This window comes from Oryx dammah, unplaced genomic scaffold, assembly GCF_014754425.2.
Source record: "Oryx dammah isolate SB20612 unplaced genomic scaffold, SCBI_Odam_1.1 HiC_scaffold_11229, whole genome shotgun sequence".
Taxonomy (NCBI): Eukaryota; Metazoa; Chordata; class Mammalia; order Artiodactyla; family Bovidae; genus Oryx; species Oryx dammah.
In genome coordinates, this window is record NW_024080622.1 from 6,271,358 (window position 1) to 6,402,572 (window position 131,215).

General features: G+C 46.6%; 1 protein-coding gene across 1 annotated transcript; it reads left to right on the forward strand.

Annotated features, from left to right (window-relative positions):
• The first annotated feature begins 1,225 nt into the window (after nt 1-1,225).
• On the forward strand, nt 1,226-120,810 carry LOC120861198 (voltage-dependent calcium channel gamma-2 subunit). The gene is made up of 4 exons (XM_040236856.1): nt 1,226-1,895; nt 100,392-100,475; nt 118,599-118,739; nt 120,102-120,810. The coding sequence occupies exons 1-4, from the start codon at nt 1,685-1,687 to the stop codon at nt 120,635-120,637; spliced, it is 972 nt and encodes a 323-aa protein (XP_040092790.1). The 5' UTR covers nt 1,226-1,684; the 3' UTR covers nt 120,638-120,810.
• Nucleotides 120,811-131,215: the final 10,405 nt, after the last annotated feature.

A 131,215-nucleotide genomic window follows, 5' to 3' on the forward strand; every position in this document is an offset into this window, starting at 1 on the left:
ACCCATTTCCCGTGCAAACATATTTATCCTTGAGATGAAAATCGTTGCCCAGGCTCTAGCCGCCAGTCACCCTTTTGCACCCTTTTCCATGAATATTCTTTCCAAAATGTCTGCTTGTAGGAGCAAGATTCAGGATTTCTACAGAAAACTACAGAGAGACACACACAGTGCGCTGCACATCCCCTGTTAGCCAGAAAGAGACAGAAAAGAAAGAGAAACGACCAAAAGGCGACACAGCTAACGAAACAAAACAGATCCCCCAAACGGCAAAGTGCAAGCGACGATTTCAAAAACACATAGAGACCGTGTTTGTAATTACCCATCCAGGTTATATTTTCAGGGCTTCCAGGCAAAGAACCGGCTGGTTGAAGTTTTGTGCCCCTCTGACTGTGATGGGAGGATTGTATTTGAAGCTCTGGGCACGTAGAGATGGAATGAGAAGGAGGCTGAGCTAGAAGAAACACCGAGGGGGGAGGGAAAGGGAGAGAGTGTGAGAGAGAGAGAGAGGGAGCCGAGCTATCTCTAGCTACGCCTTCTCTAAGCTCCGGGAGCCCAGGAGAGCGCTCGTTTCAGGATTTTGGGAGAGGGGTGAAAAGAGGAAAAGGCAGCCCCCGCTCTGCCCCGGCCTTGCTGCCCCCGAGGGCAGGGAGGATTCCGGCCGGCGCCCCCCTCCTGGCGGGCCGCCCTGGGAGCCGGGGAGCGCGCGAAGCTGGCGGCGCAAGGAGCTGTCCAGTTCAGCACCACCCGGTAATGCAGTAGGTGGGAGCGCCTCCTCCGGGGGCCGAGCCGGCCGGGAGTGGGGTGGGGGGGCAGGCGGGCGGCCCATCCTGCAGCAAGACGCCGGCACCCCTGTTTCCAGGAGCTTTGCAGATAGGGGGAGGGAAACCCGCCTCGTTTCTCTGGGAGAAACCCCCTCCCTCCCCCACTTCGCCAACACTACCACCGCCACCAACAACAATAACCGCCGCCGCTGCTCGTCCTGCCGCCGCCGCCGCCGCCGCCGCGCCTGCCCGCCCTGCTGCTGCCGCTGCCGCTGCCGCTGCCGGGGCAAAACCATGGAAGGCGAGACCCCCGCACCTGTTCAGCTGAGATCAAGGGCTTACAGAATACTGGGAAGTCTGGTCTGAAACGAAAGCTCCCGAGACCCCCCAAGGAAGAGAACTGGCGAAGCAAAGGATTTTCATGGCGCAGGCCGCAGAGCCGAGAGCGAAGACGGCAGGTTGCATCTCGGCTTCTACAATCTCTAACTGTCTAGGTCCCGACCATGAGAGATTGTGTTGAGAATGCGGCTGTTCCCTGGTTCACTGTGGAAGCCATCTCCAAATTAGCTATCACATATGGAAACTGGAGACCAGAATTTTAGGAAAAGAGATTAAGGCATCTCACTTGGGGGGGTGGGGGGTGTCTTTTTATTTTTTCCTTTTTTTTTTTTAATCACTGCAACTGGAACAGTTTCTGATCTCAAAAGGCAAGCCTCTCTTCCCGTGTGATCTTTATAATTTACACTCTTTTCCGTGAGCTTTTCTTACCTCCCTTTTTCTATATCTCTCCACATCCTCTGTTCACACATATATCCTTTATATTAGTAGTGGAATTATTTTTATTTTTTGCTTTAGTACTCGCACCTTCACACACACTCTCCTGAGAACCCGAAGTCGGTTGGGTGTTTATATAATGAAGAATTATGGGGCTGTTTGATCGAGGTGTTCAAATGCTTTTAACCACGGTTGGTGCTTTCGCTGCCTTCAGTCTGATGACCATTGCTGTGGGAACCGACTATTGGCTCTACTCCAGAGGGGTTTGCAAGACCAAAAGTGTCAGTGAGAATGAAACCAGCAAAAAGAACGAGGAAGTTATGACCCATTCTGGATTATGGAGAACCTGCTGCCTAGAAGGTATTTGATTTCCCATCTCCTCCCCCTCCTCACTCCCCTCCCCTTCTCACTCCCCCTTCCCCACCCGCCTCCAAATAAGTCCCCTTTACATTCCACCATTTTCTTACTTCACTCCTTCCACCAGAGATCAAGGCTGGTTGGGTGAGTTTCAGAGGAAAGAAAATCAATAAGCAAAAACCATACTCAACTCTCCAGCCTCCACTACCCCCCTTCCTTCAACCTTCTTCATTGGAATAATCTATGATATGATGAAAACAAGAGATTGTTTTTAAAAAGTCAAATGTGCTCCACCTGCTTTGGAATCATTAGGATTTGCCTTTTGATGTAGTATGCCCATCTATGAGGGTATAAAAAAACAATTGCCTCTCTCAACATTGCTCCTCTTTTCATAATGAAGAATTCCAAAATGTTCTTCCTTTCCCTCTTCCTCCCCTTACTCCCCAAAAGTCCAAGACACATCATCATCTGCAAATCTCCTTTTTTTGAAAAAAAATCTGTTGTTTCTAAGAAGCCTTATTTGGTAAATCCTAATTATTCCAGGATCGCAAGCTGAGTTCAAGAGCATTTCGTAATGTCTATGAGCCACACATATCGTTCGAGGCGACTGGCTGCATGTGTATGTGTGTTTTAACGTTTACAAAGTCTAAAAATACGTACGTCTCTAACAGGAAACAAACCCAAGTTCTAATAAACAGCAATTCACTTGCAGGTTAGGCTGAGAACCAATTCACTTCCACGCAGAGTGACATGTCTGTTATCCAGAAGCGTGTAGAGTCAGCATTGCAGCCAGCTGGGGAATCAGACATTGAGCAGGGAGGCTAGGAGGGAGGTGAGAGCATGGGGAGGTTGTGGGGGGACAAGAGGGAGCCGTGAGGGGGGGGGAGGAGTGTCAGCTGTTTACCTTGATCTTGCAGGGTCATTGGGACATGTGTGCCTGTGTATGTGCTGTGGGCAAAGCGGTCCCACAGAGGATAGGCTGGGAGATCAGGGTATGGATGAAAGCATGTGCTTCTGAGACACATTAATAAACACAGGGAGGGGGCTAGGAAACTCCTGCAGGTCATACAACCTGCATTTAGCAACAGACTTTAATATAAGGGGCTGCATGTGAGTGGCTATCTGTGTCTGTGTGTATAAGCTACAGCCACCCATAGAAAGACATACACAGAGAGATACATGTTTCTGGGTGGAAAGAAAAGCTGATGTGCTTTGCTTCTGATATGAACCAATACGGAGGCCGTTTGAGCAGCGTCGGGAAGCGGGGACTGCAGGATTGTTTGTTAAGCTCAACATGGGATGGTGGTGCAGGGAGTTGAAGCCAGGAGACAGGGGAGAAGAGAGGGAAACGGACTAAGAGGAAGAGAACTGATGTGGCCCCAGAGTCTAGCCCAAACTGAGCAAAAGCTGCTCTTTGGGAAATGATTATGCCTGGGGAAAGAGCACAGATTCCATGCCCCCTCCCAACAGTCTTGGTGCAAATGGTTGAGTGATGGCTGAACATGTTTTGAATAGCTAAGTGACTTCATTGAGCAATGGTCTATTTGACGCATACTGCATTTGGTGCCCTTTCTCAATCCAAACCGCTGCCTTGAACATAGTCTGCAGAGGAGCTCTATGCTGAATACTATATGCTCTTCCCCAGCCAGAGAATCAATATCGGGAAATTAATAGGCGCTGTTTTAAACACACCCCTCCTTTAAAAAATGAAGAGCCTTTCATGCAGCTAGTCATTAACAGTGGAAAGACTTCCATTTAATTAAACATTTATGGCAGACTTTAATTCCAAAAGAGAAGAAAAGCAAAGTGAATGAGGGTTGCTTTAGGGAACACGATCATAGAAGCAATTTGCCTTGCTTGGATTTTAGTTAGACGGACGAAGATATACAGCCAAGAGATTAAAGACAGGACATGGTTTTAGAAGAAATATTCCCAGACATTTGTGACTTGGAATAAATATACTTTCTTATCAGGGTTTTGTTTGAAAATTCTTAATACTATGATCTTTTAAACATTTTTCTAATTCCCGTAAGGGAAGAGGACTAGAGGTGGCTTGGGGTAACTTGTGTGTTAAAAGGCTTAAATATTTTCATTAAAATTCCATCTGTTTGGTGTCCACATCCCCAAATGTGCTGCCCACCCCCTTCAACTTTCTCTCCAAGCTGTAACCCCACCTCGCTCCCAGAATCATCCCTGAAAGAGTTAGTATTGCAACATGTCCCAAGGATTGTGTGATGCTCCCAGAAGCCCGGGGTTTCGCTCTTCTCCCCAGGATTGAGGCCTCCAGACCATGCGTGTCGGGGGCTGGGCCAAGTTTGCCTTGGGGATTGCTGTTCCTTTTCCACTTGTAGCCCAGGCAGGAAGGGTTGGTACTCAGGGCTCCAGTTCAACCTGACTGTTAATTTCCAAAACCTCTGTCCATATGGGGTTTTGTAGGCCTGAGACACTGTACCCTCTCCCCTTAGGAAGCTGGGCTTTGGCCAATTACGATGTGGTTTGAAGGTGTTAAAGATACATATTCTCAAAAACTGCACTGATTTCCAAAGATTATAAGTGCACTTATTTCTGCAGATTGGCATATATGGTTCTTGTGGGGCATTCCTGTACTTGCTGTTTTGAGCATTCCAAATAGGATCAGCCTTTATGGAAACCAAGTTGTCTGGTTTTCCCAACCTCTGTTTTTGGTGAGAAACTGTACTTTCAGAAAAGATTTCCCATCACCTCTTTGTTATGTTTCCTACTCGTACCCAAAAAGTTGTGAACAGATTTCTAGTCTTCTCCCCAAGATGCTGCTAATGACTCCAGATGAAAAACTACCTCCTGTCTTCTTCTGGTCTCTTTGGCTACCTGGTTTTCATTAAGGGTTTTTGTCCCCAGAGATGATTTTTTTCTGTTCACTTCTTGGTGAAAATAAGAATCAAAAAACATTTCCTTGCATCCATGACTGTTTTTGAAATGAATTCGTCTGTTGAGGCATGAGAAGGGGACAGGACCACCTGTTAGGGGCCGACACAGCAGGAGGGGGAGAGGAATCCAGAGGAAATCACAGCCTTTCTTCTCTCCCTCTGCAGAGTGAGCAGCAGGAGTGTTTCTGTGTGTGAACTTGAGACCCTTGGCAAGCTAGTGTCCTTACTGGGATTTGAGGGCGTGGGGGGCAGATCTGTCTGCTCATGGATCCCATGTAAATGGAGAGTGATGGGAGAAGTTCTTGAACTTTTCAGGAAAGCTGCTTTAAGAGCCTCCAAATGGAGAGATGAATTGGCCCTTTCAGAGAAGAATTCAATAAAATCTACAACAGGACACTAAAACAGCTTGTTCCAAGCATGCTGTCTCTGGGCCATGTGGTGGCTTGCTGCTCAGGATATTAACCTCTGTTGTCCCCAAAAGAAATCATCTCCAGGGGCAGCAAGAAATTCACTGTTTGTGTTTGTTCCCTCCTGTACATTTCTCCCCTCTGTCTGGGCTCCATGTCTTCCCCAGAGGATTCCCAGCCTTGCGGAGGAGGAGCTAGCAACGGTACACTGTGGTCCTAACAGAAACGCCCCATTCCTTCCCACTCCCTCTTTCACCTTTTTCCTTGCTGAGGCAGAGCAGTAATCTTTCTCTCCATCCAGACTGTTTGGTTCCCTCTGCTGAATTTCTGAGCTTCTCTTCCTCTCTTCTCCTCCTCAAGCTGCTTACTCACAGGGGCTCTGCCATCCATTCTACATCCCCATTCTCTCTGCATAAGAAGTCGCTGGGTTTTCTTGAACTATTTTTTTCCAAGTTCATAATTTCATAACGTTTTCTTGGCCTGCAAGGTGGCAAGTGCCTCACACTGGGTTCAGCCACGGCTCTCTTGTTCCACAGAAGGAAGGTACATCTCTTTTATTTTAGCAATGCCAGCTGCCTTTCTTGGACACTTTTGTCTTTAAGGGTGGAAGAGTTGAGTTTAGAAGTTACTAATGGGCCTACATACTGTGTACATATCACTCCATAATTCCCGAGATATTTTAACCTTCTAGGTACTTTGCACACAGTTGGTACAGTAAAAATATGTATCAATGGACTGATGCAGAAATTCTTAAAATTATTGAAATTAATTCAAAAATCATAAGGACATGTGGCAAGTTATTGAGACAGAAGAAGAGAGGGGAAGGGGTGAGGAAACCAGAATGATTTGTTTGCTTTTCCTAGAATTTCTTTTCTATTTAATTTTTATATCATATTGGAGTGTAGTTGATTTACAATGCTATATTAGTTTCAGGTATACAGCAAAGTGATTCAGTTATACATACACATATATCCAGTCTCCTTCAGATTTTTTTCCCATATGGGTCATGGGATTTCTTTTTTTTAAAGAATAATAATGAGTCATGAATTCATTGTTGTAAAATAAGAACATTCAAAAGGAGTCAGTCATTGGGTTGCCCAGCTCCTAATTAGCTAAAGAAAAATTGTCAGTACACTCAGTCTCTACAGGGAAGAAAAAAATAACCCACTGATTTTCTTCCCTTTTCTGTTTAAGGTATGCAAAAGCCTAGTTTGATCCTAATATTCACCAGAACAGACACTTCGGGCAGAGAGCAGGCATCAGAGACCATCCCTGTGTAGCTTCCCCAAAACCTTCTCCAGAATTCTTTATCAAACTTCTCCACCCAGTTCCCTAGACCTCAAGAACTTTGCCCAAGCCCTTAGGTTCTGATTGGCAGTTTTCCATAGAGGCAGGTCTCACAGTCCTATCCCTTCTCACCTTGTAAGACAAGCCTGACTCCTTTACTGAGGAACCAGCCCTGCAAATCCCAGCCCATTCACGCTGCCCTCCTGCCCTCACTTTACAGGTGCCAGGTGTAACACCGCACCACATGGGCAGAGCCAGAACTTGAATCCAGGCCTCTTGTTTTCATCCTGGAAACTCCAGAGAGCTCTATGCACAGACCCTGGCCTCTGTGGCCTTGTGTTCACATTCATTGTCAGCAGCTGATTCTATTCTGTCTGTATCCCACTAAGTATCCTCATTGAGCGCCTGACCCAAGCATGTCAGGACACCGAAGTTCTGACCTGCTGACTCCCTGACATGCTACTCCTTCCAGCTGCCCACACCTTACAAGGTGACAGCTCTGTCCTAATCCCCTCACTCCCACGAGGCTGAGGAGACGCAGCACTGAACTTCAGGCTGGACCCACCATGTGCTTCTTTGGTTTTGCCCTTTTATTTTGGAAGTGTCTCAGTGTAAACTCTCCATGGGTTTTATGTTGGCCAGCATTTTTCAGAAACTAACAAATTTATGTCCCCTGAAGTAATGGAAGTTTTCAGAGGCAGCTTTGTGGTGTGTGATGCAGCTGACACAATTTTGCAGCCACACAGACCCGGGTCCACTTCAAGCACTGCAGCCTTCTGAGCTGTGCAGCTTGAAGCAAGTCATTTTACCTCTCCAAGCCTCAGTTTCCCTTTCCACAAACAGGAAGTCTAACAGCCTTCTCACAGAGTAGCTTGTTGGAATGAAGTCACAAATGTCTGTCACCTTCTTTCCTGACTACCTGGTATAAAATTACAGTCAACAACCTCATACATTGTACTGCTGGCTCTGTTTTATTTTACTTTTTTTTACAGACTATGTCTCACCTTCTAGCACACTATGAAATTTACTCATACTACTTGTTATCTATCTGCACCACTAGACTGTCAACCCCATGAGGGCAGGGATCTTTGTTCTGCCTGTTGCTGTAACCACAGCAAGTGTGATAGCACAAGATATCAACCTATCTTAGCTGGCAAGTGAAGAAGCCACCACTGTCTGCTACAGGGTGGGCATTGAGGAACGGAGGTCACTTCCCATCATCAAAGGACTATTCTTTAAATTGCACACTAGTGGCGATGGTGGCTGAAACATCTTTTTTTTTTTTGACATTCCGAAAAATAAATAATAGAGTCAACACAGAAAGAAGGGAGAGAGAGGGAAGGAGAAGGAGTGGGAGAGAGTTTCAACACACAAGGGGCAATAACAAAGAAAGATAATAAAAAAGTAAGTGCCTGAGAAGGAAGTGCTGGGGTGGAGCGGGGGGAATATCCTCTAAATAGACACTTGCCACGCTTTCCTCTCTGTTCATCATCCAGAGCGTCTGTCACACAGGTCCTCGGGGAGAGCTTCCCATGAGTGTTAGCTTTCAGGTCAGTGGGGGAGGAGGATATATGTACTCAGACTGATAATGCAGGAGATTGTTAAATAGTTCAAAATTCAATGGTCATTTTTAGACTTGAACATAAAAAAATATCTTCCATATTCAGATGAAATACGTGTTTTAAGTTTCCAGGTTAGTTTACAGTGACAAATTAAGCAATTCCTTCATTCATTTATTTTATTGGTTAAATCTTTGAGGAGTCCCTGCAACTTGCCAGGTGCTGGGTCAAGGGTTGGGGTCATGGTGGGCAGCAACTCCCTTCAAGGTCATTGCCCTCAGAGCCTTCTGGAAGAGACAGATGCTACTTCAAAGACTCTTCATATATATATATATACACACACATACATATATACATATGCATGTGTATGCTAAGTCACTTCAGCTGTGTCTGCCTCTTTGCAACTCTAAGAACAGTAGCCCCCCAGCTCCTCTCTCAATGGGCTTCTCCAGGAAAGAATACTGGAGTGGATTGTCCTGCCTTCCTTCAGGGGATCTTCTCAACCCAGGGACAGAACCTGTGTCTCTTATATGTATGTATTTTACAACTATGATAGTGCTCTCAAGGGGAGTCACATGAGACTGTGAGTTTATGATATGAAGATAGATCTAATCTGAGAAGGCTCCCCTGAGGAAGTGAGATGTAAATGGTTATCTGAAGGATGCGTCACTGGGTGAAGAGAGGAGGAAGGAACATTTCAGGTTGGAGGGCAGGAAGTACAGAGACCAGTGAGGGAGAGAAGGCGCAAGTCCTGGAAGGAGGCCAGGGTGGCTGGAGGGTCCAGATGGACATGGAATGGGGGTGGTGATGGTGCTGGATGGAGTCGGGGGGTGCAGAAGGAGGACCCAACAGTGCGGAGCCTCACTAGTCTCGTTAAAGACTTTTGCTCTTCGACTTCTGGCTTCTTGTTTAAAAGCTGTGTGACCTTGAGCTAGTTAATTCTGTCAGTACCTCCTTCACCCTATCTATCTAAGGGAGCTGATGATGCCTGCCCTAAAGCTGTGAGGATTAGAGCGCCGTTCCCTTCTCTTTGTCATGCTCTTCCCTTGGCTCAACTGGTAAAGAATCTGCCTGCAATGTGTGGGATCTGGGTTCAATTCCTGGGTTGGAAAGATCCCCTGGAGAAGGGAACGGCTACCCACTCCAGTATTCTGGCCTGGAGAATTCCATGGACTGTATAGTCCATGGGGTCGCAAAGAGTTGGACACAACTGAGCGACTTTCACTTTCTTCACTTTCCCAATCCCACCTAGATCTGAGTGTGGTGGGCTCTTTGGCCTGAAAACTTATGACAGCCCAGGGAAGGGAAGAAATAGATTGATTCAACTCCAAACTAAGAAATTCAAAATATGCTTAGTGGAGGTGTTGATGGTAGGTGGGCACAGGGAGGCAGAAGTGAACAAGACCCACCTCCTACCCTCAGGAGCCGATGGGCAAGTCCCATCAGGAAATCCCAAAGAACAAGCATCTTACAAAATGACTCCATTTCACACAAGACATGTGGCATAGCCTGCTGCCACCTCAGCTTATCACCCTCCCACAAACTCAGAGAGATTCCCTGAGTTTCTCTGAGACGTCTCTAACAATCAGTTAGGATCATCGAGGATTTGAGCTGGAATTGGAATGAGGCTCAGTTAAATCCTCCAGACTTTTTGAAAATAGGAATGAGACTAGAAAGATGTGAACTGTGCTCCCCAAGGCCAAGGAATGCATGTCAGCCCTTGTGGGATCGCCAGTGAGCTCTCTGCCCTCGCCAGGACCCTGGTCCTTTTCCCTGCAGGTATAAAGGGCTCTGATCTCCCAGTACTGATGCCATTGGTTATAAAAAATGAACTAGCTACTTAAACAGCTTTCAGGGCAGGGGAAAACAGATTTAATATAACACCAGTTGTAAAACACACTTTAATTTCAGAAAACTTAAAATTTAAAATATGTGCCTTGGAAATCAAAGGAAGATGGCTGTCTTGCTGGCAGACAGAGATGCAGGCAAGGTGTTGGGAGAGCCCAAGGGATTTCTCCAGTGCCCTTAGTGTCTGTCCTGCGACTCAAGAAGCAGGTAGGAGAAGTGTGTGGTCTTACAAGCACATTTTTTACAAGGAAAAGGGTGATTGTTGATCTCTGCTCTATAGCTGCTCCCTGAGTCCTTGCCAGGTACTGTGTGAGCAGCTAGGACAGAGGCAATAGCACCATCTACCCTCAAGGAACTTCTAATCTAGAAGAGAAGACACACCAGTGAGCAGGCAATGATGACGAAGCAGCAAGGAGCCTAAGCTCAGAGCGTTCTGGGACCACGGAGACTAGGAAGAAGGGGATCCGGGGATGACGGGGTTCAGAAGGATGCATGGGAATGTGAAAGCTGGGGAGAGGAAGTGTACCTCAGACAGAAGAAACGGCAAGTGCAGAAGCACAGACACCTGAGCAGCCAGGCCAACAGTCCTGTGTGGCTGGAGCACAGAAGGCTGGGACTTGGTGGGCCGGGGGAGGTGGGCAGAGGGGATGGGACCCCACGGGGACAGAAATGGCTCTTGTGGAATAGTATATGTTTCATCATGGAAGGAAAGGGGACCCAGAGAGATGGTAAGCGAGGGATGGTCACAGGTGGCTTTGCTCATTCGTGAGATCGCTGGCTGTTGTGACCCTAGTGGATGGGATCCCAGCCCAGCAGAGCTGGTGAAATTTAACTGAGAAGGGCAAGCACAGCAGAAGGTCTTGGCAGAGACCAGATGACGTGCCCTAAGCTGGCTGTAGTGAACAGAGAGAAAGGGGGCACAGAGAGAAGATTGTAAATGATGTGTTGAATACAATCAAGGTGCTTCAAGGCCCTGCCTTCCCAGCAGAACAAGCCTTTACTGGGCTGGGCCCTGGGGCTGCTAAGTCACTTCAGTCATGTCTGACTCTGTGCGACCCCATAGATGGCAGCCCACCAGGCTCCCCCGTCCCTGGGATTCTCCAGGCAAGAACACTGGAGTGGGTTGCCATTTCTTTCTCCCTGGGGCTACAGGGATGCAAAAAGTCTCTGATCAACATCATCTTCTCCTTCTAGGGGAGTCTTCCAGACCATCCCGTCTAAGGTAGCCCACCATCCTGTTACCCGATTGTATTCCCTTCTTTAACATCTTAACATTGACTTTTCTTTTTAGCATTTACTTGCTTATGGCTCTGTGTCCCTCTAGACGCCTGTGAGCACTGTGAGGGCTGGGGGTGTGTCAGCCTTGGCACAAAGAGTGTTTAGGAGCTAAATGTCGAGTAAATGATTAAGGCAATAGTGCCTGCCCTCAGGGACCTCCCATCAGGGGAGGCTGTGTGTGTGTGTATGGTGTGTGTGCACACACACTCAGTCCTTCCAATTCTTTGTGACTCATGGATTGCGGCCCACCAGGTTCCTCTGTCCATGGGATTTCCTAGGCAAGAATACTGGAGTGGGTTGCCATGTCCTACTCCAGGGGATCTTCCCCAACCCAGGAATAGAACCCGTGTCCCTGCATTGGCAGGCAGAGTCTTTACCACTGTGCCACCAGGGAAGGCCACAGGGGAGGGAGGTGGACTCTTAAAAATGCCTCTTGACTCCTCTTGACAGTCATCTCTCTGAGGTTTGGCTGAAAGGCCCTTGAGAACAGGAAGGGGATTCCCACACACCCTGCAACCTGGGATGCTCTTGGAGCATCTTCGGGGCCACAGCTCTGCCACAAAGCTTCCGGAAGCTGATAAGCCACCATGAGCCTGTTCCCTTCTGGGCGACTATCACCTTTTCTCTCAATCCAAATCCTCATGTTTATCGCCTGGCTCAGAGGTACCAACTTAGCAGCCCTGAGTTGGCCTCAGAGGAGCTGCCTCCCCTTTCTCCTTATGGACACTATATTTATTCACTCTTTCCTGAACTTCCTTGACCTTGGGTAGTCTTCCAGCTGCAAACAAGAATGCCACGGATTAGGTGCGAGATCGCAGGTGCACTCTTGCCGTGGCCTCATTGAATGGTTCAGCATCTTGTTTGCCAACCATCCAGTGTGCAGTTTACATACCCCAGCACCAGTCTCTTTCTCTGGCCTTGCCACTGGGTAAAACTCACTGGTGACCAGCTGTCATTGATCCCTAGACCCTTCTTTATCTCAGTTTTGCCCCATTCTCTCTTCTTTCACTTTCCGGGCATAAAGGATCATTCCTTCTTTTCTGCCACATTTTCCCCTCAAACTGTTATCTCTGTCTGCACAAGTCTTATTCTTTATCCTTCTTGAATTTTCCCTAAAGCTGAGACCTCTCTTCCTCAATTTTCCTCCAAAGTATTTTGCAAAGAAAGTAATCCTGAAAAACAACTCTCTGGCATCATTTTCTCACTAATAATAACAATAATAATAACTAATCATTCCTTGAATCCTTCCTGTGTGCTGAGCATTATTTAGATGTTTCCCAGGGTTGCTCTTACTTAATCTTCACAATTCTGAAGATATGTGCTATGATATCCACTATCTCCATCTTAAGAGAATCAGAAAAATTAAGTGACTTGTCCAAGGTCACATAGCAAGTGGCAGACCTGGGATTCCAACCCAAACCTGTCCAATGCAAAAACCTGTGCACGGCTTCTATTACACTAATTATGTTTACAATTTTCCCCTGGCCCCCAAATCTGTAAATAAATTACTTTGAGAAGTTGAAGACAAGGCTAAGCAGAAATTGCTATTTCTAATTCATGCATGATGAAGTGTTCAAAACTTTGAAGCTTAAATTAGCATATGCTTATTACCTGGGGCACAGTGGGGAGAAGTGGAGGGCCTGCCAGGTTTTCCCACTGTTTAGAGTACAGAAGGATGCCTCAAAATGCATAGACAACCCCCTTTCTAGTTCATGGAGGGGGAGGAGGTGAAGGCATACATATATTCTTTCTCCCCACCCTTGCCTAGAGGGCCATTTCCAACCACATCCCACTTGTCTTCCTTCAGGGTTTAGCTCTGCCACCTCCCACCCTGCTCCCACCTGGTTCACACTCCCTCCCTCTTTCCTTCTTCGGCATCTCTGCATGTCTCTGATGCAGCATCTTCCATCTTTTCTGTTGCCTGTTTCTATTTTTGCCTCCACCTCCAGACCATGAGTCCCCAGGTCCATTTCTTCAACAAAATGTACTCAGTCACGGCTGTGTGTCAGTCACCCCTCTACGCTCTGGGTTTACAAAAGTGATCAGATACCACCCCTGCCTTCAAGGGCCTTATGCCCCAGCGGGGGATTGGAGGACCCAAGCAAGAACACCCAGGAGTGGAGAGATTGTTTCAGGAAGAGATGTGAGAGGGCATGGGGTGTTTGGGGGTCCACACGAAGGTTCTAGTATTGCTGGAGGAACAAGTGTGGGAGGGGAGGTAGGGGAAGGTATTAATACTGAGGTTTGACTTTAGACAGAGACCACATCATGAAGGGATGGTTCACTTGCAAAGAGGTCTAAGAGGAGAATTTTCCCAAGGGAATGATATAATTAGATGTGCATTTTAGGAGGATGGCTCAGGAAGTTGTGTGATGTAAAAATGGGAAGAAGAGGAAGATGGAGTAGGGAGTCCAGAAAGGAGAAGGCTGCACAGCCCAGCAAGTAATGACTCAGGTGACCTCAGATGGGGAGGGCAGGGGTGGGCAGAGGAGCTGGCGAGCAAGGGAACAGACATCAGAGGATCCATAGGACCCAGGGCTGTCACTTTTGTTGAGTAAAGTGTGACAGTGAGTGACCTTCACTGAGACGGGACACACAGGAGACATTTGCCCCAGGAAGAAGGTGATACCTTTAACTTTGGGGCCTGGCACATAGTAGGTGCTAGATTTTGTCATGTGTTGAATCTCAGATTCCCCCTAGCATCTCCATAATGAACACGATCAGCATTATGTTGTAGCCAGGCCTGGAGTTTGTGCCAGTTCTGGCATCTGACAGCCTGGGTTCAAATCCCAACCTTGTCACTTACCAGTTCTGTGTGACTTGACCAAGGAATGTTCCCTTCCCTAAGTCAGTTTCTCATGTCTAAGCGGGGAAAATTGTATCTCATGCTTGGGCTGGTTGTGAAATTTTAGTGAGATGCTCCGTGCGAAGTGCTTAACAGGGTGCTGGCACATAGTAAACACTCAATAAATGCCAGATGCTGTTATCACTAGGGTGTTTATTATTGATGATAACAAAAGTTGCAAAGAGTGACCTGCAAGTGAATTGTGTTTGGCCCTCAAAATGTTCTACAAATCAAGACATTTCCTATTAAAAAAAAAAAAAAAAAAAAAAAAAAAACCTGTCTCTGGCCTCCCTTGAGGAAAACGAAAACAGAGTTTTGTAACCCTGGGCCCCCTTCCTGCTTGGCAACAAACAACAGGAGCAGGGCAGCGATGTCCCTTCAGATGCAGCAAGTTCTCTGTGGCTCCCCAAAGTCTCTGCTGCTCCCAAGTATCTTCTGAGGCTACTGGGCTGCTCTGGCCCTCCTCTGGCCTCTGTAGGCATCCTAGTTTGTAAAGGCTCCTCTCTGCCAATGGCAAATTACAGGCAGAATCTTTGTCTTCTGAAAATGTACACAAAATACCACCAGCCTAGGCTGGGTATAGCAGCTAACACAGTGAATAAAGCCATGCATCTGGAAATAAATGCATAAACACCCAACATTCCCAAGCAGGGCTTGCTGATAAAACTCGGATGGAAGGCGAGCCTCATCTACTTCCCTTTACTCAGCATCTCTAGGAGAAGTTGTTGCTTAAAAAAAGAGATGCTCACCCAGTTCACACCACCCTTGGAGTTTCTGTTTCAGAGGCTGACATTTTCTGACCTTGACCCCAGTTCGGGAAATGCACCCCGTGTACCAACCACGTGGTGTGCTTTATTCAATAACTAAATGGCAGGCGCTGGGGAGACAGTCCCGTAGTCCACGCTGGCTGAGGAGAGAGGGGAGGTGGGGGCGTTGCCAGAGGATGGGAGATTCTCTGCTTTAAATTTTTAGCTCAGAAGACTGTAGGGAAAGGAGGAACATCACAAGTTTCTTGGTATGAAAAATATGGTCTAGCAATTGCTGGGAAGGGACATGAACTTAAAGACTTGCGTTTGATCTGGGAGAATGCTCAGATCTGATCCTATCTGACAGTTTTTGAATGCTGGGCATGTCAGGCTCTGTGCTAATCTGTGGGGCACAGAAACAAGTCAGCTTCTACGGAGAGTGGTCTGCCCGGATTCCCCCTGGCTGACAGCATCCCTCCACTTCCCAGTCTCCCTTTCTTCATTTCATGTTTTCTGAATTTGTCTACAGTGTATATTACTTCTTTCCCAACTAGAATGTAAGTTTTGTGAAGCCAGGATCTTTTTCTATCCTATTTTCTGCCATAGCCCCAGGAATAAGATCAGCACCCAGCACCTAGCAGGTGCTTAGTTAGGGTTGGTTGGATGATAGAAAACATACCCCTTCTCTGAAGATCAGAAGAGACAAGCAGGTACTGAGACCGTTACCAGTGAGCTCAGGCACTAGGAAGGCCTGTGTGAGGGCCAGACATAAGAACAACTCTATTTGCCAAGATCTGGAAGGGATCTTAAGGAAGTGCCCTCTGCAGTGGGTTTTGGAGGATGAATAGGAGTTGGCCAAGTAGAACAGAAGAGAAAGGCACAAGGCAGATGAAGGAAATGAAGTCACCTGAGGCTGCCTCCCAAAGAGTAAGGTCAAGGAGAGAATAGAGCACTACTGCAGGGGTCCCCAAGCTCTAGGATCTAATGCCTGATCATCTGAGGTGGAGCTGATGTAATAATAATAAAATAAAGTCCACAATAAATGTAATGCACACAAACCATCCTCCCCAACCCCGGTCCATGGAAAAACTGCTTTCCATGAAACTGGTCCCTAGTGCCAAAATGTTTGGGGACTGCTATACTACCGGGTCTAGAGGAGCACTCGTCAAACTCTGATGTGAACCTTGATCACCACAGATCTTAATGAAACACAGATCCTGATGCAGGGGTCCAGGTGGAGGCTAAGCCTGTGTTTCTAGGTCCCAGGCAAGTCTCTGATACCACACTTTAAGAAGCACACCTTTGGAGCATGGCCAGGGGGCTTTGGGTGAAAGTGAAAGTCACTCAGTCGTGTCTGACTCTTTGCAACCCCATGGACTATAGTCCATGGAATTCTCCAGGCCAGAATACTGGAGTGGGTAGCCTTTCCCTTCTCCAGGGTGCTCTGGTGAACATGGGCTAAATCCTACTTCTGCCACTGGCCAACTGGGCCTGTTTCTTCACCTCTGAGAGGAGGAGGATAATCTTCCTACCAGGCACTGAGTCAATACAGAGTTCCTGGAGTTGGTGAAGCTCTTAGCTCAGCCCTGAGCACTTCATATCAGTATGTTTCAGGTAGGATTGTCATTAATGGCTAAAGGTGATTGCATGGCGGTGTCAGAGGAAGGGATGATTTTCCTTGTGAGCTAATGTTGTTTGAGAGCCTCCTGTGTGGTGGGCCCTGTCCTAAGGACCACTCAGATGTCACCTTCCATAAGCTACACAGCATTCTATAATATGGGTGCCATGTGATTCTTACTTTGCCAGTAAGAAACCAGAGTAAGTGCATTCATTTCCTATCGCTCCTATAACAAACGACCACAAACTTAATGGCTTAACATGACACAAACTTGTGTTGCAATTCTGTAGGTCTAAAGTCTGAAATCGGTCTCCCTGGGCTAAAATCAAGGTGTCAGCAGGGCTGTGTTCCTTCTGTAAGGGAAAAATCTGTTTCCCTGCCTTTTCCAGCTTCTAGAAACTGTCCACATTCCTTGGCCAGTGGCCCCTTCCTGCATCTTCAAAGCCAGCAGCATCACATAGTCTTTCTCACGTTGCAACCCTCTGATGCTCTTTCTTCTGCCTCCCTCCTCCACTTCTAAGGATATTTGCGATTACATTGCCTAGGCCTGAATAATCCAGAATAATCTCTCTATTTTAAGGTCAGCTGATTAGCAATCTTAATTCGATCTGCAACTTTGACTGCTCTTTGTCATAATATATGAAACATATTCACAGGTTATAGGAACTAGGATGTGGACATCTTTGGCAAGTCATTATTCTGCCTAGCACAGGGAGTGAGTGCTTAAAGAAGTCCCCTAGTATCACAAGCTCAGAATGGCTCCCCTGGAAAGGATTTTATTTGCTCTTTGTTTTGTCTGTTTTTGGTTGTGTTGGATCTTCATTGCTGCTCTTGGGAGCCACTCTTCATTGCAGTGCACAGGCTTCCGTTGTGGCGGCTTCTCTTGTTGCACTGCAGTCTCTAGGCACCTAGGCTTCAGTGTTTGCCGCATACGGCTCAGTAGTTGTCACACATGAGCATGTGGAATCTTCTCAGACCAGAGACTGAACCCGTTTTCTTTGCATTGGCAGGCAGATTCCTATCCACTGCTCCACCAGGAAATTCCCTGGAAGGAATTTTAGAGCTTGTATCAAGAAGGATTGGATTTGACCACAGCAACAGGAAGAGAAAATTAACAGTGCTTTAAATAAGACAAAAAGTTCATTCTCTCTCAAGGAAACCAGTCTGGAGATATGAAATACAAGGCTGGTCTGGAGGCTCCACAAACTGGTTAGCAATGCAGGCTCCTACCAGCTCCCTGCCCCACCATCCAAAGTATGGCCTTTGACCCCACAGTCCAGTGTGGCTGCGAGAGATCCAGCCACTGCCTCCACATTCCAGGCATCAAGGTGGAGGATGACATCAAGATATAATGACAGAAGTCTCCTGGTACATGACTCATAGAGAGGTTTCCTGGAACATATCACACAACATTTTGGCTTTGGTATTATTGGCCAGAAGTTTGTCATGTGACTACATGTTAACTATAAAAAAGCTTGGAAAATAAATGTTTATTTCAGGTGGCCACATGCCTGGTGAAAAATGAGAGGCTCTGTTGCCACCAAAAAAAAAGGAAAAAAAAGGAAAGAAGGAAGGCAATTAGTGGTATATCCAGGGAGCTCACCCAGTCCAGACCCTCACCTCGTGACCCAGTGAGCATCTGAAGCTCAGAGAGGGAAGGGACCTGGTGCAATGGAGCCAACTAGCAACAGTGCTGGGACTAAGACCCACACCCCCAGTCCTTGTCCAGCATTTAGCCTCAAGCACCTGGTGGCACCAATAGTAAAGAACCTGCCTGCCAATGCAGGAGCATAAGAGATGCAAGTTTGATCCCTGGGTCCATAAGATTCTCTGGAAGAGGGCATGGCAACCCACTCCAGTGTTCTGGCCAGGAAAATCCCATGGACAAAGGAGCCGCATGGGCTATGGTCCATAGTGTCGCAAAGAATCGGACAAGACTGAAGCGACTTAGCACACACACGCCTAGCACAGAGCCAGGTACATGGTAGGAGCTGAGTTATGCTTATGGAACTGAAGGGACTTTGCTATCCTCTGCACCAAACATTCCCCTCTGGACCACACAGTCTGCTGCCAATGCTTTAGGGCAGATGAAACTCTGCCTTTAGCAGGCCCATCCGACTGCATTCCTGGGTCTCTTTATCCTCCTTTCTCCCAGCTTACATCCTTACTTGTATCCTTGGATAAGCTCTGGGCTTCTCTATCTATCCACAAAGTCACATGAAAGGGCGGTAGGATTTGGCCGAAGAGAGGCCTCAGATAGCACTGAGACGTGGAGGGCTTTTTTTCCTTTCCGGGATTTTCTCTATGACAGGGAGACATCTGCTTAGAGATGGAGCTTTATATCTGTGGTGGACTGTGGCAGGAAACTGCTTCTATTGTCTTGGTATTTCAGAGTTTTATTTTTGAACAGTGAAGTGAGGGATGGGGGCTGGTCAAAGCCAGGAGACATGTGGCAACTCTTAACTTTTTCCATGGGCTGTAAACACCAGAAGAGCTCCACCGTCAGGTCTGTGCCACCCCGGCCAGTTCAGACAGACAAGATGTGGTCCTCTCTTGTACTTTGTTTTCAAATCTTGGTCCCTTGAAACAGGCAGTAAGGGTCTTGAGACCAGTGTTGGGTTTGCCTCTGTGCACCTTGCCTGGCGTGGTGCCTGGCATGTGGTGGGCACTTGGATAAGAAGTGAGGGGGGTTTGGGACTTCCCTGGCTGTCCAGTGGTAGAGACTTTGCCTTCCAGTACGGGGTATGTGGGTTCAATCCTTGGTCGCGGACCTAGGATCCCAGATACCTTGCATTCAAGGAACCAAAACATAAAAGTGAAGCAATATTGTGGTAAATTCAAAAAAGACTTTTTAAAAAATGGTCTACATCAAAAAGAAAAAAGAAATGAGGAGCTGGTTGATAAGTCAGAATGAAGCCGCTAAGGCAATGTCTGGCATTGGTAGGCTCTCAGCAAAATTTTTCAGGGACAGAAGGAAGAAGAGGAAGGGAAGAAAGGACAGATGGAGGAAGGGAAAGAGGGAGGAAGAAATCAGTTTGAGTCTTGGCTGGCCTTGGAAGCAGCGGCTCAGAGAACAGGCGGCTCTCCCGGCCTCAGTCCTGGAATAGAGAATCCCTCCCGGCAGGACGGAGTTCACAGGAGAACCAGAGAACCTGGCCCGGAAGTTCTGTTTCAAAGGGCTTCCCCTCCAGCCCCAGAGCGCTGTGCCTTTCAGGCTTCCCAACGGGCCTCCGCTGCCACCGTACCTGGTGCCAGGGTTAGAGAGATGTGGCCAGAGGCAGAATGGGTGGGAGGGAGGGCTGTGGCGAGGGAAAAAGGGATGCAGAGCGAAAGAAACCCACCCCCACCCCATGCCTAAGCCAGTGGCTTTTCAAGCCCCGGGAGAGCAGGAGACGACTGGAGGGGTCAGTGTTGGGGGGGAGGATGACGGAGGCAGGAGCTCAGCATAACCAGGGTCGTGGGGGGAGGGGTGAGAACTTGGAAGGGATGCGCCGAGGCTGCCTGGGCACTGGGGCTGCTGTCCCCTCTCAGAGCAGTTGGAAACAAAGGCCACAGAGACCATGGCAGTTGGTCAGAGGGAAGAGAAGCAGCAGCAGAAAGTGGGGAAGGGCCTACCTGTCCCAGGCAGAAACAGACACCCCTCGCAGCCCCAGAAACACTGCTGGAAGGATCACTCAATGTGGATCTGGAGACAGAAGGGAACTGCCAGGCAGGGGAGTAAATTCTTGTGGACTGAGCGATGAAGCCACAGAGCCTGTGGCCAGGACTCGGGCTAAAATTACAGGCCAGACAAGACCATAGGTCGGAGCAGCTTAGGACCATAGATTTTCCCTAGAACCCAACCACTCTCTGCCCTAGTTTCTTCCCCAGTTGATTGGGCAGCAGGATCCAGCAGAAAGGGCTCTGTTTGGACATAAGACAGGTCTGGGTTTGAATTCCAACTAGCTCCGCATCCCCAGGCAGGGTGCTTAATCTCACTGAATCACTGTATCTTGTCTGCAACAGGAGTAATAATGCTCATCAAGAAATGTGTTGTAAAAACACAAATAATCTGTACAAAGGATTTGCACACAGAACAGGGACTCGAAAGATGGTGGATGTTGTTTTAAAGCGAGATTTCTCATCCTTCAGCACATGGGGTACTACCTATATTATTTTTTCCATACCCAGGGACTACCTACGTTGTTATGAATCAAACACATTTCTTTAAACTGATCCCATTTTAGCCTCATCCTAAGCAATAATATCTAAGGAATCACTGGTTAAATAAACTGGTTAAAGTTTTGACACACATTGATAATACTCCACTTAAATTCATTTAAACCTTTATCCTTACACCAATGAAATATAAATCCATCTCTATAGCACAAAAGTCCATCATTCACTTCGCAGAAGCACCATTGTGACTAATAAACCATCCACCGTGTTTGAAAGAGATGGAGAGGCTGGTGTCCCTCCATCCCCATTACTCATCAGTTTCCTTCTTTAGATGATAAAGGGGCAGTGGGATGAAAAGTGAAGTGAAGGTCAGGGGCCAATCCACAAAAATTGCTTGGACTACAAGAGCTGTTCTGAGGCATCAGCAACCCTCAGCTCCTGGCTGCATTTTGACTGATTCTTCCATCTTGAAAGGACAATGGTGTGAACAATGGCCCAAGGAAAACGAGGTCTTGAGCATGTCTCCCCAGTAGACATGCTGGTTTGAGCTGGAGGGTTTTCTCTTCATTTTCCGGCAGGGTTTTCAGGAGATGCCCCTTCCCGAGACCACTCCAGTATTCTTGCCCGGAGAATCCCATGGACAGAGGGGCCAGGCAGGCTACAGTCCATGGGGTCACAAAGAGTCGGACATAATTGAGCAACTAACACTATACCACTACAACTAAGACCACCAGAGTGAACACAATTAGCTATTTCCTCTGCATCTACCAAAGCGGAAGGGATTTCTTTCTCTGTGCTAGATAGTTTTTCGAACATAGAAGGATTTGCCCCTGGTGTGAAGTACTGTGAGATTTCTCAGTAATGATTGTACCCCAGGGAAGAGGCAGTGGGGAGTGGGGAAGAAAAAAGAGCCTTTTAATAGTAGTAGAAACTACCTCCCATGACTGTAATGGCAGAAGGACTTGGGGAAATATAGGAAGGCTTTGAAATAAGGCGACAGGTAAGCCCAAGAGTCTCAAGGGTTAGGAATCCAGGTGCTGGGTCAGAGCAGAGAGACACGGGTATTTTCTTCCATACCTTTGGTCCTGACTTCATCACTGTGCTTCATAGGCTTCATGCCCCTCATCTGCAAAGCATACTCTGAACTTGAAGCCATGAATTTCACCCCAAGCCTGTTTATTGTGAAGATCCAGCACTGTCTCGTTAGAGCCTCGACTGCTGAGAAGAGACAATTCTTAAACAGTCGAACGAATCAACATGTTATTAGAGATATAAACTAATTTCTGAGTATTAATGTGGGGAACTGGAAATGAATCACAGCGTCTGTGTAGCCAAGAATAGAAAGCCCAGGAAAGGAAGGAAGGATGCCTCAAAGGAGGACTAGGGAGCAGCAGGCCTTTCCTTTGGAGGGGCCTGGGCCATCATGAACTCCTTGGCTTTGAGAGCCCGCTTTGGGATGGCAGGCGTGGGGGAAGTAAGCGTTCTCGCAATGAAGCTGATGAGATTTTAATAGCCAGACAGATGGTCTGAGAAAAAAAAGGAAGATTTTTTTTTTTTTAAATAAGGGAAAACACTTCCATAGCCTCCCTTCAATTAAAATGAAGTGAGAGCCCTCCGTACTGGGAAGATGTATCACCATTATTAGTATTGTCAGCTAAGAGGTCTTCTTTTTAATAACTGCATGATTGAGCATCAATAGTAAACTAGGGTAGTGTTTTCAAACAAATTAGACAGTGAATCTGTCCACTGACTTTGGATACAATTAGTATTATTTTGGTTTCATTTAATCTCACAGTTTAATAGTGATCCCCAATAATTGTGCTGTGCTTGTTTAGGCGATCAAACATTTATCACTTACCAGATTTTTTCAGTGGCCATTCTCTTAATGACTGCAGGTTCCATATAAGCCACCATGAGTAGCCAGCATTTCTCAAAATCTGTACCACAAAACCTCGGAAGAAGAGGAAATAGATTAAAAAAAGGAAATCTTCAAAAAGAAAGAGGGCAGAGAAGGAAGGAAAAGTAGAAAAATAGCATCTATTAAGCACCCTGTTGTGTGCCAAATGTTTTTATTTTATCCTCAGAACAATATGCAGAGTCTTTCTTAAGATCCCTATGAAGCCAGTGAGGAAACTTGGGAGCTGAAATATTAATACCTTGTTCACAATCACAAAGCTACCAGGTGCAGAGGTGAGAATCAGGTTCACAACTTCCCTTTTGCCCTCTTCACTCCAGCATGGAGCTTCCTTCTCTGAGTACCACCAAGCTGTGGGAACCATCCCCATCCACGGAGACAGGCTGTCTCGTAGGGCTCCTGCACTGAGTAAAAGGGCAGCAAATTCACTGGGGAATTTTGCTCGTGGTCTGCCTCTGTCACTCTTCTTTCCTAAACCAATTATCAAATTCTCCTAATGGCTGAGCATTGTGGAGATAAACTGATTGTAGAGGGAGAGCTGATCCCCAAGAACATGGAACCCAGGCATCCTTTTGCTGTACCAGAAATGGACACCATAGGAAGAAGAGGAAGTGATATTTCTCATGAAATGTACACGTACCGAGCACACCCCTCCCACGCATTGAACACACTGGGAGCTACTCTATAGACCATATTTCATTCCATTTCCACAACATTTCCTGTATGGCAGTGATTTACCATTGCACAGATGAGAAAACTAATACTAAAAGAAGTCACATCATTTTTTTCTGGCTAATTGTTGGTGAACTTGGGATTTAAACCCTAGTCCACCCAATGGATTCCAAACATCAATGGTCAATTTTACTTCAGCTAGATCATGAATTTTGATAAGACAAAAAGAGGTGGGAGAGATTAAGGATATGGCCTGAAAGACTGAGAATAAAGGTGACCCAAGGGACCATGAATTTAATTCCTTCCCTGTCTGAGAGCTGACACTCAAATTCAATTCAACAAGCATTCTCACGACGTCGCCAATGTGCTCATAACAGGGCTAAAGCAGCAGGAGCTGATCAAAGATTTGGATTTACTGCCTTCTTTCATTGTAGAAACCTTTTTTCTGAATAGAGTTGTACTCTTTCTCCCATATAAAGATAAAGTAATTTAGTTGCTCTTCACCATGGTGTTTTCAAATAGGAACAGTCTGGTATCTCTACTAGGGTGTTGTGAGGCATTTTCTATAGTCTCAGCCACTGCAGCAATTACTTTAGGCTCTGAGAGCTAAACCAACTGCAATTGGTGGTGGAGAAATGAGGAAAAGGAAGAGGGAAGAGTCTCAGAAATACAACCAAAAGTAGAACAAAAATAAGATAGAAATAGTAGAAAGATGACAGATAAATAGATCATTAGATAGATAAATAGAGGCAGGTTTTGAGCTTCTAACTGACTCATGAAGAAAGATAAACATTCTTCAAATAGTAAAGATAGGAATGATGTTTTTTTATTTTTGACTCTTATTCTTTGTAAAGGACAAATTCATAAGTAAGGAGGTTGCCAGGAGAAAAGCATTTAAGAGATAAAGAGGAGGATCAGTTGATCGGATCTGGTGGTGGTGATGGCAGTAGTAACAGTGAAGATGGTGGTGAAGATGGTGGTGCTGGTGGTGGTGGTGACAAACGTGGTTGTAATTGTCAGGAATCTGGTGGTTACCGAGCTGCTGCTGCTGATGGTGATGGCAACAGGGATTGACATCATAACAATGGCTAATATTTGCAACATTCTTCACAGTACCCAAAGCCTTTCAACTTGCATTGCTTCATTTTAGAAGAAAAAAACTGTTCACAAGAGGATGCTAGATTTTTCAAAATAATAACTGTTTCTAATCTTAGTTCCACCCTGAGTGTCATCCCATCTCATCCAAGTTGAGAGAAAAAGGAGTGCAGTGGGCTTGCTCCATCAAATGTAAGTGGACAGTTAGACAAGGATAATCAGACAGTTATGGAAACTAGGGCAATGTTGCAAAAGCCCTCCCCAGTTTTCCCTCAACCAATCGCTCCTACCCCAAGGTTATTCACCCAAATTAGTGCCCAAAATTGATAGTACAAAATGCCCTTGTCACCTGATAGCTGCTTAGTAGCTTTTATAAAATGCATAAATGATTGTGGTCTGGTTCCAGTGGATAAGTAAAAATCATTTGCGATAATTGACACATATTTACTTTTTAATTAGGTAGCAGCTGAGAACGAGGAGTCCGCAGAGAGCCATCTCCCATAACCTCTTAAGGAGTTCTACTGACATAGCGAAGGGAGTATTCGGTGGCTGATGCAGTTATTTGCTCTTTTCCACATTTTCCTACAAAGGCCTTTAGCCCCTGACTGTCAGTCCGCCCCACTTCACCGGAACTATTCACCCATCATAGTTTTGAAAAAAAAAGAAAATTGAAAATGCTGACAGATATGCTGTCAACAAAATGATTTCTTTAAAAATAACCTAATAACTGAATATCAGATTAAGGCACAGGCAGCTGTGTAGTTTCCGCTGGCCATGCCAGGTGCCGCAGTAATTGCCGACTCTGGGTTGTGCTACAAACTTTCACTGGGGACACCGGCTGTGTCAGAGAGCTGGAAATTCCGGCAATGGCACTGACCACATGTCCTTGGGAAGAGAGGGTGCAAGGAAATAGGTGACCTGAGTAAGGTTTGAGAAGTGGGAGAATCAGGTCACATCACACCCCTGCGAGGGTACCTGGGGAGAGAAAATGTTGCTGTGCACAACTGAGCTGGTGTCTTCAGGGTTTTTGGAGAAGGGGCTGATGACCCACGTGCAGGAGGAGAAGGTAATGTGTCTGGCTGTAGCCCATTGGGGTGGCGGGTGGGGAACAGGTGTGAATGACTAGCATGGAGGTAGAAATTAGGTCAGATCTGTAGTGTGGGGAGGTGTGGGGGGAATGTTATCGCATGTGCATGGGGAAGGATGGAGGCAAATTGGGTCACGTCTTTGTGGAAATGATGAGCGAATTGGGTCAGAACTGTGGGGGAGAAGGCTCGAGAATTGGGTCGAGTCTTTGGATAGAAGGGGGAATTGGGTCAAGTGTGAATGTGTGTGGAGAAAGGGTAGTGGAAGGTGATGTGGAGAATGGGCTAATTCTCCAGGACCCAAGGGGAAGGGGGATGAAGAAGCAGGTTGGACCTACATAGGGGTTAAATCTTGAACTTCTCTGAATTACGCTCATTGCCTCTCAGTTCCATTGACTTCCTTCAAGTAACACTAGACAAAGTAAGGCTTTCCTACTCCAACCCCAAACTGAGTGTCTTGAGTCTCCTCCAAGACAAGGTGTAACTCATTCTTCAGCACTTTGCAAGCCAACCCAGATTAGCATTTGGGAAGGCAGCAATTCCATAACTTGATGTGGCCTCATTTTACCCAGGACATAAGCCCAGTGAGCAACCATCTTCCCTTTGGGTTTTCACTCATCAACAAACTCAACAGCAATTCTCTCTTTTTCCCAACCACTGGCATCATTGCATGATCACCCCATGACTCGGAGCCTCAAAATACATTTCATAAATAAGAGCTAAGTAATAAGTTCATTCGAGTGGCCTTCAAACTGGCCATTGTTCAAATCTATGTAGTCATGGGGCAGTCAAATCATAGCAATACTCAAAATTGTACTGAAAAGGAATGTACTTTTATTAATTAACTGTGCTCCCATTGGCTACTTGGTTGAATAGAACTATTCTCAAAGCCAAAACAGAATGTGCAATTCACAGCTCTGTCTGCTGTGACACTCTACAGAGAAAATTGATTAAATCCACAAAACTTTATTATGATTGAACAGAGCCACAGGGCCAGCATACACCAGTGTATATTTCTCTGATCATTTCAGCTTCATTTATGCCCATGGGGCTTAAGCAGGGTTTCTAAGGAAGCGCATAGTATACCCGTGACCTGCCATGTCCCCTGGGGACCTATGCAAGGAGTTATAATGAATCTGCTCGAGGCCACATTGGTTAAATCTGCATTTCAGCTTCTTCTGAGAATCCCCTTCTATTGATACGGATCACAGTGATTAATGGGATAAGCTTGTAATAGGCTTCTGTGGCATATGGACCACTCTGACCCATCGCAGAGGAAGATGCTTGTGTAGGCAGTACAGTGGTGGGGAGACCACATCATTCCCCATGGACCAGAGAAAGCCTCAAAGAGAGACTAAAACATCAATACTTCCTATTCTTAAGGTGACATTGGTGGTATTTTGGAATTACCAGGATAGATACCTAACATATACACTTTTAGTTCAAATAATTTGACTCTGGTTTTTCTTGACTCTCAGAATCTTTGAATGTAGAAGGATCTAGTATATTCTGAAAGCCTTTGCCAGGAAATGAAGAAAAAGAAGAACTAAAAGGGAGTCATTCCCTCTGCAATTCAAATCAAACCTTCAGTTTCTTCAGCAGAGTTATTTTAAGTCATTCATTATTGTTTTTGCTTTGAAGCGGAGGCTGTTTGATACTGTAAGATTGTTAGAATAGGGGAGAGTAAAGAGGACACTGAAGTATTATTCCTGCTGCAATTTCAGATGAATTTGGTGCTGACAGAAGATTTTTAAAATACATGTGTGTGTGCACGCACATACACACTCACACATACACTTTATATTACAAGAAGCAGAAAGAGAGACAAGTCTCCCAACAGGCAATGGAGGGAAATGAGGTCCCTGCCATCTTTCCAGGGCACTCACCCAGGCTGGCCCAGCAGATGTTCCCAGCAGTGGGATAAAGGAAGTGGCACTGGAGGTGAGGGCAGAGAGTCTGGGCTAGAGGCAGCCTGTGTCTTCTACTTTTGAGTGTGATGACCTTGATCGAGGCTCTTCACCACTCTAAGCCTCCATTTCTTCCTCTGCAAAACAGAGGGAGTAGATCCACTTAACATTTCAGATGTCAACACATGCTCTGAGACCTGGCCTCCACAGGGTGGATCTGAGAATCAAATGACTTAAAAGAGGAGCCGGCTGGTGACCTTAGGCCCGTGTTTTAGCCTTGCTGTACCTCACATTTCTCATTTGCAAAATGAGTGCGGTTGCTGCTTCCTGAGATCCTGAACCAGGATATATGTCTGTCACACAGTAGGGACTAATAAGTAGCAGTTGTTTGTATTAGTTACAGGTGGCAGATGCTCTTCTAAAGAGAGGCCCATGGTAGCCACCAGAGAAGAATCTGCTGCAGCCAAGACAGTTATCGTAAAAGGAGGTCAAGAGCAACTCTGTCTGTGAAAATGCACATAGGGCGGCAAATATGCTGTCTGGCCTTCCCAAGAGCTAGCGTGGGACAAAGGAGTGGAGACCCACGGTGGCCTTGGTGTCCCAGATGCCAAGTGTGACTGCTGAGCCCAGCCCTGTGGACACAAAGCTCTTTCATCCTTTTGACTCCTATAATTAGGGGTGTGGCCACGCCGACCTCTTAGGGTCGTTGCGAAGATTCAGCTTGATCTTGCCGATGGCGCACTTCCCTATAAGAGCAGGGGCTGCTCCTATCACCCTGCTATTATTGTTGATATTTACTGTTGCTGATGGTAGTAACAGACTATTAAAACCAGCCTTTCTCAGCTTTCCTCTATCTCTTTCTCAAATATCTCCGTACAGGGAGAGAGGAACAGGATGCTATGACAACTCAGGAACAGGTTGAAGGCAGGAGGGCGGCACAGCCATGAGGGAGCCATAAGCTGGGCACTTTAGAGTCCTGACACCACTGTGACGGCTGTGTCTGCCGCTGGCAGGGTGACACCAGAAATTTAAGGTAGCCTTGCAGGTCCTGTGGTTGTCTGATGGGATATAATTCCTACTACCATTATCCATACAGTGAGGCTCACCATCTTGGAAGTACTCCCAGCTCTTTGAAAAGAGTCAATATAAAAAAGTGGAGTGTGTGTGTTATGGGATGAAATTCCCTCCTGCCTGGCTTCAGAATCTGACCAGAAGTGACCTGTAGGGTCCGAGAAGGAGGAGAGGGGAAAGGGCTATTAAATTTGATCACTGATCTCATAAATCTATCCCATCCTCCCACCAAGCCTATGAATAATGAGTGAGAATTTATTGAGCACTAATTCCAGGCATAAGAACTTACTTATGCACCTCATTTTAATCCTCAGAACAACTTTTTGAGATGCCTATTATAATTAAACTTGTTTTAGAGATGAGGAAACTGAGGTTCAGAGAGATGAAGTAACTTGCTCAAGGTCACACAGCTAATTAGCAGGGAGCTAGGATTCAGGTCTGGCTCCAGAGGGCCGACTTGGGGCCTCTGTAGCCCCCTCTCCCCTGCAGCGCAACGCAGCAGGTCAGAGCATGGTGCAATCCAGCTCTTTCTGTGTCCTGCACTAAGGTTCCATCACAGGCATGGTTTAAGAATTAAATGGAATGAGTGAGTGTATGACAGGTTTACCCCGAGGAGGCAGGAGCTGGAAGAGGTAAAGCTGGTTTCCCATAGTCGCCCCTCCCCCTGCTCGTAAGTGATGGACCTGGGAATACAGCCGGGCCCAAGCCCTCCACGTGACACCATGAGCCAAGACCAACATTTGCTCTCTGCAACATTTGCTATTTGCTAACTGGGGAACCAATCAGGCCATCTTTTCCATCACCAGGGCTGACTCAGCCAAACACAGGCACCATCAGCCTCTCTCCTACTTGATCCTGAAGGAGGGATGGCCAGCAGCTGCCCCAAGCCCCATGACCCACCAGCAATCAGGTGCAGTCTGGGAACTCACGTGGGAACCTGCCTGTTACCAGCTCACCCTGTCCCTCTTACTCCTGAGCAAGTCCACCTTCTGAACGTGTCTCCGAATGCTGCCACCTGTCCCACTTGCCTGAGTGTTTTCATCTCCTGGGAATGAAAAGCAGAGAGGATATAGGCAAAAACTCTGTAAGCTTTAAGGTGCACCACTCATGTGCCTCAGAGCCTGGAACCTCTGGGTGAAGGCCATGCCCCGCTTCTGCTACCTGCTCTATCCTTTCTTCAGTCTTTTCAGCAAGCGTGCAGCAGCAGGACAGCCTCCTCCCATCTGCCCTCTCCCCGGCCTTGAGACCCAAACCTCTCGTCTCTCCCCTACTCCTGCCTTTCCATCTGTCTGCTCTGGGCTGTTCTTTCCAGGGGAACGACCCCTCCATGGAGACAGGTTTTTGCAACATTTAAGAATTTGTAAGAGAGATCAATACGTGTGTCCTGCAGGATGGCTTTCTCATAGACAGGCTACCGTCCACATAAAAGCTTTACCAACAGGGACTTCCCCCATGGCCCAGTCGTTAAGCCTCTACGTTTCCACTGCAGAGGGCCCAGGTTCATTCCCTGGCCAGGAAATGAAAGTCCCACATACTGCTGGCTGCAGCCAAAAAGAAAAAAATAGAAAAAAAATAAAAAATAAAAGTTTTACCAACAGTTCTGATTTTATTAGAGTTCAGAGAATCTGGCTTCTGGCCTCTCTCCTCTCCTAATCCTTGCAGCGAACTCAAATTGATTGATCCCCTTCTTCCCTTCCCTAGACCCCCTTCCCCACCCCCATCATCCTTGCTTCTGCAGAGATTCACGAGCTCAGGCCTTCAGTGCACATTTCTTAAGGTCTCTTTGCATGTCCAGCCTTATACTTCGGGATCAGAACAGTCAGCATGGTAGACACCACCCTGCACCCACACATCAAGCTCACAGTCCTCAAGTTTGCCTCTCATACTTCACTGTATCTGAGTCATGCAGGGTTGGGTTCAAACACAGATTCAGGTTCAGTGGGTCTAGGGTGGGGCCCTGCTGTAGGGAATCCAGTGATGTACGATGACGGTGAGGATGTGGGAAGCAGAGATTCTTGGAAAGGAGGACTGATCCTGAAAGCTGAAATTGCTTCCAGGTTCAAGGTCAGCCCAACAAGCTGGGGAATCCAACATCTTAAGACGCATCTAATTCAAGTAGCCACAATCTGCACAAAGCCTGGCTGAAGCCAACCTGTGGCAGAACCCTCAGCCCCCTCCCGCCCTATTCAGAAGGTGGTCCCACCTGGCGCCCCTTCCTGGTTTCCCTTCCACGCTTCCCTTTCAACAGGTGTAGCTTCAAGGCCTGTTGTCACCTTGTATTTCTTACCTAGTTGTTGTTCAGTCGCCAAGTCGTGTCTGACTCTGCAACCTCATAGACTGCAGCACACCAGGCCTCCCTGTCCCTCACCATCTCCCAGAGTTTGCCCAAGTTCATGTCCATTGAATCAGTGATACCAGCCAACCATCTCATCTTCTGTCACCCTCTTCTCCTTCCACCTTAAATCTTTCCCAGCATCAGGGTCTTTTCAAATGAGTCAGCTCTTCACATCAGGTGGCCAAAATACTGGAGCTTCAGGTTCAGCATCAGTCCTTCCAATGAGTATTCAGGGTTGATTTCCTTTAGGATTGACTGGTTTGATCTCCTTGCTGTCCAAGGGACTCTCAAGAGTCTACTACAGCACCACAGCTGGAAAGCTTCAATTCTTCAGCACTCAGCCTTCTTTATGGTCCAACTCAGGTCTGAGGGAATTCTCCCTTTCTGAGAATTGGGTGTGTTTCTTTCTTCTGGGTTTTCCAGGAAGCCCAGTAGTAAAGAATCTGCCTTCCAAGCAGGAGATGCAAGTTCAATCCCTGAGTCAGGAAGATCCCCTGGAGGAGGAAATGGCCGCCCACCCCAGTATTCTTGCCTGGAGAATCCCGTGGACAAAGGAACCTGATGGACTACAGTCCACAGGGTCACAAAAGAGTTGGACACAACTAGTAACTAATAGCAGCAGCAGCTTTCTTCCCATCACTCCTCAGAGTCCTTCTTCACTCTTGTCTGTTCAGGTTACCACTATCTTACTCCCTCCTAGCCCCTCTTCCCATCCTTAACTTCTTATGTCCAGAAATATACCTCTTCTCTCTTTTCTTCAAAACACCTGGCCACTTTGCCCACTAGTAGAATTTTCTATCCTCAGCAAGTGGCTGGGAGAAACTAGAGTCCCTCTCCTTAGTAACAGGAGATCTGAGTCCCAGTGGGCCTGGAAAGGCGACAGGAGCTCTGTCCTTGAGGGCAGGGAGGCAGGGGCTCCACGCAGACCCTTACAACCCACAGCTCCAGCCAGATCTGTAACTTAGAACACAGATGTCTCCAGGTGTCCCAGGAAACACGGTCTACCCTCTCCCTTGGTCACAGGAAGACTGAGAAAACACGTATATCTCAGAATATTCAAAAATTTTTTTACAGAAGAGTGAGCTCTTAAGAGAGATTTGCCTTAAGATTCTGGGTAAGGTGACAGTTTGTGTCTGTCTCTGGAACACATCAGCCTGCAATCTCCCATCAGTCAGAACCCTCATTAAGCAAACGCCAGCTCCAAGCGATAGGCCTCATGAAAGGCTGTGAGTTATTTAAATGGATCAGCTGCCAATGAGTGGAACAATTATGGAGGTTGAATCCAAGGGGAACAGAGGGGTATTTTTCAATCTGCTTAGAGATTGTCAGATTAATTTTCACTTATTTATTTCTGGCCTTACCGAAAATATATGACTACAAGGTCAAAATATCTCTCTATCCCTATAATTTTAGAACTTCAGATGTTGAGAGATAGAAGCCAATAAAGAATATAGATTTGGGGCCTAGCCTGCAATCTGGCTTCCCTGCTCCTTGGGCAAATGGTGTAAACCCATGCGAGCCTCAATTCCCCTTTCAGAGTGATGGGTAGGAGAAGACCTGCCTTGGGAGAATGTTCTGGACATTAAACACATTGTAAGTAAAGCCTATTTTAAAAGTTCAGTTATATGGCTATTATGATAATTATTCTTTGCCTCATAGCCCAGCAAGACTGTCCCGTTATAAAGATACAAACTTAAGAATAGATCCCTCCCAACAAGCCAACTAATCAGAAAACCCTAAGTGCATAATCTGTATTTCTATTTCATATTTAATTTTATTTGTGACTGATTGTATCCTTTGGTGTGTTAGGTAAGATTTGGGATTGTGAAGGTTTGGGTTGCAATAAATGCATGGGCACTAATCTATTAGATTTTTCTTAATTCTCTTTTCTCATTTGCTCAGCCATCAATAGTCAATTAGAGTCTAGCCCAGCCCAATGCTGGTTGTGGTGTCTGGCATACAGTAGGTGTTTAATAAATGTTTGCTGTTGATTTTTTAGTATTTATTTATTTGGCTGTGTTGGGTCTTAGTTGCAGCATGAGGGATCTTTCACTGAGGCACGCAGATTTCTCTAGCTGTGGCTTGAGGGCTTAGTAGTTGTGATTCAAGGGCTTAGCTGCCCTCTGGCAAGTGGGGTCTTAGTTCCTGAGCAAGGATCAAACCTATATACCCTGCACTGGAAATTGGAAGGTGGATTCTGAACCACTGGACCACCAGAGAAGTCCTTTGTTTTTTTAATGAATGAAAGCTATAAGGATTAAGATTAATGTTCTGTTAGATCTATGTTCTGTTGAGGCTGAGAGGCAGAAAGAAACTTGATCCCTACATTCTTATACTTTATAAACTCAATATGAAAAGAAAATGATCCTACAAACAAGCACACACATGCGTGCTTGTGCATACCACCCGTGGACCACCAAACATTAAAGCAAGTGATTTGGACCCCAAGGGCAAGGGCAATATAGATAAAATTTTCAGGCAGAGTCTAGACAATGTCTTGGAGGCCGCATCGGGGGTACGGACCAGAAACAGGCAGGCATGGGGGCGGGGGTGGGGGGGTGGGCAAGAGCACAGGGAGGCAGGAACCTGGCTTACCATAACCCTGGAGCCAGGGCCTGTGCCTGGGAAGCCACGTGCCCTGCCTAACCAGAACAAGTAGTCAGGGTGGGGCCTGGGAAACAAGGGTGGGGAAGGAGGGGGGTTCTGAGAGCCACGCAGAGGTGCCAATGGCCCCGAATCAGTGAGCTTAGGTGCCCTGCCTGTAAACTGGGGATAATGATATCACCTGCCTCCTAGATTGTGCAGAGATCAGAAGAGCCTCAGGGCTACTTAGAACAGACCCCCGGCACCAGGCTGGAGCTGGGGCACTGGCTGTTTGGTGGTACAACCCAGTTTCCTCCTTGAAGTTCTTGAGAAGTAACAGCGTGGATGAACTGTTTTAGGAAGCCGAGTCTGGCAAAGCAAAAAACCAAGATAATTACCAGATATTTAGGCCAGAGAAGAACTGATTAGCATAGCTCTGTAAGGCACACTTAACAACACCCAGTGACCTAATTTCTCGAAGGAGAAACACGAACCCTCGCTTTATTCCTCTGGGTTCCAGAGGCGATGTGCAGGCAAAGGCAGGCCTCCCTCCCTCTCCCAGCTCATTCGTCTCAAAGGGTTTCAACCAGGGAAATAATCTGAACAGCCTTTCAAGGTTCTGTGCGGACTCAACATTTCCCCGTCACTAAGCATGTGCCTACTTTATAATAATAGCAGGTCACGGAGGCCTTCTGGCCCTCACCCTCTCCTTTTTTAATGGCTAAATCCATTCAGCAGCCGCTGACTAAAGCATGGTGCTAAGCACTAGGCAGAACAAGAGTTCAGAATTGGCAGAGCCTGGGCCCTAACTGTTGAGTGGTGGGTGCAGTCATGTGAATGGCTCAGAACAATGCAATCATGAGGGGACAGGCCAGAACCTTGGGAGGGCTTAGTACAGGCACAATAAAGAAAGCGGTGAATTTCAGGGTGGGTGAAAGGTTCAGAAAGTTCTCTCCAAGGTGGAGTGTTAATGTTAGTCACTCAGTCATGTCTGACTCTTTGCCACCCCATGGACTATAGCCCACCAGGCTCCTCTGTCCATGGAATTCTCCAGGCAAGAATACTGAAGTGGGTTGCCATGCCCTTCTCCAGAGGATGCTGCATTTTAAAACTCATTCTGCATTGCCTATGGCCAGGGTTAAGGGGTCCTTGCAGAGGAAGAAGTAGCAGTAAAGCCCAGAGGGTGAAAAAGCAAGGTGTTGGCAGGAGCTGTTAGTCATTGAGTCCAGTAGGAAAGTAGGGATGGACAGAGGGGGTGTGATGCAGAGAACTAGCTGGGCCAGCCAAGGCCAGATCGCGAAACCCCTCAGATGCCAGGGTTTTCTCGGAGGACAACCAAGAACCTCCACCCAGAGACTCTGGAAAGGGTCTACTATACTCAGATTTAAAGCAATGACAGCGCCTCGCATTGATCGAGCATCTCCTGCGTGCCAGGCACTGTTCTAAGTGTTTCGTGAATGTTGATTCGTTCAGGCTTCATGACAACCATGAGTCTGGCACTACTTCAGCCCTCACTTAGAGATGAGGAAATGAGTGTCCAGAGTGGGCAAGTAGTCTCCCCAGGGTCACACACCATTGGAAGGGACACACTGGGCTTCAGAACTAGGCAACTTAGCTCCAGGAGCCACATGCTCATTACCCCTCTCTACTGTTGCTAGAAAAACCACTCTGCCTGCCTGTGAAGGTGGACACTTGGAGACCAAGCTGGAGGCGGCTTAGACTGAGTCAAGGAAGTGTTTGAAATAAATCCAGCAGGTCACCCAGATCCTCACTATCGCTTGCCTCCACCCACTCTCCTGCCTTTTAACAATTTTCTTTCCATCAGCCCCTCTCTTCCATCCTGGTGTGCTTCCAGGGGGACTTCCCATTCTCAGCATCTCCCTCCGGGCACCAGCCTGGCTTTTCATGGGGTGCCAGCCTCTCGGGTCACCTGCATCCTCTCATCAGAGCTGAGAGGTATAATCAGGAATCGATTTCTTCTGGGTCTATTCTCTACATTTCAGCCTCCAACTCATGATTTTCTCCCTGGAAATTCTGATCTTAATTTTGCTTTCTTGTTCTGTACACATGAGGAGTTGATGCTTATGAGAGAACTCTGTTTTATTACATTGCAGTCTTGCAAACATAATCGAATTAGGGGATGCCTTATTTGAGCACACTTCAGCCGCGTTCTGCCTCCCGGATGGCATCGTCCCTCTCAGCTCAGCTTTCTTAGTCAGCTTTGAGCAACGAGTAGAAAGAAAAGGTGTCTGGAATGTAGAATCAGATTCCAGGTCTACAAGCTTGAACAGGCTGACCTCTCTGAGCTTAGAACCTTTGCTCAGAAAGTGGGGGTTCAGGTGGCCTCCACCTACTTTGCATGGTAATGTGGCTTTCATGAGATTAACCCTGTGAAGTCCTGGTTCCTGGAGAGACTTTCCCTCTAGAACACTGGAATGAGTTCTAGGGCAAAAAGAACCTTGGCGATCCTGTCCATTGCTGGATCCCCAGTGCCCAAAACAGTGTCAAGCACTGAGTGGGTGATTAATAAGCATTTTAAATGAATGAATGAATGTCAAAATATCCCCCCCCATCCCCCAGTAGGGGTGGGGGGGGGGGCGGGGGGGAGAGAAGTGACCTTGCCACATTCCTGGCTTTTGAGTCCTTATTGTAAACCTTTTCAAGATGGCCTGGAGGAGGGCATGGCAACTCATTCCAGTATTCTTGCCTGAAAAATCCCATGGGCAGAGGAGCTTTGTGGGCTACAGTCCACAGGGTGACAAAGAGTTGGACACAACTGGGCATGGAAGTGACCGAGCATGCACACATATGCTCTCCTGAAACTACCTTGCAATTCCAGGCTCACTAAGTCAGTAGAATGAGGTCCATGTGATATCAAGTTACAGATTTTTTTTTGGCCACCCTCATGCCATGCCCAGCCATAAGGAAGGAGGCGTGGGAAGGAGCCTTTAGCCAGGCAGTGAAGAGCAGAGCTGTGGAGACCAGGGTATGCTCCGTACTGAACTCAGGTGTGACCCCTTCTGGGCATGTTCTGTGCTTGTCCCTGCAAGTGACAGCCTAGTTCCTTCTGAGCCTCTTCGGGGCATTGGTTAGAAGCGGGCCCATGTGACCAAGGCCCATGTCCTGAATTTCTCCTGTCTTCCAGCCCCCCACAGATGGGAGCTGGGTTAGAGCTGCCTTGTTCTTGCCCAGGACACAGCAGGTCCCCATGACGTGGCCCTGCTAGACTCTGAACAGTATCAGACAGTCATCTAAAGCACCCAGGGATGCTGAGGACTGCGAGCGATGCAAACTCTTTGGATGTCTGCTTCCCACAGCTTGCGGGAGAGGCTCCCTTGCGACACATTAATAAAGATTAAAGGTCCCTCTAGTCCCTGTGATCTTCACCATGTCAAAGGGAAAGAGTCATTTTTCTAGCCTTCTCTCTGTCATTTATTAATATTGCAGGGTTTTGCTCTAAAAAGGAAAAACTCAGGATGCCTGGAGAAGATGGGTATTCTGAGCACTGTAACTTTCGTATCACTTTGTTATTTCATTTCTTGCTTATGCATGCAGCAGTCATTAGAACTCTGATTTCTCTGACTTTGGGGAAAGCAGGGATCACCGAACATATCCCTTAGCATAAAACAAAGAACTCTGGGCTCAGAGCCCTCAGAATAGACTGGGTCCACAGAGAGCAGAACTGTCTAAGGTCTTACACAAGAGGGAGAAATCCACCTAACTGTCAACTCCATGCGCTTCCCTAGTGGCGCAGACAATAAAGAACCGGCCTGCAATGCGGGAGACCCAGGTTTGACCCCTGGGTCAGGAAGATCCCCTAGAAAAAGGGAATAGCTGGTCTATATTTGCTGAGCACCTCCTCTGTGCCAGGCACTGGAATAAGCCCCTTATAGTGCTTACCCTCCTCATGAGAACTTGTCTTAAACCAGCGAGGAGGTTGGGAACCAGGGATACTTAATTGAGACCTGCTTTTTAGAAAAACTATGATTATTCTAGAAATGCATCACGAGTGTTCGGGATTCATTCCATTACTATGGTTTGAATCCCTCCCTCTCTAGGTGATGTCTCACAAAGATACCTGCTGAAGAAATATTGTTATGCCCATTTTCCAGACAAAGAAACTGAAGCTTGGAAAAGTTAAGGGTCTTGTATGAGGCTCCACAGGGAGTGAGGGCAGAAACTCTTCAAATCAAGTCAGTCCAAGGCCCAAGCCCATCAAACCACCTTGAGTCCAAGCACAGAAGTTTCATCCTCTGATAAGTTCTGGACTAGGTCCTCCAGACCCAGGGGCCTTCAGTTTTGGTGTCCCTTTCATCTGATGGCATGAAATGGAGTTAGTTCCAAAACAGCTTTGCCTTCCCCTGGGGATGCCATCACTCTTCACGTAGGAGAATTCTGGGGTGTCAGGATGACAGCATCACTGGTTAAGTTATCAGCATCACTGATTAAGGTGGCTGTATCCCTGGTTAAGGCGACAGCATCTCTAGTTAAGGCAGTTGCATCACTGGTTAAGGCAGCCATATCACTGGTTTAGGCAGCTACTCTTAGGGACAGAATTCAATTTTAAGTTCCCCTCAGCCACTTTCTAAGCCCCTGACACACAAGACCATGCCAAATCCATCTGACTCCCTTGGTGTAGGTGCAGTTTTCAACCCAATTCACAGATGAGGACGTAGGCATTAGAGAAGTTGAGTCCTCTGTCCCAGGTCATTCAGCTCAGAGGTGCAGAGGGGTGATACCAACAGTACCCTTTTCCTGCTTCATCCTGTAATTTCCAAATAAGTAGGCAATATGTTTCCCTCTGAAATATGTTCTCAGGAGCCCAGCATTGAAATTTTTCTTTCCGACTTGCATGGAAGGACAGGAGAGAGCCATGCCTAGGCCAAGAATGTGTCCAGTCCATGTCTTAGCCCAGCCTCTCATGTCATCCCTTAACTCTGGAGACTTCATCCAACTTTGTTCTCCAACTGTGCACCTGGGAAGGTCCAAGCACGAGGGTGATTGATTGCACAGTCACGGGGCTTATGACTGAGGAACATAGTTCCCTATGAAGGCCTGAGTTCAGAGAACACGTGCTGATGCTGATACAGGCATCTCAGCCAACAGTTCCTGAAAGCTCACTGCCCACCCAGCACAGTGAGTGATGTCACCAGATCTCTTTGCAAGGAGAAGAGTATGAGGACATTCCTTATAGCTGTATTTAAAAATGAAAAAATGGAATAATAATCATTTAAAATCATGTACTTAACATTTAAGAATATGAAGAATAGGATCTATATAAATGGGGGTAAAAAAAGCAGCTTACAATATAGAACATACAGTATTGTCATAAAGTACATAAACCATAAATATGCATACATTTTAAAGACTATAAGATAGAAAGCAAATATCAATAGTGATTCTCCCTGGGTTAAAAGCTGACATATTTTATTTCTTTATGCTTTTCAGTATTTCCCATTTTTATCAATAAACATGCATTAATGTTATATCAAAAATAAATAAATGTTATACATTTTTTGAATTGACAGTTTATTCTATGTTTACAGTGATGCGTGACCCCATTGCATTATAAATATCCATTACATTTCCATGCTTTCATTTTGGTCAAGTAAAGTAATTTTTTGGCACCATCCTACCATCATGCTAGCCATATCTCATTTGGTCTTCATAGCCATCTTGTGCTATGACATCTCCATTTTCCAGATGAGGAAATAGAGACACAGAGAGAGTAGGTTATTTGTTCCAAGCCACACAATGAATGAGAAGCTAGAAAGAGGCCTCAGGGGGTGCGAGTGGGAATCAGGATGTGATTGATGGGGATATTCCCATTGGGCAACTCACGTCCATGTTTATTTCACAGCCCACACCTCCCAACCATGAGTGCGCCCACCACGGGGCACCATGTGGGTGAAAACTGGGCCAGCTGGGCACACACGCCACCACCTCTCTTCGGGCAAGGTGGCGGGAGCAGGGGGCAGGCTGGCAGAGGGAGAGAGGCCACGGAGCTGGAAGTGGCCACGTCTTTGTTTGTGCGGGAACTCGACCATGTGCTCGAGTCTGTTTGAATCGTGTTGGCAAGAATTTCAGGAGCAGCGTGGAGTTTCCTTGTGATTTTCCAAGACAGAAAGTGAGAACGGGCTGGAATAAAACCAGCAATTGAAAGCATCAGAAGGAAAACAACGCTGAAATGTGGTGGATGCTGACGCGTGCTCTGCAGGGAGTGCTGTGTCCCCCGGGGTGAGCACAGCTCACAGACTGGGTGGTCAGGGAAAGCTGGCTCCACTGGCATCATCCCCAGGCAAGGGTGGGAGGATTTCCTGTTCTATTCAAAAGGGAATTCAACAAATATTTGCTGAGCAGCCCCTACGTTGAGCCAGGTCCTGTCATGGGCACTGGAGAGAAATGACTCAGGCGCATTCCAACCCTGCAAGAGCTCACAGTCTAATGAGGGAGGGTGACATGTTAATATGCGATCACATACGATCAAGTGGTACAGGTGTGTGCTGGGTGATGAGAGGAGACCTGGGAGGCTGAGGCTCCTAGCAGGTACCAGGATCAGAGTCATGAGGTGATTCTCCCGGTCTGTCACCCAGAGGAGGCTGAGCGGTCAGACCAAGCTGAGGAGGTACCGGGGCCACTGGGCCACTGTTCTGCAGCTCCAGTGGCAGGGAGCCACAGCAAATGAGTCAGCCTCTTCTGGGGGACTGCAAGCTCAGGCCTTGAAAGGCAGAGGGTCTGTGGGGGCCTCCTCTTTGGATGGCGGCCTAGGGGAGGGGCAGCAGGGGAGCTGAGCTATTCCAGCTACTCCCTTTACTTGCTAGATTCCAGAAGCTGACACAGGGGTGATTTGAATATGGGTCCATCTAATCATGAAAGCAAAGCCCACCCCAGTACACCAGAGTTGTCCCCTCACCACTCCCTCCCCAAGAATAACCCCAGGTTCTGCTTCTTTGATTCCATCCCTCCCCAACCCAGCTGATCTGCTGCCCCCAGCCTGATTCACAGGAAAGAACACGGGTTTGGAGTCAGAAAACCATATGTACTCTTACTAGCTGAGCGATCTCAGGCAAGTTACTTTACCCTCTGAGCCTCAGTTTCCCCACCTGTAAGGCAAAGCCAGGAGAGCCCTCTAGGAGGAAAGGCTCCTGAATCAGGTAACATGATGTTCAGGGTGGAGAGGCTTCAGCCATGTTACCCTCCCTCCCCCACTCCTCTTCCAGTCCATGAGAAATGCCTTCAGCATCTCCACTGTAGGTGGGCTCCCAGCCACACATGGCCCCCATCCGCTACCCACTCCCTCATGGCTTCACCCAGCTTGTCTCTGATCTGGGATCAGAGCTTGTGCCATGGGAAGACAGGGGATGGTCCAGGATCATCCACCAGAGGACCCTGGTGGGCTATAGTCCATGGGGCCACAAAGAGTCTGACACATGGCCCCCACCCCCTACTGAGTACTGAGTACAGGACTTTTAAGTGTTCTCATGTGTGAAATGGTTAGTATGTAGTGCGTGCTTCTTTCTTCTCATCTTCATTCTCCCAGGTCCCTTAACAGTGTCCAGCAGTCCGTCCAATGATGCCAAAGATCCCTCCCTTATCCTTTCTGGTCAGACAGCACGTTCCCTTAATGTCAAAGGAAGCTTCTGCCTTGATGTTGCTTCTTGTCCTGGTCTGAAATTCATAGCCCAGGGCCTGCCTTTCTCCCAATCCAGGTGAGACTGGTTTCCCTTTACCCTGCCCACCTCAAGTTCCCCAGCCATTTTTTCTTCCCTCCTGTGGCTTTATGAGGACTTGGTTCATATTCATTGCCCCTGTATCCATTCGAACAACTTCAGGATTCCCACAGACCTTGCTGACAACCTGCTGCAAACCAGTGCCTGCTGTAATACCCTGTGGTCATACACTTACCTATGACAATCCAGAAGAATGTGCTGGACAGCCCTCTTGAAATGACAAGTCTACAGGTTCATCCTCTGAAACAAAGTCTCTGCTGGCCCGCTGTCTCACCAAACCTCTCTGGCCCTCTGCACACAGAGCAGTTGGAAGTGGGCAAGGACTAGAGGATCGCTTTGTGCCCTCAGGCACCAAAACCATGCCATGATTGTGCCACCTGCCTGGTTCTCTAGGGTCCTGGAGCTCTCTGTGTCTGCTTTTATATGCTGGACTCAGAAGTTTCTACTCCCTGGGTTGTGGCAAAAGAAACACACAAACCTCAGTACCTCCTTCTTCATGACAGCCCTGTCTGTTCACAGACCATTCTTACCACATCCAGTAAAAAAAATAAACATAAAAATAAAGTTTTAAGATTTATAAAAATGAAAACTTTATACATGTAAAAAAATTATAGGCAGAGTATAAACCCAGTGTCCAGCCCCATCCAATTTAGGAAACAGAATCTTATAAAGATAAATTACTCCATCCAGGGATCTTCTACACTCCTCATCCAAGTAGAGGTGATTCCAGCCTCAGGGTCCCCCAACCTGATTTCTAGAGCAGACTTCATAACCCTTCTCCTCCCTGCAGGCAGAGGCTTCCTGACCTGCACCAAGCTTCTCTGTCCTTGACATATGAGCTATGTGTGTCTTCCAGGGCCGGTGGCGCTTTTGTCTAACCACAAAACATCACCTTCAGTGGTCTTCATCTTCTACTGAACTGCAGACATGGAAGTCTGGGTTCCCTTTTGCTCAGCTCTCCTTCCATGCTCAGAGCCGCTTGGCCTCTCCAGAATAAAGCAAAAAGGCAAGAATGAAACATTCATCCTCAATAATTAAGCCACAGGCATTCCACTCATATACACAATCATCTCTGCAGGATCATAGCAAACATCAGAAACCAAGGCACGTGCCACATGGAAGCGACCACCCATCGCCTGGGAGAGCGTTTGGCATTTATTTCACAGACACAGTCAGACACTGCTTTGTGCCAGGCACCATGGTAGGTGGACAGAGTGGATAGAGCAAGCACAAGTCCTCACCCTCGTGAAGAGCCCTTGTTGTACTGAAGACAGATAGTCCATACACAAATCAAAAAGCCAAATGCAAGTCAGATGGAAGTAAGTGCTATGAGGAAGAATTCAACAAGGAAGGGGGCCAGGGAGGGTGGGCAGAGGGGCTCCAGTTTGACCTGGGGAGGCCAAGGGAAGAAGTGAAGGGAAGAGCCACAGTGGTATCTAGAGCAGAGCCTTGCATGGAAGGAGGAAAAAGGAGGTGCTCAGTGCATCTGAAAAGTGTTAGGAGACCAGTGTTCCTGGAGCTGAAGTGGTCAGGGAGGCTGTAGGGACAGACTGAAAAGACTTTCTTTGACTTTTGTTCTTAGCACATTGGAAGCCATTGGAGAATTTCGAATAGAGGAAGGTCATGGTCTGGTTATTGGGTGGGGAACAGACCCTAGGGGCCAGAGTACAAGTAGGAAGACCACTCAGGAGGTCATTGTAACAATCCAGGTGAGTGAGAATGTGGCTTGCCTTGGGGTGATTGGGAAGAGGTGATGAGAAGTGATTGGATCTGGCTATGTGTGGAAGGCAAGGCTCACAGGATTTGTTAGGGACTGTTGAGGTTTAGGAAGGAAGATAGGAGTCAAGGATGAATCTATTTGGGGGCCAACTTGGTATCACTGGCAGACTGACCAATGCATAGTCTCTTCTTTCCCTGAATCATTTATAAGAAACATATTTACAAGCGCCCAACACTGGCTTGAGCAACTGGAGGGATGGAGCTGCTGTTTCCTGAGAGGTGGGAAGCTGAGGGAGGAACAGATGGGCAGTTGGAGTGGATCAGGAGCTCAGTTGAGGACATGTCAAGTTTGTGACCCCTGATGTGAGGATGTCCAGATGGAAAGGTCCCAAGATGGTGACAGTAATAAAATGAGAAAGACAAGAACCAACTCACGTAGGGCTTGGGAGGTCCTGGAGGGGAATTTGAATATTTTTCTAGATGAAATCAGAAACCACATAAGAGTTTCAAGTACCATCTAATTTACTTTCAGAAGACACACTGACCACTGAGGGAAGAATGGAGAGGTGGGGTGGAGGCAAGAAGACCCAAGGGGAAACCTCTGCAGAGATGATGGGGGGGGGTAACAATGAAGACTATGGGACTGGAGAAAAGGGACAGATTTGGGACAGATTAGCCAGTGGATGATATATGACTGCTTCTGGAGAGAGAAGAAAGAGGTAAAGATGATTCCCAGAGGTCCATCTTGAGAAAATGCAGGGGAGATGGAGCCATTTACTGAGATAGCAAAGGGGAAACTGAAACTTCAGCTGGTTATGGAAATGCTTTAAGGTGTTCAGTTCAGTTCAGTTCAGTCACTCAGTCATGTCCGAATCTTTGCGACCCCATGAATCGCAGCACGCCAGGCCTCCCTGTCCATCACCAACTCTTGGAGTTCACCCAAACTCACGTCCATTGAGTCAGTGATGTCATGCAGCCATCTCATCCTCTGTCATCCCCTTCTCCTCTTGCCCTCAATCCCTCCCAGCTTCAGAGTCTTTCCCAATGAGTCAACTCTTTGCATGAGGTGGCCAAAGTACTGGAGCTTCAGCTTTAGCATCATTCCTTCCAAAGAACACCCAGGGCTGATCTCCTTTAGAATGGACTGGTTGGATCTCCTTGCAGTCCAAGGGACTCTCAAGAGTCTTCTCCAACACCACAGTTCAAAAGCATCAGTTCTTCGGCGCTCAGCTATCTTCACAGTCCAACTCTCACATCTATACATGACCACTGGAAAAATAATGGCCTTGACTAGACGGACCTTTGTTGACAAAGTAATGTCTCTGCTTTTCAATATGCTATCTAGGTTGGTCATAACTTTCCTTCCAAGAAGCAAGTGTCTTTTAATTTCATGGCTGCAGTCACCATCTGCAGTGATTTTAGAGCCCCCAAAAATAAAGTCTGTTTCCACTTTTCCTCATCTATTTCCCATGAAGTAATGGGACCAGATGCCATGATCTTCATTTCTGAATGTTGAGCTTTAACCCAACTTTTTCACTCTCCTCTTTCATTTTCATCAACAGGCTTTTTAGTTCCTCTTCACTTTCTGCCATAAGGGTGGTGTCATCTGCATATCTGAGGTTATTGATATTTCTCCCGGCAATCTTGATTCTAGCTTGTGCTTCTTCCACCCCAGCACTTGGATAGAAAATTATAAAAAGGATGTTCACCCAGGGGATCCTGGAGATTGAAGGGTGAAGATGGAGGAAGGAAAAGTGTAGATGGTTTGAGGTAGAGGGAACAATGCGTTCCCAGTGTGGACTTGTTTGGGACCTCTGAACAGGCTATGCTAGAATATAAGATATGAACAGTGGATGACAAGACAAGCTAGAGATACCAGCAGGAGCCTAGTAAAAGAGAGTCATTTTTTTCATGTTACCCAGAGCTATGGGCTTCCCAGTGGCTCAGTGGTAAAGAATCTGACTGCTAATGCAGGAGGAACAGGTTCGATCCCTGAGTCAGGAAGATCCCCTAGAGGAGGAAATGGCAATCCTCTCCAGTATTCTTGCCTGGGAAAACACATTCATGGAAGAGCCTGGAGGGCTAGAGTCCATGGGGTCAAAAAGAGTCAGACATGACTTAGAGACCAACAACAACACAGAGCTATGGGTCTCAAGGACACACTATACCAATGGATTTTTTGTTATCTATTTCATTGATAAAAAATCATCATTGTTTGATTGTATGGTATTATATTTTTCTGTTGCTTGATTTGGAAATCATATGGTCTTTTCAAATTTTTTATTTGCATTTCATTATGGCCTCCTGGACACTTGCCATAACTTAATGAAATTATATTATAAAGGGCTATACTGTAAAGCACTAAACTTACACTGGGAAAAGAATTGCATCATTTCTCAGGTTGATACCAAGGACTTGCCAATAGTAGAGATTCTGTTACCTGGGTAATGCACACCTGCCTGGCAATTGGAAAATAGGCTTTTGAGTATATAGATTTCTCCTCTGGCTCTTGCTTTGTTAGAAAAAGATCTCAAATTTATCCCAGAGTTATTCATTTATTCATTCAACAAAATTATTGTAAACCCCTACTTTGTTCCAGGGGAGCCTGAGCTCTGAGAATAGAGTGAGGAGCAAAAGACTGAATCAGTTCCTACTGTCATGAAGTTTACACACACACACACACACACACACACACACACACACCTACAAACTGTGCTAAGTGTTGTGAGGGAAATGTACTGGGAGCTAAGAGAGTGTATAACCAGAGGTTTTGTTGGCCTGGGGAAAGCTGAGCTTTAAGGGCTGATATGGTAAATAGGTGAAAGGTGAGGAAGAGAAGAATGTTTCAGGCAGAAGTAACAGCATCTGCAAAGGTCCTGGGGCAGGAGAGCAAGTTGAGACAATTAAAGACCAAGACCCTGATGCTGGGAAAGATTGAAGGCAAAAGGAGAAGGGGGTGGCACAGGATTAGATGGTTAGATAGCATCACTGACTCAATAGATATGAACTTGAGCAAACTCTGGGAGATGGTGAAGGACCGAGAAACCTGATGTAGGGAAAACCGGTTAGAATCCCAAATGGAATTTAAAAATCCTAACACTAGAATATCTAGAACAGTGGTTTGACCAGAGCTCAAAGTGTGGAGTAATAAGAAAATTATCATTATTCCAGATATGAGTTTTACATTTTATTCATAAAAAAGAGGTAATTATTTGCTCCATTTTCCAGACTAAAATTGGCTTCTGAAATTTTATGGGAGTTTTGAAAGCAAATATAACAGGTTGCAAATCAATTTTTGTAAAGCTATGGATAAACTTGGCTGAGGAACTGCTAACATCAGCAATAATAGGATTCTTTCCTGATTCAGGTTTCATCGCCACTTGAACAGCTCCCAGACAAGATCTTATGTTCTTCCCCTGTGTAGGGCTATATTTTACTTCCAGTGAATTTTCTTTTTTCAGTATGCCAGAATTGATGTAATTATCTCAAACCTGAGTTAGGAAACAGATTCCTTAAAGTAAATGAATAAGTTTCATCTAACAGTGGCCAACTATACCTATAAAATAGATATGTCCCCATAAAACAGAGGGAAATAGATAATAAACAAAAAAGCACATATAACCATGGAAAGATTTACCTGAGATGTAAACTTGCTATTAGTCATTTCACACATTTTTTTTTACAAAATCAAGCCCAAGTTAACATATTTTATTCTTTTCAGGATGAAAAATCCAACATATAATAGTAATTGTTGGAGATTATATTTGTTTCTGCTTTATTTTTTCAATCTAATGTTGCTCAAACTTAACCATAAATTAATGGGAGGAGTGTTCTATTGAAAAAAACTGATTATATAGGAAATTTTATGTAGAAATATGTATTTAGGCCTCTTAGGTTTGGATTCAATGGTTGCTTCTTATAATGTTTCCTTTCACATTTGTTTTACTGTGAAAATAGGAGTTGAATAAGGGTTGGGGGTGTGAAAGTGAAAGAAAAAATGTTTTGTGTTGTTCTCCCATTATGAGATTCCTGTAGCTCTAGAGATGCAACATCTCCATAAAGTGATTTAACATTCATAAATGCCGATTGACAAAACCTTATCCACTCCCATCAAGGAAAAAAATATAATCTCCCTCTTTCCCTACCCAATAAGTAAACCTTGAAAACAATTATAAGTACACGGAATAATAACACAGCATCTTGCATTTCTATAGCAACTTTCACTAGAGTATTTCTCAATGTTTTGCAAACAGTAATTAATTAGACCCCCTAACATCCCTATGAGGGAGCCAAGAGATGTGGGTTCACATTGAACAACCCCCAATACTGACTCGCTGTCACCTCTGGGGTGGATGAACAGCTGTTGTTTAAAAATTCTGTAGCAAACAGAATTCAACATTTTAGAAAATTATTGGAGTCAAAATTCCAAGAGGCGACATAAAACTGGATTTGGTGCATGTTTTTCTGTCTTGTCGTGTAAATGTGATAAGAGGGATGAGAGCAAGATACTGTTTTCCATGTTATCTGCCAATGCTGCACCCCCGAAGGCTAGATTTACTTCTTGGCAGGAAGTAACTCTGCCAGGTTTATCATCCCAGAGATGACCCCATTACCAAGCAATTTTGCCTTAAGGAATGCAACAAACTTTCTCAACAAACACATATACAGGACTTTTTTATTTGCCAGGCACTGTTCTAAGTGCTTAGTAACTTATAACTCATTTGATCCTCAGAGCAATTCTTTGGGGGATTGTTGTTGTTATTGTTTTACAGGTGAGGATACTGAGGCATAGAAATTTAAGGAATTTGCTGAGTCACTCAGCATGTGAATAACTGAGCCAACATAGTCTTGTTCCATGGGGACTGCCTTTACTCCAGCAGTCCCCAACATTTCGGCACCAGGCCTGGTTTCATGGGGGCTTCCCAGGTGGTGCTAGTGGTAAAGAACCTGCCTGCCAGTGCATGAAACATAAGAGACTTGAGTTCAATCCCTCAGTAGGGAAGATCCCCCTGGAAGAGGGCATGGCAACCCACTCCAGTTTTCTTGCCTGGAGAATCCCATGGACAGAGGAGCCTGATGGACTACAGTTCACAAAGAGTCAGGTCACAAAGAGTCAGCTATGACTAAAGTGACTTAGCACACTCATACTGGTTTCACGGAAGACAATGTTTCCTCAGACCAGGGTTGGAGAGGTGGTGGGGGAAGATTTCAGGATGATTTTCATAAAGCATGCACAACCTAGCACCCTTGCGTGCTCAGTTCAGAGTAGGATTCGAGCTCCTATGAGAACCTAATGTCACCACTGATCTGAAAGGAGGCAGAGCTCGGGCAGTAATGCGAGCAATGGGGAGCAGCTGTAAGTACAGATGAAACTTTACTCACTCGCCCACCACTCTCTTGCCCTGTGTCCTGGTTCCTAACAGGCCATGGATTGGTACCAGTCTGTGGCCCAGGGGTTGGGGACTTCTGCTTTACTCTGTACTACCTCTCAAGGTTGGCATTGCTGGAAGTAAAGTTGAATTCTTGCAAATAGACACATTTTCTCAACTTGGTCATGCAAGTTGTATCTTTTTTTTTTTTAAGTGTTTCTCTCCCCACCCCCCACCCCAATCACTCATCTGGTTACCAGGCATAGTGATTCAGAGGCAAGAAGCCAACATGAGAAAAAGAAAAATAAGCTCAGCTTGCTAGCACCTTGGAGAGAACCGTCCAACTATTTCCCCTCCCATATAACAGCTCATGGAATCTGATAAGGTTCCATGATAATAGGGTGAGCCTGAGTACAGGCAGGAGACAAGCTAATGGGGATTTTTTTTTTTTTACTACTCTTTTCTTTTACTAAAATCATCATTTTAAGATGACAAGATTGCCAGGCCATTTTAACCCAGGTCATTCTGGCCCTGAAACCTGAGATCTCTGATTTTCCCATTCATAGACTATTGGGGTGTTTTGAGCCTAAAAGCTGATGAATTTCATCCTTAACATCCAATTCTCCCACTGCATATGGATTTACTTCTCTCCTCTTTCTTTTTGTTTTTCATCACCCCAATCCCTGGCAGGAGACTATCTCCCAGGACAGTTGGGCTTTTGCCCAAAGGACTTTTTGTATACTTTTCCAAGTTACCCTGCAGGAAAGGCAGTATATGGTTAAGAGCACAGGCTCTGAATTTAGGCTGCCCAAAGATTCATTTCAGCCCTGCCACTCTCCAGTTGTGATTCCTGGCAAGATCCTTAACTTTTTAAGCCTCAGGTTTCACAACTGTAGAATGGGGCCAGTAGTGGTCACTGTCACACAAGATTGTTCTAAGGCTTAAATAAGGTAACCTGATTAGATAACAGAATTTATTCTGAGAAGAAATAGGGAAAGTAGCAATGTCCCCTTCTGCACAATGAGATTCATGTCACTGACATACTTTTCCTCTCCATCCTGGCTGTCAGAGAACTTTGAGCCAAAGTTCCCACTTAGCACCGACAACTTTTTAGGACTCTATGAGCCACCAATTGACATTCCCTTTCTTCTCCTCTGGTGCTGAAATTGCCTTCTGACTGACCTATCCTTTGATCCTGATTCTTTTTGCAATTTTATCGTCTGTGTCATTTCAGGTCACGGCATGAGATGGATAGATGTGAATCATTAGCCCAAGTGAGCAACAAGTTTTGCCTGTTTTGTGTGTTGCTATACTAGAACAGTACAAGGCAATCACATTTGTGCATAATTAATGTTGAGAACAATCCTTTTACTTGGATTTACTACAATCACTAACCCAGTAGCTTTGCAGTGGTGCTGGGTTAGCTAGCTGATACAGCTTCACTAATCATCCATGATTTCACAAGCCCTTGCCAGACAGACAAGCTGCAGGAGATGTTTTAGTGATGATGCTATTCACAGTACAGCCTGTCTTTCTTTTGTTGTCTAAGGACAGTAAATGAGGAAGCAGAGTTGGAGGCTGGTTATAGAAATTCCTCTTTATCAAGATAACTAATATTGAGATTTCAGCTAGAACAGGCCCCTCCCCTCAAAAGCTAACAAGATTTAACCAATGCAATAGAAACAACAGTAGTAAAATTAGTCTCAGCAAAAACATGCCCTTCTGACTCAGAGACCCAGTGTGTGGGCGGAGATGTGCCATGTCTGTGATGGGGAGATTCCCCTGGGAAGGGCTGGATCCTTCCTTGTGACATAGCCAATGGCTTCAATGCTGCTTCTATCTGGGACAGACTATTAGGCAACGTGAATGCATGGCAGGGCTGGGAGGGGAGAGACATGGCCAAATCCCCATCTACATCATAGCAACTAACATAGCCTCCAAACCCTCACCAGCTAAATTCAACTCCAACTTGAGGGACGTTTCTTGAGTGCTTACTTTGTGCTGGGGTGGGGCTTCCCAGGTGGCTCAGTGATAAAGAATCCACCTGCCAAACAGACAATGCAGGTTCAATCCCTGGGCTGGGAACATCCCCTGGAGGAGGAAATGGCAACCCACTGCAGTATTCTTGCTCAGAGAATACCATGGACAGAGGAGCCTGGCAGACTACAGTCCATCAGTCCATGGGGTTGCAAAGAGTCGGATCCGACTGAGTGACTAACCAACAACAATGTGCTAGGGCTGGGAACTGCTGGATGTAGCACATTTCCAGGCATTTGGTTTGAACAGTAAAAACTGGGGAAATGCTCACACACTTCCCTCTCACTTCCACTTCCTCCCCTTGGTCTGTCGGCCTTGGTCTTAAGATATTAACACCCTTCCAAGTTGAAATCAGCTTCCCTTCTGATTTCTGGAAGTAATCCAGTCTACCCTCTTCTCTCTCTCAGCAGGTATTGTACACACAGCAATTCCAACCAGGCAGGGGATGGCTCCTCTTTCTCCTCCTTCAGGAAATCTTCCAGTTCTGGTCTTGTTATAAAAATCTCGCATTTGAAGTCTTGCTGAGAATAAACACATTTCTGATAACTCCAAAGATTAAGCCAATGAAATAAAAATTCATTTTTGAGACATCACTGTAAATGACCAGGATTATTCACAGAAATATTGGCACTTTGGTAGAGGCACAGTGGCCCTCAAGTTGACAGTAATTTGCTGCAATGTGCCAGGCGGTCCTGAAGTTGTTCAATACACAAGACATCATCAAATACCACATCTGAATTCTGTTCATATTATTAGAATGAAAAGGGTAATGCAATTCAATTGCCTGGAGGATCATCGTACATGCAGACATAAACAGAGCAGGCCGGAGGCAAAATTGCTTAGTGAGTGAAGTTGGTCTACAGAGTCCCTGGCTTGCCTTCCTTTGCCCTCTCAACTCGGGCCTCCCTTTTGCAGGAATCCCCTGTGAATTTAAATCAGTGTGCTGCCCCTCCCATGGGTATTTGTTTTTTTAATGTTTTTTTCTAGTTTGATAAAGAAGGAAATTAAGAACTCTCATTTATCCAACACCTACAAGGACCAGGCACCTTTCCACAAACAATGTTACTTTTGGTTGTGTTATATGCAATTGCTCATTCAAAAAATACTTATTGACTATCTACACCAAGCCAGGCACATGACTGATTACTGGAGATCCAGCAGAGATTAAAAAGTCACAGCCTTTCCTTGTGAGCTCTACACCCTAATGGGAAGGAAGAAGCAATAAAATAATGAATGCATAAACATTTGTCAGAGGATGATAGGTGTTAGGCAGAAAAATAAAGAGTAGAGAATGTTGACAGAAGTTCAGTTCAGTTCAGTTGCTCAGTCATGTTTGGCTCTTTGTAACCCCATGGACTGCAGAAGCCAGGCTTCCCTATCCATCATCAACTCCCAGTGCTTGCTCAAGTTCATCTCCATTGAGTCGGTGATGCCATCCAATCACTTCCTCCTCTGTTGTCCCCTTCTACTCCTGCCTTCAATCTTTCCCAGCATCAAGATCTTTTCCAATGAGTCAGTCCTTCGCATCAGGTGACCAAAGTATTGGAGCTTCAGCTTCAGCATGAAAATTTAGGACTGATTTCCTTTAGGATTGGCTGGGGTTTGATCTCCTAGCTGTCCAAGGGACTCTCAACAGTCTTCTCCAATACCACAGTTCAAAAGCATTAATTCTTCAGCATGCAACTTTCTTTATAGTCCAATTCTCACATTCATACATGGCTACTGGAAAAAATGTAACTTTGACTAGATGGACCTTTGTTGGTAAAGTAACGTCTCTGCTTTTTAATATGCTATCTAAGTGTGTCATAGCTTATCTTCCAAGGAGCAAGTGTCTCTTAATTTCATGGCTGTAGTCACCGTCTGCTGTGATTTTGGAGCCCAACAAAATAAAGTCTGTCACTGCTTCCATTGTTTCCCCATCTATTTGCCATGAAGTGATGGAACAGGATGCCATAATCTTAGTTTTTTGAATGTTAAGCTTTAAGCCAACTTTTTCACTCTCCTCTTTCACTTTCATCCAGAGGCGCTTTAGTTCCTCTTCACTTTCCATCCTAAGGCTGGTGTCATCTGGGTATCTGAGGTTATTGATATTTCTCCTGGCAATCTTGATTCCAGCTTGTGCTTCATCTAGCCTGGCATTTCATATGATGTACTCTGCATATAAGTTAAATAAGCAAGGTGACAATATACAGCCCTGACATACTCCTTTTTCAATTTGGAACCAGTCTGTTGTTCCATGTCCAGTTCTAGCTGTTGCTTCTTGACCTGCATACAGATTTCTCAAGAGGTAGGTCAGGTGGTCTGGTATTCCCATCTCTTTAAGAATTTTCCGCAGTTTATTTTGATCCACAGTCAAATTCTTTAGCATAGTCAATGAAGCATAAGTAGATGTTTTTCTGGGACTCTTGCTTTTTCCATGTTCCAACAGTTGTTGGCAATTTAATCTCTGATTTCTCTGCCTTTTCTAAATCCATCTCGAACATCTGGGAGTTCTCAGTTCACATACTGTTGAAGCCTCACTTGGAGAACTTTGAGCATTACTTTGCTAGCATGTGAGATGAGTGCAATTGTGCAGTAGTTTGAGCATTCTTTGGCATTGCCTTTCTTTGGGATTGGAATGAAAACTGACCTCTTCCAGTCCTGTGGTCACTGCTGAGTTTTCAAATTTACTGACATATTGAGTGCAACACTTTCACAGCATCATTTTTTAGAATTTGAAATAGCTCAACTGGAATTCCATCACCTCCATTAGCTTTGTTCATAGTGATGCTCCCTAAGGCCCACTTGACTTCACATTCCAGGATGTCTGGATCTAGGTGAGTGATCACACCATCGTCATTGTCTGGGTCATGAAGATCTTTTTTGTATAGTTCTTCTGTGTATTCTTGCCACCTCGTCTTAATATCTTCTGCTTCTGTTAGGTCCATACCATTTCTGTCCTTTATTGAGCCCATCTTTGCATGAAATGTTCCCTTGGTATCTCTAATTTTCTTGAAGAGATCTCTAGTCTTTCCCATTCTATTGTTTTCCTCTATTTCTTTGCACTGATCACTTAGGAAGCCTTTGTTACCTCTCCTTGCTAAAGGAAATGCTATATGAGATAGAGTAGCCTTGGAAGATATCTTAGAGGAGCTGACAATTGAGCAGAACCCTCAAAGGAGATGAGTGAATGAGCCATGTTGGTACCTGGGCCAAAAAGCTTCTGGGTTGAGGAAATGGCAAGTCCAAAGACACTGAGATTTTCCACATGTCCAAATGGAGGCAAGTGGAGAGAGTAGAGTGAATGTGGGGAAAATGAAGAGAAGCATGATGGAAAAGTAGAAAGAATTGGATTCCAGACATGGAGGTGCTTGTGGACTAGGATGAGGATTTCACCTGAAGGATGTTGGAAGTCCTTGGAGGGTCCAGGGAAAGGGGCGACATGAATTCTCTTGGGTTTTCAGAAGGCTGCTCTGGCTGCTAGGTGAAACACAGCCTATATGGGAACAAGCATAGAAAGAGAGACCTCTTAGGATGAAGTTGCAGTAACCAGAGGCCCCATCAGGATGAAGTTGCAGTAACCAAGGAAAGCAATGAAGGCAGCCTGGACAGGAATGAACCAGGGAGGTGATGCTAATCAGTCAGACGTTGTCCTCTGATGTGTGGCTTTTGGTTCCCATTCCTGCAGGTAAGGAGATGGAGGTACAGAAACATGGGTAATTACTTGTGGCCAGTTGGCTAATAGGTAGCCAAACCAAGTACTGTGGGCTGCCCAGCTGCAAAGGTTTGACTCCCTTTGGTCTGTCACAAGTTTCTCTGTTACCAGGTGATGAAAGGCAATGATTCTTGGTGAAGACATTTTACTCAGTATAGAACAGGAAGAAGAAGGATTTGGGGAAGCTGGGGATTCTTCTGGGCCCTTATAATCTCACTCTAGCCTTTGCTTTACAAGGGTTCCACCAAGACCCTGATGCCAGGAAAGATTGAAGGCAGGAGGAGAAGGGGGCAACAGAGAATGAGGTGGTTCGATGTCATCACCAACTCAGTGGACATGAGTCTGAGCCCACTCTGAGAGATAGTGAAGGGCAAGGAAGCCTGGCATGCTGCTGTGCACGGGTGTCACAAAGAGTCAGACATGACTGAGTGGCTGAACAACTGCAACAGCAAAGAGTCAGTAATAATAGTCAACACTTATCAGGCTATTATGATGTACTCAACAGTGTTCTTTGTGCACCCCTTGTTACTGCAACTATTTCTCACAGCAGCTTGCACAGAGGAACAATTATCATTCCCATTTTACAGATGAGGGAACAGAGACTATGCTATGTTAACTGATACAAGGTGATAGGGTATGGATGTGAATCTTGGCAGCCTGGTTCCCAGATCCCTTACTCTTGAACATCATACTATTTCTTCCTCGAAGAGATGTTGACTTTCAACTACTTTTGTACTGACATTTGGGCTTGGAGACTAAAATTCACACTAGTGATACACATTTGAGCTGACTTCCACTGACATGAGCTTGGGGGTCATTGGAAAGTGTCCAGGCAGGGGTTGAATGCCCCCCCTCAGAAATGCTGCCAGGGGCTTCCTGTCCAGGGTGAATGCTGGATGAGATGGCCTCAAGGTCCCCATCCATCTCCAAGTTGCTGATAAATCTCTCCTCATGTATCACTGGCTTGTCCGTCCTGCGGCACATATCTTCCAGATGTTGGGAGAGAAGAATTGAGTAGTCATTAGTAAAACCACAGCTGCCAACTCTCAATTTTATTTGATGGATGACAGAGATGTTTCCAACTCATCTTTCTTCCCAGTTTTAAGAGAAGAGGGGTACCAAGAGGTACAGGCTAATGAGGGGAGGACAAAGATGGGAACAGGGTGAGAGCCAGGGAAGAGGAGTGGATGGGTGAGTGGGGGACACCCCAAAGACAAGCAGAACAAATTCTGGGAAGAAGAAAGAGTGGCATGTGCCCTTCAGGGAGAGGGAGAAATGGAGAAACGCTAATTCTCACAATACCGCAATCCCAGATCCCCCAAGAAGACCTTCTTTGCTCTCACTCCAAAAACCTTTCCTTCTTTATCTACCTTCCCTCAAGGACATTAACTCATTTATAAGAGCTTCCTTAATCACCCCCCACCCAATTAGGTAGAATTGACCTAACTCCTCTTTATGCCCTATCTAAGTAATAAAAATAAACAATAATAACAACACTTTCTCTGTATTTAGCTTTGCTTTTACATATTTATCTCATTCAATTTAGTATCAAAACAATCCTGCAAGATGCATATGATTATCTCCATTGTACAACAGGACGCTCAGGGTTCAAAGATATGCAGTCACTTGCCCAAGGTCACACAATCAAGGAGCTAAAGGATTAGTGATCCAAACCTGGAGACTTGACTCAGACTTCACTCCAAACTTGACTCAGCCCTTTGACCGCCTATGTTTCCACATCTTCACCAGTCCACCCCCAGCTGAGTTACTGAAGGCCTGGCACTTTTTATCATCTACGTTTTTTTAATGTAAATTTATTTATTTTAATTAGAAGCTAATTACTTTAAAATATTCTTTGGTTTTGCCATACATCAACATGAATCTGCCACGGGTGTACACGTGTTCCCCATCCTGAACCCCCCTCCCTCCTCCCTCCCCGTACAGCACCCAGTTGGTATTAATTAAATACTGAAGGAGATGACGCATGGATGAATAAATGGATGAAAACAGAGTTACAATGAACTGGCACCTATAAATATGCTCATATGCATTTACATTGTCAGAGACAATGCCAACAGTTTTTGAGAACCATTGATTCATTTGACAAATTTGAAAAGTGCTTATTGGAAATCCACCGCATGCTGGGCTGATGAGATTGTGGGGAACAGAACCATCCAGGTCCCTAACCTTGAGTTGCCCATAAAATAAAGGAGGAGAAAGACCAAAAAACAAGCTAACAGCCAATGATATCACAAAGGAAAAAAAAATATTTGCAAATTGATAAAGAGAGTATGGGGGTACAAATGGGAGGGCTGTGGTTAGACAGAACATTCTCTGAGTAAGAAGTACTTAAGGCTGAGTAAGAGTCATCCAGGAAAAAGTGAGGGGAGGTGGGTAGTTAGAAAGAAACTGAGGATAAGAGGACCAGCATCCCAGGAATGCTGTCATTAAATGAGATGTGACGATGTAGAATGTAGTGACCCTCCCAAAACAAATAAGCACCCCATTTGCCACCTCCAGACTTTGGTAGTCTGACTTTCCAACTGCCTTTATTGATTATTGAGCTTTACTGCCCTGGTAAATATTTTTAAGGAAGGAATGAATCCCCATATACCCCATGCCAAAGAGAAAATGCAGGATGGCCTTGCATTGGCCTGCCGGCCTCATGCCACTGATACTTGTCATGACCACAGCCTCTCATCGCCTTAACAGTAACTCAATTACCAGTCCCTGGGCTCCTTCAGGCACAAAGCCTTTCCCATGGGTCCTCATTGTTTTCCCGAGAAGCCCAGGACACAAGTCAATTTCTTGGCCCTAATGAGAGCTTTTCAACACCTGAGAGTAGCTATTGAACATGTGCTAAGTGCAGCCTTAAGGCCACCCAAGCTGCCTCCCAAGACAGAGGTCCTGGCCAGCCAGAGGGGTGCAACGGGGCTTCTGGCATCAGAGCCTCACACAGCAGATGTTGCCACCTTCAATGGTGGCCCAATTATGATGTTAGCACCCTGGATATTAATCCCTGGGTCCTTGCCAGCCAGAACCTGCTCAGCTCTCTGGTTTAGTAACACAAGTCCTCTGGTGGAGGCAAGGGTGGGGGGAGGGCATCAAGGAAGGGTCTCGGGAAAACCACACTTTCAACTGCTCGGATTCAAAGCCCCACTTGTCCTCAGCATCGCGTTCAAGGCCTGAAGATGCCCAAGGATTTTAGCAGCATGAATGCCAGCCCCAGTCCCCACAAGGCAGTCATCAAGCATTGTTATTGCAGCAGAGACCCAGAAAATTAAATGTCTTTCTCAAGGAAATAAAACACATTCACAAGAGTTCCCTGAATACGAATTTGCTTTCCTGAAATCCGGGTTTTTGAAATGTGTTAAATAAGCGGTAAGTTACACAAGAGTAGGGGAAACAGCACAGAGCAGTGTGGGGTCTGGCACATCATAAATATTTTTGGCTTAAGTGACTCGCCCTGATTCAAATTCAGTATCAGAATTCTGCTCTATGGCTTGACGCAGAGTTGTATAAAGGTAGGATATCCACTCTGTATTATCAGCAATAAGTGTTTTTTGGCATCTGGCTCCTCACCATCCAGAACTCCCCAAGCCACCTTTTCCTTTTCCCCATCTCTATAAGCTATGTAGTGGTGGTGGTGGTGGTGATGGTGATGGTGCTCAGTCGTGTCAAACTCTTTGTGACACCATGGACAGTAGCCTGCCCTGTTCCTCTGTCCATGGAACTTTTTAGGCAAGAATACTGCAGTGGGTTGCCATTCCTTTCTCCAAAGGATTGTCCTTGTCCTCACCCAGGGATCGAACCCATGCTTGCTGCATCTCCTGCCTTGGCAGGCAGATTCTTTACCACTGCACCACCTGGGAAGCCCCATATAAGGTACCTAGCAGGTCCCAAAGGAGCCTGACCTAGATGCAGAACCACGTACAGCATTTTGGAAGTGACTGAGTCTATGAGATCTGGAAGATATGTAGACATGACCTGCAAGAGTGCATTTGGAGGCAGAGAAGTGGGTTTGAAAAGTGAATTCTGAACAGAAAGTACAGCTAAGCTGTATCCTATGGCAGGATTGCAGAGAAGGAGGTGGAGAAGAGTAGAAAGAGATGAGGATGGAGAGACAGGCAAGGCTCAGACAGTGAGGTGTTCCGTGGGCCATGGACAGTCATTGCGGAGTTTTGGGGGGTGAGGAACAGCAGGAGTGAATTTATGAGATGTGATCTTGAAGATTGGAAAGGAACCTGGGTTGCAGATGAGAAGCTAAGCCACAGTCTAGATGAAAGGAGATAGTAGCTTAGACCAAGGAGGCAACAGCAGAGATGAAGAGAAGAGCATGGATTTGAAAGATAGTTAGGACCTAATAGATTGGATTTGGAGATAAAAGAGAGAAAGATCCAGGATGATTCCCAGAGTCCTGACTCTCACAACAGGAGATAGTGAGGCAAGAGATGCTGGAAGAGGGCAGCTTGGAGGGATGGAGAAGGAGTGTGAATCGTAAGCTCAGGTTTGGGAACACTGAGTATGAGATGTCTTTGAGACATCCAAATAAAGACATCCCATAGGTAGCGAGAGATAGGGAGTGGAGTTTGGAGAAGTCAGGACCAAAGTTACAATGTAGGAGTCATTCTGTGCAGGTGGTAATTTAAACTGTGGACTTTGATCGGATCCTGGAGACAGATTACTTCTAAAGAGTATACCATGATTTACTTAAGCATTCTCCCCGTATTGAACATTTGTGTTGTTTCTCATCATTTGACATTATAAATGTCCTAGTAATGAACATCCGTGTCCTAATTTATAGTCTTTTCCATATTCTGGGTTAATTTTCTAAATAGCTTTCATTGCTAACATGGTTAGCAATGGATAACTGCTAAGAGAATAAAAATACCATGTGTCCAAAATGAAATAAATTCTATTTTGATTGCCCACTATTTGTGGCAGTCTATGTAACTGCTTTCTTCCAATATTGATGATTTATTGTCTTCCCTAACTAGCCCAACCAAAAGTACCTTCTTCCTCTGAATTCTAATGATCCATCCTAGAGATATGATATTTTAGGATACAGATACACCTGAAGGGTAATTGTCTTCCACATTATAAGTTTCTGTAACTAGAGATCTGGAACTGTATTTTACACTTCTTGATATCTCCTTGGGGTCTAGCAAAACCATCTCAGGGTCGACATGTAATGACTATTGTAGATTAACTAACAAGAGGATAGTAAGAATCAATATCTATTAAACCCTTGCTACATACCAATTTCATGCAGCTATGAAATTGCTCCATGGAAGGAAAACTATGACCAGTCTAGACTGCATATTGAAAAGCAGAGACATCACTTTGCCAACAAAGGTCCATACAGTCAAAGCTATGGTTTTTCTAGGAGTCATGTACAGATGTGAGAGTTGGACCATAAAGAAGGCTGAGCACTGAAGAACTGATGCTTTCAAATTGTGGTGTTGGAGAGGACTCAAGAGTCCCTAGGACAGCAAGGAGGTCAAACCAGCCAATCCTAGTGGAAATCAACACTGAATATTCATCAGGACTGATGCTGAAGTTCTAATACTTTGGCTGCCTCATTGGAAAAGACCCTGATGCTGGGAAAGATTGAGGGCAGGAGGAGAAGGGGGTGACAGAGGATGAGATGGTTGGATGGCATCATTTGACAGAGTAGTGGGGTCTGGCACATCAGACCAAACTCATCATGAGTTTGAGCAAACTCTGGAAGATAGTGAAGGACAGAGAAGCCTGATATGCTGCAGTCCATGGTGTCTCAAAGAGTCAGACACAACTTAGCCATTAAACAACAACATATTAAGATATTCTGGGAGTTTTCAATAAAATATATATTAACCCTCCCCCCCAAAATCTTTATCTTCATTTTTACAAAGGTATTAGGGTAATGGTATCTGATATAGCAACTAAATACTCAAATTCCTGTGGCTTAGTACATGGAAGTCTATTTCTCACTTGTATTTGGTTTTTTCACACTTAAAGTCCAAAAAAGGCAGCTTTCCTCGAAGCACTGATTCAAGGGCACACGCCTTTCCACCTGTGGGTCCACCATCTTCAGCACATGGGACCAGGTTCCTCTGCCTCAGACCAGAAGGGGCAGGAGCATGGAAGATGGCCCGGCAGAGGTTCTAATGATCTAGGAATGCAAGTGACACACATCACATTCATCACCTTTTACTGCCCAGAACACAGTCATGGGGTCACGCCTAACTGCAAGGAGGGCTGAGAAATGCCATGAGGTTCAGACTACAGGGAAAGCAGGTTTGGGTGATCATTGCAGTCTCCGCCAAGCTGAAAGAAATTAAAGTCCAGAGATGCTAAGTAACTTATCTGATGATGCCCAGGAGAGCTAGGTCTCCAACTCCAGCCTGTATAACTAAGTTTATACTTTTTCCACCACATCCTACTAACTGCCAGCAACCATTGCGTTCTGTACTGCCAGGGTCTCTGAGATGCATGCATTTGACTCACTTAGCCATTTTTGATTTCACATTTAACCCAACTTCAAATTGCAATGAGTGTGATGGATTCACGTTAAATCCAAGTTTCAGGTATATTTTGCAGATGCAACCTCTGTTACTTCTAAACATATTACCAGTGTTCTCCTTCAACAAGTCAATCAACTCATCGACATGCCCTCACATTAGGTAGGCACACATTCTTGTTCCAAAGTCTCTGCCTTATAAACCTGACATATTCGGAAGCTATTGCTTTTTATCGTGAGTAAATTAAAGCTCTTAAAATGTCAGAATGTTTTTGTTTCATTTGACATTCACCATAGGTCAAAACAGACGTGTCTAAATGGCTGTCTAACCATATCGCTCAGGATGGCTTTTTAGGAAGTCTAGGACATCCAAGAGTACGGGATCTGAGGCTCTTTAGCATCAGTAATTCTGTTTGTATCTGTTCCTGTGTAAGCAATTTACAGAGCATCCACTGTGCTACAGATCCTGGGGTAGAGAAGCTGAAAGGAATCTTGGGAAGTTTCCCTCTTGCTTTACAGGTATAAACCATAGTATCTTGAAGCTGGGGAAAATAATGACATTAGTAGTAACAGTAGCCATAACCCTCAATGAATACATTCATTCAATAAATATCTACTGAGAGCTGACTTTGTGCCAAACACAGTTACAGAAGCTGGAGACAGAACTGCAGTAAAACAACGTCTCTGTTCTCTTGGGGCTGACACTCTAATGGGGGAAATGCACAAACAAACACAGAATGCACTGAGTGGTGCTAAGAGCTGTGAAGATAAATTAAGGAGAGAGAATGCAAGCTGACAAGGAGGGGAGTTGTTGGATCACACAGAGTGGCTATGACGGTGTCTCAGAAGTGATGACGTTTTGAAGAAAGACCTGAAAGAAGGGAGATAGTGAGACTCTAGGAAGAGGGCATAGTAAGCAGAGAAGCTAGAAGGGAGCATGGGCTTGGCATTTTCCAGAAACAGTAAGGAGAGCAGGTGACCTGGGAGAGCAGTAGGAGAGGTGGCAGAGAAGATTGGGGAATGGGATAGATTGGGTAAAGCTATGGAGACCATGAAGAGGGTGTTGGACTCTCTACCTGAATTGGGGTAAGGAGACTTCAAGCATTCCACGGTTCATTTGGGGACGATAGGAAGAACCAACAAAGAGCCTGAAAAGAAGTAGCCTGAGTTAGGAAGACAGCCAAACAAGAGGGTGCCTGAAGGCAAGTGAAGAAGTTCAAGGCGAGAGTGCAGATCAGATGCCACTGATCGGTCAAGGAAGGTAGGACAGAGAACTAGCCATCAAGTGTGACAAGCAGAGGTTGCTGGAGATGAAAGCCTGGAGGCGGAGAGATGGAGAGAGAGTGGAAGGAAGAAGCTCTAGCGCTTTCTCTCTCTTTCTCTCCTTTCCTCCCTCGCTTTCTGACCCTTACCATTTTCTGGGCACAGTACAGGATTTTTCTAAGCTCCCCAGTTTCATTCACAGGACCACTTTCCCCCTCTGTTTTACAAATGAAACTTGGGGAGGCACTACAGCTCCAAAGTGTGGAAACTGGACTTGGCCTTCATGTATGCCAGATTCCAAAGGTGCCCATCCTTTGTCCTCTGGGCCAGCTACGTCTCTTAGAGGTCATCGTGGGCAACCAACACCAAATGAATTCCCTCTGCTAAAAATCTCAGAAAATAGGTCATTCAGCTTCTCTCTGAACAGTGTCTGAATCGTTTTAATGATTAGCTTTTCTCCTTTAGATTCTTAATTAAAGAGCTTCCATAACCCACCCCTGTACACCACCATGCCATGGAACGTGTTCTTCAAGTACATTCTTCCCTTCATTCCTCCACCGCCTTGGTTTTTTTAAAAATCTTATTTGAATAGAAAAGCAGTTCTATTAATAACAACTCTCAGAACAGTGGGAGCAGCGGGGTACTTCGTCCATCTCAGATCACAGCCTGATCTCCAGGCCTAGACAGAAAGCCCATGTGCCTGCTGGAAATCTCCACCAGGGGGTCCCCCTGGCTCTTCTATCAGTTTAGATGCTTTGAGCTGCAAGTAAGAGAAAATCCAATTGGCTTCACAATATGGAAATGGGCTGCTCACATAACTAGGTGGTTCCAGCCTGTTTGCATGTTTCTCTCAATATCCTCAGGGTGGTAGTGAGATAGCTACAGTGATTTAGGGCTACACATCCTCAAAGGACAACACCCAGAGAAATCAAGAAGGTCATTTTCAGGTGCTCTCAGGTAAAAACAAGGAAATTGCTTTCCTAGAAGCACCCAAAAAACCTCTCCTCCTATCTCAATGGCCTGTTAGTCATGTGACTGCTCTCCTGTTAATCATTAGCCAGTTACCTGCCTAGACACATGAACCATCCCTGGAGCTGGGGGTGGGATCAGCTTCCCCTGAAGGACATGACTATATGGATGAAGGGGAAGGAGGCAATTGTGAACAGAATCAGTGTTCAGTGAAGGAGGAGGAAGGGCTGATACCTGGGGAGCAGCACATGGTATCCATTACACTGGAGTCTCTAACCACTCTCCTCCTTCTCAACCCTCCCCATGCTCTACACTGCACTGTAGGGAATGGAAACACCATCCATGAACTGAGAAACCTAGAAAATAAGAGTTCACCCTCTCCTTCATCTCACACATGTAACAAAGCTCTACAACCTGCATCTTCTATCCACCTAATAGCTCAAGAATCTGCCCACTTCTGTTCATTCCATCTTACTTCAGGCTATCAACTCTGCCGGGGCTGCTACAACAGCATCTCAACTGGTCTCTGCTTCTGCCACATCCTTCCAAACAAACATCTGCTTTGGAAGCTCACCTCTCAAAAAATGAAACCAGATAGTGTTGCCCTACTTTGTAAGGCCTTCATCGACACACGAGGCTTCAGGGTTACATCTGACTCTCTCATAGGGCTAATAGGATCCTCCATGACCAAGCCCTGCCCCTCCAGCTACCATTTGTCCCTTTCTATAAACGGGGGTTTATGTCATACTAAACCGTCTATACAGATCCTCAAATGCTTGTCATCCACCCCCACCAAAACCCAAATAACACCAAGTTTCTCTTCCCCACCTCTATAAATGGCTATCATCTACTTGCTGCTCAGACAAAACTCCTAGGAGTTATCCTTGATTCCTCTCTTTCCTTCTTCCATCACAACTAGTGCTTCCAAAGATAATGTTGATTCTACCTCCAGAACTATCTTCTGTCCATGTCCGCAGCCACTGCCTTGGCCCAGGCCTCCGTGGCTTCTCACTGGGTCTATCACAGTAGCTGAGCAAGCGGTCACCTTACCCACTCTCATTCCTTACAAACAATTCTTAAGGTCTTCACCACAGCACACAGGCATTCTGTGATCTGAATCCTGCTTACCTTGACCACATCACCTCCTTCTGCTATCCCCCTCACTCACAGCCCTTTCTTCTGATCCTTGAAGACATCAAGCTTGTTCCCATCCCAAAGCCCTAACACTTGCTGTATTCTCCACCTGGAGTGTCCTTCCTCAGGTCTTTGCATTGCTGACTCAGGGTGCGGCCACCTACATGCCTACCACACTCTCAGGTTACATTATACTTTCATTCTTCACAGCACATCAATAGTTGAAAGCCTCTCCTTTGTAGATTTGTTTGCTTACTTGTTCATTATCTGTTCCCCTAGAATATCAACTCTCTGAAGGCAGAGACATCATCTGTCTTTTTCACTTAGGTCTTGGAACAGTGCCTGGAATGCAATAAGAGCTCAATATATGTGCTGAATGAATGAATGAACACATGGATATTCTGTCTGACTTACAGGCTTATCCTCGGGCCCCCTTTACCTGCCTAATTCCTTCACATTCTTGAAACTCAAATCTGCCAATCATCAGATTGTACACACACACACAGAGTTGCCTTTCTTCTATCTCCCACAATAGTAACCAGCATTTGCCTCTAGCACTGTATGTAACACCCTGAATTATAGCTATGGCTCCTTCCCCAGTGCTACAAGCTCCCTGGGAATGGATCTGTTTCCTTCCATTCTGCATCTCCATCATCCAACTCACAGCCATTACAGAGAAGGCACTCAATGACGGTCTAGAAAATGAAGAAAAGAAAGTATTCTTCAGTAATAGTTAGGGCTTTGATTATTCCTTAAGAGATGAACTTAGACCCATATAACTCATTTCTCTCAATCAGCCTCCAAGTTTGAGATTTGGAGGAGGAGGGTGGCATTCTAAATCCCCTCCCAATGTCCCTTTAAGTCTTTACTCTTGCTGTAACAGGCCAACACTTCTCTGAGTTATTTGGGAACTGGAGTCTCCCTCGACGTATTTCTGATCGGTTGCTATTTGTTTTGACAGCTGTAGGAATTTTTTATTTAGACCAAGCTCTCTCTGGGGTTTAGTTTACTGGATCTTCTCAATCTAACACCTAGAAAGAAGAGAAAATGACTTACCTGTAAATCTTTTTTTATTGAAGATGTACCATAAAACAGACCTTCTTTCACCTCTCCACTCTCTCCTGAGATTCAAGGATTCTTGGTTTTTATTGTTGTCTTTACCACTCATTTGGAAAGGACAGAGCAGTGGGAGGCTGGAGAGACATATCAGCTCCACCCAGGAGGGACTGGGGACCAGTCTCTCTGCCAGTGGACCCAAACAGAGGGAGCTTTCAAAGGAGTTCTTGACAGTTTCATACCAGAAACACCAAGCTGAGGAAATTTACTAGATGACACACATCCACAGAGCCAAAATTACAAGCCATTTTCTCATACCTGTCCCTTTTGTTTCATCTCTGGCAGATGTTCATGGGCAAAATCATCAGTTTTCAATGGGAAAGCATAACCCTATCAATAAATGAAGACTTCTGGGGTTCCTACAGGGAGAAACTTTTGCTTGGTCATTTTAACTGATGTTGCCACTCATAAGAAATAGTGCAGATTTTTTAAGGCATTTGTAGGAAAGGAAACTCAAATGAACACTCCCTTTGCCCATTACTCCTGCCACCCACTCCCAACATCCATCCAGACTAGAATGTTGATTAAGGTCAACAGGAAATTGCTTAATGCTAGCAGTGACTGCACAAGCTAGTCACCAAGGATCTCAAAAATATCTTAGTCCCAAACGTCTATCTTTTAAAAAAAAAAATAGCAAGTATTATTCTTTGACTGTCTAAGCAGAACATGCTTGCTATAAAACTTTAGCAAATAAAGAAAAATATAAAGAAAGACAGTTAAAATAATTCACTCAGAATAAATATAGATAACATTTCAGGAAAAGCACTAAATTTCTATGTCTTTTTTTCTGTGAATGAGACGTATAGCTTTTTTATTGAGGTATAGCTGATGTACAATATTATACAAGTTTCAGGCGTACAACATAGTGCTTCACAGTTTTTGAAGGTTATATTCCATTATGGTTATGATAACTTGTTGTCTATATTCTTTGTGTTATACAATACATCACTATAGCTTTTTATATATACATAGTAGTTTGTGCTTCTTAATTCCTTATCCCTCTCTTACTGCTCCCACTCCCCTCTCCCCGATGGTAACCACTAGTTTGCTCTCTATTGTTCTTAATCAAGACTCAGATCACATTGGATACATGATTCTATGTTCTTTTTCTTCTTAATATCGTAACAAAACTTTTCCCATCTCCTTAATCTTTGAAAACATGACTTTTAATGGGCTCATTTTCTTTTGCTAGCTTTACAATTCATCTTAGAGAAAATAAGACCAAAGAAGTTATCAGGTGACAACAACCCAGCTACCCCAAAGTGACAAGTGAATCCAAAATTTGAAAATCAGAATTACTGTTGTTAACTGTTTTCTGGAGGTCTCCATGGCAACTTGCCAACAGGCAAGACCAAAGTGAGTTTGAGGTAGCTAAACCTTATTGTAGAATTCAAAGTCCAGCTGTGGGTCACAATTATCTCTAGATTTGGGGGTAATAGGCTGTTTTCACATTCTTTTTTATTCCTTTCTATACAGACTAAATCTGTTACCACAAGCATGCCTTGCTTTTAAAATCGGAAGTAAACCATGTTATTTTCATTTTGGAAATAAACACCACTTAATTGTGTATTTACCCTGGTTCTCTCATCCTCATTCTCTCTCTCTCCACACACACACAGCCAGGAGCCCCATTTCACCTCTCCTTTTCCAGACACACAACCTGAAGCCCTAGTCTTCCCTCTGGGATTCTGGACAGGCAGGAGTGGGAGTAAGGGTCTTCACTTGATCCCTCGGTCTTATCTGGGGGATAAGACCATGGCTCCAATCCACTCATCTGGAGCCTGATGCCAGGAGCCAGCATTGCTCAGCAGAAAGAAGACAAACTTTGATGGAAATAGGCTTTTGATGTCAGAGGGCTGTGTCACTTCCTGTCTGTATGGCCCTAATCAAGCCGCTTAACCTCTCTGAACCTCAGTTCCCTCATCTGCAAAGCGAGGATAAGGATATCTAGTTTGGAAGATTATACCACAATTTAATGATGCAATCTCTTTATCAAACTAAGTGCAGTAAGTCAGAGAAAGACAAATATCATATGTTATCACTTCTGTGTGAAATCTAAAATATGACACAAATGAGTTTATCTACAAAACAGATTCAGAGACATAGAGAACAGTTGCCAAGGAGAAGCATGTGGAGGATGGATGAAGCTGGAGTTTGAAGTTAGCAGATACAAACTGGTATATATAGGATGGATAAACAAGGTCCTACTGTATAGCACAGGAACTATATTCAATATCCTGTGATAAGCCATAATGGAAAAGAATATTAAAAAGAATGTATGAATATGTATAACTGAACCATTTTGCTGTGCAGCAGAAATTAACATATTAAATCCACTATGAAAGTGAAATTGTTAGTCAGTCATGTCCAACTGTTTGTAACCCCATGGACGATAGCTCACCAGGCACCTTTGTCCATGAAATTCTCCAGGCAAGAATTCTGGAGTGAGTAGCCATTCCCTTCTCCAGGAGATCATCCCAACCCATGGATCAAACCCAGCTCTCCCACATTGCAGGTAGATTCTTAACCCTCTGAGCCACCAGGGAAGCCCCAAGTCCACCATACTTAATTTTAAAAACCTCTGACAAAAGCTTGCAGCAAATAAATGTCTTTGTCATAGGTTCACTGATCATCTCTTGGGCCTTGTTTTACTCTAAACTTGTCCATCCTTCCTCTAGCCAAGGCTGAGCCCAAGATCACCTTAGCTAGAGCTCCTAATCAGCCAGGATTTTTCTGCTTGGAAAACCAGATACCTTTTTTTTTAATTTAATATTTATTTTTATTATTTTACTTGGCTGTGCCAGGTCTTAGTTGCAGCATGCAGGATCTTTAGTTGGGGCATGTGGGATCTAGTTTCCTGACCAGGGATCGAACTTGGGCCCCTGTGTTAGGAGTTCAGAGTCTTAGCCACTGACTGAATCACCGGGGAAATCCCAAAGGGATGCCTTTTAACATTGGAGCTGGAACTCTCACAAAGGGCTGGGAATCAGGTTTTAGAAGCAAAATATTACTTGACTCTTAAGAAAGCTCTCTCTTGATTGGCTGAGGTTCTCAGCTTGCCTTTGCCATGAAATCCGCAAAGCTCTTCCATAAATATTATCTTCATTGATAAAGAACAGAACAGATCAACAAAGCCCTGACATTTTATCCAGTTGAATAATAAGAAAGAGAAAGAGAGGTAAAGGAGGAGAAAGAGGAAGGAAGGAGGAGGTGAAATGAGGAAGAATGATACGGATTGGATGAGTCTTTAAAAAGACAAACATGTAGAGAGAGAGAGGAGAAAGAAACAGCGGCACAAGAAGGAAGTGGGTCGGCGCTGACATCCTTTGCCAAAAGAGCGAACTGGGGCGGCGCATTTATGTGACTGGCTCAGAGGCTAAAACAAGTCAAGATGAGAAATAGCATTAGAATTTGAAGCTCTTAGTTGGTCTGCAAGTGACACGAATTTTATAGATGTCAATGAAAATATATAACCAGGTTTTAAGACAGCATGCTCACTCTGCTACATTTTTCCTATCTGTGACTTTAAATTCCCAAGCAGCATTGCCTATAACTGAGGAGCATTTGTTTTCATTGTTTGCTTTTCTCCAAGAAAAATGACTAGAGGTAAAAAACCCCAGATTGTCAAATTACTTTCAGAAGGTTTTACTAGAAATTATTTTTTTCAACTGTAGTTAAAGATAAACACAATGTCTCCGAAGCTGAGCTATTTTATCAAGTCAGACAAAACAGAATACGATTCCTTTTTAAGAACCCAGATTAGCTGCTATCGTGGGTGATTATCTGGATGTAATATGCTACCATGTGCAGAGTGGAACAGCCTACTAGATACACTGAAGCACCATTCATTCGTTCTACAGCACTGACTGAACACAGAATTTGTGAGTAGCGCTGTCTGGACCCTGAAAACACTGCCCAAGGCAGAGAAAGGGTACTGGTGTTTTCCTGGGGGAACCCTGCCCTCCAGCATGGGGGTGGGCAGGTATACAAGCAACTGGAAGGCAGGATGTGATCTCCGAATTATAGAGCCAAGAAGAAGCATCTCATCCAAACCTCATTTAAAATGAGGCCCAGAGAGGGGGAGTGACTTGCCCAAGGTCATACACAGTGAGTTGCTGGGGGAGTCAGAGTGAGTTTTCAGACTCAATATCTAGTGTTTTTTCCTCTATATAAAGAACAAGTTTGAGTTTAATTTTTGAAATGTGCTACAGTTCCCACACCTGGAATTGTGCAAAGTCTAATGGAGTCGCAGAACCTCACTTCAAAGAATGTTAGATCCAGAAGGGACCCCAGTGATCATCTGGCCCTGGGGTTCATGGTCAGGAGAGCACCTCACCCCAGAGCTACTAAATCAGTCTGGGGGTTGAGTGTCTTTGCTGCTTCTTAGTACCTTGAAGGTGCTTATCAGATCTTTCCTGGGACACTAGGAGCAAGTTCAGAGAGGGACCAGCACAGTGAAGGGACAACTAGAAATCAGGAGAAAGAGGAAGAAATAAACACGGAGAGACAGTTTAGGGTGGTAGTCACTAACATGGGCTTCATACACAGACAAGCCTGAGTTCAAATCCTGGCTCTGATGCTCATGCTGAGTGGCTTTGGATGAGCAGCTTGACTTCCCTGGGCCAGTTTCTCATCTATAGAAGGAAACCTTTCCATGCCCCTCCCTTATAGGCTCTCTACACAGGCTGAGAGAGCCTCCAGGAATGCGTGTGTTACCCAGCAAGTGGGTAAGAAGGGTCATTGCTCCCACCACTGAGTGGGCTGAGAAGGTGCCAGAAACTTCTGCTTGTTTCACAGCTTCACCTTGGCCATCCTGCAACCTCCCACACAGATGCCCAGCAGTCAAAAGTACTACATGGTTTGGGAATGATTCATGAGGTGTCTTGAATTCCAAATCAGGGATTCTAGGGAACTTTTGATGCCTGAAGCTTGAGGGAGAGGAGCTCCCAGCTGTGGGGATCACAAAGCTTTAAGAACGGATGTGTCTTAATGATACAGGCTGAGGAGTCACCAGGCAGGAGCAGCACTGCCCTTAGAGACCATTGAGGTCCCCCCGCCCCCCTGCCAGAGGCCCAGAGAGGTCAGGCACCTCGCCCAAGGTCACACAGCATGTTGACGAGGCCAGGTAGAGCCTCAGTCTCTCCCTTCTGAAAACAGAGGTAATAACTGGGAATACTAGGAGGACTCAGTGAAATTTTGCTGTAAACCATTTTGCTCGTGACTGGCCTACAAATATCTCAATAAGAAATACAAATATACTTTATTATTGCCATCATTATCATCAGTTATTGTTGCCATGTTTAGTTTCTTAGCTTGTTTTGTTCTCTGGGGATTTTTTTTTTTTTTCCTGCGCTGGGTTTTTGTTGCACACAGGCTTTCTCTAGTTGCAGAAAGCAGTAGCTACTCTTTGATGCAACATGCAGGCTTCTCATTGTGGTGGCTTCTCTTGTTGTGGAGCACAGGCTCTAGGCGGGTGAGCTCAGTGGTTGTGGTTCACAGGTTCCAGAGCGCAGGCTCAGTGGTTGTGGTGCATGGGCTTAGCTGCCCAGCGGCATGTGTGATCTTTCCAGATTAGAGATCAAACCCGCATCCCCTGCATGAGCAGGTGGATTCTTAACCACTGGACCAGCAGCGAAGTTCTTCCCATGTGTTTTTAAGCAATTTCTCTAACTCTCAGTCCAATACCCTTTCTGTGGCTTGAGCCTCACTCTTTCGGTCTTTCTGTGCTAACTAACAATTAGCAAAGTCATTGACAAACTCTGGGCCAGGCACTGCCATTCTTGACTCTCATGGTGAACATTGTAAGGTAGGTCCTCCTAGAACCCCATTTCTCAGACTGGAAACTGAGCACAAGGTGGTTACATCATTTGCCCAAAATGACTTGACTAGGAAGGGCACAGCTGTGATTTTTACTGACTTGGTCCAGCCCCAGCCCACAAATGCCAAATGCTATATCACTTAGCACTTCAAAACCTTCTCCGAATTTATGCCTCTGCAACTTCTCCAGATTGTAAAGACTGAATAAGGAAGATGCCTTGCCTTTGAAATAGCTTAGTGTCAAAGCAGGGCTGGCACATAAGAAGGGTCTGCAAATTGTTCATTCTCCCCACTCAAGTCCCAGCGATGAATTTCTGTTCTCAATGGGCATTTTATTGGCGCCAGCCCAGTTCCATAGCTTGTATCTGCATACATTGCTAACAGCGCTTTTCCCTGTCAGGGAAGAAAGAGACCAGTGGTACTGACAGTGCGTTCCCAGACCACCAGCACCTGAGAGGTTGTTAGGAAGGCAGATTTTCTGCCTTCATCCCAAACTCACTCAATCAGAAACTCTGCGACTGGGGTACAGCACCCTGTATGTTGACAAGCCCTCCAGGACATTCTGAGACACACAGACAATTGAGAGCCACTGGTGGTGTGATTCGTACCAAGCCTAGAGTGTACCCAGTGCATAGCAGGGATTCAGGAAGCATAGGCTGAGCCAGACAGCAAGCTCTGAATCCTCACCTCCATCAATTAGTTAAGCAACCGTGGGCAGGTCACCTCACTTCTCTTTGTATCAGTTTCCCAGCTTCCAAACAGGGAATGGTAGTAGAGCCTGCTTGTAACCATTGTTTGGAAGGCTAAATGAGATCACAGACATAAAGTATTGAGTAGAGTGAGCAGCAGATAGTGAGTCCTCAGTAAATGTCACCCGCTGTTTAATTGCTGTTGTCGTTGGCAAATACATGAACCAACATGCATATTTAACAGGATGGAAAACAGTGTAGCTTGCCTCACAAACCTGCAAGTTTGTCTTAAATGACTAGAGTACCAGTTGTCTCTTTAATTCAACTCCATTCAAGAAATAGTTACTGAGCATCTATTATTTGCCAGTATCTTTTTGTTTCTGTGATTCCTGGTTGAAGAAGACACTGTCCCAGGAGATAAATGCAGCTGAGCTACGGGAAAAGCAGAGGGGCAGGCACGTGTCCTCACACCCACGGTGCATGGAGCAGAAGGGGGAAGCTCCTGTGGGGCCAGAGGTGTGCACACACGTGCACATGCCTGCACAAACTCCACTTAATCTTCGATGTTTTCAGTAAAAAGCACATGGGGCACTAGTGATAGAATTCATTCTGTTCTTACTTCTCCTTTGTCTATTTCAAGAATGATTTCATTATCTATGCAGTATCAGTATTCCTCATTAAGTTTGGTCCAAAAAAGTCATCTTTGCCCTCAAATTGCTCCTATCTCAAAAGATGTGGGATTCTTAAAGATAAGGCCTCCCTGGTGCCTTAGTGGTAAGGAATCTGCCTGCCAGTGCAGGAGACGTGGGTTCAGTCCTTGGACCAGGAAGATCCTACATGCCGTGGAGCAACTAAGGCCAAGCGCCACAACTATCGCACCTGCGCTCTAGAGACTGGAAGCCACAACTACCGAAGCCCAAGCACCGTCGAGCCTGTGCTCTGCAACCAGAGAACCATCGCAATGAGGACCCCGAGAAACTCAGGGACGCCCCCACTCACCACAACCGGAGAAAAGCCTGTGCAGCAACGAAGACCCAGTCAAAAATAAATACTTTTTTTTAAAGAAAAGAGTCTTAAAGTTAAAATTTGTGACTGGAACAAACAAGCACAGACTTGGTGGCAAATCCAGCAGCCAGGAGTGGACTTGATGAAGACATCTCTCTCTCTTGCTGAGCTTCCGGAAGTAGGGAAATCTTCCTAGAGGAGGTGCAACCCAACTCAGCCTCCTTGAAGGATAAGGACTGGAACAGCAAATACCATATTCCTCCTTTCTGGAGCTCTTACTGGCTTCTGGCCAGGTGCAAGGTGGTGAATGATGCAATGTGATCCTGTACTGGCTCCTGGACTCAGTGATACGAGACCAAACACTGAGTATTTAATATGATGCCTCGTGTGAGTTCCATAGCAAACGCTGTAGGTGGCCACACAGTACCATCAGCACCATTTTACAGATGAGCAGAAAGAGGCACAGAGAGGTTAAGTGACTTGCCCAAGGTCACACAGCCAGGAGATGGTGGTGCTGGCATTCAGATCCGAGATGCCTCCCTCCTAAGTCTACAGTACTTTCAAACAGTCCACCACATCATAAAACAAAGGAAAGGACAGAAGAAACCAGAAGAGATTTTGTAGGTAGCAATTGTTTCATTGAAGGAAAAGGGAAAAAAAACTTCAGTATCTTTTTCCTCCAAGGGCATCCGTGGGAACACACTTCTTCCCATACTATAAGCCTCGCTCTGCAGTGAGAGTTGTGCTGTCACTTGGCTGAGAGTCATTCAATTGCCTCCCAGAGGACCACCTGCCTTAAGTTTTCCTGCCATTAAGAGAATGTTTCTCTGAGCCACTTGCTTTCTGCAAACAGATTTGGAAGATTTGTGCTGAAAGGTGACTGTCCCATCGCTTGTCTTTGCTCATCTAATCCGAGGACAGTCACAGAGGGCAAGGGACGATTCCCCAGAGTGAACTCTTGCCTGGGCTCACGGTCCATGCTCTGTGTATGTGTGTGTGTGTGGGCACACGCGTATGCATTTTCTAGTTGATGATAATCTTTTAAAATCCACTTATGCATAACTGGCTTATACGGATCTTTGAACACCATTCAGTGCTGAAACTTGCCTTTGTGTTCACGCAGAGCAACCACCCCCAAGTGACAGCATTTAACTTTTAACAGGTTGATAAACATGTCCAGCTGCCACTGAGGTGGCAGGTATGTCCCACTTTCAAGTGACAACAATCGGCCCTTGGGTTGAAATCTTTTACATGACAAAGATTGAACTTCTCTCTTGCTGTGGTTGGTGGCAGTGGGAAGTCAGACTTGTAGAATACCGCTTTCACCTCTTAAAGTATTTGATCAATTTAATTTTACATCACAAAAGTAGTAGCATTAGGCAAGGAATTTACTGCCTTAATTGTCATAGGCTAAGGAGAAAACAAAGAAGCAAACGTGGATGACAGGCTCCTGTAAACTGAGGTCAAATGGCATGTTGGCAGGGCCCTTTTTTAAGCATAGTTAACTTACAATGTTGTGTTAGTTTCAGGTTTACTGAGGCCAGTTCTACTCAGTACTCCGTGGTTACCTAAATGGGAAGGAACCCTAAAAAAGAGGGGATGTATGTAAACATATAGCTGAGTCACTTTGCTGTACAGCAGAAACTAACACAGCATTACTTGGCTGTACACCCAAGTAATCCAGATATTTATAATCAATGTATATATTCATATGTTTACATACATATTCATATGTATCTTCTTTTTTAGTTAGTAGTGGTATGTATCTGTGAGGGTCTTGAGATAATTCAAAGTGAAAACATCGGTAAATAAACAGAGTAATCACTTGGCACGTATTGGCCAAAGCATAATGAACTCAAAAAAGGCTCCAGGAAAACAACATCACTCTTCACATTAAATCAATGTTGTTCATTTGAATTCGATTAGTACTGCCCTTCTGTACTTCCTTGGTAATTTTGTTTATGGTTTAGAATTGTATATGAGCAATAAGCTCATATGCTGTGAGGATAAGACATTCGTTTTTACATTTTAAATATCAGAATTTTTAAAAATCTGTCAACCTACAGAGCCATAAGAGTTATATTCACTTGTCACAGACACAGAGAACAAACGTATAAACACCAAGGGGGAAAGGGAGGAGGATGAATTAGGAGATTGGGATTAACATATATACACCATTGATACTGTGTACAAAATAGATAACTAATGAAAACCTACTGTATAACACAGGGAACTCTACTTAGTACTCCGTGGTTACCTAAATGGGAAGGAAATCTACAAAAGAGGGGATGTATGTAAAAATATAGCTGATTCACTTTGCTGTACAGCAGAAACTAACACAACATTGTAAAAGCAACTACACACCAATAAAAATCAATTTAAAATAAACAATAATTTTTTAAAAGAATTATACTCACTTAATACCCCTCTAAACACTACTCAAGTTTGAGAAATTGTGATGCACTGGGTTGAGCATAGAGCTGGGAGTTGAACAGCACTGGGTTTAAATCTTGGTTCTGGCCCATGGCTGCTGTGTAATCTTGGGCAATCCCTTATCAGTCTTTCTGATTTCCGAGTGTTTGGTTGCAAGACTTTTAAAAGATCTTTTATGGAAAGTGCCAGGCATGTAGTAGGCACTCACTAAAAGTGAATTTCCATCCCTTTTCTCTAAGTTCTCTCTGCACACCGTTCTGTTGTTTCCCTCCTTCTTTCAAAACTGGAGGCTAGTTCTGGGTGAGCAGCCACATCCACTCTCAGAGACACCCCTTGCTTTTTCACGCCCACTTCACTCTTTCTGGCTCATCAGGAGCAGGGCCAGGCACGCATCAGAGGCCAGCAGAATGGCAGAGAAGTGGAGGGGAACCAAGCACATATAGCCGCCACCTGTCTGCCCAGGAAGGGGAAAGCCAGTCACTCATGTGAGGGCAGAGAGAGATCTGGCAGCAGATCGGGGCAGCCTCCAGCCCGGGATGTGGGCACAATAGCAGCTGCCTCGCAGGGGCCCCTGCAGGCATGCTTGGCTGCTTTCCTCCGGGTTCCACCCAGGTTCCAGGCCAGCTGAAGTCATGGCCATATGGCAGCGGGTTCCTCTTTGGGAAGAAAGGGGAGGTCAGTGCTTCCAAGACCCAAGGGAGCAAAGTCACAGAGGAGAGGCTGGCAGTGTCCCGGACCCAAGTCCTGGAGCCCATTCAAAAATCACCAGGTGTCACCAGCACACAGCTCAGACTTCACCATCCACCCCTCCCTCTGCCCTCCCCCTCTGCCTAGGATGGAGTGTGTGCTCGGTCATGTCCGACTCTCTGTGACCCCAGGGACTTTAGCTCGCCAGGCTCCTCTGTCCATGGAATTTTCCAGGATACTGGAGGATACCAGAGTGGGTTGTCCTTTCCTACTCCAGGGGATCTTCCTGACCCAGAGATTGAATCCCTGTAGCCACATAAAATCAGAAGCAGTCACTCAGCACGTGCTAATTTGTCAGCCACTATGGTCAAGTGGACTCTGCAAGTCATGTTTATACTCTTGGCAAACGGCTAAAATGTGTTGAGCTTCTAAGTTTTAGATTGATGACTAACAGAGTTACCAGACTCTAGAATGAGGCAGGTGTTAAATATAAATTATCTGGATGAATCTTCTCAGAAAGCCTCAAAAGCAGAAGCTATTAATCCATTTTACAGGTGAACAAACAGGCTCAGAGATGCAATGAACACAGAGTTCAGTCCTTATCTGATTCCTATGCCCATCTCCTTCCCACCACACACACTGCCTTTTGAACTGAAGAGGGATGAGAGATGGACATTCTATGGGACACCTACTAGATATACCAGAGATAGGGATTTTGCACAGATTTCTTCCTTTTACCTTTATAATGAGCCTATGAGGTAGATATGATTACACACCTTTTTTTGGATGAGGAAACTGGGCCTCAAATGAGTTGTGAGTGATAAAACCAAGATTCACACCAGATGTGTTCACTTCCAAAAGCCGTGAACTTCCGTGTGCTTATGGCTGTGAACACATTCATTCAATTCATTCATTCTGCAGAACACCTGGTATAAGGCAAGGCCCTTGCTGTGCACTGGGAATATATTGTGAATAAAACCTCTGCAATACCTGCTCCAAGGGTGGGCATCATTTAATGAGGGAGACAGGAAATCACAGTGCCTAGTGACAAAGACCCTTGCTGTCAATCTGGCATTGATCCAGGAATAAGAGAAGGCACAAGAGAAGTTGGGACAAGAGAAATCAGTTCTGCCCCCAGGCACCCGAGCCCACTCCCTCCCTTGCAGTAGACCCAGGCCATATGTCAGTGCTGCCAATTCCACATCACAACTGGTAATGGGCAAATGGATTGTTGCAAACCATAGAAAATCCCCAAACCTCATTTGAGTCAATTGTTGCAGTCTCTTCTCCACAAGCCTTTCACTGGCTCCACTAACTCAGCAAAATTGATTATGGCTTCACAGTCTCTATTACCTGTTATCCTCAATACCCTGCTGGCTCCCTGGGGAGAGCTGAGATGGTGCGTGGGTATATCTGGCGATACAGGAAGGTGGGCAGACAACCTTTCACCTAAGAACATGAGGGTAAGCACAGCAGGTTTTTAAGAGGCAAGGAAATAGGCCAAAGCAGCGTGTCAAGATGGTGTGGGAAATGCTACCAAATGGGTGAGCATGGAAGGCTGTAGGAAAGGAAAGAGGGGTCAGCCCATTCTCTGGGGTGGTGTGCAAGGAGGAGCACACTTCACGGAAGCCTTCCTAGAGGAATTGATGAGTAAACTGAGAGCTGAAGCACCGATAGGAGGCATGGGGGTAGGGCAGAGAAGAGGGAATTGAAGGGAAGAGAAGGGATGCAGAAAGGATATGGGGACATTCAAGATAGGAGCAGGACAAGGAGAGGCTCACAGGAGGCAGAGCAGCTCAGGGTAGCTGGGCTATGGCTTCTGGAGAGAGGTGAGGCTAGCGATTTAAGAGGCAGTCAGATTGTGCTGAATCAGGGAGGCCTTGACAAAAAGACCCATCCTGTAGGAATAGGGAGCCATTGAAGGTCTTCAAGCAGAGAAAGGGCAGCCCAGATTTCGCCTTTTGCAAATCACAGTGGCTACAGAATGGAGAGTAGATTGGAAGTGGTTGGATGTGAGCAAGGTGGAGGGTGCTGTGATAATGCACAAAAGTCAGGAGTGGTCTGGACTGAGATATGAATGATTCAAGATGTTTTAAAGAATTGGCGATTAGGCGAGAGTGAGGATGGAGAGGTAGAAATCAAGGATGACTGATATTTGCAGCTTGGGAAAACAGCTGGATGAAGACATGGTTTATCCAGAGAGAGCCTCTGAGAAGAGGGTTCAAGTTGAGGTGTAGATATCTGTGGGATGCTTGTTGGAGGCGAGAAGCCAGTGCACCATTAAGTCAGAGGTAAAAAGACAGTTTTGGGTTAGATATAGAGATGCATGGATCATCAGTATGCAGATGAAAATTGAAGCTGTGAAATGAGATTCTTATAAGAACTTACATAGAATGAAAAGAGAAGAGGGTCAAGGGGAGGGCCCCAAGGACACCAAATGAATGAGATAATCAGCGGAAAAGGAGCTTGTAAACGAGTCTGAAGATGAGCAGGAAGAAAACCAGGCAACTCTGGGGTCTGAGGCATGAAGGGAAGAGGATGTATCAGGGGGCAGGAGAGCTCAGCTGGGTCAAATGATGCCAACAGGGCACAGTGGAGGCAGATGCATACTGTAGGGACATGTGTAAAAATTCCTCCCATGCTAGTGCTTAAGGAAAAAAAAAAGGTGTTGGAAACCTTTGTACTCTACTTTTTTCATTACCCTCTGCTCTGCATAAAAGCACAGGTGTAAAATACAAGATTAATTTAGTGCAGTGTTTCCCAAAGGACAATGCAAAGAATCTGCACCCGAGATGAAACACGTACACAATTTTTTGAAAGGTTGTGCACTGTGTTCCCACAGGTGAGTCTGACAATGCAATTAGCATAGTAAAGGCTCAGAAAAGCCCTACAGTAAAGAAACCTATTTAACCTCATTTAGCCCAAAATTGCTCCAGCTTAATGGAACCATCATGGTGTATCCCTTACTAGTATCTCTTGGGCTGCCATCAGCAAAATACACTTTGGAAATAACAATATTCCTGCATGTCTAGCTGATGAAATGTTTGCAATCAGTAAACCACAGGTTAAAAACTTCCTCTCCCATGAAATATTGCCATTTGCAGCAAACATGGATGGACCAAGAGATTGTCATCCTGGGTAAAGTAAGTCAGAGAAGAAGTGTCATATGACATCTGTTATTTGTGGAACCTAAACAGAAATTATACAAATGAACTTACAAAACAGAAAGAGACTCACAGACTTAGAGAACAAACTCATGGTTGCCAGGGGGAAGGATGAGGGGAAAGGATAGTTGGGGAGTTCGGAATGGACAGGTACACCCTACTGTATATTAAATGGGTAACCAACAAGAACCTAGTGTATAGCACATGGGACTCTGCTCAGAGTTATGTGGCAGCCTGGATGGGAGGGGAATTGGGGGGGAAATGGATGCATGTTTAGGTATGGTTGAGTCCTTTTGTTGCCCACCTGAAACTATCACAATATTGTTAATCAGCCAAACCTCAATACAAAATAAAAAGCTTAAAAAAAAGATCCTCTCCCAAGTTTAGGATGAAAAACTTCCTTGATCTGAATTTCCTTCAGTATTCATTGATCTGAAATTTATTGGATGCCCACTAAGTTGCAGCATAGCCTGAAGGATAATGGACATGGTACATTTGGGGAAACGAAGATTGGGGAGCCATGGGGGAGGGCATTCTTTCAGCCTGCATGCTTGTGTTGATTATATCAAAAGCCAAATAAACAGGGAGTTGCAGGCCAGTTGGAAAGGATGAGAAAAGAAGCATCACCGTGAGGTGGCCTTTCTTCCTCTAAGAAGTTGTGAGGTTTGGAGGACCAAAACCAGGATAAAACATTGATAAAGATGATGAAGTATACTGATAAAGACCATTTTCAAAAGTGGTTATAAGCTGCTACCATTTATTCAGCACCCATTCTGTGCCATGTATTTACATAATAATAATATAGTAACATTTACTGAGTTCCTACTCTGCACTAGATATTCTCCTCAGCCTATTAGCTTATTTATACTTCTAACAACTCCATAGATACTCATGATATCATTTGCCAGATAAGGAAATTCACTGAGAGGTGACATTTCTTGACCAAAGTCATCATGGTTAGTAAGTGGCAGAGCTGAGATTTGAACCTAGACAATCTGCTCCAGATGTTATGCTCTACACTCTACATCCTTTAAAAACACCCCACTGATACTTGAACTTAGATTGCTGGAGTATGAATCTAAAGTGCTAACCATTACACCCACCCACATTGTTTACATTCTTTGATTTTTTTACAACAATGTTTTGATGTAGGTGTTATTAACCCCCTTCACAGAAGAGGCTCAGAGTGCTAACACAGCTCATAGCTGGCAGTGCAGAAGCGACAGAATTCATTGAGGTCTGACTCTGAAGCTCCTACTACTAGGTCTATAACCTCTTGCCACCAAGACTGCTGCCACTTTTAAGGCTAGAATTGGAGGGAGGGGCAGAATTATGCATGGCTACTGACCATGGTGCTGGAACAGCATCTTGGTGACACCCTGCGTCAGGCTCCCACACTTCAGTAGCTGGTTGCGGGAGCAGTACAGGAGACCCTGAAGGAGGGGCCAGTGTGGCCATGGCAGTGGGGGAAGAGGGAGTTGGGGGTGCTTAGACAGCATTCACGTTACTAACTCACATGCAGTTCAGTTCAGTCGCTCAGTCGTGTCCAACTCTTTGCAACCCCATGAACCGCAGCACGCCAGGCCTCCCTGTCCATCACCAACTCCCGGAGTCCACCCAAACCCATGTCCATTGAGTCGGTGATGCCATCCAAGCATCTCATCCTCTGTCGTCCCCTTCTCCTCCTGCCCTCAATCTTTCCCAGCATCAGGGTTTTTTCGAATGAGTCAGCTCTTCGCATGAGGTGGCCAAAGTACTGGAGTTTCAGCTTCAACATCAGTCCCTCCAATGAACACCCAGGACTGATCTCCTTTAGGATGGACTGGTTGGATCTCCTTGCAGTCCAAGGGACTCTCAAGAGTCTTCTCCAACACCACAGTTCAAAAGCATCAATTCTTTGGTGCTCAGCTTTCTTTATAGTCCAACTCTCACATCCATACATGACTATGGGAAAACCATAGTCTTGACTAGATGGACCTTTTCTGGCAAAGTAATGTCTCTGCTTTTTAATGTGCTGTCTATGTTGGTCATAACTTTCCTTCCAAGGAGTAAGTGTCTTTTAATTTCATGGCTGCAATCACCATCTGAAGTGATTTTGGAGCCCAGAAAAATAAAGTCAGCCACTGTTTCCACTGTTTCCCCATCTGTTTGCCATGCAGTAAGACCACAAGTATAGCTGTATCAGTGTGTGCATGCCAAGTTGTTCAGTCGTGTCTGACTCTTTGCAACCCTATGGACTATAGCCCAACTGGCTCCTCTGTCCACGGGATTCTCCCAGCAAGAATACAGGAGTGGGTTGCCATGCCCTCCTCCAGGGGATCTTCCTGACCCAGGGAATGAACCCACATCTTTCACGTCTCCTGAGTTGGCAGGTGGGTTCTATATCACTAGCGCCACCAGGGAAGCCCAGCTGTATCAGTACGTATCTGCAAAATGTGAGCCCTGGCTAGGATCAAAAACATGATTGTCAACCAGTGTCCAGCAGCTGGGACCTACTCTGCCCCTAGGGTCAGGGTCCAAGTGGGCTTGAAGACATCTCCCCTGTTTAAGGAGTCCTCACTTGACTTGGGGTTACAGCCTTGAGGCTCACACAGGTTAGGGTTCCTTTGCATCGTTCTACGGTTATGCATTCCAACCCCAACCCTAGCAGATGTAGATTTCCACCCACTGAGTGAGCTAAGACCCTACATTACCTCTCCTAGAGCTGCAGAAAGCAGTGCCCTTGAACTAGAATCTGCAGACGGCAGGCCTCAGGCTCAGAGGTGCCATCGCAGCCCATGCAGCCCCTCCATAGTGCCAGGGATTTATCAGACCAGACCCTGAAATGGGTCCTAATTAAAGGCGCTGCAAAGCCCTCTGTGCACTGTGGCTCTAATTAAGTTTTGACATTATATCAAATTGAATCCTTTTATTAAACATTTATCTTCGGATTCCAGAGGGTCACAACACCACATTGTTTTAAGTGACAGAAAGGCAAACAGCATTTGGCTTCCCAACAGCAACGAAAGTGCTCCTTTAGCAGCCAACCGTGGTCAGAGGCACTAGCAGGCAGGGCAGGTCTTTCCAGAGCCTGTTCTTGCTCAGCTGCGGGGAGGGGGACAGAGGTTTGGGTGGTCCCCCTAAGAACTTGCTCCATTTCTTCCACACACACCTGGCAACTGGTACAACCATCTCCACCTCCCTCCTGATCTCCCTCCTCGCTGAGCTGTGTGGATCAGCTGCAATTTCTCGCAGTAATTTTCCTTGTACCTTAAGAACCCCTTCCCTCTCTGGGATTGTAGTGAAGAGGTAGAAGGCAGCCTGGCTGTCTCTCGACTCCTCTCTGAACACAGCCTGGTTTTATGGGGCCAGGGATCACTGAGTCCACTGATCCGCCAGACTGTGAAGGCTTCAGAGCAAAGATTCTGATTCTTCCATCCTCATCTGCTAGCAGAGTGCCTAGCTCACAGAAGCCTGACAACATGTTTTTACTCAATGAATGAATGAATGAAGACCAAGACTCGCCCTCAGCTTTGTAGTTTTGAAAATGCTTTTTTGAAGTTTCCCCAAAGGTGCGAGTTCTGTGGCAGTGATTCTTGTCAGTTAGACTCATGAGAGATCCACATCTCCAGTCTACAAATGGCTCCTGGGCAGGATTCTCTCCTGGGGAGAGGGACAATTCTGAGAAAATTCACCAGCTCTGGCAGTGAGTGGCCTGTCTTCCTATCTGGATGACTGGTCCAGATCTATTCAAACACCTGGAAATACTAAGACTCACATTCTACTCATCCTCTTTCCTATTATTATGGACAATGATGACAATAATAATAACAGGTAATGTGCACGGAAAGCTCAGGAAATGCATTCTTCTAAGAGCTTTATGTGTATGTTCACTTATTCAACTCTCACAAGAACCTGTGAAATCAATGATGTTATTATCCCATTTTATAGTGAGGAGACCAAGGCACAAAGCCCTTAGGCAATTTGCCCAAAGCTCCACACCCACTCTGATACCTTCATTCCTGCATTTCCATTTTAAACAGTAGCTAATATTAATTAATGAACTAATATTACTAATAACTCAGGAAGCCTCCAGTTTCTCATCTATAGAATAGGCTAGGCTCGTTAATAAGATCTACCCAAGGGGTTGATGTGATCATTGAATTAGGTGAGATATGAAGTATCGGCACAGAGAGGATTTTGAATAAACATTAGAGAGGCTCTCATATCCACTGAGAGAGAACAGAAAGTGTGCAGTTCAATCCTTGTCCTCAGTGCATGTGGAATGCTATTCAGAAAATGACACATACACTCGTGAAATTTGAAATGAAAAGACAGCAATACAAGAGCTGTCACGAGGCAGCCTGTGGTTAATTGCCAGACGAGTGATCTTGGAGGTAAACACAGAGTTGAAAAGAAGGATAGACAGCCCTAAGCTGTGGGATCAGGGAGGGCTCAATAAATCCTAACTTCCAAAAGATGGAAGACCTCAGAAGCATCTACTCCACCTCCCAGCTAGTACAGAAGTGCCCCCTTCAACAACCCTAAGAGGCAGCTGACCACCTTCTGCTTGAACCCCTCCAATGACAGGGAGCTCACTACCTTTGGAAGTAGTTCTGAAAACATAACACCCACCCAGGTACTGACCTGACATCTCCCCTTTATTGGGCCAGGCTAAGGGCAAGCTGCAAAACTGAAGAAGATGCTCCCTGAACCTGCACGACCCTGAAGGTGAGCACATCCTGAAATTTGGACCCTAGGCACTTGATCTTAGTCCTGGTCCTGCTTGTATACTTCTACCCTCTGGAGTAAAACAGACATTGTTTCAGACAGGGAAGAGAGGAGAGTTTGATTCTGTGAGGAAGGAAAGCGTAAGTAATGATGAGGAAAGAAGAAGGGGCAGATGCTTTTCTTTTCTTTTTTAATTTGTTTATTTATTTGGCTGTGCCGGATCTTACTGATAGTTACACCAAATGGGATCTAGTTCCTTGACCAGGGATGGAACCCAGGCCCCCTGCATTGGGAGCACAGAGTCTTAGCCACTGGATCACCAGGGAAGTCCCTATATGCTTTTCTGAGTCCAGCATAGCTGGGAAACAAGAGTCAAAGCAGATAAGGTGGGAAGCTCTGGTTCCAACTGGGCATGGCTGGGAATCTTGGAAGATATCCGCCCTTTGTGCTGTAGGCAATGGAAAACAAGATTTCTAAATTTTGTGTTTGGCTTGGAAACATGAATGTAGTTAGATGGGCATTCCCAGGTATACGGATCCTCGTCCCATGAAACATGTCCTTCCTTGTGGATCAGTGGCTTGGGTGGCATTTAACCACTTTGGACTGGATCTCTGCCATGAAATTGAATGTACTTAAGCAGATGAAAATGAACCAAAGGGGACTGGGGAAAATTGGTGGTCAAAAATTTAAGGCAGATTCTGCAAAGCAGGAAAGGCCATTGACATTTTCTCATTCCTTGGGGGCATCTAGGCAATGTGTTGGTGACTTCCTGAGATGCTGGCAGGAATGAGGGTCCCTCAGACAACAGTGCCTGTGGGACACCTCCTGGCAGCCAGGCCCCAAGATCTTTGTACACGGAGTAGTGGAAGAGACGCTAGCCCTGTAAAGATTTTTATTTCCTAGCACTTCCTTGGTGGCACAATATTAAGTACTCTGCACATTATCTTATTCATATTTGCAACAACATAAGGAGAAGATATGAGTTTGAGTGATCTCCGGGAGTTGGTGATGGACAGGGAGGCCTGGCGTGCTGCAATTCATGGGGTCGCAAAGAGTCGGACATGACTGAGCGACTGAACTGACTGACTGAAGGAGAAGATAGAAGCTTAGAGAAGGGGAAGTGACTAACCCAAGGAGGCACAACTAATGAATGTTAGAGCAGCAGTTTGTCCAGGGAGTAGGAAGCATATCTGGAAGGAGAATTGCGTCTGGCCCCGTCTCATCCCCAGTGGCTGCCTGGGCTAAACAGCCTGCACCCCTGCACAGGGCTCTGCAATTTACCAAGTGAGTTTATTAGCTCTCAATTTCATCTCATTTCATCTATTCAATTACACCCTCAGGGAAACAGGACTGGCCCATTTCCCCATATTACAGATAAATAAATCTCAACTGACCTCATACACACGCAGGTCTCTCCACCGTCACTGTCCCCACCCTGCCTGAGCCACCTCCGTCTCTCACCTGGACTACTCCTGTTGCCATGGTCCAGGCAAGAGATGCTGGTGGCTTGGACTGGGCTCATGGCTTCCAGGCTTGTCTCTCCAGGCCACACCCCATGCAGCCACCAAGACTATCACCCTAAATCACAAGTCTGGTCGCATCAACCACCTGCTTAAAAAATCCTTGGTTGCTCTCCACCGCTCCTAAGTTTATACTTCTAATGGCTTATTAGGTCCTGAATAATCTAACCACAACTACTATCTCTGAAGACTGGTTACACACACACACATGCTTATATCCAGCCCAACCATCTGTCCTTCAGAGAGACCAAAGTTCTTGGCAGCAGGATCCCATCTTCTTTCTTTGGTTAACCTTTGCTCTTTCCCCCAGCACCTCCTTGCCCTTTCATTCAACTGACAATTTCTACTTATCCCTCGTGGCTCATCTGAGATGGAGCTTCTTCCAGGAAGCCTTCCTGACAACTCACCACCACTCAGACGAAATGATGCCCCCTCTACCCACCCTCCAGCATCTTGTCCTCTGCAGTAACAGTATCACTCAGTGGTTCACTAGAACCCCACTGTTGTCACTCAGTCGTGTCTGACTCTTTACAACCCCATGGACTGCAGCACACCAGGATTCCCTGTCCTTCACCATCTCCTAAAGTTTGCTCAAACTCATGTCCATTGAGTCAATGATGCCGTCCAATCATCTCATCTTCTGTCGCCCCTTTCTCCTCCTGCTCTCAGTCTTTCTCAGCATCAGGGTCTTTTCCAATGAATCAGCTCTTCGCATAAGGTGGCCAAAGTATTGGAGTTTCAACTTCAGCATCAGTCCTTCCAGTGAATATTCAGGGTTGATTTCCTTTAGTATTGACAGGTTGGATCTCCTTGTAGTCCAAGGGACTCTCAAGAGGCTTCTCCAGCACCACAGTTTGAAAGTATCCGCTCTTCGGCCCCACTGCCTGGGGTCAAATCCCAGCTATTTGGCTCACACTGTGAATCCTTCAGTGCATGTCTTCATCTCTCGGTGCCTCTATTTCCACACCTCTAAAGTGGGGAAAATAATAGAGGGATTTTTTTTGTTTTTTAGGATTGAATGTACAGTGTTTAACCCAGCACCTCGCTCCTGACAGTTTCTCCAAGGGGCCCACTGTGACCACCCTGCCCTTGCTGTTGTTTTCACCTGGGGTCAGGTACATTGACTCTCTGTCTCAGTGCCTCCTAGACACTGTTCCGGGGGTTGAGGAAGTCCTGTTACACTGACCCCCTCTCTACCACGGTGCCCAGCTCAATCACTATAGTTAATGGGCATCCAGTAGAAATGAGGACTGGCTGAAGTACTGAATGAATCCTGAAGTCAATGACTTGCCCAAGATCACATGGTTGAGACACAGCCGAAAGACGGCGCAGGCACCCACTCTCTCACTAAGCACCCAGCCATCTTTCCACTGCGCCGCCGGGCTCTCAAGATGAATGTAGAGCTGTTGGCACACGACAGTATTTATTCATTGCCTGCCCACTCCTGGGGTTGACAGAGCCATTTGATCAGTCCTGTTCCAGAGGGCCTATGCCTATCAGCTTCCTGTCCTCCCCAGGCCTGCCTCCACCTGGAAGCAATGCTGACACGGAAAGTAATCACTACTCTCCCCGACTAGCCCCGGAGCTTCTTGAGAGCAGGGACTGGGTGATCCATCTGCACCCCCAGCATGGGCCCCAGACAGTAGCACCTGACACTTTTTGAGAACCTACTGTGTGCCAAGCACTGTGCTAAACCCTCTCAATGTAGGGTTTTAAGCAATCCTCACAGCCCCAGTGAGATAGGTCTACTGTCTCCCATGTTACAGATGAAAAGACTGAGGTTCAGAAGGGTTTTGTGGTACAACTGGGCTGTGAACCCAGGTTGCCCACCTCCAGACTCTGAGACTAACCACTGACCCTCCCTGCCTCTCTAGCAGCAGGAGCTGAACTAAGAATTGTTTTTGAGAACGGTTTCATGGCTTTTGACAACACTCAAACCTACAGGCCTGCTTTATGGAGTACATTTTAGGTTGGCTCCTTACCTCTGTGGAGGGTCCTTAACCTCATTGTGCAAGGCTTTCAGTCACATGGTGGAACTTGAGGACATGAGGTTTTCCTGTCCCTGGGAGCCTGCTCCAGCATCAACACTGTGGAGCCAGGGGGACAGAGATACAAGGTTATGATGAAGGGGCCTTGAAGTTCAGAACCTCGATCCTCCCAAGTTCTCATTCTTGGTCAGGTCTACATAAGCCACCAGCCAGTAAGAGTACCCCTGCCTGTGACACAGAGAGCTCCCAGTGTAGGGCCCTGACCACCACCTTGGGGGTCTGTCCACGGTCTCTAAGCACTGACTATCCTGGTTCACTTATCTCCACCAGGATCCATTCACTCTTCCTGTGTGAGGTCAAACCCACTCTCTTGCACCTCCTTCCTGGCTCCCTTGTCTAAGGCTGACTTGCACCCCAGTTCTCAGCAATGCCCCTGCCCATGTTTTCCCTTAGTCATAGCCACAGCCAGCACTGAACCGGAGCAAAGTTTATCCTGAACAAAGGGGTTGTGAAGAAGACTGAGACAATTTCTAATTCATCCTTTTGCTCAATTATTCTGTAGATACTTAGTGAGAACCTGCTCTACACAAGGACTAAGTGTTCTTTCAGTTCAGTCGCTCAGTCATGTCCAGCTCTTTGCGACCCCATGGACTGTAGCATGCCAGGTTTCCCTGTCCATCACCAACTCCCAGAGCCTGTTCAAACTCATGTCCATCGAGTCGATGATACCATCCAACCATCTGATCCTCTGTCATCCCCATTTTATCCTCTGTCATCCCCTTCTCATCCTCTGTCATCCCCTTCTCCTTCTGCCTTCAATCTTTCCCAGCATCAGGGTTCTTTAAAAAGTATCTAATATTAAATACATATAAAAGACTATTTTAACATGCATGATTACACAGATTACAATTAGTTTTGGCAACAAGGGTTGTTTTTTAGCTAAAAAAGATAGCCTATTTCTCTCTCCTTGCCCGTCTCTGGAGATATGACATCTGGGAGATAAGACTCTCCATTGATGGCATGGCCCAGATGTCTTTGATTCTTCCATCACGCATCTTTCCATCCTCAAGGTTGTGTCATGGTCCAAGATGGCAACTGGAGCTCTCTATTCCATGTGCCCAGAGGAAAGGGCTGAAAAGGGCACATGCCATACCTTGAAGGATGTCACTCCCTCCACTTCCATCTCATTGGTCAGAGCTTGGTCACATGGTCCCTCTAGATTCAAGAGCCACTGGGAACTAAAGTCTATATTCTGGGAAGCCACCTGTCCAAGCAAAACATGGGAAGATGGAAAAGACAGGACATTAGGAAACAGCCAGTAGTCTCTGCCATAGTGAGGTACAGAGAACAGTGATAGAATGAAGGCCACCAGCTTAAGAAATGGAGCATCCCAGCACACTGAAGCTGACCTGTCCCCTCCCTTACCCCTTCTCCCTCATGTCTGGTCAACACCCTCTTGAATTCTGTGTTTATCACTGCTTGCTTGACTTTACAGTTTCACCACAACCACGCATTTCCTTTTTCTTTCCTTTTTATTATTATTTAGTTATGGCCGTGCTGGGTCTTCATTGCGGCACTCAGGCTTTCTCTACTTGCAGAGAGTGCGGGCTACTCTCCTTTGCGGTGCTCAGGCTTCTTGCTGTGGCGGCTACTCTTGCTGTGGAGCACAGGCTCTAGGCACACGGGCTTCAGCAGCTGCAGTTCAGGGGCTCTAGAACGCTGGCTCGATACCTGTGATGCCTGGATTTAGTTGCCATGCAGCATGTGGGATTTTCCTGGAGCAGGGATTGAACCCATGTTCTTAAAAATCTATTGTCCAGTTGTACATGTTTAACTTTGTGTAAATGGAATCATACCATATGTGTTTATCCATGGCTTGATTTCTGTGTTCAGTATTTTTAAAATTTTTGTTGAAATATAGTTGACTTACAATGTTGTGCTCATTTCAGATATACAACAAAGTGATTCAGTTGTATATTTTTATGCATGTATTTTTTACATTCTCTTCCATTATAGGTTATTATGGGATATTGCATATAGTTCCTTATCTACATAGTAGGTCCTTGTTGGTAATCCATTTTCTATACAGTAGTGTGTATATTTTAATCCCAAACTCCTGATTTATCCCTGCCCCCCTTCCCCTTTGGTAACCATTAGTTTGGGTTCTATGCCTGTGAGTCTGTTTCTGTGTGTGTGCTGTACAGTATTATGTGTGTGGAATTCACCTGTGTTGACAAGTGTAGCTGTAATCTACTCCCATTCATTGCTGAGTCATATCTCATTATATTAATGTGTTCCAAGTTATTATCATTCTTCTGATGAGAAAAATGTGAGTTGTTCCCAGGGTTGTGTTGTTCCAAGCACTGCTGTTAGGAACATTCTCATATACACCTCCTCATATATACAGTTAAGGGTTTCCCAGGGTTTGGGATATACACATATTTTGAGACTGTCAAATAGGCTTTCTAAATATTTATTTATTTATTTGGCTGGGCCAAGTCACATGGGATCGATCTTCAATCTTCATTGTTTCAGGTGGGATCTAGGTTCCCAACCAGGGACCAAACGCAGGCACCCTGCATTAGGAAGCATGGGGTCTTAGCCACTGGACCACCAGGGAAGTCCCTCAAATAGGCTTTTAATAAGAGAGCTACAGAAGATCCTGGTGCTCCAGGGATCCTAATAGTTGGCATAATGTTCATCTGTTCGGGAGAATGGAAATGTATAGAATACTCTCCACCCACAGAGACACACACAGATTCATTTGTTTATTTGTCCATTTGTTCAATAAACACTTGTTGTGTAGCTATTATCATTAATTGTAAGACACACCATCAATGTAATAATGATTTTTCGGGGGGAAGAGAGACACACAGCAGTAAATGAAACCATCAATTGTAAGACACATCCCAATTTCACAGAAATGTGCATGGACGTTAGAATCAAGGAAATTCTTCCCTTGAGGAACTTACAGATTTGAAGCCATTTTTCCCCTGAACAATGATACCAGAGCACAAAATAGGATTAAAGCAGATACAAAGTATTCAAAATCAACCCAAAATATAGTCTACCAGGGACCCTGAATCACAACACTGCCTTTGAGCTTGCAAGAAATACCAAGTCTCAGGGTCCGCCGCTCCAGACCCACTGAGTCAGCAACTGGTTTAACATGATCCCCTAGTGACTCCTATGCCCATTAAAACCTAGTCGCACTTCAGAGGGGCATAGAGGAGAAAAAGAGTCTTTCCAACTAAGGGCAATCAAGAAAGGCTTCTTGAAGAGGTGTCATTTGAAGAAGAGAGAGAAGGAAGGATTACATTGGTTGAGTGTTGCTCTGAGTTAGGAACTGTACAAGGCGCTTTCTCATTGAGTCCTTAGAATCATCCCCATAGGGCAGGAATTTCCTTTTTACAAAGAAGGAAATAGGCACAGAGCGGTCACATGACCTGCTCAGGGCGGCACAGCTGATAGCTAGCAGAGCTGGGCTTTGAGGCTGGGACTCTCTGAGTCTGGAGTCCAGTCTCTTCCCCATATCACACTGAAAGAACAAAAGAAGCAGCTGACAAGAATCAGGGCAGGACAGTCTCTGGTGGCTCAGAGGGTAAAGAATCCGCCTGCAATGCAAGAGACTCAGGAAAAGCCCCTGGAGAAGGGAAAGGCAACCCACTTCAGTATTCTTGCCTGGAGAATCCCATGGACAGGGGAGCCTGGCAGGTTGCAGTCCCTGGGGTCGCAAAGAGTCGAACGCGACTGAGCAACTAACACTTTCACTTTTTCTTCCTCCCAGAGATGTGTGCAAAAGTGCTCAGTGCTGCACCCAGGGCTTCCAGAAGATGAGCTCTCAGGGCACACCTGGGGACGGACTCAGGAAAGCAGGCAGGCAGGGCAGTCTTCTTACTCCAGTCTAACCCCACCCAACGCCTGCACAAGACCTAGCTCGCAGCAGCCGTTGGAAACAATTCAGTGAATGAATGAATGAATGAGGAGAGAGTTTTATTTCAAACCTTCCAGAAGCCGCCAGCGCCAGCACTGCTTGGGGGCTGAGGTTCCCAGAGAGGCTGGCCTCGCCCACCCGCCCCAGGGTCTCGTTAATCCCTGCCATCAGCGAGGGCCCTGCCAGCACAGCAAAAAGCCAGGAGCAGAAAAGGTTTAAAACACATCGCCAGCAGCTCCCACCAAACCCTTCATTTGCTTCACTTAAAAAATTACTTCGCTGACTTCCTACCCGTGCGTCAGCTGGCTCCCTCCGAGAGGCCTCCAGGTTCCGAGCTACTCTTTCAGCCTCTCCTGAATATGTGGAAAAATAAAACAGCGCTTGTTCAACCCTTAATGACCAGGTTTATGAAGAGGTTATTGTATCTCAAAGAAATGAGACAGCAGTTGGTGTTGTGAGATATTAATGTGCTTTTTACAAAGCTGATAACACCTCCTTTTAAACTACTTAATACCTGCAAGCTGAAATTCTCAGACTGAAGCAGGGAATTCCTGGAGGCAGAGCTGTGGCAGCCTAGGACTCAGCCCTTGGCCTTCCCTCCAAGGCTTGGCTTGAGGTCTCTGGGCTCTGGGTTGGTGCAACATCGCTGGCCCTTCTGGAGTGGGGGTTCAGTAGAGATTTCACAGTTGTTGGTCCCTTGGCAGAAAAATCCTCTATAGTTCATGGTGGGAGTGTGTGTGTGCTAAGTTGCTTCAGTCATGTCCTACTCTTTGCTACCCCATGGACTGTAGCCCACCTGGTTTCTCTGTCCATGGGATTCTCCAGGCAAGAAGACTGGAGTGGGTTGCCCTACTCTCCTCCAAGGGATCCTCCCAAGCAGGGATCGAACTCAAGTCTCATGTCTCCTGCACTGGCAAGCGGGTTCTTTACCACTAGGCCTCCTGGGAAGCCCTCATGGAGGAATAATCTCCCCCATCTCCTCATCCTCCAGAAGCTCAAAGCCAGTGCTTGTTGGGAGGAGTTGGGGCTGAGATGCCCCCTCCTCACTTCAGCCTGGACCACAAGCCCAGCAGGATCAGATCCCTGCTTAGTCCCCAGCCATCTCCTGCCCTCACCCTCACCCATCCAACCTTCTTGTTGGGATCAATCTTTCTGTAAATCTCCACTCCCATGAAGATGTCATGTCTTTGCACTAGGCGACCCCTCATATGAGACTGCCCTGCATCCGGGGGTTTGCTGGTAAATGTTTACCAGCTGGCTCTCTGTGCAGGGATACAGGACCTTGATTTGTAGTGTTTGCCAATGTCCGTGGTGTGAACACTTGCACCGTGGCTGATTTCAAGCTCCTCATGTGAGTTAAGAAGAGACCCTAACAATCAGCTCCCAAGATGTAAGCCAGCCCCAGCACAGCACTGCCTCCGGGTTTCCCTCTTACTCCCAACTCTGCCCTGGAGGACCTGCCCTGGAGGACTGGCCTGGTGCCCTGAGACACTCTGCCCCCTCCTGTGTGCCCAGCACTTCCCTGACCTTGCTCTTCCCTGACTTGCCTCTTCCTAGAATCCCTTCTCACCCTCCACTGCTTCCTCACATGCCCCGGCACACACACACACACACACACACACACACACACACACACACACACATCCCTGCCTACTTGCTTCACCTGGCTGACTCCTCCACCTTCTGAGTCAGGAAGCCTGTGTCAACACTCACGCATGCACACACCTGAATCTGCAGCCCTCTGTGTGTTCTCAGACACACCCTGCTATGTCAGAACACACATCCTGCTACCCCACAGCACCTCCTCCCTGTCTCCCATAGATGGCAAGCTCTGTGGGGACAAAAAGTCAATTTTTTTCCTCTGTGCCCTCAGCAGATCACACAGAACATGGCATACAGTCTTTGCAACATACACGTTAGCTGAACAACTACGCCCCATAAGGCTTTGTGTTCTTACTGTTGTTGTTTAGTCACTAAGTCGTGTCCAACTCTTTTGTGACTCCAGAGACTGTGGCCCACCAGGCCCCTTTGTCAATGGCATTTTCCAGGCAAGAATACTTGGGTTGTCATTTCCTCCTCCAGGGGATCTTCCCCACTCAGCGATCAAACTCAGGTCTTCTGCCTTGGCAGATGGGTTCTTTACCACTGAGGCACCGAGGAAGCCCATAAGGCCTTGTTGCTATTGTTTAATCGCTCAGTCGTGTCTGACTCTTTGTGACCCCATGGACTCCAGCACACCAGGATTTCCTGTGCTTCACCATCTCCTGGAGCTTGCTCAAACCCATGTCCATTGAACCAGTGATGCCATCCAACCATCTCCTCCTCTGGTCCCCTTCTCCTCCTGCCTTCAACCTTTCCCAGAACCAGGGTCTTTTCCAATGAGTCTGCTCTTCCCATCAGGTGGCCAAAGTATTGGAGCTTCAGCATCAGTTCTTCCAATGAATATTCAGGGTTAATTTCCTTCCAGATTGACTGATTTGCTCTACTTGCTGTCCAAGGGACTCTCAAGAGTCTTTTCCAACTCCACAGTTCTAAAGCATCAGTTCTTTGGTGCTCAGCTTTCATTATGGTCCAACTCTCACATCCGTACATGACTTCTGGAAAAACCATAGCTTTGACTAGAGGGACCTTTGTTGGCAAAGTGATGTCTCTGCTTTTTAATATGCTATCTAGGTTTGTCATAGTTTTTCTTCCAAGGAGCAAGTGTCTTTTAATTTCATGGTTGCAGTCACCATCTGCAGTCATTTTGGAGCCCAAGAAAATAAAGTCTCTCACTGTTTCCATTGTTCCCCCATCTATTTGTCATGAAGTGATAGGAGTGATGCCTTACATCTCTCTAATATAGGATGTGAGATATTACATTCTAGTAAATTCTGTGCTATCTATTTCCCCCCGAAACTATGCATCCCTGAAAGGCAAGGATCAGGTCAGGTTTCCCTCCACCACCCCAGAGCCAGGCAGTTAGTCATCCCTTAATCTCTACCCTGGGGAGGGAGGAAAGACGAACAGAGATGGTGAGGAACACCAGATATTTGAGCACTTGGATCTATCTGTGACTGAAGCTGAATCAATCCCTGGACTTGATGGCCACCAACCAGAAAGAAATACAGCAAAACTCAAGACTGGCATCTGGAAAACAAGATGATACCCCTCTTCACTGTTAGTAGTAATGTCTGCAGACATAGATGTTCTACCAAACTTAAATTCTACCAATAGCAATGCGGTACCACCAGGGTACTGCTTCATGAGCCTAAGCACCGCCTTAGTCAGTCAGACTGGGTCCTAAGCCACAGAGCCCCCAGTGCTCCTGGAGACCCCTTATGCTCCAACCAAAGCTCACAGCCTCATCATCACCATCAACCTCAGAGACCACTGGGATCAATCCCACTACAGCCTGGGTCCCAGTTTACCTCAATCATTCCTCACCACTGATCTTCTGTCTCTCAGTTCAGTCACTCAGTCATGTCTGACTCTTTGTAATCCCATGGACTGTAGCATGCCAGGCCTCCCTGTCCATCACCAACTCCTGGAGCTTGCTCAAACTCATGTCCATTGAGTCAGGGATGCCATCCACCCATCTCATCCTCTGTAATCCCCTCCTCTTCCTGCCTTCAATCTTTCCCAGCATCAGGGTCTCTTCCAGTAAGTTAGTTCTTCGAATCAGATGACCAAAGTATTGGAGCTTCAGCTTCAGCATCAGTCCTTCCAATGAATATTCAGGACTGATTTCCTTTAGGATGGACTGGTTGGATCTCCTTGCAGTCCAAGGGACTCTCAAGAGTCTTCTCCAGCACCACAGTTCAAAAGCATCAATTCTTCAGAGCTCAGGTTTCTTTATAGTCTAACTCTCACATGCATACATGACTACTGGAAAAACCATCGCTTTGAATAGATGGAACTTTGTTGGTAAAGTAATGTCTCTGCTTTTTAATATCCTGTCTAGGTTGCTCATAGCTTTTCTTCCAAGGAGCAAGTGTCTTTCAATTTCATGGCTGCAGTTACCACCTGCAGTCGTTTTGGAGCCCAAGAAAATAAAGTCTGTCACTGTTTCCACTGTTTCCCCATCTGTTTGCCATGAAGTGATGGGACCAGATGCCATGATCGTAGTTTTCTATCCCTCAGAGGTTAGTGGAGAAGGCGATGGCACCCACTCCAGTACTCTTGCCTGGAAAAGCCCATGGACAGAGGAGCCTGGTAGGCTGCAGTCCGTGGGTCGCAAAGAGTCAGACATGACTGAGCGACTTCACTTTCACTTTTCACTTTCACGTGTTGGAGAGGAAATGGCAACCCACTCCAGTGTTCTTGCCTGGAAAATCTCAGCGACGGGGGAGCCTGGTGGGCTGCCGTCTATGGGGTCGCACAGAGTTGGACACGACTGAAACGACTTACCAGCAACAGCAGCAGCAGAAGTTAGTAGAAAACTCTCTGTCACTGACACAGAATGACTCTTACTCTAACAGAGAAGGGCAAGAAGCATCTGGTGTGGTTCCCTGTGTCAAATCTCCATCCAGACAGGGCCGTCATTTAGCTTGTAAAAGACTCATCATCAAAAGATCACACCAATAATTTCTAAAAACCAACCATTGATTTGGGGCCTATTAGAATAATTGGATGAATCATTTGCACGTCAATGTTTAACTTGGTAAGCAGTTTTATAATATGTATTTGATGTATATAGGAAATAAAAGTGAACATTTAGTTTTGTCTTTATATAGAAGTTATTTGGTTTTTTCTCGTATATTATAGGCTAGTATTATATTATCTTGTATATTATAGTTGGTGAAAAAGTAATTGCAGTTTTAGACTGTGAATTTTAAATCATTTTACTAGGCTCAAGCACATCTTTATTAATCAAAATAGGAACCATTAAAATCAGCACATTTTTGCCAATGAGAAATAAGTTTGTTTATTCCTGTAGCATAAAAATCCATGCCTCAGGATTCGACCAACTCCTGGAAAGCAGTTTCTGCCTCCTGCTGGTTGTGGAAGCATTTTCACTTCAAAAAGCTGAGATGCTTGAAGAAGTGGTAGTCAGTTTGTGAAAGGTCAGGTGAACATAGAGAAAGAAGAAAAACTTGTAGCCCAGTTCATTCAACTTTTGAAGGCTTGGTTGTGTGATGTGTGATCGGGCATTGTGTAAAGAATTGGGCTCTTTCTGTGGATCAGTGCCAGCTGTAGATGTTGAGGTTTTCAGCGCATCTTATGGATTTGCTGAGCATACTTCTCAGATGTAACCATGTCGTCAGGATTCAGAAAACTGTAGTAGATGACACAGGCAGCAAACCACTAAGCAGTGACCATGACCTTTTTTGGTACAAGTTTAGCTTCAGGAAGTACTTTGGAGCTTCTTCTCCATCTAGCCACTGAGCTGGCTGTCACTGGTCATCATACAAAATCCACTTTTCATCACACATCACAATCCAATAGAGAATTGGTGCGTTGTTGTTGCACAGAATAAGAGAAGATGATTTTTTTGATTTACAATCAGCTCATGAGGCACCCACCGCCCCAATTTGTTTCAAATGCTGAACAACCATAGAATGGTCAGTGTTGAGCTCTCCAGCAACTTCTCTTATAATTGTAAGAGGATCAGCTTTGATGATGCTCTCATTGGGTCACTGTCAACTTCCAATGGCTGGCCACTGCACTCATCTTCAAGGCTCTCATTTCCCCTTGCAAAACTTCTTTATTATCACTGCACTGCCCCCATATCCTAAATGTGTTCAGAAAAAAGCACAGAACCTCAGGAGGAACTGTCAGGCCACCAACACATATACTTCATGTCTCAAGCCTGGCCCATACCTTCTCCACTTTCATGGAGAAAATGTTCACTTCCTTCCTCCCTTTCCTCACTCTCAGTTGGCAATTATGTTTCCCATTTCATTCAGAAAATAGAAGCAACCAGAAGAGAAGTGCCACAAGCTTCCACCATGCCCACCCATCCCCTGCATCCGTATCCACACCGCCCCGTCCCCACGGTGCCGTGGATGCACCACCATCCACGTGAGGCCAGCCTTGCACTTGTACCCTCACAGTGCTCCTGTATTGTCCCACCCCTCCCCGGGCTATCAAGCGTTCCCTCTCTGCTAGAACATTCCTGCCGGCATCACTCATGCCTTGAGACCTCCCCTGACCACAGGGCAGCCAGAGTAGTGGCAGATCCCAGACTAGCACAGTGTGGGAGGACACAGAGACGTTGAGGGAGGGACAACAAAGGAGACGGTCGGGGCACAGGAGGCTAGACCAGCAAGTGCAAAGGCCCCAGAGAAGGAGTGAGCGTGGCGGGAAGGACAGCTGAGACTGCACGTGCGCTGAGACGGAGGTTAGGCCAGGCAGCGGTCCGCCCTGTTAAAGATGTTGAAATTTTCCCTAAGAACATCAAGAAGCTGTTGAGCACTTCAAACTGAAGGTGGCTTGAACAGATTTGCATTGTCAAAGTTTCACTATGATTATTCTGTAAAGATGGATAAGAGTGGGTACCAAATGGCCAGTGGGGAGGCTACCGCAGTCATCTAGAAAAGCAAGGAGGGTGGCCTGGCAGTGGGTATTGCTCTTGTTGGGGAAAAAAATCGATGGGTTTGAAAGATTCTGAGAGCCAATACAGACAGGATGTTGTGATGGATGGAGCCTGCAGGGAAGAGGCAGCAATGTTGGCAATGATGGCTGGGCTCAGGCTTGCATGAGGCAGCAACAGAGAGGCCTTGGCTGACCTATTTGTTGCCTCCAGAAGACCAGGCTTCAGGGACAGATCATGAGTTCCGGTTTGGACCTGCTGAGTGTACAATGCTTTTAGAACATCCACCAAGAGACATCAAATAGACAGTTGGATCCCCAGGTCTGGACCTCACAGGAGAAGTCTGGGCTGCTGATTCTTTGACACAGCCTCTCTACAAGCATCTCTGGAGCCCTTTTCCTGTGCGGGGCACTGTGCTGGGACCCAGTGGTCCAAAGATGATGGAGGCAGGGGCTGGGGCCAGGCTGTGTGGGGAGCAGCTGTACTAGAAGTCCGAAGAGAGACATGGAGGCACCACCTGTGGTTGGGGGCTGAGCACAGTCCCCAATTTGTCAGGAGCCTTGGGGCACTTCAGTACCATTCTCAGCGCCTCACCTCCTGCACAGATTCCTTATAAAGATGCCTGGCACCAAGTTGGTGCTGACAAAATACTTGTCAGACTGAATTGAGAGAAAAGGAAAGTGCTTTGCAAAGTGGTTTTCAAATATACTGATTTGTAGTTTTACCAATGGGGAGGTAAATGTTATCCTCTTAGAAGTAGGAATGAAGACTCTTCCCAGGAAAAAAGAGTCTGTGGTTGGATGGGGGATAAGTCAGGAGAGGGAGGGGAAGCCTCTGGTTAATGCATCAAGATGCTGAGAACAGGGTGGGCACGTGTTCAAGACCACAGAGGAGGGGGACACAGCAAGGTATGGGGTGGGGAGGGTGCCAAGCAACAGAAGACATGGTCCAGCACACACAGAGAAGACACCTGCCCCACTGGGAGCATTCTGAGCCAAACTCTGTCTACCTGGAGTCCCCGTATGCTCTGGGGAATCTCTCTTCTTGCAGAAGTTGGGAAAGGAAGCAAATTTGGCAGAAATACAGTTAAGGGGAGGTGGGGGTTGTAAGGTAAGGATCAACCATTTTCTCTGTTATATGTAGTACAGAACTACCTGTGTGCATGCTAAGTCACGTCAGTCATGTCCGACTCTGCAATCCTATGGACTGTAGCCCACCACGATCCTCTGTCCATGGGATGCTCCAGGCAAGAATGTTGGAGTGGGTTGTCATGCTTTCCTCTGGGGGATCTTCCTGACCCAGGGATCGAACCCATGTCTCCTTTATCTCCTGCCTTGGCAGGCGGGTTCTTTACCACTAGCACCACCTAGGATCCCCAGTGTTACCTATACATATCATAATAGCTAGAAACACAATTACCGCCCACAATGCGGGAGACCTGGGTTCGTTCCCTGGGTTGGGAAAACCCCCTGGAGGAGTCATGGCAACCCACTCTAGTGTTCTTGCCTGGAGAATCCCTGTGGACAGAGGAGCCTGATGGGCTGCAGTCCATGCGGTTGCAAAGAGTTGGACATGACTGAGCAACTGAGCACATCCTGTATATCCAGCTGTGTATATGTGTAATAATGACTTAATATTCTTAAATAATACCTATCATACATAATAAAACCTACTTTATGGGCTACAAGGCTCAGGATCTTACAAGAAAATAAATTGTTCACACATATTAAACACTGTATTAATTAGGTGGCATTAGCTTCTATCACAGGAAAATCCTGAATGTCAGGGGCTAAATGTAGCAAGGTTCATTTCTCTCTCACTCAGTTCCCCCAGCACATTTACTAATGTGCCAGGCACTGCTCTGAGCACTTTAGACGTGTTAGCTCATGTCATCCCCACAACAATCGACAAAGGAAGAATCACTCCGATCTCTGCTTTCTGATGAGGAAGCTGAGGCATCTCCGTGAAGCTGAATGAAACCCAGGCAGGCCAGCTGCAGAACATACCATTCACCCACTGTCGCCGTATCTCCTTGCACAGTTTCGAGTGTCCAGTCATTCAGAGAAAGTCAGGCAACATCCATCATGCCTGTGCTGGTGCTCAGGACAAAATGGTGAATGAAACAGACAAAAGTCTCTGTTGTCATGAAGCAGCCATGCTTGTAAATTCTATTCTCCACATGAGTGTTTATGAAGATCGCGTTCAGTAGTTCACTCATTCATTTAGGGATCACTGCTGGGGACCTGCTGGACAGCGGGCTAGGGTTCTCATCTGAGCTGGCTCTCACCTTCTCAGCAATCACCAAGGAAAGTTTTAGAACCAAAAGGTCTTTGTTTGAGCCCAGATTCCATCATTTCCTGGCCATGAGCACTTATTCAGTCATTTGAATTTGCAGAGACAGTTAAGGGAGAGTTGTAGGGTAAGGATCAACCATCTTCTCTGTAATATGTAGTACAGAATTACCTATATACTGTAATAGCTTGAAATACCTAAAATAGTTATATAAGCACACTTGTATCCAGTCTCCCTGAGCCTCAGTTTCTTCATTTATAAAATGGAGATGCTATTACTCCTCTCACAGGTTGTGTCATACTCCACAAGTCTGGCTAGTGACCCAGGTCTGGGTGGGGTGTTCAACCCTAGGAGTATTGCAGAACTTTCATGGGCTTCGTATAGTGAATTCCATGCAATTGCAGATGGGAAAATGCTTTGCAAACTCATCTAAAGAGCTGTGGGAATGTTTGCCAGCCTCGGTCTGGGGTCTGCCCTCTTTGGAAAACAATCAACTTTCTCGCATGTAAAACATGAGGTGACTCCCAGCCGAGCTAGGGCACAGAGGCAGGCACGCTGGTATTCACTAGTCTCCTCTGTGGCAGTCCCCAGCCCAGATTCAAACTCCACCGCCCGCCAAGCCTCAGCTAATCCTCAGAAGCCTCGATGCAGAGATGGAAGGCTGGGTTTTGAAGTCTTAAGCCTTAGATCCTCTCTGCAGCACCGCGGGTGTGTGTGTTTTGATTCACTGGGCAGATGTCCAAACAGACAAAGCGATACCTTCCTTGGGGGGGAGGGGGGAGGTGAGGGAGAGGACTGAGCCAGCTTCAGAAGAACAAGAAGTCAGGAAGAGGCCAGTGGGCGCTGAGTCCCTGGAGATTTGGATGTCTCACGAGCACTTTCTTCCCTTGTTTTCCAGGGAACTTCAAAGGTCTCTGCAAGCAAATCGATCACTTCCCAGAGGATGCAGATTATGAAGCTGACACAGCAGAATATTTCCTCCGTGAGTGGATGCAATTTTTTTTATTTCTCTCCTGGTGATGGGTCCTGCCCTTCCATCCTTTAAGAGCCAAAGGCCAGAACTATCTAGAGGTCTCTGTCACTGCAAAGGGCAGGAAAAAGCTGAGCCTTCTGTCTTCCCCCCTTGCCATGGCCAAACGTTCAGGTGTGCTATTTCCTGCTACCCGCAACGCCCTTCCTCCCCTCTTTGTTGGCAAGTTCCTACACATTTTCCAGGTTTCCGGTGAAACAACACCTCCTCCAAGAAGTCCTCTATGCCCCTGAAGGGGTTCCCAGAGCCTAGCATCTTTATCATGCTGTTGCGTCCATGTCTGTTTGATCAAGCAGCTCCCTCATAGTGTTGCCAGTTCAACTAGAACTCTGATAGAACTCTACCTATGTCACTCATCATTATATTCCCAGCCCAGTGCCCGGCACATAGAAAGTACTCCGTAGATATTTCTTGAACAATCCAATGAGGAGACTCACCAGGCAGTGCCAGACTGGAACTTCTACTGAAACAATGAGATTATTGTTTTTTTTTCTTTCCCCACAAATCAAGTCAAAGTTAAATCCTGATGTAATAGCTGTGATCTTAAATCCACCTGAGACATAGTATCAAGAGAAAGCATTTTGAGACCCAAAGAAAATCTCTCAAGAAGCAGCGAAAACTAACAAGGTAAAATGTTCCAGGAGAAAAGGATTTCCAGGAGAGAGGCTGAGGGTCCTTAATGCATGGGACCGCAAAGCCGCCCCAGCAGAAGTAGCTGAAAGCTCTGTACGAAGCTCTCAGAAAGCACTTCCGAAAGCAGTGTGCTCTCCTCCCAGGAGCACCCCTCCCTGCCCCTGCCCTCACCCCCTCTGCTCCCAAGTGCCCTTCCCCAGCCAAAGCCTCCCTCCCATCCTCCACAGCAGTGGTTAGTATTGGATCATTTCTATGAAAAATGTAGGAAGCATTTTATTATATGGATCACCCCTGTCACTTTCAATAATTACTCCTTGCGTCAAACCCAGCTCTCAGGTCAGCCTGAAATCTGGGTTTCATTTCAAAGCCCATGGAACATGAAGCCAACCAGGCGGCAAGAAAAAGGAAGGGGACATCAGGTCACTCATAGGTCTCTTTTTAAAGGAGAAGGGGCAATATCTTACTAGGCTCGTCCTTTCCCTTTATGAATTCCTGCACGACACTGCTCTCAGATGGAATTCCTGAAGGATCGTTTGTTCGTCCTCTGCATTATGAGGTCTGAAAGTGAAAGTGTCAGTTGCTCAGTCTTGTCCGATTCTTTTCGACCCCATCAACCACTCCATCAACCATAGCCCACCAGGCTCCTGTGTCCACGGGATTCTCCAGGCAAGAATACTGGAGTGGGTTGCCATGCCCTCTTCCAGGGGATCTTCCCAACCTGCGGATTGAATCCGGGTCTCTCTCATTGCAGGCAGATTCTTTACCATCTGAGCCACCAGGGAAGCCCCTATTACCAGGTCTAGGGCTCTCAAAGGAGCCTGGTGAGGGCATAGAAACAAATTGAGCACCTTCTGTATGTCAGAGTCTGCACTGAGTGCTGGAGAGTTCCAGAGGAATGAATGAGGCACCATCCATGGCTGCAGGCAGAGCACAGCCTAGTAGGAGGACCCTCAGAGAAACAGCAGGACTTGGGAGGCAGGGTCCTGCAGAGATGCACCCGAGAGAGAAGATGGAAGGGGGAGCCAAGCAGGAGTCTGCGCACAAAGCCACGCTGGCTGAGCCCAGCAAGGGGGCGATACTTTATCAGCCAGATGCCCAGTGTTGGGGGAGGACCCTTGTCTCATTCATTGCTCTACCAAGAACAGTTCCTGGAAGATAGAAGGTGCCCAATAAACGCTACTTGAAAGGAAAGACAGGATTCTTCAGCAGCTATTCCTACCTACTCTATACCTTTATTTCCCGAATTTTAAAGAAAATTGTTTAGTGTTTGTTTCATTTTGATGTCTCTGGACAGAAGACTTGAATGCAAATTAGCAGCGCAGGTTTCTGAGAGTCTGACTTGAGTTGACTTAATCCAAAAATATTTTTTGAGCATCTATAACAAATTGGCAAACCTTTTCCTAAAAGAGATATTCCAGGCTTTGTGGACCATAAAGTCTCTGTCTCAACTACTCAACCTTGGCCTTGTAGCACAAAAGCAAACCCAGAAGCAACTGAGCATGGCTGTGTTTGCTCCAGTGAAACAACTTCACTTGCAAAAATAGGCAACAGGCCTCATCTGGCAGTTTGTTGACCTCTGATCTGTAATATGCTAGTCTGGGGTTAGACAACAAAAGTAATTTTTTAAAGCTGGAAGATGTGAGTTCCCATCATTCTCTATCAACCTCTAACCTGATTGGCTAGAGAAACTAGAAGACAAAAGACATCCTTCTAGAAAGATTGCCTGCCCTAGTGTGGTGGGCAGAGCTGGTGCCCAGGAAGGTGGGAGGAGCCTCTCCTGAAGATGGGTTTTTGGTCCAGGGAGATGGGCAGGGCTGCACTCAGGTGGGTGGGGCCTGAGTCAACTTACCCCGCCCTGCCCTGTTTTAGTCTGTTAAACCTTCAGCTCACCTACCACTTGAGTTGACAGGCCCAAGAACCTAACCTAGATCCCTCAAGCAGGGAAAGAAGGTGATCCGGGGTGCTGAGGAAGCCTGGTGCCTAACCCAGACTGGAGGCCATCATTCCAGAAGTGTTCCCTAGAGAAGGTGGCACCAATGCAGAGACTTGGACTCTAGAAGCATTCATCCATCCATTCATTCACTCAGGAGATATTCACTATCACTATGCATAAGGCACTGTAGATGGTATGGGGACTCAAGTGTGGACAAAATAAAGTCAGCGCCTTCATGAAAGTTACACCCTGATGGAGGAAACAAGCAAAAAGCAAGGAGCCTGTTATGATCAATCATCCAGGCAAGAGATGACAGCAGCTTGAATGCAGGTGGTGGCAGTGAAGGAGGTGGGAAGGGGTCAGAGCCTGAAAATATTCCCAAGGGTCTGTATATAGGAGCTTCTGAAAGGTTGCACGTGGATTTCCAGGGACAGGAAAGGATAAAGGATGACTCCAAGGTTTGTGCCCATGGAGGGAGCAGGTTGGGATGGGGAAGGATGGATGCTCAGTATCGGCCACAATAAGTACAAGAGGCCCACAGACCCTTTGGGGAGGTGACATAGAGTCTGAGACTCACAGGGTGGGACCTGGCCCGAGACAGGAGTCTGAGAGAGGTTGGAAGGGGTACAATATTTAGCACCATGAGACTTGATGACAGCACCAAGAAAGTGGTGCAGAGAGAGAAGAGGTGCAGGATCTGAGCCCCAGGACCCCAAGGTTCGGAGGCCAGGTGGAGGAGGAGCCCCGGGGAAGGAGCTGAGGACAGGTGGCCAGTGAGGTAGCCTGGGTAACCCCTGCCATCCTTGATCCACCAGTTGGATGGAGGATCTGGAGCAGAGAGGGAGGCGGAGGATGCCAGGAGGGCATGACTGGCCAGGGGCACAGAGCAGAGAAAGTGGGACTCACTTGTTCTCAAGCCAGCAGACCAAGCTTCAGGCAAGTTCAACGCCTCTTGAAGGATGGGGCAGAAGGAAAGCACCGAATTAATATCTGACGGGACAAATGAATGAGTGAATGAATGAATGCTCTTACTGCCCAGTCTCCGTGGGGATTCAACGGGGTCCCCAGCTTCTCCACAGCCACAGAGTTCAAGGAGGGACAGCCTTAACTGGTCCCAGTCATCACCCTGAGTCACTGGACTTCTGGGCCCCACAAAGGTGTGGCTAATACAGGCCCTGCCCACCTATCACTAACTTACCCACAAAGTCATGGTAACCAGTCGGTTTTTTCCAAGCAGCTCCATGGGGCTGTCAGCTGGGTCTGCTGTGTGGCACCTCCTTAGCCCTCTCTCTTCTTCTTTTAAAAAAAAAAAAAATATATATATATATATTTTATTGAAGTCTAGTTGACTAACAATGTTTCAGGTGCACAACAAAGGGATTCAGTTATATACACATATATTATTTTTTATATTATTTTCCATTATAGGTTATTATAAAATATCAACGATAGTTCCCTGTACTATATAGTAAACCTTTTTTGTTTGTTACATATCTATTTTTTAATTAGAAATCTAGCATTCTATTCATACATAAGTCAAACAAGTAGAATCAAAATGTCAAATTTTTTAGTTAGGCAAAAATTCATAAGTTTTCTAAAATATATATATTATATTTATATATATGTATACAAAAGTTTTTCTACTATGCTTGATAAAGGCTTGAGAAAGAACATGAAAAAAAAGAAGAGATGGAGAAATTGGAAAGCACAATGAAATGGGGGCACTGAATATGAAAGAGAAAAAGTGAAACAAACTGGATAAAAGTAAAAGATCCTCATATAGTCCAGTTGTCCTTAAAACAGTAGCCTTCTCTCTTCTTGCCAAAGCTCCTTACCTCAAGCTGGTGAAGAAGAGGTGGTGGTGGCAAGGGTGTGACTTCCGATGACTCTTAGTGTGTGTTGGTGTGTCTGTGTGTGTCTTGTGCCCAGGGGCATGAGCGTGTGCTGGCTGCTGTGTCTTTTGATGCCTGCGTGTCTGTGCATCTGAGCGTCTGTCAGTCTGAATATAAGTGCCTGTATGTATGTGTGGGTCTGCTTGTGTGCACATGGGTCTCTTCATGGTGTGTGAGAGTGTGTGTGTGTGAGTGTGAGTGTGTGTGTGTGTTGTGTCCAGGAGATGGGAGGTGGCCACATAATGAGTCTGAGGGTGTGAGCTGTGGATGGGAAGCCAGACTAGGGCTTGGGGGCCTCAGCTTCACTCTGAGATGAGACCGCGAGAAGGTTCTGAGCAGAAAGGACTGAGGTCCAGGCTAATGGCACTGCTCCGCTTCTCCTGCAGAACTGACTCTGGGGTCTCAGCAGGAACAGGGAGACCAGCAAGAGATGACAGCCATGACCTAGGCTTGAAATACATGGTGCTCAGATCAGGGAGGAAGTGAGGGAGGTGGATGAGAAGGCGGACTAGTTCTGGAGCCAGCAGGAATTACTGGCATCTTGCATCAAGGTAGAGTGGGGAGGTGAGAGAGAAAAGACTCAGGCGACGTCTAGGTGTCCTGTCTGGGAGATGGTGGACAGTGCAGCCCTTCTGAGGCCGGAGATGTGGAGGAGGCTGGGTCGCAGGGAGGTGACCACTCTGTTACAGTCTTCTTTCCCACTGGATGCTGAAACAGCTTGAGGACACTGAAGGGAGTAGCTGCAAATAGAGTTTGCTCCCACCCACGCCCAACCACCCCACCCCACCCAGTGCAGGGCCTGTCCTCAGTCAGGCCCGGGAGAGATTTGCTGAATGAATATACAAGGAACCACCCTCCCTAGAGCCGCCTAGCACATTCCTCCTCTTCCCAGAATGAGGCTGGAGGGGCTCCAGCTGAGCCAAAGCCACCCATCCCAGCCTCAGAAAAGCCCGCACTCTCCCCTGTTCCCCCTTCTCCATCTCCCTCTGCCAGTCCCACCAGGCCCTGAGGACCAGGGGGCAGGGGGTGGGGGCACGTGGTTGTGGGGGATACCAGGTGTCAAGGCCTGAGCTTGGGACTTGGAATGAAAGGGCCTGAATTTAAGATGAGCTCTGCTCTGTGACCTTGGGCCAGATACTCACCTTCTCTGAACCTCAATGTATACCAGTCCCAGGTAGGGGTGAGGGGCAATTCTGAGGATACCACGAGACAAAGGTTAGGGTGGTGCTTTGTTTGGGCTCCCCGGCTAACCCAGGGGAGTGCTGAGGGAAGCCCACTGCCTCTCCTTGCCCTCTAGAGCTTCAGAGTTCAGGGAGGCAGCCTTCCATCTCCAGAAATGCTGAAAGCAGACATGCCACGAGGGCCACCCAGCCCCACGCGCCCATTTCACAGACGAGGAAGACACTGAGGCCCAGAGAGGGACAGTGGCCAGCCCCAGCCCAGCACAGTTCCTGGGACGCCACCTGCACGTGTTCAGTCACTCAGTCATGTCTGACTCTCTGTGACCCCATTGACTATAGCCCACCAGTCTCCTTTGTCCATGGGATTCTCCACTTTCTTGTCTGTAAAATGGGACTGAAAATCAGAACTCTGTCTACCATAAAGGGTGCCTGCTAAGTCACTTCAGCTGTGAGGTGACTCTTTTGCCACCCCATGGACTATAGCAGCCCTCCAGACTCCTCTGTCCATGGGATTCTCCAGACAAGAATACTGGAGTGGGTTGCCATTTCCTCCTCCAGGGGATTTTCCCGACCCAGGGATCGAACCTGGGTCTCCTGCATTGCAGGCAGATTCTTTACCATCTGAGCCACCTGGGAAGCCCTGGGACACCACCTGCCTCCCTGGTTATCCAGGCCAAATGTTCTTGTCTACTGCCCAGGAAGTGCAGCCCTTTTCAGCAAAATTGTCATGCGGGACTTCCCCTCCAGAGGTCACCGCGGTGTGATGACCACATCCTGCAGTCGGGAACATCTAAGTTAGAGCCCCTACTAACTCACATCCAGGCAGCCAGAGCAAATGCCTCATGATCAGCGCCTCCGCCTCACGCCCTCCACCCACGGGGATAGTTTCTGTTCTGTTCTGGTTCGTTTATTAAAGTGCCCAATGCCACTCTCACCACACTGACTCCACGACCTGTACTTTAATAAACATCAGTCTAGGTAACCCCAGGCCCGTGAAAAACAGCAATAATACTCTCTGCCATGTAAGAACTAACATTTCCTGGGGCTTGTGGGTACCAGACACGGTTCTCATAGCTTCAGACGCGTTGACTCATTGCCCCTTATTGTGGCCCTGGGAGCTGGGTGTGTCCTGCAGCAGAGGTGGCCACTGAGCCTCGTGGGGTGGGGGCAACATGGGATGCATTCAGGCCGTCTCTCCTGAGCCCATCTCCGACCCCAGAGACCACAGAAATTCAGAAAGCCTCCAGCACCTGCACAGGTGGCCCTCCCAGAGGAAGCTCGCTGGGGTCTGAAATCTCTTTCCTATGTCAGTAGATATAGCAAACTTTCATGGAACCCTTGGCCTGAGACACCATAAGTTACCCTCATTTATCTCACAACAACCCGAAGAAGTAGGCACTGTTGGTGTCTCCATTATACAGATGAGAAAAGTGAGACACAGAGGCCACACCGCCAGTGGGAGGCCAGGGGAGTGCAGGATGGGACCCCAAGCAGCCCACAGCAGGAGCCCACGCCCCTAGCCACCGCTCTGAGTGGCTTTCCCTGCATCCCTCCGTCCCCCTGCCTCTTCCCTCCGCTCCTCCTCTCTCCTGTCACTCTTCCTCACACACTCACTCTCTCACGCTCACTCTCACCTGCATCTACAGCAGCTGATTCCCTTTCACAGTCACTGGCTCCTCATCCAGCTCAGTGTGCAGGAGGAGAGGCTGAGAGATGCCCCAGAGCCCAGAAGCTCCGCCCAACTCAGCACATCTTTGTGCTGTTAGAACACATCAAATTCCAAAGGGAATAACAGGCATAAAGAGTTTAACACCATGCCAAGAAAATAAGGAGCCCCGGCTTCCCCTATACCTGATCATGATGACTATTTTGATGAAAGGCACGAGCAGCACCCGGCCAGCCTGGCTGAGTGGTCCCTGATGGAGGTCTGCAGGGCACAGGTCCACCAGGGATGGATGAAACCTTACAAGTCATCTGGTCCCACCTACTCAGAGCCAGACCTGAGACCCAGAGAAGGGAAAGCCCACAATCAGGCCTCAGGACAAGCCAGGCAAAGAGTGGGCACTAGGCAGAGGTCTGCCCACCTCCCTCCACCCTACACACCACTCCCCTCCTCCCCTGCCAGACTGAGTGTGGAAGCAGGATCCCCGAGTGCAGCCATCTATGTGTCCTCCAGCTGTGCCCACCACAGCAGGACACCATGGGTGCCGGGCCCACAGAGCACTGGATTGGAGATGATCTGTCTACAGAACGTGGCCAAAGAAAGAGTGAGTGAGGGATTTATGGCTGAGCCTACCCGCTCCGAAAGGCTGATGATATTCCCTTCTGGGTGCTTATGACACTCCTCATTTCCATCACCAGCATAGAAAACAATAATACACTGTTCCTAGTTTACCCAAGGCTCTGTATTTTCAAAAGCTTCCACAGTCTTCTTCCAATTTAATTACTGTCACCCTGTAAGGTGGGGCTTCCCAGGTGGTGCTAGTGGTAAAGAACCCACCTGTCACTGCAGGAGATGTAAGAGAGGAGGGTTCAATCCCTGGGTTGGGAAAATCCCCTGGAGGAGGAAATGGCAACCCACCCAGTATTCTTGCCTGGAAAATTCCATAGACGGAGCCTGGTGGGCTACAGTCCATAGGGTCACGCAGAGGCAGACATTACTGAAGTGACTTAGCAGGCACCCTATAGGGTAGACAGATTTCCAGTTTTCAGTCCCATTTTACAGACAAGGAAGTAGAGGCCTCAGCAACACCAGGAGATTGGCACAAGGTCTTCCCAAACCAGTCACTAAATATGGGGTCTCCCCAAGCCTCTAGGTAAACCCCCTACTCTTCCATGCTCAGGCTCTGCTGTGCTCACCTCTGAGTCTGACTCCCCACTTGCAGCTTCAGCCTGCACTGAGCCTCTGTGCCCTAGTCTTACACATCCACCTCCCACTCCATGCCCACCATGCATGTCCCCAGAGCACCTCAGCCTTCATGTGTCCCAAACAAACCTTGATTTTCTTCCTTACCTCTTGATCCTCTCCAAGCCCCATCAGTGGTTTTATCCAACCAGCCAGCAAACCCGAGACCCACAAGTTATCCTTACCACCACCCTTTTCTCCACACATATCCATTCATCACAACGCTTTACTTCACCTCCTGAACACCCTTCAAATGCACCCTCCTCTGCTAGACTCTTTGTATCTGCTCTGGTCCAAGCACCACCATCACTTATGTGGTGAGCAACAGTCCTCCTCCTGGTGCCCTACAGCAACCCTAGACCCTTCTTAAATCATTTGCTTCTGAAAATGCAAATCAGGACTTCCCTAGTGGTCCAGTGATTAAGACTCTGCGCTCCCAATGCTGGGGGCACGGGTTCAATCTCTGGTTGGGGAAGTAGGATCCCACATGCCCTGGGTGTAGCCAAAAAAATATATATATATATTTTAATTAAAATCCAAATCAGACTGTGACAGCCCTGCTAGCTTTAAGACCTTTAAAGGCTATCTGTGAGTCCCTGGGTGGCCTGGGCCCGGTTGCTTCAGCCCCCTTAGAGCTCCCCAAGGCCCTGCCCTAGCTCTCTGTGACCAGCCCTTTCAAGTTCCCAGACGAGCCACGCGTCTTCCAGCCCTTGCTTGTGTTGCATCCTCTCCCTAGAATGCCCTGCCTCTATTCTGCCCACTTAGCTTCCCTTTGTCCATCGATCTCAGGAAAGCCCTCTCCAACGCCCATGTCAGCTATAAGGGTGCTCTGACAGCCAGGGGTGCAGTGGTTTGGTGCACAGCCTAGAGTCAGACTCCCTAGGTTCACAAACCCAGCTCCTCCATTTCCTCCCTGCATGGGCTTGAACAAAAGGCTTAATCTCTCTGTGCCTCAGTTTTAGTCTGTGTGTGATGGGAGTAATTATGGAGTTGTAAATGAGAACTAAAGGTTCACACAGGTCCACAGTGTGTGTGTCCCCAGCACACACTGATCCTTCAGTCAGCATCAGCCATCTGCAGGTGACACTCAGTTCAGCTCAGTCGTGTCCGACTCTCTGCAACCCCATGGACTGCTACACACCAGGCTTCCCTGTCCATCACCAACTCCCAGAGCTTGCTCAAACTCTTGTCCATTGAGTCAGTGATGCCATCCAACCATCTCATCCTCTGTTGTCCCCTTCTCCTCCTGCCTTCAATCTTTCCCAGCATCAGGGTCTTTTCCAAGGAGTCAGTTCTTCACATCAGGTGGCCAAAATATTGGAGTTTCAGCTTCAGCATCAGCCCTTCCAAATGAAGGGCCAATTTCCTTGAGGATTGACTGGTTTGATCTCCTTGCAGTACGTTATCCTACTACTTGCCCTCATGGTACCATATGGGTAATTTTCTTGCATAGCACTTCATCTGAATTGTTAATTACATGTTCATCTGTGCCATATGTCGTTCAAGAGAACTTAAACTCAATGAAGACATGGACCAGGCCTGATTTTCCACCCATAAACCTATGCCCAGCCTGGAACCAAGCATGGTGATGGCCACATAGTCAAAAGAAAAACATCCCTCCACTCTGGACCACACAGCTTTTCCCTAGTACAGGTCACTATGTTCTCAGGCCACATTGTAATAGGCAGACCAAATCTGGCCCACCGTTTTTCTAAGTAAAGTTTTATTGGAACACAGCCACACTCATTGATTCACATGTTCCTGATGGCTATTCTCATGCTACAAGGGCAGAGTTGAGTAGTTGCAACAGGGACTTTATGGCTGCAAAGCCAGAAACCTTGACTATGTGTCCCTTTACCGAAACATGTTGCCAATTCCTGGAGATTATTTATAATATGCAACCAAGACTCATACCTTCATGGGGTTGGTAGAAGGTTTAAGTGGGTTCACCCATGGGAGGTACTTAGTAGGGCCTGGCATGTAGGAAGAACCCCAAAAATGGTGTTGTGCAGTTTCATCCGCTTACTTGTAGATCAATAAATACCTGTGCATTGACTAAATAAGATATTCTCTTCTCTCATGATAAGTTTTAGCATTAATACTAATGCTATTCTTTGGCATTGCCTTTCTTTGGGATTGGAATGAAAACTGACCTCTTCCAGTCCTGTGGCCACTGCTGAGTTTTCCAAATTTGCTGGCATATTGAGTGCAGCACTTTCACACCATCATCTTTCAGGATTTGAAATAGCTCAACTGGAATTCCATCACCTCCACTAGCTTTGTTTGTAGTGATGTTTCCCAAGGCCCACTTGACTTCACATTCCAGGATGTCTGGATCTAGGTGAGTGATCACACCATCGTCATTATCTGGATCGTGAAGATCTTTTTTGTACAGTTCTTCTGTGTATTCTTGCCACCTCGTCTTAATATCGTCTGCTTCTGTTAGGTCCGTACCATTTCTGTCCTTTATCGAGCCCATCTTTGCATGAAATGTTCCCTTGGTATCTCTAATTTTCTTGAAGAGATCTCTAGTCTTTCCCATTCTATTGTTTTCCTCTATTTCTTTGCATTGATCACTGAGGAAGGTTTTATCTCTTCTTGCTATTCTTTGGAAATCTGCATCCAAACGGATATATCTTTCCTTTTCTCCTTTGCTTTTCACTTCTCTTCTTTTCACAGCTATTTGTAAGGCCTCCTCAAACAGCCATTTTGCTTTTTTGCACTTTTTCTTGGGGATGGTCTTGATTTCTGTCTCCTGTACAATGTCATGTACCTCCATCCATAGTTCATCAGGCACTCTGTCTATCAGATCTAGTCCCTTAAATCTATTTGTCACTTCCACTATATAGTAATAAGGGATTTGATTTAGGTCATACCTGAATGGTCTAGTGGTTTTCTCCACTTTCTTCAATTTTGGTCTGAATTTGGCAATAAGGAGTTCATGATCCTAGCCACAGTCAGCTCCCAGTCTTGTTTTTGCTGACTGTACAGAGCTTCTCCATCTCTGGCTGCAAAGAATATAATCAATCTGAATTCGATGTCAACCATCTGGTGATGTCCATGTTTAGAGTTTTCTCTTGTGTTGTTGGAAGAGGGTGTTTGCTATGACCAGTGCATTCTCTTGGCAGAACTCTATTAGTCTTTGCCCTGCTTCATTCCGCATTCCAAGGCCAAATTTGGCTGTTACTCCAGGTGTTTCTTGACTTCCTACTTTTGCACTCCAGTACCCTATAATGAAAAGGACATCTTTTGGGGGTATTAGTTCTAGAAGGTCTTGAAGGTCTTTGTAGAACTGTACAACTTCAGCTTCTTCAGCATTACTGGTCAGAGCATAGACTTGGATTACCATGATATTGAATGGTTTGCCTTGGAAACGAACAGAGATCATTCTGTTGTTTTTGAGATTGCAGCCAAGTACTGCATTTCAGACTCATTTGTTGACTATGATGGCTACTCCATTTCTTCTAAGGGATTCCTGCCCACAGTAATAGATATAACGGTCATCTGAGTTAAATTCACCCATTCCAGTCCATCTTAGTTCACTGATTCCTAGAATGTCGATGTTCATTCTTGCCATCTCCTGTTTGACCACTTCCAGTTTGCCTTGATTCATGGACCTGACATTCCAGGTTCCTATGCAATATTGCTCTTTACAGCATCGAACCCTGCTTCCATCACCAGTCCCATTCACAACTGGGTGTTGTTTTTGCTTTGGCTCCATCCCTTCATTCTTTCTGGAGTTATTTCTCGACTGATCTCCAGTAGCATATTGGGCACCTACCGACCTGGGGAGTTCCTCTTTCAGTATCTTATCATTTTACCTTTTCATACTGTTCATGGGGTTCTCAAGGCAAGAATACTGAAGTGGTTTGCCATTCCCTTCTCCAGTGGACCACATGCTGTCAGACCTCTCCACCATGACCTGCCCATCTTGGGTGGCCCCACAGGGCGTGGCTTAGTTTCATTGAATTAGACCAGGCTGTGGTCCTAGTGTGATTAGATTGACTAGTTTTCTGTGATTATGGTTTCAGTGTGTCTGCCCTCTGATGCCCTCTTGCAACACCTACCGTCTTACTTGGGTTTCCCTTACCTTGGACGTGAGCTCTCTCTTCACGGCTACTCCAGCAAAGCACAGCCTCTGCTCCTTACCTCTGATGCGGTCAGCTCCTCTCGGCAGCTGCCCCTGACCTCGGGCCCAGGATAGCTCCTCTCAGCCGTGCTAGTGTGCCTTTGCAGCTGCCACGCTCGTGCGCTGTCGCAGCCAATGCACACAATTGCACTCATCTCACACACTAGTAAAGTAATGCTCAAAATTCTCCAAGCCAGGCTTCAGCAATATGTGAACTGTGAACTTCCAGATGTTCAAGCTGGTTTTAGAAAAGGCAGAGGAACCAGAGATCAAATTGCCAACATCTGCTGGATCATCGAAAAAGCAAGAGAATTCCAGAAAAACATCTATTTCTGCTTTATTGACTATGCCAAAGCCTTTGACTGTGTGGATCACAATAAACTGTGGAAAATTCTGAAAGAGATGGGAATACCAGACCACTTGACCTGCCTCTTGAGAAACCTGTAGGCAGGTCAGGAAGCAACAGTTAGAACTAGACATGGAACAACAGACTGGTTCCAAATAGGGAAAGGAGTACGTCAAGGCTGTATATTGTCACCCTGCTTATTTAACTTATATGCAGAGTACATCATGAGAAACGCTGGGCTGGCAGAAGCACAAGCTGGAATCAAGATTGCTGGGAGAAACATCAATAACCTCAGATATGCAGATGATACCACCCTTATGGCAGAAAGTGAAGAGGAACTAAAAAGCCTCTTGATGAAAGTGAAAGAGGAGAGTGAAAAAGTTGGCTTAAAGCTCAACATTCAGAAAACGAAGATCATGGCATCTGGTCTCATCACTTCATGGCAAATAGATGGGGAAATAGTGGAAACAGTGGCTGACTATTTTTCTGGGCTCTAAGATTGCTGCAAATGGTGATTGCAGCCGTGAAATTAAAAGATGCTTACTCCTTGGAAGGAAAGTTATGACCAATCTAGACAGCATATTAAAAAGCAGAAACGTTACTTTGCCAACAAAGGTCTGTCCAATCAAGGCTATGGTTTTTCCAGTAGTCATGTATGGATGTGAGAGTTGGACTGTGAAGAAGGCTCAGTGCTGAAGAATTGATGCTTTTGAACTGTGGTGTTGGAGAAGACTCTTGAGAGTCCCTTGGACTGCACGGAGATCCAACCAGTCCATCCTAAAGGAGGTCAGTCCTGAACATTCATTGGAAGGACTGATGTTGAAGCTGAAACGCCAATATTTTGGCCACCTGATGCAAAGAGCTGACTCATTTGAAAAGACCCTGACGCTGGGAAAGATTGAGGGCAGGAGGAGAAGGGAACGACAGAGGATAAGATGGTTGGATGGCATCACCGACTCGATGGACATGCGTCTGGGCAGACTCTGGGAGTTGGTGATGGACAGGAGGCCTGGTGTGCTGCGGTTCATGGGGTCGCAAAGAGTCAGACACGACTGAACGACTGAACTGAACTGAGCAATGCTATTGCTATTAATACAGTAATATAGGTTACTAGGAAGTCAGGATAATTCATAAGGAAACTGTGTCTGGCATGAAAGAAAAAGGACATTAAAAACAACAAAAATCGCTACCCTTTACTGCCCTCCTAGTATCAGAAACAAAACAGTTATTATCCAATTTAGTCCTTGCAATAGCCTGTCTCAAACATTCAGACACATACTAGTCTTGTTACAAAGATATTTTTAAAATGTGAATTCTTTTATGTATTTTTATTGAAGTATAGTTTACTTACAACACTTAATTTCTGTACAGCAAAGTGACTCAGTTTTATATATATACATATATACGCTTTTTCATGTTCTTTTCTCTTTTTCGGCCATGCTGTACAGCTTATGGGATCTTAGTCTGACAATCAGGGATCAAACCTGGGCCCTGGCAGTGAGGGCACTTGAGTCTTAACCTCTAGAGAACCAGAAAATTCCCCATATTCTTTTCCATTATGGTTTATCACAGGGTATCAGATATAGATCCCTGTGCTCTACAGTAGGACCCTGTTGTTTATCCAAAATGCAGACTTTAATTCAGTACAATTGAACTAGATGGGGCGGGGCCTGAGAATCTGCATTTCTGCTAAGCTCCTTTCATGATGCCCTCATTGCTGGTACTTGACTACCATTTGAGCAGCAAGGCCTTACATGTTCCTATGAACAGGAGATTTCCTGTCCCATTTACAGGACAAGGAAACTGAGACTCTAGAGAGGTAAGATCCTTGCCCAAGATTACAGTTACTAAGTGGCAAAGCCAGGCTCTGAACTTAGGTGTGGCTAACTCCAAAATTCCTCTGTGACATTGCCCAGCCAGAATGACCTCCTTCAGAAGACTGTTTCAGTGTGGGGGTCCCTGCCAGCTCGAAACCGGCTTTCTGCCAACCTGGATCTGGGTCCTGAGGACTTCAGTCTTCCTAGGCTGGTACTGTTTCCCAGCTGCCCCTATCACCTTTTTTCTGGGTAAAGAGGCCTCTTCCAAGGGAAGCTGGTGTCTGAGTTGGCTCTGCTGGAGTAAAGAGGCTTCTGTTTGTTGCCTGCTTGCTGCTTTGTTACCTTGTGAAGTGATCCTGTTTTCTCCACGTTGGCTGCAACACAGCAAATGTCTCCCTCCAGCCTGCCCACTCCCCCAACCCAGTACACACACACACACGCGCGCGTGTGCACGCACATGCATGCACACACACACAGCATCTCATCTCCCTCCGCAGCTGGTGCTCTCTCTGCTGCCAGGAAAGTTGAGTTGGGGCATCCAGGCTCCCACAGCCGACTGGCTGAACCGGAAACGTCAGGCCCAGGGCTGCCGTGAGGCGTGAGCTCTGAGGATGCAGACCTGGCCTGCCAAATGCAGCACACTGCGGGCAGGAAGAACCTGCTTCCTTGCAGGGAAAAGGCCAGAGACCTTCCTCCCCGCTGCTCATCTGAGCAGCCGCTGCTGCCCTTTGGAAGTCACCCCAGCCTCTCTATCTTTCTTTATACTGTTGTCCCTGTTTCCAGCTGGTCAGAAATCATAGCCACACAGAGAAGGAAAAGTATTAGAAATCATCTAATGGTCCACACCATGTTAAACATGGGGAAACCAGAGGGGGCAAGGTACCTGCCTCAGCCACAGAGCAAGGAGGGGCAGAGCTGGGAGCAGAACCCAGGTCTCTGGATCCTGCAAGATGCTTCCTGGGCTCTTTAAAAACCCCAGAGGAAGAATCCAGGGTATCCAAAAGTTGGACTGATCTGGGCTTGAATCCTGACTTACTAACTGGGTGGTTTTGAGCAAGCTACATCACCTCTCTGAAACTCAGTTTTCTCATCTATAAATTGGGGCAAAAAATACACCCTGCAAAGGTATTATGAGGATTAAATTGTACCATGTATGTCAGACCCAACGCGGTGTGTTTGTTTAATCCATCCTATCTCTTGTGAGCTGGGTCTTCGAAACGCTCTTGCCATCCTCATGTACTTATGGAGATGAGCCTCCAGGTAGCTGTGAATGGGCGCATCTGGGCATGTGTTCCTGTATGGTGGGGGTGGGGGGTGTCAATCCAATTGGGGATAGAGATATCATCTCAGAAAACATCTGCAGGAAGAAAGCATCCACTCAGGTTTGGAGAGGAGGCAGCCCAGTCCTTGCCCACCGGGGGAGAGGGCTACTAGACTGCAGAGTAACTCAGCTGCCCATCACCCTCTTACCCCTGTTTCAAAATGAGCAGCTCAGGTGCCCCCAACTTGCAATACAGAACTCCACCCTTCTTCAAGTCCCCCCAAAATAATCCACTCATTCAAGAGCATCACGAGCAATGTAAACTGAAGATCCACCAGGGAAAGAAGGGTTTTACATCACATGTCACAGTAAATGGCCTAAAACTTTTTCTTAGAAAAATTCCTCAAGTTCTATAGAAAAATTCTCTTCTTCACAGATCCTTTGTGGTCATGCTGCCACCAGAAGGAACAGGGATGGGCCAGTAGGGCAGGCACTTCCCCTCCAAAGCATACACCCCCTACCACCCTCCGGGCCGAGCCAAAGGGTTCTCAGTCTAAAAGGATTTACCTTCCTAGGTTGCCATTCAAGCCACCCCAACGTGTCAGGAAGACATCCTTTTCCTTATACTAGCCACCAGATACCTCTGCCTCCTGCCTGGTCCACACAGGCCAGGACATGGGGTCGGAGATCCTCAGGTCACTCTCTGCCTATTTGAATCTGGATAGAAAAAAATATTTTACTTTCCAGACACACTGCCAAAGACTCCATGCTTCTGGGGCATCTTTCAGACACAGCCCCCCTCATGTACCCCCAACCACCTCCCCTCCCCCGCCCCAGCCATCTGTGCCTCTCTCTCATTCTCCTCCATGCTAGGGTAAAATGTTCATTAAAATATTCTTTTTTTCTCCTGCCTGTTTGTTCATCCTTCCTTCTTAACTTGTCTTGAGAGGTTTTTTTAATTTGCTTTTTGCTTTTATTCTCTTCTGTTTTCTTTGCAATGTGTCAGTTTCTTCCTCTTTCTGGACCACCTCTCCACATTGATTCACAAGGCAAGCTTGTATCGGGGGCTTTCTGTATCTCTGGCTTTGAATTAGGTGTTGAGGACAGAACAAATGAAGAGAGAGAACTAAAAAAAAAAAAAAAAAAAAAAAACAGCTACAATCCTCTCTCTCATGGGATCCCATGACCTATGGTGGATGCATATATATAAACAACTATTTACTATAATAACTACCTGAGCAAATGTTTACTATATGGCTTCAGAGACCTATCTTAAGTACATTATCAGAATTAACTCATTTAATCCTCACAATAATGTTAAGAGGCAGGAACTATCACCATGCCAATTTTACAGGTGAGGAAATTGAGGCATGAAGAAATGAGATGACTTACCCAAACTTATACAGCTAATAAATGCTAAAGGCAGAGTCCAACCACCCAGCTCTAACCACTATAACACACCGCCTTTCTCTGTGCCCCAAGTGCCCCAAAGTGCAGAGGAGAAAGCTAATAAGTTTGCCTAAAGAAATCAGGAAAGGCGTCATGGAGGAGGGGACTTTGAGCTGGGTTTTGATGGATGAATAGAAGTTGGCTGAGTGAAAAAGAGCAAGAAAGACATTCTAGGAAGAAAGCTCAGTATGGCAAAAGTCAGAAACATGCAATAATATGTCATGGGAAGTTTGTTGTGGCTGGACAGGAGGGAAGGTGGGGCTGGGGAGAGACCAGGTCTCACAGGGCCATGTGAGTCTCATGAAGTGCTGGGGTTTCATCCTTGCAGAAGCGGGGAGCCCCTGTGAATTGAGCGGTGGCGTGCTCCCTCTCCCTCCCTAGTATTGCTAAGCAACCTCCACTCTGGTCCTGCGTCCATAAAACTCACCCAGCCCCCGCCCCTGTGAGCTCCTCCCTCTCCTCCCTCTGGCACACCACGCCTCATCTCACAGCCATGGCATTCTCTCTCCCCACCCACTGTGTTCTCCAGGGGCTGTGAGGGCCTCGAGCATCTTCCCGATCCTGAGTGTGATTCTGCTCTTCATGGGCGGACTCTGCATTGCAGCCAGCGAGTTCTATAAGACTCGACACAACATCATTCTGAGTGCCGGCATCTTCTTCGTGTCTGCAGGTAAGAGCTGCTGCACCAGGGGGCCCGAGGCTAGGCCCACCAACAGGGAGGAGGCTGAGGTTGGGGGGCCTGGTGACTGGAGGGGCCTGGCAAAGAAAGGAGGGGAGAGAGGAGAGGGATTTCTGGACCTTCCAACAGGCCAAGTCGCACAGAAGGCAGGCTGTGCTGGGCTCCTGTGCCATAGCCAGGCCTGAGCCCTCCACTGAGTCCACCGGGATTGTCCCCACACCCCGACCTTTAGCCCAGTGACTCACCTTTCCCCCACCTCCTGAAAGAAGACCCCACTCCCAAGACCCTCTCAGGATGCTGGGTCTGTCCTCATCACCCTCTTCCCTCCCTGTCCTACCCAGGTGGGAGCAGGCAGGCACTCAAAACCACATTTCTCAGTACAGCTACGTGACAAGTCACACTGGCTTCAGATGCCAGAAGAACATGGGTGGTAGCATGAGCCATTTAATAAGAACAACTAACGTTTAAGCAGCACTTACTACATGAAGACTCTTAACAGCTTTCATGTGTATTAACTCACATGTAGTAGTAACTCATACGTATTCCTATGTATTCATCTTCTCCCAACCTAAAAGAAGTAAGCCCTATTATTATATCTACTTCACAGATATGGAAACTTAGATGATGGTTACCTTGCCAAAGGCTTTGCATATAGGCAGTGTGGCTCCAGGAGCCAGACTTAACCCCTTGCTTGTGCTTCTTATTTAGACTCTAAGTTGTGTCCGACTCTTTCATACCCCATGGACTGTAGCCCATCAGGCTCCTCTGTCCATGGGATTTTCCAGGCAAGAATACTGGAGTGGGTTGCCATTTCCTTCTCCAAAGGATCTTCCTGACCCAGTGATTGAACTGCAGTGGCAGGCATTGGCAGGCAGATTCTTTAAAACTGAGCCACCGGGGAAGCCCTAACACCCTGCTACAACAGCTTCAAATCCCAGTGCAGCCTTAAGCAACTTGCTTAACCTCTCTGCAATCTGTTTTCTCATCTGCAAACCCTTTGCAAAGCACTCAGCTGTGAAAGCAGGTAGTAAATGCTCAATAAGTAATATCATTACTCAGTATATTGTAGAATGTCCTGCTGTTCTCTCCCTTCTTGCCATATCTGTGATTCCTTCAGCTCTTCCCTTTCTGGCTCTCTCCAAACAGAATGATAGGACAGTAAGGTGATGCTTGCAACTTCCCACTATATCAGCCCATCCATTCTCCACAAAAACTCTGGACCAGGGAAAGCACATCCAGGTGTCCGCCTCCCGCCATCCTGCCCAGGGCCTGGCATCCTGCTTGGATACTAACCGTCATTACTTCTGCTTTCCCCTCCACCCTGCCTCCCCTCCACGCCCGTCCCGCCCGCAGGTCTGAGTAACATCATTGGCATTATAGTGTACATATCTGCCAATGCCGGAGACCCCTCCAAGAGCGACTCCAAAAAGAATAGTTACTCCTACGGCTGGTCCTTCTACTTCGGGGCCCTGTCCTTCATCATCGCCGAGATGGTCGGGGTGCTGGCCGTGCACATGTTTATCGACCGGCACAAACAGCTGCGGGCCACAGCCCGCGCCACGGACTACCTCCAGGCCTCCGCCATCACCCGCATCCCCAGTTACCGCTACCGCTACCAGCGCCGCAGCCGCTCCAGCTCGCGCTCCACCGAGCCCTCACACTCCAGGGACGCCTCCCCCGTGGGCATCAAGGGCTTCAACACCTTGCCGTCCACGGAGATCTCCATGTACACCCTCAGCAGGGACCCCCTGAAGGCCGCCACCACGCCCACCGCCACCTACAACTCCGACAGGGATAACAGCTTCCTCCAAGTTCACAACTGTATCCAGAAGGAGAACAAAGACTCTCTCCACTCCAACACAGCCAACCGCAGGACCACCCCCGTATGAAGCCCACGGGGGCCTCGCCAGCGCCGCCCAAAGCCGGGAGGAGGGGCGCGGCCCGCGGGATGGGCCCGGGGGTGAAGGGTGGGGGGGGACACCAAACCATACCAGGGGGGACAAACCTTCCAAAAGGCAAGCAAAAAAAAAAACAAAAAAAAAAACAAAAAAAGAGAAAAACATAACAAGTAAATTAAAAAAAAAAAAAGAACAACATATAAGAGGAACAAAGAGGCAAAACAATAAATGTGCAAAAATATAAACGAGGGAAGGAAAAACAAACTTTAAAAAAAAGCAAGAGAGGATAAAAATTTAAAATAGAAAATAAATCTAAATGAAAATGCATGATTTCCCATGTACCATTATTTTAACATTTAATAAAAACCAATTTAAATGAAAACATACAAGGGAACCAAGATAATATTAAAGCAAAAAAAAAAAAATGAGAAGGAGCAGAAAGGAAGGGAAACGTTCTTTGCGTTTATCAGGGGTTTATGTTACTTTTTTTTTAATGCAGGGAGAGTTACTTTTCTGTTCCCTTTAACCCCAAGCGGGCTCCGCCTCCCTGGGAGAGTGGGGGAGGTGGAGACTCAGGGGCCCCGGGGCCAGGTTAGCCTCTTGGTCACTGCCAGGTCCCTGGAGCCTCAGGATGGGTGCCCCAGGAACGCTGGGCAAGCTCGGTGGCTTGCGAGCCGGCTCCACCCAGCATTGATGGGGCAATTGTAGGCCTCCAGGTGACCCAAGAGTCCTTGGTCCCTCCTGTCCGAAAGGTGCCTGGAGGGGGGTGCATCTGGGGCTTGCCCAGCCCTGGGGTTCCCAGTCCTTATGGTCCTTAACCCACTGTGATGACTTCCTAGGCCTTGAGGGAAGGGAAGGAGAGGGGATGGCTGCTAGTGGCTTGCTGAGATGCCTGGAAAACCCCGGAATCCTCAGGGTGAGCCTCTTGGGGTCACTGCCCCAAGCTCCTGTCCTTGGGGTCAGGAGATGCCCACCCCCCGGGGGGATATAAAGCATCTCTCCCTCCTCACCCCTCACCTCAGGGCCACGCAATGACCCTGGGGCGATGGTGGACCCCCAGACTCATCAGCCCCCAAACCCTTGGGAAGGGGGCTCACTGACCCTTTGGGGGTCCTTGGACTCGCTGAAGCCCCCTCAGGGCCCAGCGGGTCCAACAATGACACTGCAAAAAGGTTTCTTTTTACAAAAGAAAAAGGAAAAACAAGTGGTGATTTTTTTTTTAATAAAAAAACCACAGACTATAAATAAATGTAAATATATAATAAGTGGATTTACTTGCAAGAAAATCAGATAGTATTTTTCTTTTAATTCTTTTCCAGCTTTAAACTGTGAAAACAAACAAAAAAAATGGGGTGGGGTGGGGGACTTAAAATTTAGCAGGGAACTTGTAAAGAGAAAACAGAAAACAACATACAAATCCATTTTAAAAAACAAACAAGCTGTTGTGAGAGATGAGAGCTGGGCTTCAAACAGGAGGGGAAGGGGAGAGGCCCCAGGGAGCCAAAGGGGCTGTGACAAAAGATGTCTTTCCTTCCTTCGGGAAAGTGCTGCTCATATGAAAGAGAGAGAACCATCACTGAGATCTGCTCCACACAAGGGAGATAGCACACCCATTCCTACACTCACACACACACTCACAGTCCTCGAAGCCCAGCAGTGGAATCACTCATGGGGTCACACACTCAGTCCAAACCCTTCCATCCCGTTCCCCAACCAGAAGCAGGATTCAGAGAGGACTGGCTCATGCCCTCCAAAGCCATTGACGACACAGCTCCATACTGGCCTTTTTGTTCACGCACACCCTCTCACTACATACACACACACACACAGACACAAAACACACACTCACAGAGTTTGCATGCATGGAAAGGGCATTAGTCTGGAATCCCGCTCTGGATTCTGGAATCCCTGGCTTCAAGGCCTCCCTGGGCCTCAGTTTCTCCCTGTATAAACATGTGGATTGGTCCAGATGAGCTCTGAAGGCACATTCTCATACTCGGTGTCCATGACTCTTAAGATCTGCCACCTACCCAGAGGAGGATGCCAAGGGATGACCAGATGGCTGCCCTCCAGCCCCCAGACATTCCCAAATCATCAGTCAGCCACTCAGATGCTCAGCCACACACACACACACACACACACACACACACACACATGCACCATATGCCTCCTCACTGTGCTCCCAACCCCCTGCCCCTACATCCAGTGTCAAAGCAAAAATACACACATGAGCAAATGTATTCTGCCGTTCAGACAGAGAGGGAAAGGTCCCAGAGGGCCCCAAAGCCACTCTTTGTGTCCCCTTTCTTGACTTCCACACGCCGGTCACAGAGAGCAGAGGGGACTTCCTTGGAGGAAGATCAGCCACCAGGCTTCCCCCATAGTGTTTGGGGGTCAGGGGAAAGGAGGTTCCCCTGAGGTTTGCTGGGACAGGTGAAGGCTGAGAGATGGAGAGCAGAGCTTTACACAGTTGGTCCCAGCGTGAGGAACAACTCCAAAGCTAACCTTAGACTACAGACTAAAGTTTGAGGGTGTCCCATGTTGCTCCCCTTTCTCCCCAGAGCAGCAAGGCCCACTCAGATGGAAAGAAAACCAGTCGCTTTCCCAAGCTCCAGTTTCAGCCCAGCCTGCCAGCCACTGTGCTGAAGGCAGGGGCCCCTGCTCCCCCCATCAGCATGGCTTGGTTCATCTCTTTCTGGACATTGGCCTGGCTTTCTCTTAAGTTGAACTCTGGGGGGTTGGGGGAGCGGCTGGAAAAGCTTTGGGGCTTGCCCACTGCCAGCTGCCCTTCCCATCCTTTGTCTGGGGAAGGAAAGCTCTTTTCTCAGATCAGTAGCAGCTGGAACCCTTATCCCAGCCTGAGCCACAAGACATCTGCCTGCCAACCTGGAAGTTTCCTGGAGGCCATGGGGGTCATGGCAGCCAAGGCCAGGTGTGGGGGCCACCCAGTATTTCTCAGTCTGAGCAGAAGTCATAATCGCTCCATTCCCATCTCAACCTTGCCCACTGCCCGCCCCCCACCAGATTCCAAACCTGAAAGGATCAAGTAGGAGAGATAAGGGAGAAGCCCCAAGAAAACAGCAAACAAGCGGGCACTGTCCAAAGAGGAAACTTGACCCCAGTTCTCTGAGTCCTGGCAGAGTGTCTGGGCTGGCAATCAGCACTTTTTCCTGGGCCATGAGGCCTGGGGCCTGGGTCCCCTTGAAGAAGGCCATGCAGGTATAGGGTGAAAGGGCTAGGGGGCCTGGAGGGAAGGAGCTGGGTTCAGGACCGTGAAGGCGCCACTTGCCAGGGTGGACAATTGCTCATGTCCAGCTCAAATCAGTTCAAGAAACTAACCTCCATTTTATTTTCTTGGTGGGTCCTTTTTTTTTTTTCAGACTGTTAACAGAAAAAAATTTTAAAAAGCTGAAAACAGAAAAAAGAAAAAAAAAATCCTGGTACATGAAATAAAGATTTTTTTTTATAGCTTGGTCCTCATGTCAGTGGATTTCTTTCATTGCTTTCCCAGCTCCTAGTATCCCATTTAAGATCATTCTAAAGCTGAAATCTGAGAACTCAGATTCTCAGACCTGAGTTGAGGGAGAGGAGGCTTAGAAGCCACGCAGTAGAATAGCCCTACTCCCCAGGTCATGCGATTCCACCTAAATATCCTTTACTGATATTTAAACACCTCCAGCAACAGGAGGCCCACGCACTTCATAGGCAGCCCCAGCCCGTGCTCATTGGTAAAAGTCTCCTCCCCACATGCATTTCAACCCACCTCTTCCATTGACCAGCAGCAATGAATGAATCCCTTCCCTTTTCAGCACAATAGTCCCTCAGATATTTGAAGGCCATGAACATAACATCCTTGAGTTTTCAGCTTTAGAATAAATCAGCCTCCATCAACATCCCAACATCACTCCAGGGTTTCAGTTGGCCCAGTGAAAGTGTGCAGCCTGGAATGGACATGACCCTGCCAGTGTACTTAGAGGGTCCACTATACAGGGGTGCTATTCAGAGGGGATTGTGGATTGGGAGACAAGTAGGGAAGGTCTAGCAGGGGGACCTGGGACTCTCCTAATGTGAAAGGCAAGACAAGATGTGTCTTAGTCTTCTCAGGCTGGTATAACAAAGTACCATAAACTGGATGGCTATTTCTCACAGTTCTGGAGTCCAGAATGTCTAAAATCAAGGTATCAGCAGACTCGATTCCTGATGAAAACAATCTTCCTGCTTGCAGACGGCCACCTTCTCACTGTCCTCACATAGCACAGACAGCCTCTGGTCTTCTTTTGTTATAAGGACACTAATCACATTATGTGGGCCCCACCCTCATGACCTAATCTAAGCTTCATTATCTTCCCCAAGCCCTGCCCCCAATACCATCATGTTGTGGGTTACGGTTTCAATACATGCATTTTTCGAGGGACACAAACATTCAGCGTGGGGCTTCCCAGGTGGCTTAGCAGTAAAAATCTACCTGCCAGAGCAGGAGATGTGGCTTTGATCCCTCTGTCAGGAAGATCCCCTGGAGAAGGAAATGGCAACCTACTCTAGTATTCTTGCCTGGAATAGGCAAGAATGGACAGAAGAGTCTGGCGGGCTACAGTCCATGGGGTCACAGAGAGTTGGTCACAACTCAATAACTAAACCACAACAGCAACAAAACGTTCGGCCTATCAAGGCTAACCTAACAGGAATATTTGACCCTTGACATTAGAGAAAGGCCCCATTTGAAGGCAGCTCAAAAACTAGTCCACCAATGTCTGGCTCTATTCTAGTTAAACTGCCAGGGTCAATTATTTGAAGGAAGGATGTAAGCACTTCTCCAAATGCATTAAATACATTTCATTTAGTTCATTTGGACTTTAAAAAGACTGTCGTGTGGAATAGGATGGAAAGAGGGTATTTCAAAATCAAACCAAGATTTTAAACACAGACCAAAAGAGTCCTCTTCTGTTGGCAAATTGTAAAATGCTTCTTCCCCTCCCCCTCCTTACAGGGGTTTCCTGTGTCCAACTTCCTACCACCACCCTTACTGAATTATTATCCTTGACTCAGAAAAATAATAAATGCCATGAAAAACAGGAAAAAGAAAAGCTGACCAAAGCTTGTTTAAAATGAAACATTGTGATACATTGCTCCAAAAGGAGAAAAAAGCTTCATTCTGTCCTACTAACATCTACAATGGCAGACCAGAAAGAAAAAAAAAACATGGTGGTCTCTTTCATTATAACGGCTGGGATTCACTAGCCTGGTCATCTTAATATTTTCACGAGGAGGGTCCGAAGGGTGATCTATGAGGGGTCACCAGGTCACCCTAGAGACAGCTGTAACAGGATCTTCCCTGGCAGTCCAGTGCCTAAGACTCTGCACTCCCAGGGCAGGAGACTTGGATTCAATCTCTGGTTGGAGAACTAAGATCTTGCATGACATGCAGCGTGACCAAAAAATAAAAGAAAAAGAAACCATTATAACAACGAACAGTGATGGGGACCAGGGAGAGTTCCAGACATCAAATCCCCAGTTTGGACACAGACCAGGACTTCTTCATGAACTGCATGAGGTAGGGTCTCTGAGAGGCAAGACACTGTCTGAGATGCAAGGGAGGAAGCTTAGTCATTGTACACAGCTCTTCTTAGGGCCCAAGAGAAAAGAGATGGCATGCAGAGGTCCTCTGAGTCACACAGACTTAAGAGAAAGGCAGCCCCATAGCCTGGGGCCCCGGAAAACTCCCCTTAAGAATTGGTCAACACTCATGACTCCCCTTGGGACTGGCTGCCAAGCTTCCCACCCATCTCAAGCATCTCCTCCAAGCTCACCCCTGACATTCACTGGTCCCAGGGCAGGAGTACAAATGGCCTCCATACTGTCAGTCCAAATGTTTAACAGCTACAAATCAGACTAACTTTAAAATACGTTCTATCCTTCTATCCTGACAAGTCAATCTTCACAATGACCTAAAATACAAAGTTTGAGTTTAGAATTCTAAACCTCCTCTGAATTCTGCTCCCCAAAGTGGTAGAGGGCAAGCCCACACTGGCTCTGAGCCCACTGCCCGCCCCCCTCCCTCCCCTTCCAATCTTCAGCTCCATGTAGCATGCCCGGGGCCTCTAAGGGGGCGCCCACCCCAGCCTGCCCATCCCAGTTCCAGCTACAGTCACCTGAAACACCGACTCCTTGGCCACTGCTCAGGCCAGTTTTACCTCAAGATAGACAGTGGCCAACCATGGGAGCTGACCCGGGAGACTTTGGATAGAAATTCTAAAAAGCAGGCACCAGAGAGAGGGGACTACAAGAGAGGTGCAGGCTCAGGATGCGCACATGGCCTTGGTCTGTGGACTCTTCCCCACCATGGGAGGGGCGGGGCGGGGGAGTGGAGGGCCAGAGCAAGGTCCCCTAACACCCCGCACCCCTCACGCCCAGGTCTAGGGACAGCTCAGCCTCTCTCTGGCTTGTGAATAAGATCTCATGGTCCAATACAAGAGCTCTGAATCTGGGCAGGGCAAGGAGGTGGGGGGCAGGTAAGAGGCCATATTGTTCTAAAGACCTATCCCCTCAGGGGGAGGAAAGGCATTTTAGAGTCCAGAGAAAGCAAGCAATTTCCAAACCAGACCTGCAGAGTGAATTGGCTTCAAGCAGGCTGCCTGCCCTAGAACCTGACTTCTGACATCCCCAGCCAACAGTTCCTGTTTTTGTTTGTTTTTTTTTTTTTAAAAAAAAAAGGTTATTTATTTGTGTTTTAGGTCACATCCTACAGCATGCAGGATCTCAGTTCCCCAAGCAAGGATCGAAACTGTGTCCCCCGCATTGGGAGCTCAGAGTCTTAACCAGTGGACCAGTAGGGAAGTCGTCCCAGCTACCCCTTCTGATGGATGCTTGAAGCTTTTCTTCTCCCTTCTCCACTCATACTCCAAGCTTAGAGAACCCTCCCTGGAGAAGTGCTGAGCTCACCAAACTCCAAAATCCCTGAGAGTGTGTGCAGGGGTGAGAGAAAGTTGCTGTCTCCGTGAGTGTCTAGACCTGACTCACAAGGAGCAGCAGTTTGGACCGGCTTCCAAGCCGATGCTGAGAAAGCTGCCTGGTAGCCAAAGACTGCCCCACTCCCCGGCACACAGGCTCTGGAAAGTTGTCTGTGAGCCAGCTTGAAGGGACTCCTCCCAGTCCAAGCTGGAGGAGCCGGGCCCTTCCTTTCCCTCCCCCTCACACTGTCACAGGTGGAAATTCCCAGTGTATGCCAGGGCTACCTCTTACAGGCTCAGGCAAACCCACCATGTGCCTCTCCTCTCTGCTCTGCATTCACTGACACACACTGGCACCCTGAGATTGGCTGTGCTGGGAGTATTTACAGCACAGAAGTGGGCAGGCGCTATCAGTGCAAACCAGGCAACTGTTTAAAATAGAGAGCTGATTGTCAAACATCACCTTACCACTGCATAAAGCTGTTGCCATGATGTGTGTTTATGAATTCACTCAAGCACGCCTCTGAGGCGCATTCATAGCCCTGACCGTGCACGTGCCCATGAGCATGCGTGCATGTACATATTCTTATGTGCAGGCCTGTGTGAGCACACACACAAACACTCACACTTATGGAATTAGATCCACTCACACAAACGTATCCATTTAGTCTGTCGCCTTTTCTTAACCACACCTGCTCCGGCAGGTCTTGGCCCTGGTCTCAAGTGTACAGACACGACCAAGATGCAGACTTCCCTGTGGGAAGCACTCAGTAGAGACAGGACCATGGACAGGAAAGAGAGGCTTGCACCAAGGCATGGCAAGCAGGGATGAGCTAACATGGGGTGGGCACACAGAGCAGCTGGTGCTCCAGTGAGATGGGCTGCCCACTGCTCGTGCTTCTCTATGGACCTAACCTTCACACCCTCGTAGCCCCACCTGTGCATCTACAGGCACAGGGAAGCATGGAGGTATATGATGTCACAGAAGCCCGCCCCTGTATGGACTCATGGAGCATATGTGTATGGGAGTGTGTGCACAGGCTCAGAGCATCAGTTGGAACCAGGGAACACCCTACTAGGTGAGATGGCCCCTTTCTGTCACCAGGAGGACCCATCCCTGAAGCAATAAGCCCAGGTTTCCTCTTCTCTCTTTCTCCGTCAATCTCTCTCTCTTTTGACCTCCCTCTCACTTTCTCTCTTGCTCTGGCCCTCCTTCCCCATCTCTCCCTCACTTTCTCCCTCCTTCATCTCCAGCTGAGTTACCAGTCTGGCTCACCTCACCCACAGAGCTATGAAAAGGACCCCAAAGGAAATGAGAAGCAAATGGGAAGATCGCCCCAGGCACCTCTCTCCACCTCAACTGCTCAAACCAGAGAAGGAAGGAGGCCCTCAGATGGGCTCTCTGAGGCAGCCTCTTCAATGAGTCCAACAAGAACAAGAATGTCTGGCATGAGGGGGAAAGGAGAATGGCTCTTCCCATTCCATTCAAGTCAGAAGTCTGGGATGGCCTATCCTGACCCTTACACAGTTCAGGATCTCACAGGCTAAACCACTGTTTCTTTATGTTCCTCTCTCACTCAAAACCTTCAGTGCCTCTCCAGTGCCACCACAGAAAAGCCTTTGATGCCCTCTTTGGCCAGCCTCCTGATTGTCTGTCTTGCCACAGCAAACTGGAACTTGGGGGAGCCTACAAGGAGCCAGGAGGGTTTTCCTGATGGCTCAGTGGTAAAGAACCCGCCTGCAATACAGGAGATGTGGGTTCAGTCCCTGGATCAGGAGGATCCCCTGGAGAATGAAATGACAATCCACTCCAGTATTCTTGTCTGGGAAATTCCATGGACAGAGAAACCTGGTGGGCCACAGTCTATGGGGGTCACAAAAAAAGTTAGACACAACTTAGCAACTAAACAACAACAACACCGTGCCAAGCACTAGCAAATCACATTTTACTACAGCTTAACAATACTTTGGCCACCTGATGTGAGGAGCCGACACATTAGAAAAGACCCTGATGCTGGGAGAGATTGAAGGCAGGAGGAGAAGGGTATGACAGAGGACGAGGTGGTTGGATGGCATCACTGACTCAATGGACATGAGCTTAAGCAAACTCCAGGAGATAACGAAGGACAGGGAAGTGTGGTGTGCTATAGTCCATGGGGTCGCACAGAGTTGGACATGACTGAGTGACTGAACAACAACAAGAAGAAAGTGTTATCACCCCCTTTACAGACGTGGAACCTGAGGCTCAGAGAGGCAGAAAGTTCTGGAGTTTAAGAGGATGAGCTCTGGAGTCACTGCCAGGGTCCCATCCAGGCTCAGGCCACTTATTGGCAGCACGGCTTTGGGCGAGGTCTCTATCTTGTTTCCTGATCTGCCAAAGGGAAACAATAATAATGGAACCCAACGCATAAGGTTGTTACGTGGAGTTAATGAAATAAGAGTATTAGAGGGGCCGTGTGCCAGAGCCTCCAACCAGCCCACCCTGAGTTCCGGCTTAACTTCCAATGGCCACACTGTGGCTGCTTTCCCCATGGGCCTGAGGCCTCCTGCAGCCAAGTGCTCCATTCACAAAACTAAATCTGTGTGGTTCAGAGGCCAGAACTGTGCCCCCCTCAGTTTTGAGGAGTGAGAGGTCAGGAACCCAGGATGGAAGCAGAGGCCACCCCTTTGTGGGGTCAGGCCAGGACCCTGGGGTGAGCAGGAACCACCCCCTTTGTGGGGCATGAGGTCAAAAACCTTTTCCCCAGTTTTCCCCAAGATCACATCTCCCTCCAAGCCCTCTTGAGGCAAGCAGGGGTCCCTCGTGTCCCAGCAGTGTCCCAGGAGGCAGGTGCCTGGCCACCAAGGGCTCAAGCAGGGGTGAGGAGGAACATTATGCAATTCCTGGAGCGCCAGTCAGGATGGAAGCCATGCCCCGGGCTGAGGCTGGGCCAGCAGGTCAGGTGGGCCCGGGCCCAGCCCTGTGCTTGGTGAAGCGATTTGTCCTCAGTACCACCTGACCTCTGCTGGGAGGAGCAGAGTCCAGGAGGAATCCTTGGGCCCCTTCTATGTTCCTCCTTTTACTCTGAGCTGTATTTTTTTTCTTTTTATTATTATTATTATTTTTTTTTTACTTTACAATATTGTATTGGTTTTGCCACATGGCTTTGAGCTGTATTTTTAAACCTGTACACACAGCAGTTCTCTGACACAGAGCCGATTTCATCAATTGTCAATACCGACCCTATATAGTGATTCTCCACTGGTGTCTCCAGACTCGGGCTCTGGTGGACCAAATAAAAACATTTTGTTTTGTAAAAAAAAAAAAAATTAAAAAGGGAGGAAGGGAGGCATTAGAACAATGTCTGGTGCATGACAACAATTATAGAGCACTTCCTATTTAAGCGAACTCAAGAAACAAAGCCATGACTCCAGGGTGTACTTAGGATATGGCAGAGCCGGGGTTCAAACATAGGGGTCTCTGAGTCCAGAGTCCTCATTGGCACCCACTGCTCTGCCCCACCTCCATCACCTACACACGCAAATGCACACAAACGCACGCAGAGTCACAGGAAACTTCACAGAGGGCTGCACAGGGCATAGAAGAACAAGAAGAAGGGAGGGGGCAATTCTCCCTAGCAAG

Excerpts from the sequence above, each read along its gene's own strand:
- LOC120861198 (XM_040236856.1), top strand. The coding sequence starts at position 1,685 with ATGGGGCTGTTTGATCGAGGTGTTCAAATGCTTTTAACCACGGTTGGT. Across the intron at positions 100,476-118,598 it reads CACAGCAGAATATTTCCTCC|GGGCTGTGAGGGCCTCGAGC; the intron begins GTGAGTGGATGC and ends TGTGTTCTCCAG. Across the intron at positions 118,740-120,101 it reads CATCTTCTTCGTGTCTGCAG|GTCTGAGTAACATCATTGGC; the intron begins GTAAGAGCTGCT and ends TCCCGCCCGCAG.